Below are 129,857 nucleotides of genomic sequence, written 5' to 3' on the forward strand. Positions count from 1 at the left end.
TCCTTGCAGTCCAAGGGACTCTCAGGCATCTTTTCTAGCATCATAGCTCAAATGCATCAATTCTTCAGTGTTCAGCCTTCTTTACAGTCCAACTCACAACTGTACATGATTACTGGAAAAACCATAGCTTTGACTAGACTGACCTTTGTCAGCAAAGTGATATCTCTGCTCTTTAATACACTGTCTAGGTTTATCATAGCTTTCCTTCCAAGGAGTATGCATCTTTTAATTTCATGACTGTAGTCACCATCCACAGTGATTTTGAAGCCCAAGAAAATAAAGTCTGTCATTGTTTCCAATTTTCCCCCTTCTATTTGCCATGAAGTGATGGGACCAGATGCCATGATCTTAGTTTTTTGGATGTTGAGTTTCAACTGTCCTCTTTTACCCTCATCAAGAGGTTCTTTAGTTCCTCTTCACTTTCTGACATTAGAGGGGTATTATTTGCATATCTGAGGTTGTCATTTCTCCTGGCAATCTTGATTACAGCTTGTGCTTCATCCAGCCTAGTGTTTCTCATGATGTACTCTGCATATAAGTTAAATAAGCAGGGTGACAACATATAGCCTTGTCATACTCATTTTCCAGTTTGGAACCAGCATTTGTTCTGTGTCCGGTTCTAACTGTTGTTTCTTGACCCACATACAGGTTTCACAGGACACAAGTAAGGTGGTCTGGTATTCCCATCTCTTTAAGAATTTTCCACAGTTCATTGTGACCCACACTCTCAAAGGCTTTGGGGTAATCAATGAAGCAGAAATAGATGTTTTCCTGGAATTCCCTTGCTTTCTCTATGATCCAACAAATGCCGGTAATCCAACTTCTGGTCCTCTACCTCTTAGAAACTCAGCTTGTACATCTGGACTTTCTCAGTTCACATATTGCTGAGGCCAAGCTTGCAGGATTTTGAGCATAACCTTGCTAGCATGTGAAATGAGCATAACTGTATGGTTGTTTGAACATTCCTTGGCATTGCCCTTCTTTTGGATTGGAATGAAAACTGATCTTTTCCAGTCCTGTAGACACTGCTGAGTTTTCAAAATTTGTTGTCATGTGTGGGGATATTAATAATTGGCAGCCAGATGGTGGACTGAGGTACACAGACTCCAGTATGACCTTCCTGATGTAGTCCCCTCCCACACTGAGGACAGCTGTCTTGTGCAATCAATAGGATATTGTAGGAATGTTGGAATTTGACTTCTGAGACTAGGATATAAATAACATTGCAACTTCTACCTTGCTATCTCCTGGATTACTTGTTCTAGCATACATCAGCCTCCACGTTGTAACTATACTCAAGAAGCTCTGTCACAAGACTGATGTGACAAGAAGCTGATGCTGCCAACTTGTAAGCATCAACTTGACAGCTATATGAGTGAACCTACTTGGAGAGGAATTCCCTAGCCCCAAACATTTAGATGACTGTGGCCCCTGTTGACATCTTGGGTGCAATCTCATGACAGACCTCAAGCCAGAATCATTCAACTAAGCTGCTTTTGCATTCCTGATCCACAGAGCTAAGCGATTTATTTATTTAAAACTAGTTATTATTGTTTTATCCACTAAGTTATGGAGTAATTCATTTTATGGCAATACATAACTAAATCAGATTTCAATAAAAATTTGAGATTTAACAAGCACATCATCCAAATTAGATGAAATAAAAGTTCATGAAAAACTAATCCAATTTTGAAAAAATAAAATGGAAGAATTTCCATCCTAGATATTAAAACAATTTACAAAGTTATAGTAATAAAGGTAGTGTTGAAATTGCACAGAAACAAATAAACAGGGACTGTCCTGGTGGTCCAGGGGTTAAGAATTCCCCTGTTCACACAGGGGACACAGGTTTTCCCTTAGCTGGAAAAATCCCACATGTGGCAGGGCAACTAAGCCCATGTTCCACAACTACTGAACCTGTGCTCCAGAGCCCGTGTGCCACAATTACTGAAGCCCACATGCCATCGGTTCAGTTCAGTTCAGTTGCTCAGTCGTGTCTGACTCTTTGCGACCCCATGAATCACAGCACACCAGGCCTCCCTGTCCCCATAGAGCCTGTGATATTCAACAAGGAAACCCGCCACAGTGAGAAGCCCATACCCCGCAACTAGAGCAGCCCCCGCTCACTGCAACTAGAGAACGCCTGCATGCAGCACTGACGATCCAAAGCAGTCAAAAATAAATAAATATTTTTAAATAAAAAAATACATAAGGTAACAAAATAAAAAGTTCAGAACTGGAAACTGAGATCTGATAAAGGTAGTGCCATAAATCAATAGAGAAAAAATTGAGTATATTCCAGTTAGTGTTAGGAAAACTAGCTCAATACATTCAGAAGAATAAAGAAAAAATTCCCTGATTTATGCCATACATACGGAGCATGCAATATGCACAGGGGAATCAAATCTGGAATAAAGTCTCAAATGTAAAAGGCAAAATTTAAAAGCTAATGGAAGAAAATAAAAGGCAATATTTAAATAATTTATAGGGTTGAAAGACATTTTAAGCAAGACCTAAAAGCACCAAACTTTTTTTTAAATGGGATTATATACATAAAAACTGAGAACTTCTGCTCACAAAAGATTTCATAAGCAAAACTGACAGCTGACAGATCAAAAAAGACATTTTCAATGTTTAAAACATGCTAAGGAATTAATATATGATATTTATAAGCTGCAAATGATAAGAAAAAGACAGGAAATCTCAACAGAAAAATAGGCAATGTATATAAGTAGGCAAATCATTTAAAAGGAAGCCCAGTGCAAATAAGTATATAAATCTGAGAAACACACTAGAATCAGAGAAATGCCAGTTGGAACACTGATATACACCTTGCTGGTGCTGCTAAGTCGCTTCAGTCATGTCCAACTCTGTGCGACCCCAGAGACGGCAGCCCACCAGGCTCCCCCGTCCATGGGATTCTCCAGGCAAGAACACTGGAGTGGGTTGCCATTTCCTTCCCCAATGCATGAAAGTGAAAAGTGAAAGTGAAGTCGCTCAGTCATGTCCGACTCTTAGAGACCCCATGGACTGCAGCCTACCAGGCTCCCCCATCCATGGGATTCTCCAGGCAAGAACACTGGAGTGGGTTGCCATTTCCTTCCCCAGTGTGTGAAAGTGAAAAGTGAAAGTGAAGTCGCTCAGTCATGTCTGACTCTTAGCGACCCCATGGACTGCAGCCTACCAGGCTCCTACGTCCATGGGGTTTTCCAGGCAAGGGTACTGGAGTGGGTTGCCATTGCCTTCTCCAGATATACAACTTAACATTCATCAAACTAATAAAAATCAGACAACAGCAATTGTAGGTAAGAAACTAGAGAAACAAGATTTCTCATTTTCTACTAGCAGGAGTATAACTGAAGAAGTATTACAGGAAAAAAATCTGATGGAATTTAATAAATTCAATACATAAATTATCTCATGTTCCAACAATCACATATCCTGTATAACCATTAAAGAAACCAGCATACAAACCAAAAAGCAACCTAAGATATTTATCACAGTGCTATTTTACAGTTGCAGAAAGTTGAGAAAGTTACTTTAGGTGCTTATCTCTGAGGGAATGGATAAGTAAATGCAAATGGTTTACTGGGAAATCTGAAATATTATACTATATATTACCAATATACTATATTACACTTAAAAACAATACAGAAGATGTATATATACAGCAACAAAATAGATCTTATACAGTGTTGAGTGAAAAAAAGTTGAAACAAAGCGATAGCTACCTATTATATAAACCAATATCATTGATATAAATTAATACATAGATACACACAAAAAATAATACTTTATTATACCAAGACATATAACAAATATATTAAATAAAAAGAGGGGCAGGAGAAATGGAACAAAGTTGTAGATAATGAAAATAAAAATAAATAAAATGATATAGTAGAGGACTCATGGATAAATGATAGAGTATCATCAACTGAGAAGAATTATTAATTAAATTTTATATGTTTCATATGAAATGAACAAACTAGTCATAATAAAAAGCTAGAATAATAAAGTGAAACTAATAACAACAAAAAATAAACACTTATCAATGCAATTCATCATATTAACAAATTAAAGGAGAAAAATACTAAGTATCTCAATAAATGCAGAAAACATATTTGATATATTCAACTATTAATACTTATTCATAATTTTTAAAAGCAAAAATTTGGAGAACTGGGATGTAAAAGAAACTTTAGCAAGTATCTAGGCAATTCTATACAAAACATCATAATTTATAGAAAACATTAGAAGCATTCAGATCAAAATCAGGAATGCAACAAGATAACCTGCTAGCATCACTCCTAGTCAATATTATACTGGAGGTCCTAACCAACACAAAAAGACAAGAAAATGAATAAGTGCATTTTAAAGTGACAAAAGTGTCATTATTCGAAAATAATAATTACTTTCATAGGAAGATACAACCAAAACTATAGGAACATGAGCATTCAATGTATAAAATTCAACAATTACACTTTGCCAACAAAGACCCATCTAGTCAAAGCTATGGTTTTTCCAGTAGTCATGTATGGATGTGAGAGTTGGACCAAATAGAAGGCTGAGCACTGAAGAACTGATGCTTTTGAACAGTGGTGTTGGAGAAGACTCGAGAGTCCTGTGGACAGCACGGAGATCAAACCAGTCAATCCTAAAGGAAATTAACCCTGAATATTCATTGGAAGGACTGACACTAAAGCTGAAGCTTTGGCCACCTGATGTGAAGAGCCAACTCATTTGAAAAGACCCTGATGCTGGGAAAGATTGAAGGCAGGAGGAGAAGGGGATGACAGAGGATGTGATGGTTGGATGGCATCACCAAGTCAACGAACTTGAGTTTGAGCATACTCCAGGAGATGGTGAAGGATAGGGAAGCCTGGCGTGCTGCATTCCATGTAGTCACAAAAAGTCAGCTATGACATTAAAAACTTAACAACAACAAATTAGTAATAATAATTAAAAAGCTGAATAAATAAAGAAATACATCACAATAATATATTAAAATACTCAATGCTAAGATTTCAATTATTTGAATTTTAATTACAAAAAAGATAGTGAAAAAAACTATTTAAAGACACTGAAGGTTTATGACAAATTAAGAGGCAGGCAGGTATTTTCAGATTCAATTAAAAAGAGGGGGGAAAAAAAGAAAGAAAAAAATCAACACTTCAACAATTGCACCAGAATGGGCAAAAGATATGAATTATCAGTATATGGAAAAGAAAAATTAAAAGGCCACTCACCTTAGGAAAAGAATCTCAATCTCAAAGTCAACCAAAGAAATGCAGATTTTAAAAATAAAAAGATACTATTTCCACCCAATAATATCCATCAAGTTTTCATGAAAAAAAATGGAGACATTTATAGATAAATCTCTTAAAGAAACCTATATTTGTATTCTAGAATACACAAAGACATTCGCAACAGCATAATTTTTAAGAGTGAAAAGTGGAAGCAATCTAATTGTCCCCCTGTAGCAGACTAGACAAACAAAATATGATGTATTTGTGAGACAGGCCTATCTCATGACAGCAAAAAGAAAGTTCTTGGTTCACATACTGTTGAAGCCTAGCTTGGAGGATTTTGAGCATTACCTTGCTGGCATTTGAAATGAGCACAATTGTATGGTAGTTTGAACATTCATTTATTTAGTTGTCATATAAACAAAATCCTGAATTCCAAGTGCCAACAAATATTAAGTGAAAGTGAAGTCTCTCAGTCATGTCTGACTCTTTGCAACTTCATGGACTGTAGCCTACCAGGCTCCTCCATCCATAGAATTTTCCATGCAAGAGTACTGGAGTGGGTTGCCATTTCCTTCTCCAGGGGATCCTCCCGATCCAGGGATTGAACCCGGGTCTCCCACACTGCAGGCAGACCCTTACCATCTGAGCCACCAGAGAAGCTTAAGTCCCCCATTGTTAAAATGTCTTTGTTTTTTATAAATATTTATTTTTACAAATAATTATGACATGTTATTCTATGTCTTTCGGAGTTCTTAAGAATAGTTACTCAACCTCTTTAAACTCCATTTTTTGAAAGGGGTCAGTAATACTATTTATTCTGTAAGATTTTGTAATCAATTAAGATACTTTTAGTTGCTGTACTAATTTATTAGTTGAGATTAATGAGATAAAACATTTAAGCATTTAGCTAAGTGTCTGGCATGTGGAAAATTCTGAAAGAAATGGGAATACCAGACCACCTGACCTGCCTCATAAGAAATCTGTATGCAGGTCAACTGGAATCATGCTCAATACTTGATGCTCTTAGCAATCAATATTCTGGGTTAGTCTGACATCTAGTGGACATCTGCGCATTCATGCATGCTAAGTCATTTAAATCATGTCTGACTCTTTGCAACCCTATGGACTGCAGCCTGCCAGGCTCCTCTGTCCATGGGATTCTCCAGGCAAGAATATTGGAGTGAGTTGTCATGCACTCCTCCAAGGGACCTTCCCAACCCAAGGACTGAACTTGTGTCTCCTGTCTCCTGCACCACAGGTGAATTCTTGAGCCACGGGGAAAGCCCTGTGGACATCTGTAGCCATCTAAAAGTTTAAAACATAATAGTTTTTTAAAAACCTAACAGCATTCCATTAAATAAAATACCAATATCTAACGTGAGTGACAGTCACTCAGTTGTGTCAACTCTTTGCAACCCCATGGATTATAGCCTGCCAGGCGCCATTTCCTTCTCCAGGGGATCTTCCTGACAATGTAAATGTTTAAAATGAAAAAGGAAAATCAACTTAAATACTGTCTGTCAGGCACTCATCTCAATGCTTCCCCAAACATCTCACTCATTCATTTGTTCAAAATGAGTGTTTATTATCTGCAATTAATATGTGCCAGATACTTATTCAGAGAAGGCAGTGGCACCCCACTCCAGTACTCTTGCCTGGAAAATCCCATGGACAGAGGAGCCTGGTAGGCTGCAGTCCGTGGGGTCGCTAAGAGTCGAACACGACTGAGCAACTTCACTTTCACTTTTCACTTTCATGCATTGCAGAAGGAAATGGCAACCCACTCCAGTGTTCTTGCCCGGAGAATCCCAGGGACAGGGGAGCCTGGTGGGCTTCCGTCTCTGGGGTCGCACAGAGTTGGACACGACTGAAACAACTTAGCAGCAGCAGCAACTTATTATAAAGAACTTTTTACACCAATAGCTTATTTTATTTTACTTTTTAAAAACTTTTTATTTTGTATTGGCAGATAGCCAATTAACAATGCTGTGACAACAGTACCACATGAGATTAGAGAGGTGTGGGAGGGGGCAGATAAAGCAGGGCCTTGTGAAACATGGAACAACAGACTGGTTCCAAATAGGAAAAGGAGTACATCAAGGCTGTATATTGTCACCCTGCTTATTTAACTTATATGCAGAATACATCATAAGAAACGCTGGGCTGGAAGAAGCACAAGCTGGAATCAAGATTGCCGGGAGAAATATCAATAACCTCAGATATGCAGATGACACCACCCTTATGGCAGAAAGTGAAGAGAAACTAAAAAGCCTCTTGATGAAAGCGAAAGAGGAGAGTGAAAAAGTTGGCTTAAAGCTCAACATTCAGAAAACTAAGATCATGGCATCTGGTTCCATCAATTCATGAAAAATAGATGGGGAAACAGTGTCAGACTTTATTTTGGGGGCTCCAAAATCACTGCAGATGGTGATTGCAGCCATGAAATTAAAAGACGCTTACTCCTTGGAAGGAAAGTTATGACCAACCTAGATAGCATATTAAAAAGCAGAGACATTACTTTGCCAACAAAGGTCCGTGTAGTCAAGGCTATAGTTTTTCCAGTAGTCATGTATGGATGTGAGAGTTGGACTGTGAAGAAAGCTGAGTGCCGAAGAATTGATGCTTTTGAACTGTGGTGCTGGAGAAGACTCTTGAGAGTCCCTTGGACTTCAAGGAGATCCAACCAGTCCATTCTAAAGGAGATCAGTCCTGGATATTCATTGGAAGGACTGATGCTAAAGCTGAAACTCCAATACTCTGGCCACCTCATGCGAAGAGTTGACTCATTGGAAAAGACCCTGATGCTGGGAGTGATTGGGAGCAGGAGAAGAAGGGGACAACAAAGGATGAGATGGCTGGATGGCATCACCGACTCGATGGACATGAGTTTGAGTGAACTCCGGGAGTTGGTGATGGACAGGGAGGCCTGCTGTGCTGCGATTCATGGGGTCGCAAAGAGTCAGACATGACTGAGCGACTAAACTGAACTGAACTGTGAACAATAGGACATGTTAACAATTTAGGATTTACCATTTTATCATAGGTATAATAGAACCCATCTGAAGTACTTAAACAGGGAAAGATATGTGACAAGATACATGATTTTAAAAGAACATTCTGATTCCCTGGAGAAATGAAATGGAAGGAGATAAACGTAGGGAAAGCAAATAGGACCAATTAGGAGAATATTTCAAAAGCCCAAACAATACATGGTTTTGGCTCAGACTATAGTGGTTGCTATCAAGATGTATTGTGAAAGCAGATCCAAATCTTGGTGAAGAACTGGACATTGGAAGGAGCCAGGCATGAGGGACAAGAAAGCATTGAAAATATTCCCAGATATCCATCTTGAATAAGTAAGAAAGAGTGGAGGAAGCTATGAGGGAAGTGTAGGAAAGGAAGCAACAGATAAGTAGATCATTCTGAAATTTCCCTTGAGAATTTAAGTGTTAAAACTTACACATTCGTATTTGATGATATTGTCTCCTTATTCCCAGATCTCAAAGCATCAGTGAATAACTCATACATACCTTTCAATATAAAAGGCTTATTGCAAGAATGAGTCCTATTAACCTAAATTACAACAACGTGGGCCAACCTGTTATTTTACTCTTTCTTTTAGTCTTTATCCCAAGTCATGAAATATTACTATTAACTAAAGTATAAAGTAAAACTATAATCAAGCTTTTATTTTATAGTAGAATGTGTAGTTTTTCCAGTGAAAACATAGGCATAAAGACCAATATATTTCTCAAAACTCTTTGAAAGAGAGTAACATTGCTATTAGCCTAGGACTTTCACTCAGGAACAACTGTGGTGAATTAAATTATTCCAAGATCCTAAGCATGACAGGAAAGAAATGTTATTTTGAACTGAGGGAGTTTTGACTTTTTGGCTAACATCTATGGCAAGTTACGTGGATTGTATCTAAAGCTAGTGTTTTTTTCACTTGAAATATAATGCAGATTTACTCGTCAAATTAATCCTTAAATATGAAATACTAGACAAAAGTAATTAGGTAGCTTACTCTCGCGTATTAAATATTTGAGAAGAAATGAGTCATTTTTTTCTTTTTTTCCTCCCTCTCTTTTATACAATGTATACATTTCTGTTGTAAAAACTAAAGCGGTTTAAGTAAATACAATATAGTTCAATGTTAAAGTTCCTCTTTATCTTCCCAGTCCCTTCCTCTGTCTCTGTCTCTGTGTACCAGTCTGAACCAATATAGTCTGCACCAACTTTTATGTTTATGTATATTATCTTATAATAAATCAATGGAATCATATGGTAAGCATATGATTTGCTTTTTTCTCTTAACATAATTGAGAACTTTTTTCCATTTTAGTACGTATTTAACATCATTCTTTTAACAAGTGAATAATATTCCAAATTACGAATGTATTATAAGTCATAAAACTATTTTTCCTTCAGTTCAGTTCAGTTCAGTCACTCAGTCGTGTCTGCCTCTTTGTGACCCCATTAACTGCAGCCCGCCAGGCCTCCCTGTCCATCACCAACTCCCGGAGTTCACCCAAACTCATGTCCATTGAGTTGCTGATGCCATCCAACCATCTCAACATCTGTCATCCCCTTCTCCTCCTGCCCTCAATCTTTCCCAGCATCAGGGTCTTTTCAAATGAGAAGGTTCTTTGCATCAGGTGGCCAAAGTATTGGAGTTTCAGCTTCAACATCAGTCCTTCCAATGAACACTCAGGACTGATCTTCTTTAGGATGGACCGGTTGGATTTCCATTAAATTCAAGTAAATTTAACTTATTACTTTATATAACTCTTTCTCTTTTTTTATCTTTCCTTCAGGGTCTCTCTCAACTCATTCTTCATCTATATTTATATAGAAAGAAATTTTCTCCAAATGTTGACATTGGCTATTTCTGGGTGGTTATTTTGGGTTGGTGGTTGCTTTCTTCTGTCCATTTGAATATTTTAATGAGTATGCTGGGAAGGATTGGGGGTGGGAGGAGAAGGGGATGACAGAGAATGAGATGGCTGGATGGCATCACTGACTTGATGGACACGAGTTTGAGTGAACTCCGGGAGTTGCTGAGGGACAGGGAGGCCTGGTGTGCTATGATTCACGGGGTCACAAAGAGTCGGACACGACTGAGAGACTGAACTGAACTGAATTGAACTGATGCATCACATTTATTAAATCAATATAGTTGATACTCTAAAATCAAAAAATTAAAATATAAACAAAACGTTATATATGTGTCTGCATACACACATACACACACGCTGAAAATCAAAGCAGTAAAGAAAGACACAAAATGAAAAGTGAAAACCCTCAACCTTTCCCACTCCTTACTATACTGTACCTTTTCCCCAAAGATAACCACTGTGAAAAGTTTCTTAAAATTCTTATTATTTAAAAATTGTGTATATGCAATGTACTTATATATACATAACACATTCTTTTTTTTATATACAAAGACTCACACACTGCTCTACACCTTGTTTTTTTTATTATTATATCTTAGAAATCTTTCCGTATCAGCACTTTCAGATATATGTGTTCACTGCTGGTCCTTGAAGCCAACATTCACATAGTGTTGACAACACTCCGTGAATAAAGCATTCTGGCAGACCAATGGAAGCTTCCAACCACTGACACTGAAAATGATGATAGAAGGAAAGGGCAACCTACAGTTTCTCTTCCTTATTCATCATTAAGCCATTGGTAGAATGTACATAAATCAAGAAATGAATTTTAAAAATTGAGTTAGATTTGTGTAGCATTTCCATTATTTCAGTAAGAATTAAATAGAAATAGACACACTTAGAATTACAAATTGTGTAATTTCAATGATTATACACACGTTAAACGTTCTTATATTTGCATTTTAAAACTGCCATTGTACAATATGAAGATACAAGGTAAAATTCATGCTAACAATCTAAAATTTTATTTATTCTTTGCTTAGAATGACATTAAGTAGCAAATTTAAAACACTATGAAAGTGGAGAGATCACAGAAGGAAAAACTTTAGTACCTTGGGCACTTTTCTCCTATTTCTTGAACAAGGGTTATGTTGCTGGCCCTGTTTAATAGTCTAAAAACAGAGAAAGTTGCAGTGTAGCAGAAAGAAAATGGGAGACTTTTAATTCTTGCGCCACAAAAGCATGTCAGATATTGACAGTTGCTTGTCCTATAAATATTCTCTTATTTCTTGGTAACAGTACCCCCATCTTGTTCAGCGTGACAATGTGCCTTGTATTTTTAAAAATGAGTATTTTTCAACAGCTCACACTTCATTTACCAAATTCTATTGCTTTTACAAGGAATCCAATGATCCATGTCAAGTCAAAGAGATATAAATCAAGTTTACTAGATGGGGCTTATGAAAAAGAAATTTTCTTGATTTAAAAAGAGAGAGAGAAAGTAGACTCCACTGGCAAGCACCTTTTGACTTCGCCTTTCTTCTTTTTTTCAGCCATTAGTATGATGCCTAGATGTATAGGAACCATGCTGAGACATGGGGCTAAAAGCCACATGCTAAGAACAGCAAAATAGAAACATAGAAAGCTGCCAACCTCTGAATTTCTCATTAGGTGAAAAAATAAATCCCTATTTTTCATATCCAGGTTTCTGTAACTTGTGCTGAACAGTCAACCCTTAACTAATACAGGCAGACTAGATAACATGAAAGCTTTTCCATTACAAACAACTAGCAATGCTAGGTAAAGTGAAAAAAATATTTTAATATGTATTTGAGTTTATTAAAAAGACAAATACTTAAGTGTCAGAAATAAAGAAAGAACTGAGCCCTGTAGCTGTGAGCACACAATATGACCCTATCTTGAGTGGGAAGGGGTTGAGAAAGGTCCTTGAATCTTTAATTTCATATGGTATCTGGAGAAAAGAATTTGGGCCCTTGGTACAAGCAGAAACTAGAAACTATGAGCCCCTCCTCATGCTCTCTCCCCGTAAAAAGATCTCGGAAGTTCTGTACCCTCAGTGAAAAAGTCAATCCTCAGCACAGCAAGATGACAAGGAAGATTTTCTATCATGGAATGAGCTCTGAAAAGGGGGTTGGGGGAAGGTCTCCAAAAAGAATTTATAATCATAATTTGTGTGCCCACTGATAGGGTTTCAAACTTAGGATAGCTGAATGATCTTGGAACTTCTAAGTCCAGAAAGAAATTCATATAAAAATTTCAAAATTGTTTCAATTTTTTTTTAATATTTTCAAAAAGAGGATGGGTTCAAGATGGCAATATAAGAAGATCCTGAACTCACTTCCTCCCAAGGACACATAGAGACTACAGCTGCATACAGAATTCACTCTTTAAAAGGAAAAAAAAAAAAGGCTAGCTGAACAATGACTACATATCAGGCAAATGAGAAGAAAAACACGCTGAAATGGATAGGAGAGGCTGGGACACAATCTCACCGTAAACCCCACCCCAAGTACACAACCCAGAATCAGGAGGGAATTCAAACCCAGAGCTTCTCACTGAGGAGCAAAGGATTTAAACCCCACATCCGGCACCCCAGTTTTTAAGACCTGTACCTGACAGATGAGCTCCCAAACATCTAGCTTTGAAAACAAATTGGGCTTGCATCCACTGAAACCAAAAGACTCAGAAATGGCTTTTAAAAGGCTCGAGTGCTAGGACTCATACTGCCCAGGGCCCAGATCAGAGATAGTTGACAACAAAGTGAAAGAGCCTCACTCTACTTATGTTGAAACAACAGATGGATAGGCATCTAATTTAACTCTCACATATAGGAGACTACTGAAATGTTCCCTGGGGACACAGACTGGTGGACATGATCTTTGTACTCCCTCTGCCTTGATCCAGCCAATGGACACAATCTCTTTTTCTTTTTCCAGTGGGCACCATGTTTATACTCCCCAGCTGTGCCTCACTACAATCAGTGGGCACCACATTCATGTTTCTATAAAGAAAGTTGAGCGCCAGAGAATTGATGCTTTTGAACTGTGGTGTTGGAGAAGACTCTTGAGAGTCCCTTGGACTGCAAGGAGAGCCAACCAGTCCATCCTAAAGGAGATCAGTCCTGGGTGTTCACTGGAAGGACTGATGTTGAAGCTGAAACTCCAATACTTTGGCCAACTGATGCGAAGAGTTGACTCATTTGAAAAGACCCTGATGCTGGGAAAGACTGAAGGCAGGAGGAGAAGGGGACGAGGATGAGCTGGTTGGATGGCATCACCGACTTGACAGACATGAAACAAGCAAGCTCCGAGAATTGGTGATGAACAGGGAAGCCTGGCATGCTGCAGTCCATGGGGTTTCAAAGATTCAGACATAACTGAGTGACTGAACTGAACTGATATTCACGTTGTCCCTCTAGAGTGCTGCAGAGTATCAATATCTCCCAGTGAAAGTGAAGTTGCTTAGTCATGTCCAGATTTTTGCAACCCCATGGACTATAGTCTACTAGACTTCTCTGTCTATGGGATTTTCCAGGCAAGAGTACCGGAGTGATGGCCATTTCCTTCTCCAGGGGATCTTCCTGATCCAGGGACCGAACCCAGGTCTCCTGCATTGCGGGCAGACGCTTTACCCTCTGAGCCACCAGGGACCCCAGAGGGGAGTGTTTATACAGTCTGTGACCCTAATACTGCCCAGGGGATGCCCCTTGATTGCTGGCTCTGGAGGCCAGAGGAGTCTGTGTTCCTGGGCCTGATGGGACTGTAACAATTAGAGAGAGAGTTGTAGGAAGGCTACCACCCTAGTGCACTGTTCAGACAGCAGACTGACAGATACTCCCAGTCTGTGAAAGGAGACTATGTGCTAGTCCAGAATCTTTATCCTGAGTGGCAGGCTTCTGGCTTGACACATATCTAGTGACCTAAGAAAGTGCTCTCAGGGATTACAAGATGGTGGATAGAATCTTTGCATAATCCCTCTTGCCTTACTCCAAATAACCAGTATCTCCCAGGATGGAATGTCTACCTTTGTCAGGCACCCCAATTTTTGCAGCTTCTACACCTCTACATGGCCTGGCTCTGGTGGCCAGTGAGGTGTATGCTTGCAAGTGCTGTAATCAACAGATAAAGAGTTCTGAAACAGATACCACTGCCCAGAACACAGGAAGAGAACAGACACAGAAGCTTAGTCTCTCTGTGAAAGAGGCCTATTAGTGAATCATCACAAATGAAGCCTTAGAAGCAGGCTTCCTCTAGTTAAACACACATGACTGCAATCCCTTCCACAGACCTCAGAGGGCAAGTGCTATCTTTGCACTCTCCCTCTGCCATATGCCAGATTGCTATTATATCCTGAAGGGGAACTCTCACACGTATCTGCTCCCCTGGTTTTTATGTCTAGTATGGCAAACCACTTCAGTATACTTGCCTTGAGAACCCCAAGAACAGTATCAAAAGGCAAAATGATAGGATACTGAATGAGGAACTCCCCAGGTCAGTAGGTGCCCAGTATGCTACTGGAGATCAGTGGAGAAATAACTTCAGAAAGAATGAAGGGATGGAGCCAAAGCCAAACAAATACCCAGTTGGGGATGTGACTGGTGATAGAAGCAAGGTCCGATGCTGTAAAGAGCAATATTGCATAGGAACCTGGAATGTTAGGTCCATGAATCAAGGCAAATTGGAAGTGGTCAAACAGGAGATGGCAAGAGTGAATATAGACATTCTAAGAATCAGTGAACTAAAATGGACTAGAATGGGTGACTTTAACTCAGATGACCATTATATCTACTACTGTGGGCAGGAATCCCTTAGAAGAAATGGAGTAGCCATAATGGTCAACAAAAGAGTCTGAAATGCAGTACTTGATGCAATCTTAAAAACGACAGAATGATTTCTGTTTGTTTCCAAGGCAAACCATTCAATATTACAGTAATCCAAGCCTATGCTCCAAGAGTAATGCTGAAGAAGCTGAAGTTGAACAGTTCTATGAAAACCTATAAGACCTTTTAGAACTAACACCCAAAAAAGATGTCCTTTTCATGATAGGGGACTGGAATGCAAAAGTAGGAAGTCAAGAAACACCTGGAGTAACAGGCAAATTTGGCCTTGGAGCACGGAATGAAGCAGGGCAAAGGCTAATAGAGTTTTGCCAAGAGAACGCACTGGTCATAGCAAACACCCTCTTCCATAGCAAACACCCTCTTGGGTGTTTGTGACTCTACACATGGACATCACCAGATGGTCAAAAGAGAAATCAGACTGATTATATTCTTTGCAGCCAAAGATGGAGAAGCTCTATACAGTTAGCAAAAACAAGACCAGGAGCTGACTGTGGCTCAGATCATGAACTCCTTATTGCCAAACTCAGACTTAAATTGAAGAAAGTAGGGAAAACCACTGGACCACTCAGATATGACCTAAATCAAATCCCTTATGATTATACAGTGGAAGTGACAAATAGATTTAAGGGACTAGATCTGATAGAGTGCCTGATGAACTATGGACGGAGGTTCATGACATTGTACAGAAGACAGGGACCAAGACCACCCCCATGGAAAAGAAATGCAAAAAAGCAAAATGGCTGTCTGAGGAGGCCTTACAAATAGCTGTGAAAAGAAGAGAAGCGAAAAGCAAAGGAGAAAAGGAAAGATATAAGCATCTGAATGCAGAGTTCCAACGAACAGCAAGGAGAGATAAGAAAAACTTCCTCAGCAATCAATGCAAAGAAATAGAGGAAAACAACAGAATAGGAAAAACAAGAGATCTCTTCAAGAAAATTAGAGATTCCAAGGGAACATTTCATGCAAAGATGGGCTCGATAAAGGACAGAAATGGTATGGACCTAACAGAAGCAGAAGATATTAAGAAGAGGTGGCAAGAATACACAGAAGAACTGTACAAAAAAGATCTTCACGACCAAGATAATCACGATGGTGTGATCACTCACCTAGAGCCAGACCTCCTGGAATCTGAAGTCAAGTGGGCCTTAGAGAGCATCACTATGAACAAAGCTAGTGGAGGTGATGGAATTCCAATTGAGCTATTTCAAATCCTGAAAGATGATGCTGTGAAAGTGCTGCACTCAATATGCCAGCAAATTGGGAAAACTCAGCAGTGGCCACAGGACTGGAAAAGGTCAGTCTTCATTCCAAACCCAAAGAAAGGCAATGCCAAAGAATGCTCAAACTACCGCACAATTGCATTCATCTCACATGCTAGTAAAGTCATGCTCAAAATTCTCCAAGCCAGTGGGCTTCCCTTGTGGCTCAGCTGGTAAAGAATCTGCCTGCAATGCGGGAGACCTGAGTTTGAGTCCTGGATTGGGAAGATCCCCTGGAGAAGGGAAAGGCTACCTACTCCAGTATTCTGGCCTGTGTAGATTCCTTACCGTCTGAGCCATCAGGGAAGCCCAAGAGTGACAATGGTCTTAAAATTCTCCAAGCCAGGCTTCAGCAATATGTGAACCGTGAACTTCCAGATGTTCAAGCAGGTTTTAGAAAAGGCAGAGGAACCAGAGATCAAATTGCCAACATCCGCTGGATCATGGAGAAAGCAAGAGAGGTCCAGAAAAACATCTATTTCTGCTTCATTGACTATGCCAAAGCCTTTGACTGTGTGGATCACAATCAACTGTGGAACATTCTGCAAGAGATGGGAATACCAGACCACCTGACCTGCCTCTTGAGAAACCTTTATGCAGGTCAGGGAGCAAAAGTCAGAACTGGACATGGAACAACAGACTGGTTCCAAATAGGAAAAGGAGTACGTCAAGGCTGTACATTGTCACCCTGCTTATTTAACCTATATGAAGAGTACATCATGAGGAACGCTGGGCTGGAAGAAGTACAGGCTGGAATCAAGATTGCTAGGAAAAATATCAATAACCTCAGATATGCAGATGACACCGCCCTTATGGCAGAAAGTGAAGAGGAACTAAAAAGCCTCTTGATGAAAGTGAAAGAGGAGAGTGAAAAGGTTGGCTTGAAGCTCAACATTCAGAAAACAAAGATCATGGCATCCAGTCCCATCACTTCATGGGAAATAGATGGGGAAACAGTGGAAATAGTGTCAGACTTTATTTTTTTGGGCTCCAAAATTACTGCGGATGCTGATTGCAACCATGAAATTAAAATACGCTTACTCCTTGGAAGGAAATTTATGACCAACCTAGATAGAATATTAAAAAGCAGAGACATTACTTTGCCAACAAAGGTCCATCTAATCAAGGCTATGGTTTTTCCCGTGGTCATGTATGGATGTGACAGTTGGACTGTGAAGAAAGCTGATCACCGAAGAATTGATGTTTTTGAACTGCGGTGCTGGAGAAGACTCTTGAGAGTCCCTTGGACTGCAAGGAGATCCAACCAGTCCATTCTAAAGGAGATCAATCCTGGGTGTTCATTAGAAGGACTGATGCTAAAGCTGAAACTTCAATACTTTGGCCACCTCATGAGACGAGTTGACTCACTGGAAAAGACTCTGATGCTGGGAGGGATTGGGGGCGGGAGGAGATGGGGATGACAGAGAATGAGATAGCTGGATGGCATCACTGACTCGATGGACATGATTTTGAGTGAACTCCGAGGGTTAGTGATGGACAGGGAGGCCTGGCGTGCTATGATTCATGGGGTCGCAAAGAGTCAGACACGACTGAGTGACTGAACTGAACTGATCCTAGTTTTTAAGGTTGCTGTCCAGGTGACATCCCTTGACTGCTTGCCTCTTGCGGTCAGCAGACTTGTATTCCTGGGTCCCATAGGACTGTGACAATCAGTGACACAGTCCCTGATACTCTACCACCTTCAAGGTACTACACAGACAACAGTCTGAACGATCCCCAGTATTTGTGAAAGAGTTCTATTTTCTTATAATGGAGTTTGGCCAGATGTGCAAGCTTCAGGTCTAGCATCCACCTCAGGGCCTATGGAGCTACTCTCAGAGAACACAGGCCAGAGGATGCCATCTTTATGTTCTGCCTCTGATTCACTATGTCTCACCAGTATCTTTTTAAAAAGAACTTATACACTTGTCTAGAGCCCCGATTTTTATGACTGCCATTCAGGGGAAATCTCCAGATTGCCTAGTTCTAGTGACCAGGGGGGTTTATGCCTGTGGTTCCACAGGACTGGATATATTTGCATACTTTAAAAGCTGCTGTCTATGAGAGTCTGGCTTCCAATCAGCCTGAATCTACATGCTGACCACAATCCTCCCCTTTGGGACGCTGATAAGTGTTGGCATACCCTCTTCTAATGAGAACTATTAAAAATAGGCTCCTTGGATAATTACAAAGGTTTGAGAGAAAACCAAGATCTACAGCAGAGTTGAATGACAAAGTTCATCTCTTACACGAAGCCACTATTTCTAGAATGGGAGAGGTGGTTGTTTCTGCTAATGCATAGAGGTCAACAAAGAGATTTAACAAAGAAACAGAGGAATGTGTTCCATACACCACACAACAAAATAAAACCTCAGAAAAAAATTTTAATGAAACAGAGATAAGTAACTTACCTGATAGAGCATTCAAATGATGGTCATAAAGATGCTCACCAAATTTTAAAGAAGAATGGATGAACACAGGGAGAGCTTCAAAAAATATTAGAAAATTGACAGCAGAATTGACAGCATTGAAGAATACAATAACTAAACTGAAAAATAAACTGGAATGGTTAAGCAGTAGACTAGATGAAGCAGAAGGAAAGATAAACTTGTATCAACGTGAACACAAGTCACTCAATCAGAAGAATTCACCCCCTCAGAGCATGAAAAAGAAAAAAGAACAAAAAAAGTGAAGAAAACTTAAGAGACTTATGGGACAATATTGAGCAGATTAACACTCACACTATAAGGGTCCCAAAAGAAGAAGAGAGAGAAAAGGGCAGAAAAATTATTTGAAGAAATAATGACTAAAAATTTCCCTAACCTGGAGAAGGAGCCAGATATCCAGACCTAGGAAACTCAGAGAGTTCCAAATATGATGAACCCAAAGAGACCGACACCAAGGGACATTATTATTGAAATGTCAAAAGTTAAAGACAAGCAGAGAATCTTAAAAGCAGAAAGAGAAAAATAAGTTGCTGTACAGAAGGTAACCCCCATAAGACTTTGAGCTGATTTTTCAGTACCAAATTTGCAGACCAAAGGAAGTGGCACAATATATTCAAAGCACGGAAAGAAAAAACTAACAACCAAGGACACTCTACTCAGAAAATTTATTATTCAGAATTAAAGGAGAGATAAAGAATTCTTCAGACAAGTAAAAGCTAAAGAAGTTCTTCATCAATAAATCAAATTCACATGAAATGTTAAAGGGACATTTTTAAGCTGGAAAAAAAAGAGTACTAACTAGTAACATGAAAACATGAAATAATAAATCTCAGTAGAAGAGTAAATACATAGTAAAGGTAGTGTATTAACAACATATAAAGCCAGTATAAAGGTTAAAAGACAAAAGTAGTAAAAATAACTGTAATTAAAATAATCAGTTATGGGAGACACAAGGTAAAAAGATAGCAATTTGACATTAAAAACATAAAATGGGGAGAGAGATGGGTAAAAATGCAGAACTTTAGGATGCAATCAAGTTTAAATTACTGACTTAAGAAAGGTGGCTATTGATATATAAGTTGCGATAAGTAAGCCTTCTGATAACTACAAAACAAAATCATATAATAGATACACAAAAGAGATAGAGAAATAAATATCACTAAAGATACTCATCAAACCACAAAAGAAGAGAGCAAGAGAAGAATGAAGGCACAGAGAGGAAATACAAAATAGCTAGAAAACAATTAACAAAATGCAGTAAGGACATACCTATCAATAATTTATTTAAATGTAAATTACTTAATTCTCCAATCAAAAGACAGAATGGATAAATGGGTTAAAAAAAATAAAGATCCATATTATGCTGCTTGCAAGAGACTCACTTCAGATGTTAGGACACACAGACTGAAAGTAAAAACATGAAAAAAGATATTCCATGAAAATGAAAACGAAATGAAACCTTCAGTAGTATGCTCATAACAAAAAAACAAACTTTAAAACAAAGACTATATATAATAAGAGGCAAGGTAGGGCATTACATAATGATAAAGAAGTCAATCCAAAAAAAAGATATAATATTTGTAAATATTTATGTATCCAACACAGGAGCACCTAAATGTAAATTAATAGCCCTAAACGGCGTCCCTGATAGCTCAGTTGGTAAAGAATCTGCCTGCAATGCAAGAGACCTGGTTCGATTCCTGGGTCAGGAAGATCAGCTGGAGAAGAGATAGGCTACCCACCCCAGTAATCTGCCTGCAATGCATGAGACTTCGGTTTGATCCCTGGGTTGGAAAGATCCTCAGGAGAAGGCTACCCACTCCAGTATTCTGGCCTGGAGAATTCCATGGACTATATAGTCCATGGGGTCACAAACAGCTGGACATGACTGAGTGACTTTCACTTGAAAGGGAGAAAAAGTCAGCAATACAATGGTAGAGAACTTTAATATAATACTCCATTTAGATCAGTGGATAGATCATCCAGACAGAAAATAAAAAAAATAAAAAATCAGCCCTTGGGTACATAAACAAGAAAAAAAAACAAAACATATACTTGCTGCCTATAAGAGACCACCTCAGATCTAAGGACACGTACAGACTGAAAGTAATGGGATGGGAAAAGGTATTCCATGCAGATGGAAATCACAAGAAAGCTGGAGTAGCAATACTCATACCAGACAAAATAGACATTAAAACAAAGTCTGTTACAAGAGACAAAGAAGGACATTCAGTCCAGTTCAGCTTAGTCACTCAGTCAGGTCCAACTCTTTGTGACCTCATGAACCGCAGCACACCAGGTCGCCCTGTCCATCACCACCTCCTGGAGTTTACTCAAACTCATGTCCATTGAGGTGGTGATGTAATCCAACCATCTCATCCTCTGTCGTCCCCTTCTCCTCCTGCCCTCAATCTTTCCCAGCATCAGGGTCTTTTCAAATGAGTCAGCTCTTCACATCAGGTGGCCAAAGTTCTGGAGTTTCAGCTTCAACATCAGTCCTTCCAATGAACACCCAGCACTGATCTCCCTTCGGATGGACCAGTTGGATCTCCTTGCAGTCCAAGGGACTCTCAACAGTCTTCTCCAACACCACAGTTCAAAAGCATCAATTCTTCAGCGCTCAGCTTTCTTTATAGTCCAACTCTCACATCCATACATGACTACCAGAAAAACCATAGCCTTGACTAGATGGACCTTTGTTGGCAAAGTAATGTCTCTGCTTTTTAATATGCTGTCTAGATTGGTCATAACTTTCCTTCCAAGGAGTAAGTGTCTTTTAATTTCATGGCTGCGATCACCATCTGCAGTGATTTTGGAGCCCCCCCAAAAAAGTCAGCCACTGTTTCCAGTTTCCCCATCTATTTGCCATGAAGTGATAGGACCAGATGCCATGATCTTAGTTTTCTGAATGTTGAGCTTTAAGCCCACTTTTTCACTCTCCTCTTTCACTTTCATCAAGAGGCTCTTTAGTTCTTCACTTTCTGCCATAAGGGCAGTGTCATCTGAACACCTGAGGTTATTGATAGTTCTCCTAGAAATCTTGATTCCAGCATGTGCTTCTTCCAGCCCAGCGTTTCTCATGATGTACTCTGCATAAAAGTTAAATAAGCAGGGTGACAATATACAGCCTTGACGCACTCCTTTTCCTATTTGGAACCAGTCTGTTGTTCCATGTCCAGTTCTAACTGTTGCTTCCTGACCTGCATAGAGGTTTCTCAAGAGGCAGATCAGGTGGTCTGGTATTCCCATCTCTTTCAGAATTTTCCACAGTTGATTGTGATCCACACAGTCAAAGGCTTTGGGATAGTCAATAAAGCAGAAATAGATTCTTTTTGGAACTCTCTTGCTTTTTTCGATGATCCACCAAATGTTGGCAATTTGATCTCTGGTTCCTCTGCCTTTTCTAAAATCAGCTTGAGCATCTGGAAGTTCACAGTTCACGTACTGCTGAAGCCTGGCTTGGAGAATTTTGAGCATCACTTTACTAGCATCTGAGATGAGTGCAATTGTGCAGTAGTTTGAGCATAGTTTGTCATTGCCTTTCTTTGGGATTGGAATGAAAACTGACCTTTTCCAGTCCTGTGGCCACTGCTGAGTTTTCCCAATTTGCTGACATATTGAGTGAAGCGCTTTCACAGCATCATCTTTTAGGATTTGAAATAGCTCAACTGGAATTCCACCACCTCCACTAGCTTTGTTCGTAGTGATGCTTCCTAAGGCCCACTTGACTTCACATTCCAGGGTGTCTGGCTCTAGATGAGTGATCACACCATCATGATTATCTGGGCTGTGAAGATCTTTTTTGTACAGTTCTTCTGTGTTTTCTTGCCACCTCTTCTTAATATCTTCTGCTTCTGTTAGGTCCACACCATTTCTGTCCTTTATTGAACCCATCTTTATATGAAATGTTCCCTTGGTATCTCTAATTTTCTCGAAGAGATCCTTAGTCTTTCCCATTCTATTGTTTTCCTCTATTTCTTTGCACTGATCATGGAGGAAGGCTTTCTTATCTCTTCTTGCTATTCTTTGGAACTCTGCATTCAAATGGGTATATTTTTCCTTTTCTCCTTTGCTTTTCTCTTCTCTTCTTTTCACAGCTCTTTGTAAGGCCTCCTCAGACAACCATTTTACTTTCTTGCATTTCTTTTTCTTGGGGATGGTCTCGATCCCTGTCTCCTGTACAATTTCACGAACCTCCGTCCATACTTCATCAGACACTCTATCAGATCTAGTCCATTAAACCTATTTCTCCCTTCCACTGTATAATCAAAAGGGATTTAATTTAGGTCATACCTGAATGGTCTAGTGGTGAAGGACGCTACCTAATGCAATTTATCCAAGGATGAAAGTATAGTTCAATATCAACAAATCAATCAATGTGATATACCACATTAACAAAATGAAAAATAAAATACGATCACCTCATTAGATGGACAGAAAGCATTTGACAATATCTAATACCTGTTTATGATTTAAAAAACAAAGTGGGTTAAAGAGAACATACCTTAACACAACAAAGATCATATATAAGAAGCCCATAGCTAACTTCATACTCAGCAATGAACAGCTGGAAGCATTTCCCCTAAGATCAGGAAAAAATTAGAATGCCCACTCTTTCCACTTTATTCAACATAGTATTAGAGGTCCTGGCCAGAGAAAGTTGGCAACATATAGAAATAAAAGTTACGCAAGTTAGAAAGGAGGAAGGAAATTTTCACTATTTGCAGATCACATGATATAATATGATGTGATATGATACATAAAAAAGCCTAAAGACTCCAGCAGAAAAAACTGTTAGAACTTAAAAAAAAGTAAAATCAGAAAAGTTGCAGAGTAGAAAATCACTATACAATAATCTGTTAAGTTTCTATGCAGTAATAACAAACTAGCAGAAAGAGAAATGAAGAAAACATTGAAAATAATAAAATTCCTCAGATTGAATTTAATCACGGAGGTGAAAGACATGTATATTTAAAACTACATTAGTGAAAAAAATTTGAAGGTACAAATAAATAAAAAGATATATTATGCTCAAGAATTGGGCAAATCAATATTATTAAAATGTCCGTACTACCCAAAACAAGCTATAGATTTAACATAATCCCTATCAAAATTCCAATCACTAGAGAAGTTCCTTTAGCATTTGTTAAAGAGCTGGTTTGGTGGTGCTGAATTCTCTTAATTTTTGCATGTGTGTAAAACTTTTGATTTCCCGGACAAATCTGAATGAGATCCTTGCTAGGTCAAGTAAACTTGGTTTTTGGTTTTTCACTTTCATCACTTTAAGTATATCCTGCCATTCCCTTCAAGCTTGCAGAGTTTCTGCTGAAAGATCAGCTGTTAACCTTATGGAGGTGCCCTTGTACGTTATTTATTGTTTTCCCCTTGCTGCTTTTAATAATTTTTCTTTGTGTTTAATTTTTGTTAGTTTGACTACTATACGTCTTGGTGTATTTTTAAATGTATGGTATTGGCAGACACATAAATCAATAAAGTAGAACACAGCACCCATAAATAAATATAGATATATATGGTCAAATAATTTATGACAAAGGAAGCAAAAATATACAGTGAAGAAAAGACAGTCTCTTTTAATAAATGGTGTTGGGAAAACTGGACAGTAACATGCAAAAGAATGAAATTGGACTATTATCTTAAACTACATATAAAACTTTACTCAAATGGATAAAACACTTGAACTTAAGACCTGAAATCATAAAACTCCTGCAAGAAAACATACATGGTAAGTTCCTTGACATAGGTCTTGGAGATTTTTTTGAATTTGACACCAAAAGCAAAATCAACAAAAGCAAAAATAAACAAATGGGACTACACAAAATAATCTTTTACACAGCAAAGGAAATCACCAAAGAAATGAAAATCAGCCTACTGAACAGGAGGAAATATTTGCAAGTGATATATCTGATAAGTAGTTAATATCTAAAATATATAAAGAATTCAAACTATGTATAGCAAAAAAACAAATAATCCAATTTTTTAAATGGGCTGAAGATCTAAATAGACATTTTTTTTCCATAAAAAGATGCTCAACATCACTAATCATCAAGGAAATTCAAATCAAAATCATGATGAAATATTATCTCATACCTTCAAAATGGCTATTATTAAAAAAGACAACAAACAGCAGGTATTGGTGAGAATGTGGAGAAAAGGAAACCCTCATGCACTGTTGAGAACTGATTGGTGGTTGTCAGAGAGGGAAGGTATCAAGAAGAAATAGGTGATAGGAGTCAGAATATATAAGCTTTCTGTTATAAAATAAACACAACCTGGGGATGTAATATACAGCCTGCTGACTATAGTTACTTAATAATACTGCATTCAATACTTGAAAGTTGCTAAGAGAGTAGATCTTTAAAGCTCTCATCACAAGAAAAAAAATGTTTTTAACTACGTAAGGTGATGATATTAAGTAGAATAATTATGGTGCCATTTCACAATGTAGACAAATAGTAACTCTTTACATTATACATTTGAAATTAATGTTTGCTGTTGTTGTTTAGTGTCCTCGTGCTTGTGCTCAGGTATGTCCAACACTTTGCATCCCCATGACTGTAACCCTCTAGGCTCCTCTGCCCATGGAATTTTCCAGGCAAGAATACTAGAGTGGGGTGCATTTCCTACTCCAGAGGATCTTCCCGACCCAGATATCGAACACTAGTCCCATGAGTCTCCTGCATTGGCAGGTGGATTCTTTATCACTAGCACCACTTGGGCAGTGCAAAATAATGTTCAATGTTAATTATACCTCAATTTTAAAAGAGGATAAAGACAAGAAATCATTCAGAGGGAAAATACTGCCAGCACTCAATCAATCAGATGTGGGAAATAAGACGAAATAAAAGGGATCAGATTCTAGCTTAGGTGATTTGGTGCATATAATTCAACTTAAAGTTATAGGAAACTCAAGAAGAAAAGTAACTTTAAAAAAAAGTAAATTGCAACAGGCTCAGTATTGGAAATACTGAATCTGTAGTTGGAAATTTAGATTGGGGGAGAGGAGTCACAAAAGAACTATATACATCTTGATTTGATTACTTTATTCATTTCAGAAAGTATTTGAGAATCCACTATGCTTCTAGGAATGTAAGCCATAAAAATATAAAACTGATCAAAAAATGGTTGCTGCTCAGAAGAAGAGAAATGAAATCTATCTGTAGGCAGAAGGTACAAACTGGTGGACCAAGTTCTCAAAGGATGTTATATACATTCTCAACTTTGGCCACACATTTAGAATCACCTGGGGAACTTCTCTGATCATCCCAATGCCCAGTCCACACTCTTGGGTTGTGATCTGGGCATCAGTGGCTGCTTAAACTCTCCAAGCGATACCAATATGCAGCCAAGAGTAAGACAGCAGTAGCTCCACTCAGAAGAGAACACCTAGGATACTTCCTTTGAAATATCTGGCAGTATTTGTGGGAGGACTGTAAAGAAGGATAAGAGGTAGAAATAAGAGAATTTTAATGAAGGAGCTCCCACCATATAGCTTCATGATATATAGTTTCTTTGTCAAAGAGAAAAAGTATCAAAGGCTAAAAATAAGAGTATATGAGAATAAGGCAGGCATTTTAGGAGACTGCCAGAGTTTTGCAGTAGGTCTGCAGAGTACGTGAAAAAGTTACTTAGAAAGTAGAAGCTTCTAGGCAGTTATGAAAGTTCGATGGAAGTAAGAAGTCATGCATTGATATTAGCATCCATCTACAAGGTTGTATAATTCTTCCTAACGATGCTTGGCAGTCTGTGAGCATGTACAGAGAAAACATTCATCCAAGACTGTAGATTGATAGGTTAGAAGGATAAAGGGAACTGAGAAGGCCTGTGAAAGTTAAAAATAGGACAATTAAGAATAAAGCATGTGATTGTAGGACTTGATGATGATGATTACATACTTAAATCAGTAAAGAAGTCAGAGATCAAAGGAGGAAAGGAGGGGGAGTTTTGGTCAAAACAAGATTTCCAAATGCAGGCTTTCAAAATAACAGAGTGAGTATGGCAACAGATACCTAATCAGTCTTGCTACTGGTCTTAGCCTCCTCTCCAACCCATTATCTACACTGCCTGAAACCCAGCATTTCTAAGTTGAAAGTCTGATCATCTCTCCCCACCCTCATGCCTCAATCCATTACCAGATGAATTCAATCAAAAGCCAGTTCAAGAAGTCTTATCACCTCTCCTATCCTGATAAGTTAATACCCACTTCCTCTACATTTTCTCCCTTTGCTCAATCTTAAACAAGATTTTATAGTTTTCCTTCACACACTGTTTCACTTTATAAGTCTGGTTCCTCCACTAGATTCTGAGTTCCACGAAAGCTCCAATCAAGTATTATCATCTTTTAAGCCATATCTCAACAATCTTACTGATAAATTCAACAAGGAGAAGTATAGATTCTGGCATTTCTCGTTTGCTTATGCTTGTATCAACACTTTTAATGCTGATGTATTCGAGGAAACTCTTTAGGCTACTTGTCCATTACTGTGAAGTTTTATTTAAATAGATAATCTACAAAGACATGGAACCAGTCACATGTATTATGTGACCATATTAGTAAAGAAAGTACTAATGTCAACTCTTTCAAGTTGTGGAATTCCCACTCTTCCCATAAGATATTTCATTTACAGTTTGTAACATGCGTCTATCTGATAAAAAGTAATGAAACAAAATTTTCTGTTTATTAGATAAAAATATATGCAAACCAAACTTCTAATGTATATTTTTGCACACCAGTGGATCATCTTGCATACCCCATGAAGTCTGGATATCATTGGTCTAAACACAAGGTAATGAATTATCTCAGTTCAGTTCAGTTCAGTCGCTCAGTCGTGTCCGACTCTTTGCGACCCCATGAATCACAGCACGCCAGGCCTCCTGTCCATCACCAACTCCTGGAGCTCACTCAAACTCATGTCCATCGAGTCGGTGATGCCATCCAGCCATCTCATTCTCTGGCGTCCCCGTCTCCTCCCGCCCCCAATCCCTCCCAGCATCAGAGTCTTTTCCAGTGAGTCAACTTGTCGCATGAGGTGGCCAAAGTATTGCAGTTTCAGCTTTAGCATCAATCCTTCCAATGAACACCCAGGATCGATCTCCTTTAGAATGGACTGTTTGGATCTCCTTGAAGTCCAAGGGACTCTCCAGAGTCTTCTCCAGCACCACAGTTCAAAAGCATCAATTCTTCGGCACTCAGCTTTCTTCACAGTCCAACTCTCACATCCACACATGACCACGGGAAAAACCATAGCCTTGACTAGACGGACCTTGGTTGGCAAAGTAATGTCTCTGCTTTTTAATATGCTATCTAGGTTGGTCATAACTTTCCTTCCAAGGAGTAAGCGTCTTTTAATTTCCTGGCTGCAATCAGCATCTGCAGTGATTTTGGAGCCGAAAAAAATAAAGTCTGACACTGTTTCCACTGTTTCCCCATCTATTTCCCATGAAGTGATGGGACCAGATGCCATGATCTTCGTTTTCTGAATCTGCCAGTCACTAAAAAAAAAAAAATTAAAATACATATCATACTACCTAAAATGTCATTTTTTAAAGATTCTTTTCATTTTTAAGCTGAAAACTTTGGGGAGAATTTCAGATATTCAGCACCTTATATTAACTTTAAAAGACTGCTTTCCCAAACCTTGAACTATTGGAGTAAGAAGTTACTATGGGGGACAGAAAAAAAAGCAATAAAAGGTGATCTGAAATCCTAACAGAAAAACAAAGCCTCCAAATTAAAATTCAGGTTACTAGGTACAGCTGGAAGTGAACATTTAAAAGCACTCTCCCCTTGGCACTTCATCATACTTACAACTACTTACCCAATTTCTATCTCATCAGTTCAATTCAGTCGCTCAGTCATGTCCGACTCTTTGTGACCCCATGAACCACAGCACACCAGGCTTCCCTGTCCATCACCAACTCCCGGAGTCCACCTAAACCCATGTCCATTGAGTCGGTGATGCCATCCAACCATCTCATCCTCTGTCGTCCCCTTCTCCTCCTGCGCTCAACCTTTCCCAGCATCAGGGTCTTTTCAAATGAGTCAGCTCTTCGCATCAGGTGGCCAAAGTATTGGAGTTTCACCTTCAACATTAGTCCTTCCAATGAACACCCAGCACTGATCTCCTTTAGGATGGACCGGTTGGATTTCCTTGCAGTCCAAGGGACTCTCAAGAGTCTTCTCCAACACCATAGTTCAAAAGCATCAATTTTTCGGTGCTCAGCTTTCTTTATAGTCCAACTCTCACATCCATACGTGACTACTGGAAAAACCATAGCCTTGACTAGACAGACCTTTGTTGACAAGGTAATGTCTCTCCTTTTCAATATGCTGTCTAGGTTGGTAATCACTTTCCTTCCAAGGAGTAAGCATCTTTTAACTTCACGGCTGCAGTCACCATCTGCAGTGATTTTGGAGCCCAGAAAAACAATGTCAGCCACTGTTTCCACTGTTTCCCCATCTATTTGCCATGAAGTGATAGGACCAGATGCCATGATCTTAGTTTTCTGAATGTTGAGCTTCAAGCCAACTTTTTCACTCTCCTCTTTCACTTTCATCAAGAGGCTCTTTAGTTCTTCTTCACTTTCTGCCATAGGGGTGGAGTCATCTTTATGACACCATACCTGAGGTTATTGATATTTCTCCCGGCAATCTTGATTCCAGCTTGTGCTTCCTCCAGCCCTGCGTTTCTCATTATGTACTCTGCATATAAGTTAAATAAGCAGGGTGACAATATACAGCCTTGATGTACTCCCTTTCCTATTTGGAACCAGTCTGTTGTTCCATGTCCAGTTCTGTCTCATGGGATTAGTTATAAGCTCCCATGAGAGCAAGGGCTGTCAGGCTTGTTGCCTGCTATATTCCTAGTCATATGAACAATGCCATATGCACACAGTAGACGTTCAAAAAATATTTACTAAATGAATGAATTAAATGGTACAACTGAAGTTTCAATTAAGAAACTAATCCATGAGAACAAGAAAAATAAGTGCTAAACATTGAGCTTTCAGGTATTCTTACAGCAAATCCATCAGAAGTGTCAGCAAAACAGAATGAGAAAGTCCAGGAGATAGCAGAGAAACCATGAAACAATAAGGCCCTGGAAAGGGGTATGTTTGTTATTGGGAAGGAGCTGGGTACAGACACTGTGGAAGTTTGAGAAAAGGCTGTTTGATTTATCAGGAAGATAACTGGCAACTTCAGGAATTCTGTTTAGGTGGTGTTGGAGAAGACTCTTGAGAGTCCCTTGGACTGCAAGGAGATCCAAACAGTCCATTCTAAAGGAGATCAGTCCTGGGTGTTCATTGGAAGGACTGATGCTAAAGCTGAAACTCCAATACTTTGGCCACCTCATGCCAAGAGTTGACTCACTGGAAAAGACTCTGATGCTGGGAGGGATTGGGGGCAGGAGGAGAAGCGGACAACAGAGAATGAGATGGCTGGATGGCATCACCGACTCGATGGATGTGAGTTTGAGTGAAGTCCAGGAGTTGGTGATAGACAGGGAGGCCTGGCATGTTGTGATTCATGGGGTCGCAAAGAGTCGGACACGACTGAGTGACTGAACTGAACTGAACTGAAGGAAATAGAAACAACACACTAGGCTTAAGAATTCACCAGTGAAACAAGAGAAACAGTATTACAGAAGGCTCAACAGGAACAAATGAAGGTTTTCTCAAGTCAGCATAACTACAAGTTTGAGGAAGAGGATTCGGAGTTTTTTCCTCTCATGGTGAAGGCGAGCAGTGTTGAGATCACTTTGTAGAAATGGACAGAGAATATGACAAAACATACTTACTGGGAAGACAGACATCTGCAAAGAGATACAGTGTTTTCCACGTAAAAGTCTAAATTGGACAACAAATAACAAAATTCCTGATTATATACTTCCTTTCCCATATTTCTGGCAAGATAAATTGAGAAGAGAGATGGAGTAGATTCATTCTTTTGAAGTTACCTTAGAAAGAAGAGGCTGTTTCTGTTATCCCCACAAAGAATACAACTATTTGTATGTTATCTACTCTTCCTTGTAATACTTCGGAAAGAATCTTCGTGCCTCCAGCACAGCCACTACTGCTGTGACTGCTGTTTCAGTAAAACACTAAGCATGAATGTGAACTCATTTCATTGCCTGCTGGGCCTGCATTTTTCCAGCTCTAGTGTAACACAAGGACACGGCAACACACAAAATAATAGCCTTTTCTTCGAAATACTAACGTGTCTGCCTCCGTTCTTGCACTTGTTTCAGTCAGTTCAAACATAGGCTGGATCCTTAAAACTGCTTTAGAAGATACTTGTTCAGGGTTTTGAACAGATTTCACATCATATTCCCATGAGTTATTAAAATTCACATCATATTCTCATTAGTTATTAACATTCGCCTCGCTAAATCGTTAAGCGTTATTCTATGTCACTCACCATCTTCATACTTCTTTGCGTCCTCCATCCCGCACTTGGTGTCTTGGGAGCCGAATTCTGCACCAAGTAGGCACCCAGTATTGATTTTGTAGTCCAGCGTGTCCACGGTCACTCAGTCACAGAGCCCCTGTGGAAGCACACAGAAACAGAACTGGCCCTGGGGATGGGAGCCGTCCCTGAAAGTTGTCGAGGAACCGAACTGAGAGCTTCCTGAGGGCAGGGACAATCTTGTTCAGCACGGTGTCTGCAGCACAGGATTCAGTTCTGGTACAAGATGGATAGTCGATAAAGCTGAATAAATGAAAGGTTTGGCGGGAACATTTAACTTCAACTCTATTCTGCAAACGATCGCCGCGCGCCATCCAGGCGTCAGGGAACCAGTAGGGCGCGGGTGCTTCAAGACGACAGGGAACTGTTTGTTCTAATTTCACAGACTGTAATTCTAGGCTACAATTTCCATATTTTCACTCAACACAAAACGGGGAGTTTGGGTTCTCTCTGCTCGCGGTTCCCAGGGGCTTAAGTACAAACACCGAGCGCCACAGCCGCCCGTAGGCGAGCCCCTAGCAACGAACGCGGCCCTCCCCAGCGCAACTGGCGGAGCTCCGGGCGCGCTCAGCCGCGCAGCCGCGGCGGTCCTGAAGGGGTCGCTGTTCCCGCGATAACGTCTATAAAGGCCCCGCCCCGAGGCCCGCGCTCGCTTCCTCGGCTGGGGACCCGGCCCTGAGAGGCCTGGGCGTTGCTCTGTGTCCTGCAAGCCCACCGCGAAGCCCGCCGACGTCAGCGGCGTCTCTCCAGGCGGCACAGGCCCTGGGTCTCGGCCGCTGCCGCCTGGACGCGCGGCCTGCTTCGAGGCGGTTGTTCTCTCCCCTCGCCCCACCCTCTTTCTCCCCCCTCACGGAAACGACAGCTGCGGCGGCGGGGCTGGCGCCGCCTCCCTCCACCTACCACGTCTGCCCCCGCCGCTCTCGCCCGGCGCCCCAGCCCGGCCGCGGCGCCTCCGTCTCCCCGCTAGGTCAGCCGGCTGCTCCGCCCGGCTGACGCCCAGGATGAACATCATGGACTTCAACGTGAAGAAGCTGGCGGCCGACGCGGGCACCTTCCTCAGTCGTGCAGTGCAGGTACCGCGGCGGGAAGAAGGGGTGGCGACGCCCGGGAGGGACAGGGAGGGGTCGCCCGAATCAGCCGCGCCCTCTGCACCCGGCTTCGCCGACCGCCCGACGGGCCTGCGGCGGCCGGAGGCCCGGGTGATGGGCGCGGCCTTGTGCCCCTCTGGGCCTGGCGGCCGTTTTCCTCCCCCTCTTGCCCAACCGCCGCTCCCGGGGAAGCGAGGCGGAGTGGGGACATGGCCCGCAGCTTCCTCCCTTCTCTGGAGGACACCTTGAGCTCGGCTTCGGGCCGCGCACGGCGCCGCCGGCCTTTCTGACCCCGCGGCGCCGCTGCTCGTGTGCCCTCCCTCCCCGGGCGGGCGGAGGCTTTGCGAGTCCGCGGGGTGGTAGAGATCATTCTTGCACCACCCCCACCTTTTCGTTTCCCTCTCTCCTCGCCAAGTCCAAGAAGGAAGTTTCCTTTTCCTGCCGCTCAACCCAGGGAGCTGCCAACGCAGTTCCCTGCCGTCCTCTCACCCTGAGAGGAAGGTTCCCGGTCTTGGCTGTCCGTGGCAGAAATGGAGATCGCCAGTTGGCGTCCACACTCTGCCAGAGCCACAGAGCTTGGGGGGTTTCCCACTCACTTTTGAAATGGGAAGCTCTGACCGTAGGGCAGTGAACGAGAAGAAGATTCATGTTGTGCGTATACTCACAGGGACATTTTTCAAGTAACACTTTAAAGGGGAAAAGTTGACTGTCTCGTGGTATTCAGAAATAAAGGAAGTGTCGGTACTAGGGAACTTGAACAGTTTTCTACAGTCATCACCCACATTATGCCAACTAAGTTAAATTTACGAACATGTAAATTTCACCACAACACGAGTTACAAACAGTCTGGTGTTTTAAGTTAATGACAGTCACAGTAGCAACAAGATTCTCTTTTGTAAAGAAAAAACAAAAATAGTTTTCTTATGTAGCATGCCAAGTTGAAATGTAAATCATGTGAATTGCATTTTTACTTTCCTTGTTCCCTTTATTCCAGTTTTATTGGCATAATTGATCTTACATTGCACCGTTTTTGGCAAAGAATGGTAGAACTAAAGCAGAGTAATGGCTGCCTTTATTGGTGTTGTTTTAGTGCTGATTCGCAGTGATTCTAGGTGCTGAATGCAGATTTGGCACTACCTAATGCCACTCTTTTCAGTACAGCTAGAGGAACTTCCCTGGCAGTCCAGTGGCTAAGACTACATGCTTCCTTCCATTGCAGGGGGCACAGGTTAGATCCCTGGTCAGGGAGCTAAGATCCCACAGGCCCCAGCAGCCATAAATACATACATATTTCTAGATAGGTTTTCAGGTACATAGTCCGAATTTCTTAAATAGGATATATATATTACAAATTGATTTAAGTCATTGATAGACTTGATCTTGTGCTGTTTCTTTTAGATGAGGTTGGTGAAAAGTCTTGGTTCCTGTACCCCAGGAAATGGTTTTGCTGGTGGTGCGTCGCAGAGAAGTTATTTTCTTAATGATTAGAATGTTTTATGAAGATTCTTTGAACATAAGTTAAAAATCCAGCTAAAGTCTAATAATGGAATGAAATTGCTGTGTTAGTATTTCTCTGACCAAAAAAAAAAAAAAATCTGGCAAAGCTCTCAAGATGTACTTTCCAAATGAGTTTCAGTTACTCGTTTCAAATTTTCTAGGAAGAAGTTTTAAAATTCTAATCTGTCAAATAATTTTCAATCTTAAATACTTAAGTGCTTACTACATGCCTGTGTGTCACTACTATTTTGGACACTAGTGTTTCATAATCAAGATAATGTCTGCGCTCCTGGAGCTTACAGTCTAACAGGAAAAAACAAACTAGTAAATACATCAGGCGGTGATGTAGAAAAAGGCCAAAAGATATAGATTAAGGGCAGGGGTAGTGGTTGCTGCCTTGATGGTAAGGGCAAGCCTTTCTAATAGTTTCAAATGCAAAAAGACCTCAAGAAAGTGACAGATCCCAATTTTTTTGGAGTAAAAACATTTCAAGCAGAGGTTGCAAGTGTAGAATCTGAGGTTGCAGGGATATTAGGGAGACTAGTTAAGGAGCTGTGGCCATAGGACAGGCAAAAGGTGATAGAACTTAAATAAGAATGATAGCAGGGGAGGTTCAAAACCTAACCAGTATTGCATATTATGTTGACTGAAGTATGAGAGAAAGATGAGTCAAGGGTGACTCTGAGGTTTTGGCTTGAGCCATTTACTAAGGGAAAAATCTCAGGAGGAGCAGGCTCCTTTGATACGTCTTTATTTTAAGTCTGTCTGTTAGAGGTATATTTTTAAATATTTGTAAACTATCATGTCTGAGAATTGCTTTAAAATGTTTCAGAAGAAGGAAGGGTGGGTAGTTGAAACAACATTGGCAAACGGTTCATACTGGGTTATGGGTTCATGAGATGTTATTATACTATTACATACTTCCATGTTTGACGTTTTCTGCAATTTTTTAAAATATGTAAGGAAATAAAGATGGTTCCAAAATGTATTGTGCAGTTTGGAGTGCAGTGTGTAGTTTTCAACAAAACACTGCTTTCTCATTGTGGTATTTAGTCAATAACTGAGTTCCTACTCTAAATTGAGTTGACATCAGTGTAGTGTCAAAGTGCCAGGTTTAATGCTAAGAATAGTGTAAGAGCTAGGCCAGTTACTCAGTATAAGCAATAAGAACAGTCGGGATGGAATTTAGCTTTGATATTTCTAAATAATTCTGTTGAAATCAAATTACACCTTAAGGAATAGGCCATTCTCTGGTTAGACAACTGCCATATTCTTTCATTTTACTTACAAATTCTAGCTTAAAATTTAAACATGTTCCCTATTTTAAAACATAAAATCAGACTATTTAAGTATATAAATGAGTCCCATCATTCAACTCTCACTCTTTTAAAATATGTTTATATACATCAGTAGTTTAAAAAGTAAGGTAAATGTATAAATGAATAGGGGTATATCATTCCCTAACAGTCCATTTGGGTGTTTTTGTTGTTCGTAATGGGCTTCCCTGGTGGCTCAGAGGTTAAAGCATCTGCCTCCAATGCGGGAGACCCAGATTCGATCCCTGGGTTGGGAAGATCCCCTGGAGAAGGAAATGGTAACCCACTCCAGTATTCTTGCCTGGAGAATCCCATGGGCAGAGAAGCCTGGTAGGCTACAGCCCACGGGGTCTCAAAGAGTCGGACACGACTGAGCGACTGGACAGAACTGAATGCCTTCAATAGAATACAAAAGGATCAGGTAATTTATCCTTGATAAATTGGTAAAGTGTCTTGAAAGCCATTAAAATCCTATCTTTTCAGTCCAGATTCCTTAATTGAGAATTAAATACTTCCTTCCAGCCTTGTCTTTTTTCTCCTCATGTAAAACACTGTATCTCCATCAAATTATTTAATTTCAAAAGTATCTTGTACTTTTCTAACTCTAGATTTTTGTTCATACAGTTAAATTCATCTTGAATGCCCTCCACTCCCTTTCTGTAACCTTTCTTTCCCTCAGAATACAACTTCAAGTCCATCTCAGACCGCAAGAACTTGATGTGAATTCCTGTGGCAATTCCTGTGTCATTCTTAAATTTTATATGATCGTGTGGCATTTTTCTTCTAATGAGTTATTATGTAGGGTCTCTAAGATGTCTAAAATTTTGTTACTCTATGGCTTTCATGTCATTAATAAGATCGTATGACCTAAGGAATCAACGCTCCATCTTATTCCCCTCTCACAGTATCCAGCATGATTTTTGTTTGTTTTTGTTTTAATTTTTATGTCATTTTAGCCGAGCAAATAGTAGCTATATGAAAAGTTTACTCTTTGAATCATTTAACATGTTAAATAATTGTTTTCATTAGTATTTTTCTAACATTATATATGCTGACCTTGGGGTTGATTTAATGCTAATATAAAATATTAAACTCATTAATTGAACCTACATTTATTGAGGTTCATAAATAAATATTTATTTATTGAGTACCTCCTTAGTACTTGATATTGAAGAATGACACCCCAGTTACTGCCCTCAAGGACTTCATAATCTACTCTCAATTTGTCATAATTATTCTTTGTAGTAAATTTCCATTTTGTAAATTACTGTTCTTCATTTGATAAATCTTTCAAGTGGGTACATTTTTAATTCAGAATTGGTACTGAAGCAAAAAACTTTGCTCACCATCCTTAAATGATATATATTCTGTATATCTGTATAATATTTTCATACTAAATTACTAAAGAAAGGGAGTTCATTTTCTAACTTTTTTTTTAACTGCTAAGGTTACACTATAAAAGTCACGAACACCAGCTGTTTTCTAATGAGGAAAAAGTCTCTAAACTTTAGTTGTAAATCTAATGGCAACCCACTCTGGAGTGGTTGGAGAATCTCTTGCTTGGAGAGTCCCATGGAGGGAGGAGCCTGGTGGGCTACAGTCCATGGGGCTGCAAAGAGTTGGACATGACTGAGTGACTTCACTTTTTTCACTTTCACTAACCTTTATCTTCCATCTAATTTAGCAAGCACAATAGTGTATCTAAGCTGGAGATATGAAGATAAATTCTGATGCTTGCCTCCACCAAATCCTGACAAATCCTATCTGGAAGGAATTCCACTCTCTCGCATTCCATTTCTTTTTTTTAATAATTCTGAAATTCCATTTCTTTTTTAAAATTATTTATTTTAATTGGAGGCACCCTGTCTCATGTGTTGAACCTGGACTGGTGATCTATTTCACATATGGTAATATACATGTTTCAATTCTATTCTCTCAAATCATCCCACCCTCGCCTTCTCCCACAATGTCCAAAAGTCTGTTCTTTACATCTGTGTCTCTTTTGCTGTCTTGCATGTAGGGTCATCGTTACCATCTTTCTGAATTCCATATATATGTGTTACATTTCTTTTATAGAATTTAAATTACAGTAACTTTACCATGTCTCTGAAATTCTAATAAATACACTGCATTCAAAGGCCATACATTTTCTCATTCTGTAAAAACTCTGCGTGTTTAGTGTTACCCAAAATTTTGTTCACATGCTTTGGTGCTATTTTCACTAATTTAATAAACAACTAGATAGAAGATGGTTTGTTAACCTGATATTAAGATAATTATGTATAAGCTTAAAACAGTAGTTCTCAGTCTCAGCTACACTTAAAATTGCCTGAGGAATCTTTACAGGCTGCTCCTCAGTCCAGTTAAATTAGAATCCTTGGGACTCGATTTGGCATCAGTGTTTTTGAGAGCTCCCTTGATTCCAAAGAGCAGCCAAAATTAAGAACCAATTGAGAAGAATCTAGTTCAGAGTTCACTAATACATTCAGAGTTTGTGTTACACATTTGCCTCCAAGAACTTTAGATTTCTTTTAAACTATTACTTTACCCAGAGAATTGATGGTTCGAGTTTATGTTAATAGATGTCTTTGATCACACAGCATTTTTACTTGTCCTTTTTTCTCTCTAGTAAATCGGAGCATAGAATCCAGGCTCCTTATTTCATACTATAGGCTATGTGTCTGTGCTAGTAAAGGAAGGATTACAGTACCTGGCATAATGTGGCTGACTCAAAGACAATCCTTTTCTTAAAGCAATGTTTAGAGAAAATATATAAAAAGAGGGGGTTGAACTTTCTCGAGTCATTTTACTGTGCTACTAATGAAATATTATGAAAGAATACTACATCACATTACCTTTTAGAGAACATGGTGTTTGAATTTCTATGATTTTTTTGCTTTCTGACTTTCACTGTAGCTTGTTTTTCACAGAAGTTTTTGATTATTAAATGGTACTGCTATACAGTCATTAAAATGTTAATACTTAAAATGCTTAAATATTAATATTAATGCTTAAAGTCAAATGTGGTTTGCAATGAACAACTATCATCACTAATTGACTACAAGGTCAGCAATCATTTTGGACTTAGGGATTTTGAAAACTGAAATTTTTAGGGTAAAATTTAAAATTTTTGACTATTAGGAAAGGGATCTTTAAAAAAAAAAAAAAGTCTTGTCCTTCTGATAAAAATACCATCATAATTTTAACGCTGAAGCTCCAATAATTCAGCCACCTGATGAGAAGAGCCAGCTCATTGGAAAAGACCCTGATGCTGGGAAAGATTGAAGGCAAAAGAGGGCAACAGAGGGTGAGATGGTTAAATAGCATCACTAATTCAATGGACATGAATCTGACCAAACTCTGGGAGATAGTGAAGGATAGGGAAGACCAGCGTGCTATAGTCCATGGGGTTGCAAAGGGTCCAGCACGACGTAGCGACTGAACAACAGCAACAACAGATGATAAAATCCTTCAGGGCAAGAACCATGTTATGTGCTAAATATATATCTCACATACAGTAGAAGAAAAAAATGTATCCTCCATAAATATCTTGGATTAATAATTCTTAATTTAGTTGATGTAACTCACTTTCTGTAGTTAATGTATTCTTTAAAATGTTTGAGGAAATTTTATGTACTAAATATTGTACTGTTTTGTTACTGTAATGTCATACCTTGTGATTAACAATGGAAAAAAAACCCTTAAGTCCCCACAATGATAAAAATTAAGGGAAATATATCTTTTACAGTTGTATGTTTAATAAAATTTAAATTTTTATAATTTCAACTTAAATATGTAATAGCATTAGCAATGCTCTTATGTCCCTTATGTTATTTATTTTAGCTAGAGTTAAACTAATCCTTAATTTGTTGATGATTGAATATTATGTGGGAAGGAGAAGTAAGCTATAGGATACAGCTCACCAGAGTGCTATGAACACAGAAACAAGCACAGGATATGCTTAGGTAATGGTGATAGAAAATATCAATTGCTTGAAATCAAGTATTTTACTGAAAGGGTAGCTCGTATAATAAGACTATAATTCAAACAGATATGAGATTAAATCCCAACTCTGACATTTTAGGGCAACATTTTAAACTGTTCTCAATTTCTTCACTTAATTTATGATTCTTACCTACGTAACAATTTTCTTTTTTGAGTACTTAATTCAAAATGCAGAGCAGCTGTTTTTCACTCTCAGAAAAAAGCAAGTAAACATCAGAATTTATTATTGGTACTTAAATACATGGTCCTTCCCATAGAACTACTGTTTTCTAAACTTCCTATAATCAAACTGTCTCACTGATACTTAAGGGTTCCATAAATTCACTCAGTCACTGGATCAAGAAACAATAAGACCACCTGTGTTGGTCCTCTGTCCACCATCTTTTTGTATCCTTATTGTCAAATTATGTATGTACTTGTTAGTTGTCTGTCTTCTCTGTTAATATTTAAGTTTCTTTAGAGACAAAGCTTGTCTGTTTTCTAGCTGTTGAAACCCATGTGCTTAGAATAATGCCTGACATATACCTGGGTGTTGAAAGAATGAAAGGAATGAGCAAATACAATATTAGATATACTTGCTTACTAAGGAGCTAAGTGGAGAATTTTTTTCTACTGATAGATCATCCTTTATAAATGATGTTCACTTGGGTGTATTCCTTTCTCTCCTATTGGTTGCTTCATCTGTGAAATAATCTATTTAACCATGGGAGGTAGATTTCTAATATGTAAAATTTGAATGTATACCTTTGGGCAGGTCTGTTGCTTGGAATCTTCAGGATCTATAAAAAGCACCCTCATCTTTCTTAAGAATTCGATTGCGTCATGACCTCGCTGACCTTGGGGTCAGGATTTTGATTTTTTCCCAGTGCCTCGCCTGTCCTCAGTTACAGTGCACTGCAACCGTATGAGCCTAGGCAGTTGCTTTGGAATTACTGTCTGCCCTGCTGTTCTCAGTTCCACCCAGGGGTTGGCTACAGGCCAGTCTTTAAAAGACCTAAAGTTTTACAAAAGCTATTGCAGCTATTTCTAGGTCTTGATTCAAGACCTTTAGTGAGAGTGTACCAGAAGTCTAAGAATAACATTCTAAAGGACCTTTGAGCTAAAAATGCTGACTGGTAATCAGTTGAAATCAGTATTAGACCAAGAAGGATGTGGAAAGAAACAGATAATAAAATTGAGAAAAATGGAACTACAGAAGATATTTTAAGAAATGAGAGGGGAAAAAGTGAACATTAAATTTTGTTTTACAGAAATGTGTGCTGTGTGCTTAGTCGCTCAGTCATGTCCAATTCTGCAACCCCATGGACTGCAGCCCACCAGGCTTCTCTGTCCATGGGGATTCTCCAGGCAAGAACATTGGAGTGGGTTGCCATGCCCTCCTCCAGGGGATCTTCCCAACCCAGGGATCCAACCCAGACCTCACGTGTTCCAGGCACATTCTTTACTGTCTGAGCCACCAGAGAAGAGTCATGACTAATGAGTATAGAGTTAGTGATATATTTGTGTTTTGATGGGAAACCACATATTCTAGAGAAAAACTATTCATGATAAACAGCCTGAGTCATTGCTTCTAGTATTTAATTAAAAGTGTCCAGAAGTCTCCATAACATCTACACAGAAATACTTTTCAGCTCTCTGTTATTGTGTGGGCAGTGCTGCCTTTCCTCAGAAACAAATTTACTCAATTAATAAAAATTGATACGTTGAGTCTATTTGACTACATTTTATGATCTTGAAAAAGATGCCTCTGTAGTATGAATTGGGCTTCCCTGATAGCTCAGTTGGTAAAGAATCCACCTGCAATGCAGGATGTTCCAAATGTTAGTCCATAAATCAATTGCTGGAACATATCTTGAAGAAACAACTTAAATGATAGTTTCCCAGAACATCCCATAGAAGCCTGTCTAATTAGATGTAGTTAAAATGCCAATGATACAAAGCCACATTAAACATAATAGCCCTTTTTAAATTCAAAATAATAATTACCAGGCACTGAACAAAGTGATGTATGTACAAACCCTTTACTTAAATTCTTAAAGCACTTTAAGATATGTATTGTGTCTCTTTTACAATGAAAAAGATACCTAAGGAAAAAAATATTCAAAAGCTTGCTTTGGTCACATAGTTAGCAGTACAGCCAGGATTTGAATTCAGATCCAGCTGGCTCAAAAATGCTTACTCGTTATGATTGGTTATCTTGCCTTTATATGTAAGAAATATTTGTATACTTTATTTATATACAAAATAGTATGCCAAATTTTCTATCATTCACACCATACATTTTAGCAGAACTGAGGATATGTATTAACTATGAGATACGATTATCCTCAGTGCCTTAGGGTTATCATATCCTAAGAGGTATGGATATATTACCAGAGGGGCAAAAAATAGCCTTCATATGCAACAGTTTAAGAACAATTATTTGTATGTCCAGGATTGTTTGGATTTGACTTTTCTTTTTAATTACTGATATAGATTCCTAAAATGTATTTGGGGTATATTTAATTTTTTTTATTATACAATCAATAACAGTTCACAGAAGAAAAGCTTGGCCAGGCAGAGAAGACAGAATTGGATGCTCACTTAGAGAACCTTCTTAGCAAAGCTGAATGTACCAAAATATGGACAGAAAAAATAATGAAACAAACTGAAGTGTTATTGCAGCCAAATCCAAGTAAGAAACTTTTTACCTTTTGTCTACATTATTGACTAATCTTATTAAAAGATGCTGTTAATAGGTTTTTTAATGTGTTTTTAAAAGTTTTAATGGCTATTGGAAAACATTTTCCGGTTATGACTTTGAGGTCTATGTTATTTTGTATGTGTGTTTTTGGTAAAGAGGGTGATAAACACTTCATTGATAGATAACGTTTTTAAGGCCTTTGGGGAATCCTTTTGAAATTTCAGGCAGCAGCTCTGAATTTTAAGAGTTATGAAAGCCTGTGAAGATAATCTTCCTTCCTCATCTAGGGGAGAACTGCCCCTATATAATTAAGAAAAAATGCCCCTATATAATTAAGTGAAAATTACATAGAAACTTAAGCAGTTACCAACTATTTATGTTGAAGTTTTACGTTTTTACACAAATTACTCCATTTGACTTTCAGACAACTCCGTAAGGCTTTTCAGATCACCTAACTCAATAACCTGGCAAATAAGATGCATAATGATTGTTTTAATTGAAACTCACAAGCTAACATTTTGTTCAATGTAGCATAACTAATTAAAAGTAGACCTTCAGCTAGACCAGGTGTATTGATGGGGAGCTTTACAGATCAGAACTAAAGGACAAAATCAACAACAACAGTTCCTGCTTTCCTTTTCCCTTTCCCAGTGTTATTGTGACCATGTTGTGAAATGCCATAAACTTTCTTTCAGATACTGTCTCCAAGCTTGAAACTTTGTTGCTGTTATATAAACCTCAAGCACTATATTGCTCAGACTCTTTGCAACCCCATGGACTGCCCACCAGGCTCCTCTATCCATGGAATTTCCCTGCAAGTATACTGGAGTGGGTTGCCATCTCCCTCTCCGGGGCATCTTCCAGACCCAGGGAATGAACCCACATCTCCTGCATTGCAGGTGGATTCTATAATGCTGAGCCACTGGGGAAGCCCAAGCACTATACAAAATATTAATAATACTGTGCCATTTTAGTTAAATTGTGGTGACTTTAAAATAGTCCTTTTACTCTTTGAGGCCTATTGTCTTTAGACACTGTGTGTTATATCTTCCTCATTTAAGGCTACTTAAATAATATACCATGGCACCTAAAAAAAAAAAGCAATAGACATTTTTCCTCTTGTTTTTTGCTCCAGCCATAGTTCCTCCAACATATAGTCTATCCTACAGCATGTTTTTGTGGTTGGCAAATAATGTCACCAACAGTGTTGGATAGGATGTCAGTAGAAAGAATTACCGTAGCTCACATAATTTTATTTCAGTGTTTAGTAACAGTTGTTTTTGTGTTTTATTTTGTGCTCTCATTATAAAGTTACACAGATTTTAAGTGGTTAGACTGAATCTTTTTTCTATAAGCCCTGTTATTTTTAGTGTATGATTTTCCAGAACCTAGGATTTTTCTGAAGTGTACATTGCATTATCGTGGAATTGCCTGCATTTCTTGTTACAACTTTTTGATACCCTAAATGAAATATTTATTTAAAATACACCAGTTTTGTTTTTTTTTTAAACGGAATGAAATCAACATGGGATTCAGCTTTAACTTTTGACCAAGTGGGTTAACAGGTGGCAAAGATATGAATCACTCTCACAGTCAGAAAATGAAATTCTGAGATTTAGTTAACATTTTCTAAGGGGTTTTGTTTTCAACTGACTCATTTTGCTTTTAACTAATTTAAAGGTTTTTAAATTCTTACTTAAAAACTCTTCTGATGCTGCACCAGAGTCTACCACAAATCCAAGTATTGTTCCAACAGCATATTTTGTGTATTAAAATGAACACTTTTGCCAACTTCTAAAGTGTTTCCGTTACTGGTTCAACTTACTTTTGAAATTTTCAGTGCACTGTGTGAAACTTCTGGAGGAATTATGTGAGGTGCTTAGAAGGAACCTATTTAACTTCTTTTTGGATCATAATTTTAATTTATATTTAAGCATTTTTTTCCGGAAACTTTTACTTTTTTCTTATTTGTCTCTGAAATATCTCACTGTTGGTAGCAATGTAAATGTGAATTTCTTAAATATGATAACCAAGTGTTTACTCAGATTTGAATGATTTTTTTTCCTTTTCTTTTATACTAACTCCTATTACTGCTCTTAACCTTTTGTGTTTTAAACTTATTTTAATGATAAAATCTTTTTAATGAATACATGCTCAGATATTTATATACTTTAAACATAGTTAAATTAAGCCAAGAAATCGTATTGCTGATCTCTGTAGACTATTCCAAATCTGGATTATTCCATTCCTTAAACTCCCAATATTTAACCTCTAAGAGGGAGATTGAGCATATAAGCAAACTAAAGCACAGTAACAGTGGCTGAAGTATAAAACTCTTCAATTTCTCTAGGTACCTTATATCCATATTTTTATAGCTGGAAATCCCTGATTTTAAAATTGTAAACACATATTCAAAAATTAGAAGTTAGACACTATATGAATGGGTCTAAGGCAGCTTCACTAGATATTAAGTGAATAACAACCCTTTCTGAAACTTAAAATCCCATAAAATATTTATAATAGTCTTGAAAAATGAAAGTGTTAGTCACTCAGTCATGTTTGACTCTCTGCAACCCCGTAGATTATAGTCCGCTAAGCTCCTCTGTCCATGGGATTGTCCAGGCAAGAATACTGGAGTGGGTTGCCATTTCCTTCTCCAGAGGATGTTCTTGACCCAGGAATTGGACCCAGGTGTACTGCATTGTAAGCAGATTCTTTACTGTCTGAGCTACCAGGGAAATGCACTTCATTTTTAAATGTTTTTGTGCCGAAATATTTTATCATATTTTTAAAATGTAAGTTTCTTAGAGTTATATAATACTCTAACATGCAAATGAAAAACTATATATTAAGATACGTACTTGAAAGCATACTAATTTCTTATTTATTTTACAAAGTGATAAATGGCTAGTAGGGGAACAACAGTCTTTCAAATAGCTCTTTGAAATCATTGGTAATTTAAACTTTTTTTCTAGATGCCAGGATAGAAGAATTTGTTTATGAGAAACTGGATAGAAAAGCTCCAAGTCGTATAAACAACCCAGAACTTTTGGGACAATATATGATTGATGCAGGGACTGAGTTTGGCCCTGGAACAGCATATGGTAAGTGAAAGGCAAATGTCTGCTAAGAGATATCTTTACTTTTAGATCTTTACTTACTTAGAGACATCATTAACATTTACCTAGTATTAGTAGAATCAGTTTTAACTTCAGATATTTTGTGTTAAAATTTTAGATGAAGTGATAAGCATAACCGCCAAATATATACAGTATGACTTAATATATTTAAGCATATATTCTGAGAATTCACATTATCTTTTTAGGTCTAAATAGGTATTCCCATTGAATCTTGCAACTCCTTTGTTGTACTTCTTGTGATATATTGCAGTTTCTGTTTGTATCTCCTCGAGTTGATTTTTCTTTTTAAAGCTTCCCTGAGGACTTATTTCTATAATGTGCATGGCACAAACTAAGTGTTTGAACTAGTGCTTTTATTACACAAGTAATGTCATTACCACAAAAATGTTAACAGTGGTTATCTCTGAATGCTTGTTAAGACTTCTGCGAGAAATTGGTCTTTATTTGGATTGTGAAAGGATAGGTAAATTAAGTGATTTTCTGCATATATAGTCCTGATTTATGCATGCATGTGTGCTAAGTTGCTTCAGTCATATCTGACTCTGTGCAACCCTGTAGACTGTAGCCTACCAGACTCCTCTGTCCATAGAATTCTCCAGACAAGAATACCAGAGTGGGCCGCCAAGCTCTCCTCCAGGGGATCTTCCTGACTCAGGAATCGAACCTGTGTCTCTTACGTTTCCTCCATTGGCAGGCAGGTACTTTACAGCTAGCACCTCCTGGGAAAGCTGCCTGATTTATAATAGCACATAAATTCTGAGACTAAATGAACTTAGTTTTAGTAGTCCTTATGCCAGAAGGACCTGAGTACTGAGTAATGAATACTGGTAATCCATTAACTAGCTTGTAGATGTACAACTTTGAGACTTTTTTACACTTTGTTCTTCAAAATACAGTCGTTTTAGAAGTCTGAAAATGCTTTAAATTTCTATAGTTTTACTTCTAAATTTTAACTGTAAATTTCAGGAAAACTTGATATATATATTGATCAGATTTGTTAATTGCCTTCTTATGCCAAACTCAGATGCAGGAGTCATATAGGTACATGAAGGACCCAGCTGTTTCCTTCACCAAGCTGAAGGTCTAGTAGAGCAAAAACATTCAAAAACCTTCTAAATTTTTTTCCTTGTTAACCTGCTTAACCTGTTTATACCTCTAATAATTCCATTGAATGTACCCTGATTATTGGAATTGGGCTTTGTGAATCTATTTATTAGTAATTAATAATAGCTGACAATTGACTACTCCAGGAATTGGACTAAGCACTGTATAAATATTATTTTAGTAAATCCATTCTTAAGTCCTACGTGTAAATTCTGTTATCTCTGTGTAAGGACAAGGAAACTGAATCTTAGAGAGGTTACATAATTCATCTATGATCACACAGAGCTAGTAATTCAAATGTAGATCTGTAACCAGAAATTGAGCTCTTAACTACATGTTATATTATTACCTTCCTTACAAATTAGATCTAATGTCATCTGAACATAAAGGAATTAAGATCCACAGAACTAAAGCTTATTAGAGGTAGATTAGTCCTACTTCCAGTTAGAACCAATCTTGGGGTTCTCTTTTTCTCTATTTTCCACTGAATTTGTCCTGTTTAAATACTAGGTGGTGTGTGCTGCTAAACAGATTTTTTTTAACTTAAGATACAAATGTATACTATTATTTATAGACACTTGAAATAAGTTCATAAATATAGGAACAGAAGAATTTTTACCTGGTTTACTTATTAATATATTTTAAGAATTATACTTTTATAAGCATATCTGTACTATTTGAGCTGTGACCATAAATATTTTTAAGTGTATCTGTCCTCTTTTGTCCCGTTGGTAGAGTTAGTACAATTAACTATGATATGATAAAGAATTTATTTTTGTCATTTTCACTTACATATTTATAATCTTAAATTTACTTTCAAAATAAAACTACCTTGTATATGTGTGTGTGTTCAGTCACTCAGTCATGTCTGACTCTTTGTGACCCCATGAAGTGTAGCCCACCAGACTCCATCTGTCCATGGAATTTTCCAGGCAAGAATCGTGGAGCAGGTTGCCATTTCCTACTCCAGTAGATCTTCCTGACCCAGAGTTTGAAAATGCGCCTCTTACATCTCCTGTACTGGCAGGTGGATGCCTTACCACTGCACCACCTGGGAAGCCCAAAACTATCTTACCTACAGTTAATTTTATTTGATTTTTACTTAAGTAAACAAGGAACAACTAACTTTCAGGCCGATCAAATAGCTGATTTATCTTAACATGATTTTCTGACATTACCAGACATTACATTCTTTTTTCTTTTTAAAAAAGAAAACAACTTTTTTTCCATTGCAGGTAACGCCCTTATTAAATGTGGAGAAACACAAAAACGAATTGGAACAGCAGACAGAGAACTGATTCAAACATCAGCCTTAAATTTTCTCACTCCGTTAAGAAACTTTATAGAAGGCGATTACAAAACAATTGCTGTGAGTTGGAAAATGTTCATTTTTTTTTGTAAAACAATTTAGGTATATACTTACAGGTAAAAACTTGCAGTTTTTAATCAGCAGTTTCCCTCTTACTGACTTTGTAGATATAGCGGATTAGAAGAAAAATCGGAAGAACTAAATAATCTAGCAAGATGTATATTTCAACAGAATACAAAACTAACCAAAATAGAGGATTATTAATGATTTAGACTCCACTTCTATGTCCTTGTAGTGTTACTGAGATGTCTTTACATCCATTCTTGTTCATTACCAGCCCTGAAATCTATATAAAAGTTCCTGGAATAATTATTAAAATGTGGCACAAATTATTGTCATAATATAGCCATACATTTAAACTGGGAGCCAGAATCATAAGACTAGAAGCTATATTTCTGGCTATTAGACTTCCTGTCTTTTTGTATCCCTGCTGCTGCTGCTGCTAAGTTGCTTCAGTCGTGTCCGACTCTGTGTGACCCCATAGACGCAAGCCCACCAGGCTCCCCCGTCCCTGGGATTCTCCAGGCAAGAACACTGGAGTGGGTTGCCATTTCCTTCTCCAATGTGTGAAAGTGAAGTCGCTCAGTCGTGTCCGACTCTTAGGGACCCCATGGATTGCAGCCTACCAGGCTCCTCCATCCATGGGATTTTCCAGGCAAGAGTACTGGAGTGGGGTGCCATTGCCTTCTCCGTTTGTATCCCTAGAAGTCTATTATCTTCTTTTAACACAGGTGTGTTTTATTTCTGAAATATAAGAAAAAAAAAATTCCCAAACCTAATCTATTAGTCTGTTATTTTTTTAGTTTTGTTTTAAATGATGGAGAGTGGTGTCCTAGGTGGATTTTTTTCCCTAAGATTTTTATTGTAAATACTACTTCAAACTTAATTTTCATATTTCTTATTATAGAAACTCAGTATGTTTACAGTGAATCTGTGTATAAAAAGTGTTTGGCCTGGGACAAAGGAAAAAACACAAAGATGAAATATGATTGAAAAGATATTAGATTGTCAACAGGATGAAATTTGATATGTGGAATCTAAGAATTAACAAAGCGAACTGTAAATTCTTATAAACTAGTATATTATGAAGAAGCTCGACATTCCTGTGAGGAATTCTAAGATACTGTACTAACATTTGTTCATGATTCGTTCTAAATAAATCTGAAATTCTGTTTTTGGAGTAGCAGAGTTGCCTTTGGTGCTACAGCACAGGGTTGCAGGGAGCCTTGCCCTAGGGCCTCTACCTTCTTCACCTTAGGCACGTCCTAGATTATCTGTAACAGGCTGAAACAATTTCTCAAGCTGAGCACTACTAACATTTTAGTTCAAGTAATTCTTTGTTGTAAGAACTACTATGTTGTAAGATATGTAGCCGCATCCCTGGCTTCTACCCAGTGGATGCCAGTAACATCCGTCCCCAAATTATGATAACCAAGAAGATATTGCCAAATATTCCTCAAAGAAGAGCAGAATCACAGAATATTAAAACTAATATTCCTTTGTTTCTACCACCACCTGCCATCTTTCCCAGATATCTAGAAAGTCTCTATCGTTTTTAGATTGCAGATAGTGAGAAAATGGAGTCCAACACCAGAAAGGTCACTTAATGGCCAATTTTGTAATCATAAATCTTTGTTCATCAGATGATTGTTTAATGGGAGAATAGTACTTTAAATGTGTGTGCTCTTAGTGGATTTTTAAGATCATTAGACTTTATTTTCTTTCCTGTATTTATAGAAAGAGAGGAAACTATTACAAAATAAAAGACTGGATTTGGATGCTGCAAAAACAAGACTAAAAAAAGCAAAAGCTGCAGAAACTAGGGCATCAGTAAGTACTGTTTTTGTTTTGTTTTTAAATAAAAAAATTTTAGGTTAATAACTTTTAAGTGTTATAAAAGATTTCACTTATATATTATGCAAGCTACAGTCTATCATTAAGACTAGAATAGGACTTTAGGATATTATTTTTGTATTTTTTAAACTTTTCAGGACTTAATACATTCAAATCAGTGACAATAATCATATCAAGAGATGTCAGTATTCTTACTTTAGCAATCCACTTATTGCTAAAAATATAAAAATTATAAGAGCTCCTAAAAAGCTGTGTCATATTTTGCAAATAACCTCAATGATAATGGAAAATAAGTCTTTTGGAGATAGATTTATTATATTTGAAAGAGAAAAATAGTAATTAAAATGAGAATGAGTCAAGTTTGAGAATGCTTATGTATACCTTAAAAATTAGATATGACTGCCTTTCCACATGTGATTCAAACTGACTGAAGGAATTGTCACCAAGAATAGTTCCAAAAACATTCAGACAGTGGCAGCATGGACTCCCAGGTGGCTGTTTTGAAGGAGAGGAATCCCATTTAGATAAATAAGTTCTGGTATATTTTTCATAAAACCAACTTCAGAGTGGTCTTTTAGGACTGAATGGATATATGTTAAATAAAGTAGTTCAGTGATTTTCTATATATATGTGAAGATATATAAGTAGATATATATGTAAAACTTTAAAGATTTTATTTATAAAGCCTCTCGTTTAATATAGTTTATGTCTCTTCCAAAGGTCAAAGAGATTAATCAGACTTGAATTAGAGCTCTACCTTTAGGATAGTACAATATAAACAAGTTTGAATTTATTAGATGAAGCTAACAAGTTCATTCTTAATGAGCAAAGGGATATGTTATGTTAAGAGACATGACATTCCCACCGCCTTCTGTTCCCAACTCACCACCACTACTGTCATCAAGAGTCACTACTGCCTTAGGAGCATATTACCAAGGTGCTGGTGGAAGTCTGTTGTGGCTCTCTTGTTTTGGAAAAGACTTGGTTTAGAATGAAATTTAAAACTAGTAACTTGGTGTTGGAGAGTGATGTCTTACGAGATTTACCCCAGCAGTTTGTATGAGCGAAATAAATTATTTTCTTCTATACAGTTACCCTTTAAAGATTCTTAATTAGCTACTGCTGGAGGACTCTCTTTGACAAGACATTAATTTCAAAATCACTGGCTAGTTCACCTCAGAATTTACATGACCTCATCATAAAGAATAGCCTAACTTCCCTGAACAAACTTTTTGCAGTATCAGAACTTTAAATACCAGAGATGGCAAGAGACTCTAAAATAGGATATTAATCTCTAAAGTTGCTAATAATAAACTTATATAATAAAATATGAATTGGTTTTTAAGATACTAATGTCATAATCAGAAAAAATGTTAAATAAGGATTATTTGGAATTAAATGCTTGAACAGAATATCTTTATTTGAAATGCCTTTATGTGCCTCGTGATGGTGGAATAACTACTGTCAAATGTCAGCACAAAACTTTCTTTAACAAGCACCATTACACGATAACAGTAGTCTACCTTATACTTGGAAAAGTTCCAGAAAGTTCATTGTTTCAGCAGTACACAAGGTCCTATGAGTATTCTAAATTATTTTACCACTGTTACTAAAATGTATATTTCCTTTTGATATATCCAGAAAAGATGTTGATAATATCTCTGTGCATTGTATTGTTGAGAACAAAGTTTTTTCAGAGAATTTACATTTAAAAATAAGATTATACAAATGACTTTTCAAAAATTTCATTTGTACACAGCTTTTCTAGAATTTACATAATGCATGAAACAAAATTTAACTGTAGCTAAATATTAAAAATATTAGTCTAGACAAAAATTTCCTGATTTTAGTTGTATTGTTTCCCTGTAGATAACTAACTTGCTTTTCTTCAAACTTTATTAGCAGTAAGTCTGAAATACTTTGGAAAGGAAAAGTCCTGTTAGTTTGCTATCACATAGAGCCTTGAGGTGTGCCTGTATTTTGTGATCTTTTTTTCCTTTCCCTGTATTTCTCTTCCCTTTACTTGAAGAATAGAGAAAAAATGAAACCACTAGGAGTTTGTTTTGCTTTTTTTTTTTTCTTTTCCTTCGAGACATTTTGTGCTTCCTAGTTGGTGGCTGAGGAGGTTACTCTAACCTCAGACTTTCTTTGATTTTACTTCCTTGTATAAATTTCCTCAGATTGTTTTGTGACCAATTTCTCTGTAAGGTTTGAGACCTGTGCATAACAGCACTTTTTAAAAAATTTGTTTCCTAGTTTCTTATGACTTGTTTTTAAATTCTAGATTTACTGAATGCTAATTTTGTACAAGTTACTTTGCTAAAAAGGAGTTAGTATATAAGTAGTGCAAAATCTCTGCTTCCCTCAGTTTACAATCTAGCATAGTAGATTGAATTTTTTGGTGATTTAGCCTTACAGGTAAAATATTATGCCTGTATTCAATATTGTGACTTTACTAACCTGTTTTATTAGTTAATATGTTAAAGAATGGTAAAGCAATATCAAAGACATTTCTCAAAAATACACCAATGAGCAGAAAAGAGAAAGCCTCCCTGAATATTTTACAGTGAACAAAAGTACACCTTTGAAAATAGTATAAAGAGGAGCTAAAACAAATAACTTCTGCATCTAAGTTATAAGGCACTGACATTATTAACCTAATCTTAGTCTGTATAAGCTTTTTAAAAAATCATTTTAGAGTGTTGTTAATGGAAAGAAAAAAATCATCTGGGTTCAAAGCTCTCTGATACTGAGAGGTTTAGACGTCTGCTACTTTTGGGTATCCAAACATTATGGAAAATACATTATCACTAACTTAGTATAGCGAATATGTCCCTCTGTCCATCTAACCATTTCCACAGCAGTCCAGTTCACTTCAGTCGGTCAGTCGTCTCCAACTCTTTGTGACCCCATGGACTGCAGCACACCAGGCTTCCCTGTTCATCACCAACTCCCGGAGCTTCTCAAACTCATGACCATCAAGTCCGTGATGCCATCCAACCATCTCATCCTCTGTTATCCCCTTCTCCTCCCGCCTTCAATCTTTCCCAGCATCAGGGTCTTTTCCAGTGAGTCAGTTCTTCACATCAGGTGACCAAAGTAGTGGAGCTTCAGCATCAGTCCTTCCCATGAACATTCAGGGCTGATTTCCTTTAGGATTGACTGGTTTGATCTCCTTGAAGTCTAAGGACTCTCAAGAGTCTTCTCCAACACCACAGTTGAAAAGCATCAATTCCACAATTTCTACAGCAGTCTGTGCCTTTAATCTAAAAACCAAGTGAATTTATAGAACCATCATATAATCTTAACTTTAATGTACACATATTAAAATTTAAAGTTTATTAAAAATACAAGGATTGACTTGCCTTTCATATTTCTTCAGGATATGCCAAGACCTGGCTGAGGCTGATTGAAAGAGAACGTGGTTGAAGGCATCATACACTAATAAAATAGAAATGATCTTTGAGTAGGGAAATTGTGGGTAGGCAGAACGACTTTCATAGGTGAAAATTTGATAAAACACTTTAGGTGATTGTGGCAGTTTTTAAAGTAATGTGTCTTCCCCAAATAATTCCATTTTAAAATCAAGCATCAACCATGCTTTTTTATCTTTGAAACTTGAATCTTTTGAAAAAAATTGAATAGGTATCATAATATGAAAGTATGTGTTCTAATTGCCAAATCTAGCTATACCAAACTCAGATTTTAGTGTCTGAATTTATACATAAATATATAGTACTGTTTATTATACAATAAAAGATGTTCATTTTATGTCAATTGACATAGATATTAACTGACAAAACAAAACTTACTTAGTTTGATTCTTTTTTAAGTAGAAGACTATTTTATCAGCTCTTAATACCTGTTTGTGTGTTGTGCAGAAGTAACTTGTTTCACTTTGTTCATTGGTATAATGTGTTCTTTGTCTCTTACCTATGCACTTAAGCAACTAAACTCAGCACGCCTTGAAGGAGATAACATTATGGTAAATTTCTCTTACATGCTCAACCTCCTGCATGTAAAATGGCTGAAGGTTTGTTGGCCTACTGTGTTTTCTACATCTTGAATAAAGTGCCTTCTCTTGCTATTATCTACATGTAAAAGTCTAAAGTAGTTGAAGCTATGCATTCATTAATCTAACAAAAAATAGAGAATGCTAGCTGAAGTAATACTGGAACTTGAAGAACAGAAATTATGTGTCTAGTTGACAAATTCAGGTATACCAAATTCAGATTTTAGAGTCTGAATTTATACATAAATATATATTGCCTTTTATACACAATAAAAGATGTTAATTTTTTATGTTGACTGACATAGATATTCAAAGATATTAACTGACAAAATTAACAAAATTTACTTAGAGAAAAGTATAAGGTATACAAATTTACTTTGCTTCACAGTACCTTCAATGTTTAATTTTCACCCAAATTCAACATAGAATTAATTTCTTCTTTGTAATTCCAGGCCAAGACAAACCCTAGTAGTTTAGGTATTTCTGTAGTGTTGAGGACTGTGCAAGCAAGCTCAGTAACTTCAGTCATGTCTAACTCTCCGTGACCCCATGGACTATAGCCTGCTGTCCATGGGATTCTCCAGGCAAGAGTACTGGAGTGGTGGGTTGCCATTTCCTCCTCCAGGGGATCTTTCTGACCCAGGAATCAAACACATGTCTCCTGCAGCTCCTGCAATGCAGGAAGATTCTTAACCACTGAGCCATGTGTTAATTCACTTAGGAGAGTGGCTGAATAGTGGTAGCTTTGAATTAGTAATGAGAATTATTCTATAGTATCCTGTATATTTTATTGAGCTTGATTTGAGGAAATTTTTGAGATATTAAGCATATTTAATTTTTTAGCAAGATAGAAATTAGTAAAATCTAAACATTGTCCCAAAACTCGTAAATGTTAGCCAGTAAAGATTTATAGGTACAGTGTTTGTCATAATACTCCTGGGTGTATTACTGCCATAGAAGTAGATGGAATCCACTGTTAAGTAGTAAATAATTGGCAGTTTTTATTTGTTAAATCAGTTGACTACTTTTATTTCATTAGCACTATACTAAAAGGAGGGGAAAAAACATGTAATAGAAAAGATTATTATACAGAGTATGTAAAATGCATTTGTTTTTTTTAAACTACTGCAATTATTGAAGCCCTGGCTAAATTAGGGCTTTCTTTAGATAGCAAGAGAATGCATTCATTTATTTCCATTGTCCTATTTATATGTAGGTAAATGAGAAGTATGAGACTGTTTCACTCATTGGTACTTTAGTATATAAGTCATTTTAAACATTTTAAGTCATGCTAAACAGTTATCAAGACTTTGTTTCATTTATTAGGCATTTGTTTTACTACTTGTGTCATCTACTTATGTGTTTAACTCTGGTAACGTTAAGTTCATCATATCTCAAGTTTATTTTGCCTCCCCTCATGGCTCTATCAACATTTTGTGTCCATTTATCCTTGCTTTATTTTAACTTCCTAAAATTGCAGATTTTGAACCTAAATGAGAAATTAGAAATCATATACTCTAAACGTCTCATTTTACTGATGAGAATACTAGAACTGAGAGGCGTTAAATATTCCCAGTTTTGGAAACCTGTTATTAATTTAGAATTAGTATAAGACTCAAACATCAATACTATTAACACATACGAAGGCATACTTTCACAGTATATTAAGCTTTATTGATTTAACTATTACTGTTTAATCTGTTAATGTGACTCTGGAAAAAGTATGCCACGTGAATTAAAATATTTACATTTTTCTATACTAAGCTGTAGAAAATGTTAAATTCCAACTTTCTTTCATGCTCTATATTTTTCTCTAATTTTTAATGCTGGCTAGATTTGGGCAGAGGAAGTGACAAAAGTAAGTAAATTATTAAACTACAGAATTATGAGACAAGAGTTTAAATGTCATTCATTCAGTAAATCTATATTGGGCAACAACTATGGGGCCAATCACAGTCTTTGTTAGTATGTCTTATAAAATCTGAAAGTTATGGAAAGCTCAGATCCGTTTGGCTCGTAGTAGTTCCACAGAGTAGTAGAACAGTGCTTCAGAGATGTCGTTTGTACACACTCTGATAAATATCAGGTATCTGTTATATTAAATGTAATCCTGATAGTGCCTTGCCAGAAGATAGTTCTTAAATACTTGGTTTATTCATATGATAATTATGTGAATTATAGTTAACACTATGTCTGTATCTTCAGAGAAGTGAATATATCATGTCACACAAATGAATTTTCAAGGTAACTGAAGCTTGTTTTCTCCAGCTCCAAAGCTAATTTTTCTATCATTCTAGTTGAAAATATTCATAAAAAATTAAATACAGGATAATATATATTTAACTTTGCTTACAGTTAGGCTTATTACTATGAACATGCTTTATGTACTGTGCAACAATTGGATTCTTTGTTTTCGAAGTATGTTGTCTCCTCCCTGATTGTCAGACTGTCACTTTTAGACACTGTCCATATTACCATTACCACCCGTCTCTCTACTTCTGCTACCATTTCTAATCTTCTCTTGGTTAGGAAAGCAAATAAACAAATTTAAGGAATAAAATTATGACTAGTGCAGATTTATTTCAAGTGCTATTTGAGGTCTTCAGAAGCATTTTTCATTTACTTCTCATGTTTAGAATCTGACCTTGAGATGAGGTCAGTCCTGGGGATAGAGCCCAGGTGTTAATTGGGCCCCTGACTATTAAACAGTTTTATAAACTTAAGCTTACTGTCTGACTTTATAGGATTGCTGACTATGCAGTCTTGTTTCAGGCATAGGTTATGGAGCATGACTTGGAAATCCAATGTGAAATTCTTGACTAACGCCCATGCCCTCACTCCCTTTCATGGAATCCATTCATCAGCTTAGTTATAGTTACACCCTGGCCTCTGATCTCTTCCTGAACCTCTAGCATGAAAAGAGGACAGAATAACATGGAAGAGAAAGTAGTTTGGTCAAGAAAGGGTCTCTTCCACTTTGGTTAGCATACAGGTACATAAAAAATTTTTTGCAGATTTGATCTTGCAGTCTCTACAAATTTGGGAAATGGTTGATATAATATCAAGAAACTCATGAAACAAGTATTTACATTATTATGCTTGTGTATGTTTAAAAAGCTTAAAATAACTTCAAAATGAATTTCCAAAAATATTGTTGTTCTCACTTCTGTCATTTTTATAATTTAAATGTGTGTAATTTTAAAACTTTATATTCCTGGAATATATTAAGGTTTAAGCCCATAGAAAAAGTACATAACACTGACCAAGATTTCATAGTTAATCTTCATAGCAGAAAATTTCATAGCAAATTTCATAGCATGGAAGCTTGACCAGAATTTCTGGCTTAGAATAAGTAACCCAGTCCTGATCTAACAAACCAACACATTCTTCCCCTATTTCCGATTTACATTCTAAAAGAACTCTTCTTGCTTCTCTAACCCAAGCTATGCTTTAGTTAAGTCCAGTAACAGTAATTCTAAGCAGTAGAAGATCTTTTCCCTAGAACTCTACCCTAAGTATAAAATTAAGTTGGAGAATGAGATCCTCTGGAGGACAGAATAAAAACTCTCAACTCATTGTCTTTCTCTAAACCCTTTTTCTGTCTCTTTCTAATATGGATTATTTTCTTCCTAAGTAAATTATTTGTGCTGAACCTAATTTCAGTTACCTCAACCTCTCTAATTATTATAATCAATTACATGTGTCAGAAGTAGAGATGGTTTGGGACGTTAGACTGAACTACCCCAAACATACACTGCAACTTGTTCAAGAAACACAATTTGTTTCCTTTCTGTCATTTACCTTTTCTAAAATATAAATTTTCAATTGTACAGAAAAATGACTTCTAGGCTTTATAATATGGTGCTTTATTCACAAATAATTAAATTTTGTTAAAACATAGGAGACTGATTCTTTGTCCTTACTAAGATCATTTTATATTTTTTATTCAATGTTTTTAGCTTTAAAACATTATTTCCATTTCAGATTCAAGCTTCCTAGTCACTTTTAATCTGCTACCTAGCTTGCTTACTTATACCTTGTACAGAAACATTACCATTTAGTAGACTTTCCTTCCATTTCTACTAAAGGCTGTCAGATTGTACTTTCACAGTCAAACCTGTGTGGAATAAGCCTCATTTATTTCTGAAGTGCATTTATTTTTTGTTTGCTTTGGTTCTATCTGTCAAAACCTCTCGACCAAGTAGAAAAGTAAATGGTGCAAATTTAGCACTGAAGTAATTGGTTTTCCTTAACACTTCTTTTAGGAAGAACATTGACTTTTTTATTCTCCTGTGACATTTTTATGCTACATGCTGGAAGCATATTACTTCAGCCCTGTTATCAAAGTACCATGTATTCTGGTTTTGGTCAAGTAAATTTAATTTTAACTCAACTTACTGAATAATTCAAGCTTATTTCCATAAGTCTCCTCTAGTGGTCAAGTCTTAGTCCCCTCTGCCATGTCTTTTGGCAATGGGATAAGAATGGTTACAGCAACTGATATCTCTTTTGCAGCTACTTCATTGTTGACTGCTTCACTGGGTTAACTATTGCCACCAAAGAGGGTAAAGGAGAGGGTGTGAAAGGGAAAGAGTTCGCACCTTGTTTTTATACTTACTACAGTCTTAGAAATACTGTCATTATTTGGTTGGGGGAGTAAGCAATTTTCCTGGAGAGGTAGTAGAAAATATTGTAATGATATTCTCACCAGTGCTAATTCCCCATGGGGAATAAGCTATTTTGAATGATCTTTAAAGATTTTATGTTTTCCTCTTCACTCTCACTACCGACAACTCTGACTAAAGATTTGTGAGGATATTTTTTTACCAGTATTTACTATTTTTAGATTTTATTTTAAGTGACTTGTTTCGTTCCAGCACTAAACCTATATCGGATAGTTAAAGCTGATAACGGTGTGCTGTTGTGCACATCTGTTTCTAGCTCTGAGGTCACTGACTTCATCTTGGTAGCTTGATAACAGCTGTGGTGGAAGTGGAAGTATCTATACCATTGAAACTCAGCACATTAGAGAATCTCCCCTCCCTCCCCCATCTTCCACCCCCCACCCCAGTAAAGAGCCAGTTACTAGCACACCATTGATTAAAGGTCACTCATAACTTGCAAAAAAATCCTAGTATATCTTGTAGATAATGTTTCTTTTTAAAACATATTTTGTGCAAAGTTTGGAAAGAAAACAGTAAAAGACATTTATGTAGGACAAAGAATCCTTTGAGGGAACCTTAGAACTATATCCCTAGAATCAAGTATATGCTTGATAACTAAACAAAAGAAGTTAAAATCCTCACTTCATTCTGAAGTTTTTTCATTTGAGAATGAAACCTATATTTAACTTCAAAGTAAAGTAACTATAGTAATAACAGAATGTTTTGAAATATTTTATACATGTAAACTGATAATCTTAAGGTTTCATAAAACATTAAAATTTACCAAAGTTTTTACTAGGAAATGTATGAAAGTATATTGACTGTCCCATAGTTTTCCTAGGCTTTTATGTTTATGTCATTAACCTTTGACATTGATTCTTTTGAGTTAAGTACCAGTAAAGAATCAGTTCTGTCTAGATTAAGTAATGCAGAAGAAATAAGGTCTAGAAACCAGGACCAGTTTAGGTACAAAGTAGAATCAGGAAATTGCCAGACTTTGGGGTTTGTTTGGGGGATTTTTAACTGTCTAAATGAATGTGCATAGCATGGACTAAGCCCTCTAATGAGATTCTAAAACTGTGTTACAATTTAAGTCTGAACAGGAATTAAGAATAACTCAAAGTGAATTTGATCGTCAGGCAGAGATTACCAGACTTCTGCTGGAGGGAATCAGCAGTACACACGTGAGTGTTCATTCCTTGGAAATTCATTTGGAACAAAAGGCTTTGATAGTCTTAGGAAAATTCTTAGAGTAGAAACTGAACTTCCTTTTCAGTCATTTATCAAGATAAATGTAGCGTTTTAGACTTAAATTGTAGCGTTTTTCAAGATATATGTAGAAATACTTAAAATTTTTTTTACACCTCATCACCTAGTTTTCTCACCATCATCAAACCCATTTGTTTTTTGTTTTTGGCTAAACAGTTTGTTATTACATATTGTAGTAAAATGCTAGATACTGATGATTCACCCTGAATACAGTGTTGTACTCTGTCTCCCCTTAGCGTTTGCCACTTTAAGTAGATTATAGAGCTAAGAAGTAACTGTAACTTTCCTTTACAGGCCCATCACCTTCGCTGTCTGAATGACTTTGTAGAAGCCCAGATGACTTACTACGCACAGTGTTACCAATACATGTTAGACCTTCAAAAACAACTGGGAAGGTGGTAATTTCCTTTTCATACATGAAACTCCTGATAAAAGAGGAAATTTGCATTTTTTTTCATTTGAACTAATAATAGAGGTGAAAATAGAATTAAAGGCTTTTAGCTTACTTAACTGAGAAGGCAGTGGCAAGCCACTCTAGTACTCTTGCTTGGAGAATCCCATGGATGGAGGAGCCTGGTAGGCTGTAGTCCGTGGGGTCGCTAAGGGTCGGACACGACTGAGCGACTTCACTTTCACTTTTCACTTTCACACATTGGAGAAGGAAATGGCAACCCACTCCAGTGTTCTTGCCTGGAGAATCCCAGGGATGGGGGAGCCTAGTGGGCTTCCGTCTATGGGGTCACACAGAGTCGGACACGACTGAAGTGACTTAGTAGCAGCGGCAGCTTACTTAAAGTCAGATATTTTTTTTTTAAAGGAAAGTGATTATCACACTTCTGAAATAAAATATTTTGAACTCTTGGCACAGAAGAATGTTAACAGGGATGAGAAGATAATTTAAGAGGAATACCTTTTTATTGCTATGTAAAGAGAGCTTAAAAGCATTTGAAGTTCACTTTTCTCTTGTATACCTTTGGAGGTAGTTGAAAATAAAATTACTGACTTTTAGTTGCCCTTAGAGATAAACTAATTTATATTTCATTACTTGTTCACCATTTAAAAAGAAAAGATTTTAGAGTGTTCTATAAGACTTCTTACCCATTGATATCGAGTGTGGTATTATCCTTTATAGCACATGTGTAAAGCACATAGCCCAATCATTTATTAAACATTTATGGAACACCTGTCATATCCAAGCACTAATGATCTGTACTCTAAATTGCTTATGTTTATGGAACTCACATTATAAGGTGACACTGAAAATAAAATGGCATCCAGGTCAGATATCATCTCTGCTCTCACAACAAACGAAGTCTAGGTAGAAGTACAGGCCATAGGTGGACAGGCCATGTGATAAGTAGAAAGAGAAGTTCAGATTACCGTAGGGACATCTAACTGTGACTCAAGTGAGTCTAGCAAAGATTCACAGATAAAAGTATTTTAGTAGAAATAATCTAGATGAAGAAAAGGGCAGGGAACAATGTTCTAGGCAAACGCAGAATATGTGTATGAAAGAGCCAAAGGAAAGAGAGTGTGGCAAGCTCAGGGAACTGACAGTAGTTCATTGTGGTTGGATCACAGTGTTCAAGTTAAAAATGGGATAGGAGCTCTTCCAGGGACAGTAGCAAGAGGCACTGAGAATGGCCTAGCATTTGACATACCATTGTAGGCTGTCCTACAATACCGCCTCTAACAAAACCAGGCTGTCCTAAATCCCTGTTAATAGAATTGTTTATCTTAATACTAAGAAGGTTGGGAAAGCAGCAGAATCTACATGTAGAGTATGCCCAGGCCAACTTCGAAGAATTTGCTGTGACCTAAAGTTCTTATCAGATTGTCTAAAATGAAGAAATATATCAGCTGGCCTTATGGTGGTTCCATGTATGCTATATGTGTCCATGACAAGATCAAGCACACTGTCCTTATTGAGCAGAAAATCATTATGAAAGTGTTGAAAGCACAGAGTCAGAAAGTTAAATTTTAAAATGAAGCTTTTTTGAGTAATAAAAAAAATCAAGCCTTAAAAAAAAATGGGGTAGTAGATGAGGCTGACCAAATATGGTCCACTGGAGAAGGAAATGGCAAACCACTTCAGTATTCTTGCCTTGAGAACCCCATGAACAGTGTGAAAAGGCAAAAAGATAGGACACTGAAAGATGAACTCCCAGGTCATTAGGTGCCCACTATGCTACTGGAGAACAGTGGAGAAATAACTCCAAAAAGAATGAAGTGAAGGAGCCAAACCAAAAACACCACCCAGTTGTAGATGTGACTGGTGATGGAAGTAACATCTGGTGCTGTAAGGAACAGTATCACACAGGAACCTGGAATGTTAGGTCCATGAATCAAGGTAAATTAGACGCAGTCAGACAGGAGCTGGCAAGAGTGAACACCGACATTTTAGGAATCTGTGAACTAAAATGGACTGGAATGGGTGAATTTAACTGAGATGACCATTATATCCACTATTGTGGGTAAGAAATCCTTATAAGAAATGGAGTAGCCCTCATAGTCAACAGGAGTCCGAAATACAGTACTTGGATGCAATCTCAAAAACGACAGAATGATCTCTGTTCGTTTCCAAGGCAAACCATTCAGTATCACAGTAATCCAAGTCTATGCCCCAACCAGTAATGCTGAAGAAGCTGAAGTTGAATGGTTCTATGAAGACCTACAAGACCTTCTAGAACTAACACCCAAAAAAGATGTCCTTTTCATTATAGGGGACTGAAATAAATGCAAAAGTAGGAAGTCAAGAGATTCCAGGAGTAATAGACAAATTTGGCCTTGGGGTACAAAATTAAGCAGAGCAAAGGCTAACAAGAATTTTGCCAAGAGAATGCACTGGTCATAGCAAATAAACTCTTCCAGCAACACAAGAGATGACTCTACACATGGCCATCATCAGATGGTCAATATCGAAATCAGATTGATTATATTCTTTGCCACCGAAGATGGAGAAGCTCTATACAGTCAGCAAAAACAAGACCAGGAGCTGACTGTGGCTCAGATCATGAATTCCTTATTGCCAAATTCAGACTTAAATTGAAGAAAGTAGGAAAACCACTAGACTATTCAGGTATGACCTAATCAAATCCCTTACGATTATACAGTGGAACTGAGAATTAGATTCAAGGGATTAGATCTGATAAAGTGCCTGAAGAACTACAGACAGAGGTTCATGACATTGTACAAGAGACAGGGATTAAGACCATCCCCAAGAAAAAGAAATGCAAAAAAGCCAAATGGCTGCCTGAAGAGTCCTTACAAATAGCTGTGAAAAGAAGAGAAGCGAAAAGCAAAGGAGAAAAGGAAAGTTATACCCATTTGAATGCAGAGTTCCAGAGAAAAGCAAGGAGAGATCAGAAAGCCTTCCTCTGTGCAAAGAAATAGAGGGAAATAATAGAATTGGAAAGACTAGAGGTCTCTTCAAGAAAATTAGAGATACCAAGGGAACATTCCATGCAAAGATAGGCACAGTAAATGACAGAAATGGTATGGACCTAACAGAAGCAGAGATATTGAGAAAAGGTGGCAAGAATACACAGAAGAACCATACAAAAAAGATCTTCATGACCCAGATAACCACAATGGTGTGATCACTCACCTAGAGCCAGGCATCCTGGAATGTGAAGTCAAGTGGACCTTAGGAAGCATCACTACGAACAAAGCTAGTAGAGGTGATGGAATTCCAGTTGAGCTATTTCAGATCCTGAAAGATGATACTGGTGACTGCAGCCATGAAATTAAAAGACACTTTATCCTTGGAAGAAAAGCTATGACCAACCTAGACAGTATATTAAAAAGCAGAGACATTACTTTGCCAACAAAAGTCTGTCCAGTCAAAGCTATGATTTTTCCAGTAGTCATGTATGGATGTGAGAGCTGGACTATAAAGAAAGCTGAGCACCTAAGAACTGATGCTTTTGAACTGTGGTATTGGAGAAGTCTCTTGAGAGTCCCTTGGACTGCAAGGAGATCCAGCCAGTCAATTCTAAAGGACATCAGTCCTGAATATGCATTGGAAGGACTGATTGCTGAAGCTGAAACTCCAATACTTTGGCCACCTGATGAGAAGAACTGACTCATTGGAAAAGACCCTGATGCTGGGAAAGATTGAAGGCAGGAGGAGAAGGGGATGACAGAGGATGAGATGGATGGACGGCATCACCAGCTCGATGGACATGAGCTTGAGTAAACTCCTGGAGTTGGTAGTGGACAGGGAAGCTTGGCACACTGCAGTCAATGGGGTCACAGAGTCGGACACAACTGAGCGACTGAACTGAACTGAGATGAGGCTAGAATAATGAAGCAGTGTCATTTTATGAATGCCCTTTTAGTAATGAGGAGTTTGAGATTCATATAATGAGGAACCATGAAAGCAGGGGAGTGATATGTAACATTTGAAAGAGGAATATCAAGAGAACTTATTTCAAGGAATAAGGAGAAAAAGTTAAAAACTCTCATCACTTTGGTTTTCCTTTCTATTAATCCTTCAAAACTAGGCATATAACAAAATTAGTCACTTCCACAAAACCAATTTTAAGCCCAAGGAGGTTAGTACTTCCTGTTCATATTGTCCTGATGTTCTAGCAGTGAAGCATAGGGGTTGCTGTTAAAATCATTCATCCTTGCATTCTCCTTAAAGCCATTCAGATGCTTGAAACTCAGCCATTCAGACAAAATCTAGCCATTGATGCTCTGAGATAGGTACTTTTATTATCCACATACAGATAAGGAATCAGAAGAACTGATTATAAGATTAGTAAATATATTTTATTTTTAATAGTGGGAAAGTTTACATATTGAGCTACAGTGGCAGGAGGTCTAGAGTTTTGGTTTTTTTTTTAATTTAGCAGTAAAAGTTCTTAGAAGGTGAAGATGGTCTTTCGGGGTTTTTCTGTTGGGTGTTTTGTTGTTTTTCTTTTTACATTAATTCCCCAAAATTAACATCAGTAGAACTCAGTGGCTAAATAAAAGTTAATTATACTGGTAAGTTTGAAAGTAAAATTCCATGGTTAAACATTTTAAAAATCCTATCTGGATATACAAACACATCTGTGTGGAGAGAGCTTATCTTTTTTTTTTTCCTCCAGAAATGTATATATAGGCTGCATTCACTGAGGAAGGGAAGATCAGAAATGTATTCTTAACTTCAGAGTGAAACTTGAATTAGAAATTAGTTTTTTATCATTAGAACCCTTTTACCCATCAGAGAAACATTTGCTTGTAATTTTTAAAAGCACTATTCTAGACATCAAGGATAGAGTATAAACAAAATAGATCATATTCCTGCCTTCATGGAACCTACATTCTATTTAGGGGTAGAGGGGAGTAGAAAATCAGTATGTGTTATCAATTACATAGTATATTAGAAAGTGATAAATGCACTGAAGAAAAATACATCAGGGAAGTAGAGATTTACATAGTCAGGGAAGACAGATTTGAAAGATGTGAGGAAATGAAGCACACGGGCATCTTAGAGATGCTCCAGGAGAGGAAGTACAAAAACTCAGAAGCAGGAACATAGCTGTATGTTCAGGTAACAAAAGAGAGAGTTTAGCTGAAGATTAATCAAGGAAACAGGGAACTAGGCTTTGGAAACCACTCTTTGTTCACTTTGACCTTTACTTGGAGATAAAGTCTGGAGGATTTTGAGCTGAAGCTGCTGCTGCTGCTGCTAAGTCACTTCAGTCGTGTCTGACTCTGTGCAACCCCATAGACGGCAGCCCACCAGGCTACCCCGTCCCTGGGATTCTCCAGGCAAGAACACTGGACTGGGTTGCCTTTTCCTTCTCCAGTGCATGAAAAATGAAAGTGAAGTCACTCAGTCTTGTCCGACTCTTCGCGACCCCGTGAACTGCAGCCTACCAGGCTTCTCCGTCCGTGGGATTTTTCAGGCAAGAGTACTGGAGTGGGGTGCCGTTGCCTTCTCTGTTGAGCTGAAGAGGGACATGACTTGATTTTAGCTTTTAACAAGTTCATTATTGCTGCCCTGTTGAGGATAGATGTTAGAGGGCAAGAATGTGAGCTGACAGACCTGTTGGGAGCCTATTGGCAATAACTTGGTCAATAATCCAATCAGGAGATGATAGAAGCTTGGATGGGGGGATTGTGATAGATATTGTCAAAGTGCTCAAACCCTGGGTGTGTTTTTAAAGGTAAAGACAGCAAGGGTTTGCTGATATATATTCTGTATATGAGGCCTAGAGGTTAAGAATTACTGCAGGCTTTGGCCTGAGCAACTGAAAGAATTGGAGTTTTGGTTCATTAAAACGGGGAATACCCCAGGAGGAGCAGGTTGGGTGTGGGGAAGGCACTTCAGGTATATCAGCAGCCCAATTTTAGACACGTTAAGTTTGAGAAATGAAACATTCAAGTGGAGATAATCAGTTTTAGGATATGCAAGTCTGGATATTGGTTGGGGAGTGAATTAGATAAATTAGACATTTGTCAGTATATCAAGGATATTTAAATCTGTGAGACTAGACGAAATTACCAAGGGAGTAAGTAGAGAGAGGGGCTTCCTTGGTAGCTTGCTGGTAAAGAATACACCTGCAATGCAGGAGACCCTGGTTTGATTCCTGGGTCAGAAAGATCCCCTAGAGAAGGGATAGGCTACCTACTTCATTACTCATGGGCTTCCCTGGTGGCTCAGATGGTAAAGAATCTGCCTGCATTGTGAAAGATCTGGGTTCAGTCCCTGGGTTGGGAAGATCCTCTGGAGGAGGGCATGGCAATCCACTCCAGTTTTCTTACCTGGAGAATCCCCATGGACAGAAGTGCCTGGCCGGCTGCAGTCCATAGGGTCACAAAGAGTCAGACACGACTGAGGACTAAGCCCAGCACAGCATGAGTAGGGAGAGAAAAAAGAAGACCGGGGCTGAGCCTTGAGGTACTCCAACAAAGAGCCGAGGAATAAGCTAAGGAGAATGTTAAGGAATGAGCAGTGAGGTAAGGTGTAAACCACATGTGTGGCCTTGGATTAAGCTGTAAAAGGTGAGAGGAGTGTTTCACTGTGATCTCTAGATAGATCAAGCGAAAAGAGGGCTGTTAGTAGGCCTTTGGGTTTAGAACATTGAACAGTGTGGGCAAAAGCTTGTTTGTCGATGGAAGGAGAGAAACTGTTGACAGTAAGTTCAGATAAGTCTTTCAAGGAGTTCTGCTGTAAAGAGGAATAGAGAAGTGAAGCACTAGCCAGAGGAGGTAGAGTCTAGCCCATTTTTGTCTTGTTTTTTTTTAAGATAGAAATAAAAGCACAATTATAATCCGATAAGAATGATACAGTAAAGGAGAAAATACAATATTGAAAAGAAAGGGAAGAATTGGTAGTGTGATATCCTTGAGACGCAATTTTTATACACAGGTGGTAAAATGAACCTTAAAATAATCTTCAGTTCAGTTCAGTCGCTCTTAGGGGCATAGATATAGCTCATCTGTAGTAGGAGGAAAAATGACCAAAAGTGTGGAAGTTTCCTGATTGTTTTTTTCTCCTCTTAGATAAAAAGGAAGCAGTTCATCAGCTGATTATAAAGGTTAAGGGAGAATTGCTAAAATTTTGCAGATGGATAAAGGGGCATGAAAAGTCATCAGGAGAATGTTAAGTGAATAGATTTTAGAGAAATGTAGTTTCCAGCTAGCATTGTGGACCCACTTGTTCCTACTTAACTCACTGAGTGAGACTAGACTATGATTTTGTATTTTTTCATGTCATAGATACATGGATACTGAATAGATAATTAGGGAGATCCTTACCAAATGAGTAGTATGAAGTAAAGGACATGGGATTTGAAGGTATGTGCAAAAGGGGTGATTCTGATAATTTACCATGGACACAAATGGCATGCTGGTTGGATAATAGATGGTAGGTCTATGGTAGGACTATAGATCTGAGATCAGTTCAGTTCAGTTCAGTCACTCAGTCGTATCCGACTCTTTGCAACCCCATGGACTGCAGCATGCGAGGCCTCCCTGTCCATCACCAGCTCCCGGAGTTTACCAAACTCATGTCCATCAAGTTGGTGATGCCATCCAACCATCTCATCCTCTGTCGTCCCCTTCTCCTCTGGCCTTCAATCTTTCCCAGCATCAGGGTCTTTTCAAATGAGTCAGCTCTTTGCATCAGGTGGAGTTTCAGTTTCAACATCAGTCCTTCCAGTGCACTCTCAGGACCGATCTCCTTTAGGATGGACTGGTTGGATCTCCTTGCAGTCCAAGGGACTCTCAAGACTTATTCAACACCACAGTTCAAAAGCATCAATTTTCAGCTTTCTTTATAGTCCAACTCTCACATCCGTACGTGACCACTGGAAAACTATAGCCTTGACTAGACCGACCTTTGTTGACAAAGTAATGTCTCTGCTAGGTTGGTCATAACTTTCCTTCCAAGGAGTAAGCGTCTTTTAATTTCATGGCTGCAATCACCACCTGCAGTGATTTTGGAGGCCAAAAAAATAAAGTCAGCCACTGTTTCCCCATCTATTTCCCATGAAACGATGGGACCGGATGCCATGATCTTAGTTTTCTGAATGTTAAGCTCTAAGCCAACTTTTTCACTGTCCTCTTACTTTCATCAAGAGGCTCTTTAGTTCTTCTTCACTTTCTGCCATAAGGGTGGTGTCACTTGAATATCTGAAGTTACTGATATTTCTCCCAGCAATCTTGGTTCCAGTTTGGAATCTGAGATAGGCTTGTTGAAATGAGAGTACTAGGGAAAAAGATGATGGTCAGAGGATGGAATGTTGGGAAGTATGATTATTATAAGGGTTACAGTTTTTGGAATTGATAGAGTCTAGACGAGGCATTGGTAATGGACAGCTGAGTTAGGGTCGGGCACAAAATCACTAGGAGAGAAGAGTCCATGGATCTGATAGGCCAAAGTGTTCAAATAATTAGATTAACAATCATTTGAACAATCTAAGAATTTTCAAATAATTCTTAGAATCACCAAGAATTAAGATATACTAGTAGTGAGCCAGAAACTAAAATTTAGAGATAAAGGGGAAAAAAAATAAGACACCTGTAGATGATTGCAACAAGAGATAGTTGATAGTTGAGTAAAGTGAAATTCAAAAATTTGATAGGAGTTATCTTGGTGAGGGAGAAGAATATAGGAATGGAAATGAGCATGCAACTCCTACAGCTTCCACCTCTAGGTTCAATGATACATGGAGTGTGGGAGATAAACACAGGCATCAGGAGGTGAAAGGAAGGTTTAGAGAAGAGGTTAAGGATAAAGAGAATTTTGCTGACTGATTTCCAGATGGCACAAGAGTCATAAAGAAGGAAACTGTATTTTATGAAGAGGTGAATTTCACCTACCTTTACCGATGAAGCATTTTATGTTTTAACCTGTGATACCACTTTAATGGCAGAAAGTAAAGAGAAACTAAAGAGCCTCTTGATTAAGGTGAAAGAGGAGCGTGAAAAAGCTGACTTACAACTCAGTTTTCAAAAAATGAAGATCTTGGCACCTGGTCTTATCACTTCATGGCAAATAGATGAGGAAAAAGTGGAAACTGTCAGATTTCATATTCTTGGGCTCCAAAATCAATGTGGATGGTGACTGCAGCCATGAAATTAAAAGATGCTTGCTCCTTGGAAGAAAAGCTATAACAAACCTAGACAGTGTATTAAAAAGCATAGACATCACTTTGCTGACAAAGGTCCTTATAGTCAAATCTATGCTGTTTCTAATAGTAATGTATGGATGTGATAGTTGGACCGTATAGAAGGCTGAGCACTGAAAAATTGATGCTTTTGAACTGTGGTGTTGGAAAAGACTCTTGAGAGTCCCTTGGACAGCAAGGAGATCAAACGAGACTAATCCTAAAGGAAATCAACCCTGAATATTCATTGGAAGGACTGATGTTGAAGTTGAAGCTCCAATACTTTGGCCACCTGATGCAAAGAGCCAACTCATTTGAAAAGACCCTGACGCTGGAAAAGATTGAGGGCAAGAGGAGAAGGGGGCGACAGAAGATGAGGTTGTTGGATGGCATCACTGACTCAATGGACATGAGTTTGAGCAAACTCAGGGAGATAGTGATGGAGAAGGACGTGGCCACCCACTCTAGTATTCTTGCCTGAAAAATCTCATGGAACAAGGAGTCTGGTAGGCTACAGTCAATGGGGTCGCAAAGAGTCGGACACAACTGAGTGACTTCACCTTCAGGGAGATAGTGAAGGACAGGGACGCCTGGCATGCTGCAGTTGATGGGGGTCCCAAAGAGTCGGACACAACTTAGCAACTGAACAACAACAATGAATTTTAATAGGATTGCTTTCAACCTTAGAAGTGGTTGGAGTAGAATGATTATAGGCCAGCCATGTTACGTTTTTTTCTATTTAGTATTATGGAGCAACAGTAAGCTTAAACTGAAAATTCTAATTATCTTTATTTGTAAGCACATTGATAAAGAGATTTCACTAATTTCTAATAAAACTTATTTTTCCCCTAGAAAACAAGAATTTGTGATATCTGCCCTATTCTTCCGTTGAGTCTTCGTTATGTTATCAGTCATAACATATTATTTGATTGTCTATCCCTTCACCTGTCTACAATCCATAAAAGAATAGTATAGTTTCGTCTTTATGTCTCAGCTGTTCTAGTGATGCTGGACAAGGAGATACTCAGTAAATATTTGAATGAACAGGAAAATGTGAAAATCTATTTTATGAAAGAGTTGTTAGTCAAATATTTCTCAAAGAATTAATTTGAAAACTTTAATCTGTGGTAGTATCTGACATTTAGGTAAGTTTTCATTGGTTTTTTTATTTAAAAATTCATGAAGGAAAAGGTTAATAAAACATACAGTAGAAAACTGAAGTATTATGAATCATTTTTCTGGAGAAAAATAGATATGTTTTTTTAAAACTTTTTCAAGTTTATACTTGTAAAGATGACTTTGAAACAGACTTGCAAGGATTTTATATTTAAAAATAACCTGCATTTTCTCTAATGTAATTGACCCAAGAGGGGTAATCTAGATAGCATACTTTGTCATTAAAATATTAACATCTTTTAAATCTTTAGCCAGTGGAGGTTGGTAGAAGGTAAATACTGCCACCAGGTGGTGATATACAGAAACTTTGGTCTTGTATACATCATTGGCAATTTTCTTTTCAACAGTTTTCCATCCAATTATCATTCTAACAACAACCAGACTTCTATGGCACCTGTACCATCTGCTTCATCAAATGTGATTGGTTCCTCTGCCTTGACTTCAACAAGTAACCTAGTAATCACCTCTCCTTCCAACCTCACTGACCTGAAGGAGTGCAGTGGCAGCCGGAGGGCCAGGGTTCTGTATGATTATGATGCTGCAAACAGTACTGAATTATCACTTCTGGCAGATGAAGTGAGTAATGTGGATATAAAAAGAAAACTGTATCATAGATTGACTTAACCTTCCAGTATAACAAAATGCAAATTCATCATTACTTATTTATAAATAGTTTATTATGAATGCCTTCATAGATTGCAGATGATTGTATTAATATTTTATAAATTTTAACTACTATTTTTTAACAAAATAGAACATCACAGAAATATTTGAAGCTTTTAACTGTTAAATAATTAGATTTCTAAAACTGCCTCTGATAAAACCCTTTATCTTTCACATTGATGATAATGTTTATGATGTGATAATGGTGTTTGTTTATGATAATATTTAAATTTTTATAGTGAATAATTTACAATTTAAACAAATTAAATCTGATTAGTTTTCTGTGTATTTACTAATATAGTTAATAACTGGAAATGTTTTATTTTGTAGGTAATCACTGTTTTCAGTGTCGTTGGAATGGATTCAGACTGGCTGATGGGTGAAAGGGGAAACCAGAAGGGTAGGGTGCCAATTACCTACTTAGAACTGCTCAATTAAATAGGTGGACTATGGAAAGATACCATATTTATATACAATTAACTCTTAAAGCAGGTTTAAGTATCTTTCATGTTAATGTCTTAAGAAACTGAAAAGAAAATACCAACCATCAGAAACTGGCCTTTCTGCCAATAAAATTGCATGGTAAATATTTCATTACAAAAGTTATGTTAGAGCTTTCATGCCAAGAATGTTTTGTTACAAAATTCTCTTTCTACTGAGGTTTCACTAATACATACCTTCTACTTTTGAGCCCCAGGTTAAAGCAGAAGAACTGTTTTCTACTGGATTTTTCATTAATGGCAAGCTTTTTCTTTTATGTAAAATAAATTTATTGTGAATTGATATCAGTGACTCATTTATTAGGAATAATTAATAGCCAAAGAATAAAGTTAAAATTTGTTTTTAACTTGGTTTAAAAAGAGCTCTAGGATATAAACCTCTTTTGTGAAAAATATAATGTTTCTGAATGTTTTCATAAACAAAAACTTAGTTATACCATGTTTACCTTATTTTCCGGCAGTTACTGAATGATGACAATATTCTATTTCAGTGAGTTATTTTGAGAGCTTTTTATTTAACACTACTGAATGATTTCTTCTAAGAATAACTAGGCCTCAAGAAGTATTACCATATTTCTCTGGTACATTTTCAGTTAAGGTTCTAAATCATCTGGGACAAACTCAATTCACTGAACAATGTTTCTAAGGTTGTTCAGTTGGCATCATTTAATCCATAATCAGAATTGGATGTGTTAAGATATTGTAGTACAGTAAAGAGAATTTGTTCTTATTCAACAACAAATCCTGATAAAAATATGGATTTACACAGCTGTGTTTGTTATAAATTGTATGCAAACAATATACTTTTGGTTACTTTAAGCCTACAAATAAAATTTTTAAAATTTACTAATAAACTTAGGTTATCCTGATCAGGCTCTCTAGTTCACACACTAATGAAACAATTAGTAATATACTTGGAATCAGAAAATTGCTGTGTGGGCTATTGCTATGAATCAGCAGATTGTTTCCATGTCAGTACTTTTGCTCTAATTTTCATTCATTCATCAAACATTTGTTGGGTGCTAGGCACTATGCTGATCAGCTTGGAATACGACCCTGACCAAGACACCAAGTTCTTCCCCTTACAGATCTTAAAGACTGGTAGAGGATACAGAGAAATAAGTAAGCAATAGTCATATAACAGAGTCAATGTCATGATAGAAGGAAAATGCAATACTGTGTTTTGGAGCTTTGGGAGTCACCTAATTCAAATTTGGGTAGTGGGAGATGGTTTGGAGAGGAAGTGTTCCAGGCAGAGGAAAAAGTTATGACATTCTGTCAGCTCAGAGTGGTTCAGTCTGGTTTACAGGTTAAGTATACAGGTGTAGTTAATTTCTTTAGGAAATGTTAATGTGTCAAAATGATATGTTTTGGTACTTTGAAAAATGAATATTCAGCACAAAAGATGTTTTAAAATGGTGTTTAAGAGTTCTTAATGAGAGCTTGGTGAACAATGTTGACAATTCAGTTTACAGTCCAAATTTTAACAGTAATTGTTACATTTCTATTCTGTGAGACAAATTTCTCTGCAGTTTTATAGTTGTAAAAGATGATTTGATTCACCCTGTGAATTTCCGTACTGTTAATTCCCAGAGCTGTTCATGCTGGTTCAGTTAGCCATAAAACCACTTGAGTGAAGCTTTTTCCCCGAGAAAGGAAGCCTGACGGCCAGCCCAGGGCACCATCTATTATGTAAATCCAGATTTAGGCTTTAGAAGATCATACAAAAAGATAGGTCAGCTTTAATAGCAACTGTAAATTAGGCTTATGGGAAGTAGAGTAGTAAAAGGGAAAGAATATGAGTAGTGGAGTGAAATTGTCCCGGGTTCAGATCCAGTCTTCTTCACATACTGTGCTCTTTGAGCTTCTGCTCAGATGTCTTGTAAACTGCCATTTCCTTGGTAGTAAAATGGGGATAATGATTATGCCACTTTAAGGTTATTGTGAGGATTTTATAGCAAAAAAAAAGTTTTAAAAATAGTAATAAAATATCTATAAAATCTACCTGTAGATTTTATAACTAGTATGTTAGATAATTTGCAGGAAAAGGCTTGGCACACTGTAGAAATGTGCTGTAAAAAATTTTCCCCATGTTAGCTTCTGTAGCTTCCTGACTGTTGGCCTTGTTTACAACTGTGAATCAGAGATTCATCTTCTGTGTCCATGCTCTTTTCTGTTCCTTATTGATTGTATCTTGCACCCTGTTTAAATCAGATCGAGATCTAGGTTTAACTTCACCACAGTCAGAGTACATTTTTATCAGAACCTTCTGCTTTCCATCAAATGAATGTTGCTTATCGTAACCCAATAATGTACAGTAGCCTTCAGTAATGTTAGAGTTCAAAGGTTTTTTTTGTGACTTTGTCCACCACAAATCCAGCACAATATGTAGATTTGTTTTTATGTTTATTGTTTTTTATTTTAATGGAGTTTTGTTTGGTTCTTTGGAGTCTTTTGGATTTGTTTTATTTTAGTTTGGGCTTATTTTATAAGGTCATAGGTTTAATTTTTACTCAGGTAAAGGTCTGTAGGTTCTTAGGCATGGAAGAAAACCTTGGGAAGCCTATTAATTCATGGTGCAATTTAGAATTACTTCAGTAACCTCTGTGGCCCTGAGCTTAATCTAAAGATACAGTAATGTGAAGGTTGCATATATGAATGAAATAGTAAACTTGGAAATAATCGTAGGCTCTTTCTACAAACAGAAGTAATTGATTATCTCTTTTATTTGTCCTGAAGGTAATTAACCTAAAAGTTCATTGCATTAAATTGTTTTTGTGGTGCTGATCAGAAGAATTCATATTGTAGGAGACTAGGTCCCAGAAATGGGAATGTGCCTCATTCTGAATAATAGGAGAAATAAACCTGAGGCCAGGGTCACTAGTGGGTTAGAGTTCATCATCATAGTCTGCTGTTTTCCACCAGAACAAAGGAATAGGATGTAAATGGAGGAGCTGGTCTTGGGAGGACATGCAGAAGATGAAGGAGCACAAGACAAAAAGCAACAGCTTTGTTCACCCAGGAAGGTCCAGCTTGCCTCCATGCTTTTTTGAAATGATTCCTTAAAAATATCTTCCCTAGCTCCCGAACACCTGAAAATTTGAAATATGTTGCCATAATATGTAGCACTTCAAGTCTGAGTGAGAAGCCTTAGTAACAGGTGGCTTTGCAATATGACCTACAGCAAGCTTTACCTCAGGGGCTTCCCAGGTGGCGCTAGTGGTAAAGAACCTGCCTGCCCATGCAGGAGCCATCAGAGGCAAGGGTTCGATCCCGGGGTTGGGACAATCCCTTAGAGGAGGGCACGGTAACCCACTCCAGTACTCTTGCCTGGAGAATTGCATGGACAGAAGAGCCTGGCAAGCTACATTCTGTATGGTTGCAAAGAGTCAGACACAAGTAGCGACTTAGCACAGCACAACTTTGCCCCAACCCCCTCTCCAGATGATTAAGTGGCTCTTACCTCATGGTGAGTCTCAAATGGGGGTGTGGTGTTTGTCCACAGCACACCTGCCCTTTCTCCCACATTATCCTAATGGGAAATTGCTCAGTAGGGAAGTGGTTCTGTGTGAGAACCCCCCCAGGACAGGCAATATCAGCATCACCTAGGAACTTGCTAAAAATGTTAATTCATATGTCCAAGTACCTTTTTTGGTACTTGTTGTCTTCAAAGGGCTATAAAACTAGTCTTAGTTCTCCCATGTAACATTTTTAAATACATTTCAAGACAAAAACTGAATTCTGATCTTTCCTATGTTCTAGTACTAATTGTAATTAGTTACTTTAAATTATTTGTTTAGTATCTATGTATCTGTCACTCTGGAATGTAGGCTCTTGAAATTGAGACTGTTAATTCTTTTGATCACAGTTAAATTCCCAGCTCCCAGCATGAGAGCTGGCACATAATATATACTCAATATTTGTCAAAGAAAGAAAAAAATGCAACTCTTAAGCCTTATCCAAGTTCCACTGAAACCGACCCTGGGAGTAGGACCCAGCACTCTGTCTTTACAAGCCATTTAGGTGATTATTACCCTCCTAAGTTTGAGACCCACTTGAGTAGAATAAAGATAATGTGCCTTTTACCTTCAGGCCTGCTATCTGACATCACTTGAAAATTCTCCCTGCCTTTCGTATACCAACAACATTTATCTCAAGTGTAGAGGAGCCTTGCTCTGGGCTGTATTACAAGTGGGTGTGAAGGTATAAGGTATGCTTCGTGTCAGAAAGGACAATACCACTTAGAATGCCTGTACTTGATTGATGTGAAGGGTTTCTAGGGATGGATGTGTTTGTCTGAAGAAGGGTAAGCATTACCACTACCTACATTTCCACTCTGCACAGTCACAGTTTGACATCAAAGCATTAAAGTCATATCAGACTAACATGTACATCCTGGTGCTCAGGCTGCTAAGCTCTGATCTCCCTATTTTAAAGGAGACCTTCTAAGAATCGTTAAGTACTTTTTTAAAAAATACAAGTCATAAATGCATTGGTAAAAAAGGAGGAAAAAAGTATATAAAGATAAAAATCAGTTACAATTCCACCATCCAGGGAGAGCTACTGTTACCTAGGTGTATAGACTTAGAGATTCTTCTGTGCTTTTGTAGATTTTTTAAAACGGGATCAAGTTGTACATACTGTTTTGTAACTTTTTTTTTCACTTGACAGTGCCATGACTATCTTGCCATGTCAAAATATGTTTCTATATCATTTTTAATGGCTGCATGGTATTTCATCTCCTGTGCCACATTTTATTAAACTACTGTTTTTAGGTTGTTTCCAATTTTTCACTAATAAACTGCTTTCAAGGACATTGTGTTGTTAAATCTTTTATGTGTTCTTAATATTTCCTTAAGGTGAATACTTGAAGGTGGAAATGCTGTTGTAGAGTATGCCAGTTTATAAAAGCTTTTGTCACTGCTACTTTGGCCCCTAGAAAACTTACCAGGTTATACTGTAATCAACAGTGTAAGAAAGAATGCTATTTCTTTTTGGAGGGCTTCCAACTGAATGTTTTAGAAGCTTCAGTTTAAAAGTAAAAGGTTAGAGGAAGATAAAAATACCCTACAAAATTAAAACCAAGATCACTCTTAAATTATTCTGACAGGACATCGTTTACTGTTCTACCTTCTGTTATGTGTTTGGGATACTTGGGGAATGTTTGTAGTGCTGGCTTTCCCCTTGCTTTTACTCAGTCTCCTGGAAGCACTACCACCTTTCTGGCTTTTGCTCACAGAGAACAATCCTAAACAGACGAGAATCCTGTGGTAACTTTGATGCAGGCCTATTGTTGCTTTTAGGGAACATGGACATAATAGGGAAAAGTAAAGTAAAAACTTTGGGAAGCAGGCAGAACATTGACTTTTCCATTCAGTTGCCTGGCTTTGTGTCAGTCAACCTCTGAGTCTGTTTGCTCATCAGTAGAAATGAGGATAATAAAATCTACCTTGTAGGCTTAAAAGAATTAGCTATGGTATGGACGAATGCCTCGGACCTAGTAGATAATAACTTAGTAGAATTTCCACCTGAGTTTTTAGAGCAGTTGCTATTATTTACCTCAGTGGAGTAGTACTGCCATTGCCAAATAAAACCTTTTGTGAAAGGTGTCACAATAAATGGACATTGCCTTGTACATCCGACTTTTCCTACAAAATTTACTTCTTAAAGGATGTCTCATTTTTTCCACACATTTAACCTAAGCATATAAAACTCCAGACAGGTGACTAGTAGAACATTTCAACTACTATGCTTCTATGGCAGTATATCAAAATGGTAATCATAATACTCTAAAATGGTGGACTGGACACATGCCAGACTTCCCCTTCTGACTGAAACCCCACCTTTGGCCTACAGCTGACCTTTTTGCTTTGGATGGCTTGTCTTCCACCTGTGAGAACCTGACACAGAGGGCTCATCTCAGTAAAGATAATCGGTTAAGCCTCAATAACAGCTGCAAAATAAGAACACAAAAATGATTCATTCATAATGAAATAACATTTATTTAGAGAAGTATCTGAATTACAAAATTTTCTCAGCAGTATATCCAAAAGAGATGTCCCAGAGGTAACATCTCCAGTGATTATGGCAGACAAATCCCCATAGCAAACCAACCCATATTCATATTTGGATGAACCAGATTCATTGAAATTAGCATCTAGCTTGTTGATTATAACTTAGAACTACTCGGTCAATATAAAGTGAGTAGTAAGAGAACTTAAGAGGGGGTATAAGGGAGGAAGGCTCTATGGGAAGCTTCAGGTTTGTGAGAGAACAAATTAAATGACTAATTATGAGGTGAAAGAAGAAAGGCTACTATCAGCAACTTTTCTGAAAGTCTGATGCACTAGGATTCTGGGTACATGTTCCTGCCTAATTCCATGTTCCAGTGAAGTGGTATGAAACATGCTGTAAGGTCGTCCCAACAACCATATGCTTTGATGCCTCTGCCTTTGTATATAGCTTCCTCTATTCAGCTCTACCTGATGACCTTCACATTAAGAGTAATTTAAAGGCTCCCTCTGATATGAAGATATCCTGGATTCCCTCAGGCAGAATTAATTATTCACATATATTAATGTAACTCAACCGTAACCTAGCTGGGCTCAAGGATAGGGGCTTTGTGTCCCCTAACTCAGCATGCCTAAAGCTGACTTTCAGCAACCTTCTGAAGGTAGCTGCTAACAGCATTCTAATTTCAACAAATGATCTGGTAATGACTCATACTTGGTGCTGTTACGTGTTTTGCCCTAAGAAACATTGTCCTCTTTGGACAGCAGTATCATAGGAAATGCACATCTACTTTTCTCTGAAAGTAAATTGATCAATCATTATTTCCCATTGACTCAGTTTGGTTCATTTTATACATTGCTCATCACTGCTGTGTATTTTGCAAAACAACAGTTTATTAGCTATATCTATGTTAGTCGCTCAGCCATGTCCAACTCTGCAATCCCATGGGCTGTAGCCTGCCAGGCTCCTCTGTCCATAGAATTCTTCAGGAATCTTCCCGACCCAGGGATTGAACCCAGGTCTGCATTTCTCTGGTGGCTCAGGTGGTAAAGCTATATCATCTATATTTCATGTTAAATTTGGATAAGTCACCTCACGTTAGGACTGAATTATTTGTTAATACATCATTAGGCTTTAAACAGGTAAAATAGGTTAATGTTCCTTCCTTTCTCCTCTATACCTCTTTTCTACCCTCCCTTTTTTCCATTTCTGTACATGTTCCCTCTTCTTTCAAAACAGTTATATGGATAGGAAAATGTACACCAAATAACAGAAGAAAGGTATATAAATATACAAAGGAAAAATGGTAACATGCTCAATTAGGTATAATAAAAAAATCTTGCTCAATTGCTATTCACAAGTGGCGAATCTGACTCAGACTCCAGCAACCAAAAAGGATGACTCAAACTTCAAATTGTCCATTCATATATTTTGGGTTGGCCAAAATTTTCATTTTGGTTTTTCTATAAACTGTTACATAAAAACCTGAACAAAGTTTCTGGTCAGCACTATAGGATCATTCTGGCCGCTCAGAGAATGCCGCTCATAAATGGGGTACTGAAGACAACATTAAGCACCAAAGCAGAATTAACTTCAGAGGCCAGAACTCAAGCTAGTAAAGTCATGCTCAAAATTCTCCAAGCCAGGCTTCAGCAATATGTGAACCGTGAACTCCCAGATGTGCAAGCAGGTTTTAGAAAAGGCAGAGGCACCAGAGATCAAATTGCCAACATCCACTGGATCATGGAGAAAGCAAGAGAGTTTCAGAAAAACATCTATTTCTGCTTCATTGACTATGTCAAAGCCTTTGACTGTGTTGATCACAATAAACTGTGGAACATTCTGAAAGAGATGGGAATCCCAGGCCACCTGACCTGCCTCTTGAGAAACCTGTATGCAGGTCAGGAAGCAACAGTTAGAACTGGACATGGAACAACAGACTGGTTCCAAATACGAAAAGGTGTACGTCAAGGTTGTATATTGTCACCTTGCTTATTTAACTTCTATGCAGAGTACATCATGAGGAACGCTGGGCTGGAAGAAGCACAAGCTGGAATCAAGATTGCTGGGAGAAATATCAATAACCTCAGATATGCAGATGACACTACCCTTATGGCAGAAAGTGAAGAGGAACTCAAAAGCCTCTTGATGAAAGTGAAAGAGGAGAGTGAAAAGGTTGGCTTGAAGCTCAACATTCAGAAAACAAAGATCATGGCATCTGGTCCCATCACTTCATGGGAAATAGATTGAAAAACAGTGGAAACAGTGTCAGACTTTGTTTTTTTGGGCTCCAAAATCACTGCAGATGCTGATTGCAGCCATGAAATTAAAAGACGCTTGCTCCTTGGTCTACCCACTCCAGTATGACCAACCTTGATAGTATATTAAAAAGCAGAGACATTACTTTGCCAACCAAGGTCTGTCTAGTCAAGGCAATGGTTTTTCCCATGGTCATGTATGGATGTGAGAGTTGGACTGTGAAGAAGGCTGATCGCCGAAGAATTGATGCTTTTGAACTGTGGTGTTGGAGAAGACTCTTGAGAGTCCCTTATACTGCAAGGAGATCCAACCAGTCCATTCTAAAGGAGATCAATCCTGGATGTTCATTGGAGGGACTGATGCTAAAGCTGAAACTGCAGTACTTTGGCCACCTCATGCGATGAGTTGACTCACTGGAAAAGACTCTGATGCTGGAAAAGGTTGGGGGCGGGAGGAGAAGGGGACGACGGAGAATGAGATGGCTGGATGGCATCACCGACTCTGTGGACATGAGTTTGAGTGTACTCCGGGAGTTGGTGATGGACAGGGAGGCCTGGCGTGCTGTGATTCATGGGGTCGCGGAGAGTCGGACACGACTGAGCGACTGAACTGAACTGAATGTCCTTCCTAAGAATTTCTGTGTTCTCCAATTAGAGCCTTCTAGTCATTGACTAGGATTCTCTCAATTAAAACATCTAGTTTTAAATAAGTAAGTCATGGGATGTAATATACAGCATAAGGAATATAGTCAAATAGTACTGTAATGACTTTGCACAGAGGTAGATGGTTACCAGGAATGATCTCAGTGGTGATCATTTTGTAATGTATTTAAATGTTGAGTCATTATGTTGTATACCTGAAACTAACATATGACATTGTATGTCAACTGAGCTTCAAGTAAATAAAATAAAGAGCACTTCGTTCAGTCAAAAAAAAAAAAGAGGCCAGAACTCTTGCCCTGTTTCAGGGATTAAACATTACATGACTGCTGTATTGCAGTCTCCATCAACCTGAAAGTGAAATAATAAATGATTCACTTTACACCCTGAAATAGAGTGATTCTGAGATTTCACTTTTCAGATTATCAGAAAGTGGAGGGTTCCCCTTCTCTACATATTTCTAGCAATCTCTGGGGATATTTATATCCATAAATCAATCCTCTTCTATCTGCTGGTGGAGAGGGAACTCAGGGGCCACCTCCTGGTCTCATTCCAGGACAGTTTGACCCCTCCACCCCATCTCGTACTCCTATCCCAGTTGTCTTGAAAGTTTTCTGTGCCCACTGCAGCGAAGCTGAGTTTTAGTGGGATGATTGTAAGATGGTAAAATTGGAAGATCACTAATGGCCTCTGAGGTAGCCTTCTACAGAAACGGGTTTGGAATGCTGTTTTAATTAATTCCGTTTCATGGTTAGGTGGGTTTACGTGGTAGCTCAACGGGTAAAGAGGTAGATTTGCTGGAGAAGGGATAGGCTACCCACTCCAGTATTCTTGGGCTTCCCTGGTGGCTCAGTTGGTAAAGAATCCACCTGCAATGCCGGAGACCTGGGTTTGATCCCAGGGTTTGGAAGATCCCTTGGAGAAAGGAACGGCTCCCCATTCTAGTATTCTGGCCTGGAGAACCCATGGACTGTATTGTTCATGGGGTCATAAAGAGTCTGACATGACTAAGCAACTTTCACTTTCATGGTAGGCAGTAAAGTTGATCTTCATGACTCAAAGACTTCACCCGTTACATAATAGAGCTCTTTTCCTCACCTGTACAATCACATGGTGACAAGAATCTTTCTTACCCAGACACCTGTGCTTCTTACCAATTCCTAACCATCCCTTTTGTCAATACTGTCTACAGTCCCTAGTGCTTGATCACTGCTTCCTCAGATGAAAATGGAAGTCGGAGTACTATGACATAATGAGATGCATTTTCTCTACGTTCAGTAGAGGGTATCTCAAAGCATAAGTCCCTAAGCAGAGATCACTCTCAAATTATACACAGAATCCAATTCTGTCAGAACAGCCCCAATAAGACTGGTGAACGCAAATTCCATGATTGGCCACATTGTTCAGCTGGACCTAAGATTCCCCTATGTCCCATAGCCTACGACATAAAGGACATGTTCACAAGTCTAGTTATTTCTGTCTTCCTGATAAATTTCCTCTAGGGGTCATGTGATTCTGCCTAGCAGTCTGGTTTTAATGAGAACCATCTCACAACTTCCACACTTTTTAATGTATTTGAACCTCAATATTGGGAGTAATCAAGTCCTATCCTACTATTCTGCCCAGAAAGAAAGTCTTATTGCAAATCCACCTAGCGCAGAAATTAAGATTCAGTTCAGTTCAGTCACTCAGTCATGTCTGACTCTTTGCGACCCCATGAATCACATCACACCAGGCCTCCCTGTCCATCACCAACTCCCAGAGCTCACACAAACTCATGTCCATCGAGTTGGTGATGCCATCCAGCCATCTCATTCTCTGTCGTCCCCGTCTCCTCCTGCCCCCCAATCCCTCCCAGCATCAGTCTTTTCCAGTGAGTCAACTCTTGGCATGAGGTGGGCAAAGTATTGGAGTTTCAGCTTTAGCATCAGTCCTTCCAATGAACACCCAGGACTGATCTCCTTTAGAATGGACTGGTTGGATCTCCTTACAGTCCAAGGGACTCTCAAGAGTCTTCTCCAGCACCGCAGTTCAAAAGCACCAATTCTTCAGTGATCAAATTAAGATTACAGACATTGAAATCAAAGAGGCAAATTTTCAAATCTCAACTCTGCCAATTATTAGCTATGTGTTAGGCAAATTTGGAGAAGGCAATGGCAAGCCACTCCAGTACTATTGCCTAGAAAATCCCATGGATGGAGGAGCCTAACCTCAATTCCTGTTTCTTCATCTATCAAATACAGGTTGAAGCACCTTGTTTATAGCAAGCAGTAGTTCTTGAACTCCCAAACCAGCAGATCAGCATCACCTAGGAATTTATTAGAGATGTAAATTCTCAGATCCCTACCAAATTAGAAACAACTGGTATTTTAACAAGCCCTGAGGTGATGTGTTGCATGCTGAACTTGGGGGACCACTGGTTGTGAGGATTAAATGAAACAATGCATGACTTAAACTCAGTAAGTAGCACATGAAAGTGAAAGTCGCTCAGTCGTTTCTGACTCTGGGAGCCCATGGACTATTCAGTCCATGGAATTCTCCAGGCCAGAATACTGGAGAGGAGATCCACTCCCTTCTCCAGGGATCTTCCTAACCCAGGAATCAAAACAAGGTCTCCTACATTGCAGGCGGATTCTTTACCAGCTGAGCTACCAGGGAAGATGCACATAGTATATTCTTAACAATTACTATCATCATCACTATCAGTATTTCTAAAGTAATGAGTGAACTACATAACCTTCAGGCAAAACTCCATATATATTTCTCATTATCAAGCTTTTCATAAGGCATTGGCAGCTGAAGGTTAGAAGTTAAGTTCTCTTATGAGAATAGGAGTACAAATCCCTTACTTTAGCCAATCACATAAAAAATGAAACTGCTTTTACCAAAAATTAACCAACTGAAAATCTAAAGAGAAAGTGACTCTTATGGTGCAAAAAGGAGCACTTGGAGAAAGGGTCAAGATTTTCCACGGAAAATAGTCCAGTGTATACTTACACCTGGAAAAAAATGAGACATTGAAGCTCCATGATCATTTTGACCTGGAAGTCTCCAAAGCATGTGCTACCAATTGCATGTTGTGGTTATGAAACTGTTTCAATAACGCACTTATAAAATGGCTATTTTATTCCATGAAACTTTATGATGAGTGAAATTTGCTTCATAGTGTAACCCTGGGAAATTAAATGAATTTACCTTCTTGCAGGGTGTGTTAGATATAAACAAATTGCATGTTGCAGGAGACTAAAACAATTGTGGTTTTAGAATAGTTCATCATAAGCCATTCTTTCTGAGAGCATTTAGATAGCATCCAGTAGAAATTAAATTTGTGGTTATGTCCTCAGCCAAATTATCCACTTGACCTCAAAGGCTCACAGTTTTCTCATCTGTCAACTGAAAGGATTAAACCAGATGATCCCTAAACTTCTCAAGCTCTTGCATCCATCCTAAAATGTTCTAAACAAGCAAAATTGCTCATGGATTAATAGTAACTGATGATAGGGTCAGTCTTCATCCCAATCCCAAAGAAAGGCAATGCCAAAGAATGCTCAAACTGCCGCACAATTGCACTCATGTCACATACTAGTAAAATGCTCAAAAGTCTCCAAGCCAGGCTTCAGCAATATGTGAACCATGAACTTCCAGATGTTCAAGCTGGTTTTAGAAAAGGCACAGGAACCAGAGATCAAATTGCCAACATCCGCTGGATCATGGAGAAAGCAAAAGAGTTCCAGAAAAACATCTATTTCTGCTTCATTGACTATGCCAAAACCTTTGACTGTGTGGATCACAATAAACTGTGGAAAATTCTGAAAGAGATGGGAATACCAGACCACCTGACCTGCCTCTTGAGAAACCTGTATGCAGGTCAGGAAGCAACAGTTAGAACTGGACATGGAACAACCGACTGGTTCCAAATTGGGAAAGGAGTACATCAAAGCTGTATATTGTCACCCTGCTTATTAAACTTGTATGCAGAGTACATCATGAGAAATTCTGGGCTGGAGGAAGCACAAGCTGGAATCAAGATTGCTGGGAGAAATATCAATGACCTCAGATATGCAGATGACACAACACTTATGGAAGAAAGGAGCCCACATGGAGCCCACACTCTGTGATGAACATAGGTATTTTTTACCCCATTTCACAGATGAGAAAACAGTGTGGAGAGCCACTGAGCCAGAAAGTGACAGATCTTGGTCTCATTCCTTGTCTCCTCAACTCCGAAGCCCAAGCTCTTAATCAGTGTGTAACACAGACATCAATTTTTTTTATATGTGCCCCCAAATATTGTCAATGGTCCATTATTTCCTACACTCCTGAGTAACTTTTCTTGAGGCAGAAAAAAAAAAAATGTTCCTAACATAAGGTACCTATAAATTACTGCTTGAGCAACTTTAAAAAAAATCTACAGTTTATTGTAAGCCAAGTAGGCATCTTTCAGCTCCACTGCTATCACAGCTGAAAGTGCAGAGAAATCAGCCTTGGCTTAAACCAGATGTTCTCAAAGTGTGGCTCCCAGCATCTCTGCAGTGGGACCCAGCCATCTTGTGCTTCAACAAACTCTCTAGGGGATTCTGATGCACCTGTTTCAATAAAGCAGAGAGATTAAAACTACTCTGTTGTCTTTCACTTTAAAGCTTATTTACCTACAGAAATAATAAATGACGGTCCTCAAAATATTACTGCAAGCTATTAAGCTGAAATACAATACCATTTTACTGACTCTTTCCAGTTAAATAGGCCATTACTAATGAGTAATCTGATAAACAAGTGAAACTTGAAACAAGAGTACCATGTTGCCAGGAATAGGGGAAAGAGCCTGTGGATTGGAAGAGCCTATTCCAAAATTAAGCCATAAGGGAATATGCTCTACAAATTTGTCTCTTATCAAGGTAACGAATCTATATAATGTTTTTTGTTCTTTCTAGTCAGAGTCTTTGTTTCCTCCAAAAAGATTATACACCCTGTTTGGCAGGACAAGAGCACACCATTAAAGAAAAAGAAGTGTCATTCATTGCCGTTTATAGTAAGCCAGTCACTGCATGGGGCATTTTATACACATTCTCTAATTTCACTCTTGCAATAACACTATAAGGTGGAGCTGGTTGTCTTCACTCTGTAGATGAGAAAACCAAAGTTTAGGTAAAGATATTAAGTTGTGAACCTGCTGTGCTCCTTCCAAGGTCTCATAGTCACTAGAGACAGTAAATTCCCTAAGCTGCATCTCCTTTTCCCTCTCCTTTCTCTAGCACTAATCCTTTCTTAAGGGTTAAATAATGGAAAAATATTAGTACTAACTCAGAAACTTGTTCAACTCTTAGCAACCAGGTGTTTACCTTAGAAACCCACCTAGTGGGACTTCCCTGTTGGACCAACAGTTAAGATGTCTCTTTCCATCGGAGAGAAGAGAACCATCCTGCACTGTTGTTGGGGGTATAAATTGGTACAACCACTATGGAAAACAGTATGGCGATTCCTTAAAAATCCAAAAATAGAGCTACCATATGACCTTGCAATTCTATTCCTGGGCATATACCCAGAGGAAAGCCATGATGCACACAGGGACATCACAGAGCAAGCGGCGGGGAGGGGCCGGCAGGGAGTGAGTCCCTCCACAGAGGAGGGAAAGGGTGATCGGAACAAGCATATGAGCTTCTGTGCTTCAGGGAAAGAAGGGGTTGGCAGTGCAGCCCGGAGAGGCGTGGAGAACAGGTGGCTCTTCTCTCTACAGTGTCTGCTGCTGCTCCGCACCATAACCCTGGGCAAATTCAATTGTTGTGGTTATTGTTTAGTTGCTCAGTTGTGTCTGATTCTTTCATGACCCCTTGGACTGTAGCCTACCAGGCTCCTCTGTCCATGGGATTTCCGAGCAAAAATACTGGAGTGGGTTGCCATTTCCTTCTCCAGGAAATCTTCCCAACCCAGGGAATGAACTCACATCTCCTGAATTGCTGGCAGATTCTTTACCCCTAAGCCACCAGGGAAGCCCAGGCAAGTTTGTTACTGATCTGTAAAATAAGCACAGTAACAGTTCCCACCTCTAGAGTCTTTGTGGAAATTAACTGAGAACATTCACCAAAGAACTCTGAACAGTGCCTAGCACCCACTCACTGAACCTGTCCTCTTCTAATTATGACCTTTATCATTACAACATAATATCATTCAACTCTGAAAAAGTCCCGAACACACTGGAAAGCCCTGCTCAGTAACCTCGCAAAGGCAGGCTTGAGGGCAAAGAGGTTTTGCCCCTAAATATGAGGTAGTGCTGATCGGCAGCTGCAGGCCGGGCCTCCCTCTGCCACCTCCAATAAGAAGGCAGGAACTCCACTCTCCTTTCCCCGCAAATCTCTTACCGGCATCACCACTGAGAGGCACAAAGAATTGGCTTGAGTCCCTCCTCTTGTCTCTGCGCTTGTGCTCTCAGAGGTCAGGGCTAAGAAGCTGAGGGATGGAGCAATGCCGGGTGGCAGGAGGAAGACGGCAGCCCAGCCAAATAGGCTCAGAATAATCAGGCTGGAGAACAGACCATAATTTACCCTGAAATGGTCTCTAACGGTGATGGACTCGGGGGAGAGAGAGCAGAAAAGAGAAGGGAAAACAGACACCCCTTGAAGCGCTCCATCAAAAACCTAATGAACCATACTTTATGAACACAATGGTGTTTTATGATATACCCTGGAATTCTTTAAAATGTCTCGGTCCAAAGCCAGCTCTCTGCTTCTTTCCTTTCCATTGTCAGGAGGAGGGTTGTTATCTCTGCCACCACTGACGTTATTTTTCAATTGGCAAATATAAAATAAAACCAAGGTGGATGAATCCTAAACTCAAAATTTGGTTTTGCCATTCCCTGTTGTAGATTAGTTGAGGCTTTTGGAAGACGCAACAGAAACATTATATGTAAATCAATAACAATTTTTCTTTTGTATTCAGACCATGAATACCAACTAGCTAATTTTCATGACATCTCTATAAGATAAGTGAGCTTTATTATACTGTTCCAATTCAGTTCTTCATCAGCATTTTAATCAGCCTGGGCAATTTTACTTTACTTTATCTCTTTGAAATGATTTTTGCCAGCATCCTACATTTTTATCAGATTTCATTGTCATAGCCAGATACAACTGGCATGGACAGTTAAGTGCCTCAGAATGGGGCAGACTGATGAGGATGGAGAATCAAACAAGGCATTGGCATGGGATGGTTGATGGATGTGGATGTTTGGAGGGACTGGACAAGAGCCAATATCACAGCTGAAAGTGTCCGGAAGAAGAGTCTAGTTGGTGCCAGTACCATCTACAAAGGTGCTAGCACAGATAAAAGGAGGGAGCCCAGGCCACAGTCATAATATGAAATACATGCATTTGACAGACATTTAGGATTGTTTGCAAAAGTGTGTGTACCCCTTCCTGTCAGCTCCATGGGACGAGTGTATTTCTCTATCCCAGTATTGAGTCTTGGTCATTTGACCTGCTTTGTCCAATGGGATGCTAGCAGGTGCATGAGCAGAAGCTTGTAATATGTTTGCACAGTGGGGCCTCTTCCAGGCAGCAGGAGGACAGCCTGCCATGGGCACTAGTTCAGACAGGTTGAGAGGCTGGTGGAGCAGACCTGGACCACACCTATGCCACTGAGCAAGCTGAGACAGGCAAACACACATTAGTAAGTATATCATTCATAGCAATTTCTTTCGGGCTTCCAGGCTTTCACAAGGTCATCTCCTGTGCCTGAATTATTCTTACCCATGTTCTTCTGATGAAAGGCTAATGCCTTCTCATCCTTCCAGTCTCAGAGACCCCTGCCCTGACTCTCCTCCAATCTAAATGATGTCCCTCTGTTAATTCTTCCTAAGTGTACCTGGTTATTTTCCTTCATTGAACTTACCACAATTTATTAGTTGAATATTTGTCTCCTCTTACATTCCTTATGAGCAAAGAGCATACTTTAGACACTTACTTCTAGCACAGTCCCTAGCATAGAGTAGGTACTTTGTGAATATCTGTGAGATGAAATATACCAAGCACAATGCTGTGGGGTGATGCTGTAACTGCTGCAGTGATGAACACAGGGCTGTTACTCCCAGGGGCTTTGGATCTACATGCAAGGCCATCAGCCATTGCACAGTGATGGGCTAGAGGTACTTAATCCCTTTCTGCCTGTGGTCAGATTGAGAGATTGAGACAAGGAGTCTGGTTAGCCATTGCTGCATAACAAATTATACCAAAATCTAGTAACTTAAAGCAACCATTTTTTTTCAAATTTCCTTTGGGTCAGGAATTTGGAGAAAGCCTGGCTAGGCAGATCTGATTTGGCCTCTCTCATGAGATTATAGTCAGATGGGTATGTAGAGTAGCTGGGCTGGCCAGCTATCATTGTTCAGGTAGTATCAGGTTTGTTCATGTGGTACCTCTTTGTACACAAGTCTGGGCTTGCTCACAGAATGATAGCCTCAGGGTATTTGGACAACTTTCATGGTGGCTCAGGACTCTAGTGAAAGTCTTCCAGCAAGCAAGGCAGAAGCTCTGGATCACCTTTTCCTTTTAATTATGGTTAAAAAAAATTAAAAATTTTCATCTTAACTATTTTTGAGAATACAGTTCTGTAGTTAAGTATATTCACATTGTTGTACAAACCAACTCCAGAATATTTTCATCTTGCATAAGTGAAACTCTATACTCATTAAAGAATTCATGATTTCTTCTCCCTGAAGCCCTTGACAACCATCATCCTACTTTCTATTCTATGAATTTGATTATTCTAGGTACTTCATGTAAGTTCTTCCTTTTTAAGGCTGAATAATTTTCCATTGTATAAAAGTACCACATTTTGTTTAGTTGATGGACACTTGGGTTGTTCCTGCCTCTTGGATATTGGGAAGAATGTTAGTGAGAACAGGGGTGTGCAAATATGTCAGGGTCCCAACTGGCTGCATCACCTTTTATGACTTAGCCACAGAAGTCAAATAACATCATTTTTTCCAGTGTCACAAACCCACCCATTCAGAGGGAGAGAGCACAGTCCCCAGCTCTTGATGAGAGAGTGAAAGGAGTATTGACATCACATTTATAAGGCGAGCGTGTGGAGGGAGAAATCTTTTATAACCATCTTTGGACAATACAACCTGCCTCACAAGACCCCAGCTAGAAATAGAAGAGTCAGAGGAGAGAGGATTTGGGGAAAGTTCTTCTGTAGAGAGAGAAGCTGCAGGAGTTGACACGCGGACATCTACTGCACCAATGAAGGGCATCAGGAAAGACCCTGGCGGCAACTAGCCACCCTGTATGTCCCTCTCTACTAGGATGTATACTCCAAAAGGACGGAGACTTGGTCATTTTGTTTCCTTCTGTATACCAGAGTCTAACATGGAGCCCGACACATGGTGGGCATGCAGTACAATTTTATTAAATGAATGGTTTAAAGAAAGAGGAAAATATAACTTGAGGTCTGTGTTTTCAAGTGGAATGAGCACTGTCTGACCATGTAAAAATTCTAGTCTCCCCCTTACCACCTGTGTGGCCTGCTGTTTAAAAAGGGGAAGGAGTGGCTTGTAAGGTGGTTGATGCTGAAACTCATAGTCAGTATGATCATGGTAAGTTGAAAGGTGGGTTCAAGTCACAGAATCACTAGAGGGCTCCTCAAAACTTGTGTGGTCCACCTCCTTCATTTAACAGAGGAAGAAGCTGAGTTCCAGAAGTGTGCAGTGCCAACACTAAAAGTGTGAAGCTCAAGTCCCTCAACTCATCCTAAACTATTAGTCAGAACTCAAGGTTGCAAGTGGCAGAAATGTGTCTCCACGGGGTTACACCCTCTATGGCACAGCCGCCCCTGTGATGGACAGTCTCACCTCACACGTACCCCTGCCTTTCTCTGTTTTTCTATCTCAAGACTTCCTCTAAAACCACAGGAGCCCACTCTGCCCACCTAGTTTCTCCTGGAAGGGGTTTAGTCGAAGCCCCTAGAGACAACTCTCAACTAAAGGGGAATGGGAGCCATTGCACAGATGTCCCAACCTCCTATCTGGTAGATGGACAATTCTGGAAGCTGTTCTGTAGGCGTCAGTGGTCCCTGTGGCGTTAAGCCCCTATTGCCTAAAGCAGTAACTTCACACTTCATTGACTGTTCCCTTCTCCCAATGCACTTTCTGTCCCCTCAGGGAATTATTTAGAATCACTTCCCAAATAACTACACTCTCTACAGAAGTTCGTGAAAAAGGAAATAGCAACCCACTCCAGTACTCTTGGGATAATCAAGAGTAATGAACAGAAGACCTTGGCGGACTAAAGTCCATGGGGTTGCAGAATCAGACACAACTTAGCACACATGCTGTAAATATTTGACTTGGGCTGTGCTGTGCTTTTGGAGAAATTTAAATTAGGAAACCAAGCTATATTTGATAGTAGCCAAAAAATTGGATATGTCTTAGTTATATGATGATTGATCCTAAGTGACACTTGACTCCAGGACCATCTGCCCCCTTAAACGTGTGGTCTGACCATGGCCCTGAGGACAAGAAAGCTTAAGAATTATGAGGTTTGGTGGTCAGAGTTGGGGCCAGCCTGCCCTTTTAGCCCTTGAAGTTGGAGAGAGATCCCTGAATTCATTTCCAAATGGCCTGTCTTTCCCTGGCCATGTAAAATGACCTCTCCTTCCCTCCTACTATTCAGATTCCATCTTTTCTTCACGTATATAGCATAAACATTATATATCTAGATCTACATCTTCCTCTATCCTGAATCTGAATCCTCCACTAGAGTGGAAACCCCATGAAGGCAGGGACTTTGTTTTGTCCACTACTGTATAACCAACACCTGTAAGAGTGGTACCTTGTATACAGTAAGCACACAATAAATATAAATGAACTGCATGTAATTCCATGAGAGGATTAGGTCCTAATGTCCCACCATCCACTCTTTGAATTAACTTCTCTCCCATGCATCAAGAATGGCACTGGCTATGTATCATCCTTGGGACGAGAAGATATTTGAGAAAACAGTTACTCAAATCACTTGTGTGTCGTGGTTCAAATGACAAAAACTGGTTGAGAAAATTTAGTTCATGAGTGAATGTGAGAATGAAAAGTCTCACTTCCTCTAAGCTGCCTCCTCTGACCATCCTGTTTCAGAGTTAGTTAATGATATGTTAGCAGATCGTTGAATTTCCACACAGTTTTGGTAATTATGCTCACAGCTATTATGTATGTCATGGGGTAGAAATGGTTAAGATTGAAAGACCCCTACTTAATGACTGGTGTGCACTTAGGAGACAGATACACAGCAATCCCAGTAAGGTGATTTTGGGGACCCTGTAGTTAATGGCTCTGACGACTGAGCGACTGAACTGAACTGAACTGAAGCAGATCCAACCTTTCAAAGGTTTCACAAAAGGCACATACACAATTGAGGCTGCAGTTTTGAGTACTGTCTGGTCCTGATAAGGCTGACTGGGAACACCCTGTTCTATCCTTTCCCCAAATCAAATGCTCTTTGAGAGCCAGCCAAGCATTTGAGACCAACCAAGCAGTACTAAGTGCATTATCTTGTCTAAGCAAAGCATGAGAAATAAATTAAGATCCATGCTGACCTCACCAGCTTGAAAAAAATCTCTGCTTTTACCTAATGTCTGGTCAGTGCCCTAAAGAGGATCTTCTTCCTTCCCTTAAAATTGCATTTAGGTTCAGTCCTTTTGCAATAAGTCCCATTTTACAAGGACCCTTGTTTCAACTTTCTCTAGTCATTTATAAACCAAGCACCAGAAAGTGCAATGGGATTATCATAATTAACTTAGGATCCAATAGGATATTTCTAGGAGCTGAGGATGTACTCTGCTAAGCAATACAGGGGAAGAGTAGATACCTGAAAAGAAAAGCAGGGATCTCATAACAAGGAAGCAAGGAGTGGGTACTGGGTATGCAACCAGTAGTGTCCATCATGAAGGACTTCATATGGACTTTTAGCATGGAAATGATTTACATACTAAATAAAAGAAACATTATTATTTCTAGGACTGAGATTTCAGATGTTCTCTGTTGGCTGCAGTGACCCTATGGTTTAAAGAAAAATATTTTTTAACTTAGTTGTTTACTTAAAGTGTTGCTTTTTATGTCAAACCATCTTTATATGAATTACATATACTAGACTTTATATTTGTAAAATATAAAGTGGAAATCAGGGACAGGTAAGTGATCATGCACAGGTCCAAAGTGTAAGAAGTGCTCTATTATACAGGATGGGTAAAAGTGAAAGCCTCTCAGCTGTGTCAGACTCTTTGCAACCCCATGGACTATAGCCTGCCAAGCTCCTCTGTTGGAATTCTCCAGGCAAGAAAACTAGACCGGGTAGCCATTCCCTTCTCCGTTAGCCTTTGCCCTGCTTCATTGTATACTCCAAGGCCAAACTTGCCTGTTAGGGGATCTTTCTGACCCAAGAATTGAACTCAGGTTTCCTGCATTGCAAATGGACTCTACCATCTGAGCCACCAGAGAAGCCACATACATGATGAGTAAAGTATCCCAAGTGATTTCTGAAGCATTTCTCTTTGCTGAAGACTTGAGAGAGGCAGATCTGGGATAGGGTTCTGGAACTTCTGGGACAGGGAAGTGATCTAGACTTGGATTTTGATATGGTGATTGCTTCCTCAGTTTTCACTTGCGGTCCTGTGGGCCGGCTGACAGGGAGGCTGCTGTCCTTTCAACCAGGGATGTTCAGTTATCCTGTGATGGGAAGGAGGGCTAGAGAAAGTAATTTTATTTTACTAACCTCATCAGAGAAACTAATCTTATTTTCATAACCTAATCAGAAACTGAATCAAAACACCCTTTGGCAGTAATTTCATACATGATTCCCAAAGGCTAACAAAATTTTGAAGAAACGAATAGTTTGTACTTTTTATCTACACAAATTATTTTTTAAAAAACACAAGTCATGATGGTACAAAGAGTGGAATACAAGACTTGCAGGATACCTGGTCTCGTCCAAATGTCTATAAGACATTTGATCCATAATACATTTGCTCCATGCCAAAGGTCCTTGAAATCTGGTCCTGTCCAAAATGTCCATGAGTGTATTTGGTTCATGCCAGATGGTTTTGGACAGGACCAAATATCAAAAACATTTTGGCATAGACCAAATGCCTCCCCATGGACATTTTCAACAGGACCAAAGGTCTGCTGATTGAATACCAGTACTAATGACCCTGGATATCATTATTAACACAAGAATTAGCAATGAGGGCAAGAACAGATATTTGTACCTGGAAAGTCTGACACATCAGATGAATAAACCAGAACTTGGGGCTTCATTCTGGCTGCCTTTTCTTTCTTAATGTAACAGATATCTCAGGCTAGATTTTATCTGATTCAAACAAACTAGAAAAAGTCAGGGGTAAAAGTTGTGGGAGTGGGGGAGAGGGATCTCCTAGCAATGCTCCTAGCCTTCTGCCAGACTAACAGTCTAGAAGCAAAAATTGGACTCCCCCCCCCCCATTTTTTGAGTATAAGCTTGAATGTGAGGGGAAAAAATAAAGAAAGCAGTCTCTTAATCAGCACAGCAGCTGAGAACCTCGCGTGCAAACTGCTCTTTCCTTCTCTACAGTCATTCTTTCCCAGAGCCTGCTCCCCACCCTCCACCCCTACACTTTTCCCCTCTATCCCCATGAAAAATCAGCAAAAAAATTTGCTATGGTTAGTGGCCAAAGGAGAACAGATGCACAGTCTTCATATACTTTAAGTCAGGATCAAACAGACTCTCAAGTCCTCCCTCCTGGAGCCCCAGCCACAATCCTTGGCCATCTGGCCCCACCTCCTCCTCCTCTTCTCTCAGGCATGCTAATTAAAGTTCCACAGCCAGCACTGAAGAGGGACTTGAACTGACTCTCAACTGTCTCAAGCCCCTGCTTCCTAATTGGCCACACCCGCAGAAACCAAAGCAAAGCAACTTCTGTAGCAGCAGCTGCCTAGGCCGTTCCCCTCCTTCCAAAACCCATCATCCCTCCTCAAAAGAAGGTCTCTTTCTGCTGTCACATTCCTGGGCAATATTTCAGAAGCTCACTTATCCTGCCACTCCCTCACGCACCCCCCACTCCACCCCATATCTCTGTCCCCAAACAAGACATTTGGAAGGAAACAGGAGAGATTTTATTTTAACCTAATTGAACAATAGCCCTTATTTCACACTGAGTAAGATAAACGGGCTGTCCAACTTTACTTCTCACTTTATCTGTAATAAGGTTCTTCTCTCAACTGTTTACTAAGGTATTAAAAAGCACTTTGCAGCACCTACTGGTATATTTCATCAAAGAAAGTCGATGGAACAGATGAAGACATATGAGAAAGTCAGGGAGATAAGGTGCCTTTTATGAAAGTTCAGATTCCAGGCCTATTAGAAAGAATTGCTTCCCCTCTATGAATTCAGTGGCAAGAAAGGGCCTTTTCTCTTTGGTAGCAAAGTGGTTTCCACAGGGGAGGATAGCACCTGGCAGATTTTCCCAAGGTCAGGCCAAGGTGGATAGCTAATTGCAGCCATTAACATCCAGGTGGTAAGAAATTGGCTGAATTGCGAGATCCTAATAATTGCGAGATCTCAATGCTGGATGCTCATTTGTGGACCCTTCTATCACCAGCAGCGATGAAGCACATCTGTTCTTGCTCAGGCTTTATCTTCCACTGTTCCTTGAAGAGACACATGCGTTCAGATGTTGGCTATTACAAAGATGAATCCCCAGGGATTGAGAGCCTGCCGAGCAGACCCCACTTGGAGTTTTGACACTGAATGCTGTGTGACCTTACACGAGTCACTAAACTTACCTACTACATAATTTCTTCCCTTACAAAAAAGAAAGGAAACATGTTACACTGATAAGGAGTCCAGTATGGGTAATGAACAACCGAGTGTTTGATGTATTCAGATTTTTATGTAAGAATCAAGAACTGCGATATTGTTCTCTGTTCAAACAGCTTTTTAAAATTTGCTATGGTGTTTATAACAAAAAAGAAAATTGAAAAAAAAAATGGTGTAGCAGAAACCTTTTGCTGTGTGCTCTGTTCAGTGTAACAAGGATAGATGTTCACAGGAGACGACTAATGATTTTGATGGAGAAGTTGCTTACCTACTTTTTTAGGGGGATGGATGCGCTCAGCACTGTAATTGTGCATTTCTAATGAAATAAATGAAATAAAATGTATTTATGACCATGAAAAAAAAAAAGAATCAAGTGTGGCTACTTCATTGCATTCCAGCCATAGTCCTGTTCAAAGCTTTTCTTCTTCAATAATTTGAGGACCTACAATGCCACCTGGGCGTCTCTAATGGCTCAGATGGTAAAGAATCCGCCTGCAAAGTAGGAGACACTGGTTTGATCCCTGGGTCGGGAAGATCCCTTGGAGAAGGGAATGGCTACCCACTCCAGTATTCTTGCCTGGAGAATTTCATTGACAGAGGATCCTGGCAGGCTATAGTCCAGGGGGTCACAAAGAATCAGACTGAGTGACTAAAATTTTCATGCCAGTACATGTAATGGAGAGGAAAATGACATATAAACATGAAAAGCAAAATATATTCACAATTGTATTAGAATGGGAGTTCAAATTTCTATTCCTTATCCAAGACCCCAACAACATCCTTCCTAATTACCTCCTTGAGTAGCTAAGATAAACTGTTCATTACGTAGCATGGCACCTTGTATTATCATCTGCCTTTTCAGTCCCCTCTACTAGACTGCCACCTTCAAAAAGAAAGGGCTATACCCCATTCATGTCTTTATCCTCACTCCCTAGAGTAGCTCCTATAGGTATGCACTGTTAGTGCCTAAGTAAATGAATAGCATGAGTGAATCAATGCCCAATACAGACCCATACATTCTAAGAGAGATGCATTAGCACTCTGGTGGGAGAAGTCCAGAAAGAGGATCCAAAAGACCTGGGTGCAAATCATCAAGCTGTCTTTCTATAAATGTCTGTCTCTGGGCTCTCTGGGTCTCCATGTCCGCATCTGAAAAATGAGTATGCTAATACCCAAACAAAACAGGGTTCTTTTGGTAATTAGATGGGATAACATAGGTAAAGCTCTGATCAACAAATTTTAGGTCTCTTATCCTGTGTCCCTTTTTTCTAAGTTCAAGGGAGAGAGTCAAGATGCAACTGAGATGTCAAGGTTAAAAGAAGTAAGAGATTTTTAACCACAGGAGTAGATGAATTCTCAAGGAGGAAGAGGGACAAAGAGACTGAAGACAACACTCAAAAAAATACCCACAATTATGGGGAATGGTGTTAAAGAAAAAATTATTCTGACACTTGGTAAAATGATAAGGAAGCTAAAAAAAAAAAAAACTAACAATAGATCGGTCAGAACTTTTTAAAGGTATTGATTCAGATTTCCAATCTTCGAGTTACCACTCCCAAGTTTTTGTCACCTAAAAATTGTCATTACTTCTGTGACTGCAACGTTTGATTTTTAAAGGGATAGCACTACGCTAGAAATAGGAACCCGGTTATCTCCTCATTAATACTCCCACCTTGTGATATTTTTAACTGCTCAGAATTAATCTAAATACAAATCCACTCAATTGAGCTTCTTGAGGGCAAGAACTGTGCTTATATGGCTATATATTCCTATCATCTAGCCCAGGGGTGGGTAGACAGCTGTATCCAATCCACATTTCTCTCCCAAAATCCTTCAGGAAGTCTTACCCAACTCCGAAATCTCCTTCTACCTGGAAGTCTGCATCTTCCCATGGTCTGTAGCCAACCTGTTTAACAAAGGCATCATTTATTCCTGCCATGTTCATCCTGGCTCAGAGTGGTGCCATTTTCTTCTCAGTCTTCACAAAACTTCTGTTTAATCATCATTCTAGGATCCTGAGAAACTTACAAGGAATCTAAGACTCATAGCCAGGGACACCTAAGAAATATGTTTTAAGAACTAGCTTTACTTCTAGGCATTATACAACCCAAGCTTTTCTGGGATTTCTTTGCTTTCCTTATTTCCCCAACAGCATTCAGGATGGGCCTAATCACGTCATTCCTCACAGCTGCCAGCTAATCCTGAGCTTCCCTCTGTGTCTGAAGGTAAGGCAGTGGCCCGTGGGCAGCTAGAACAGGGCATGTGTAGGAAACAGAGTTCACAGTGTGCATCCTTGTCAGCGGAGTCCTCAATCTGTCAAGTCCTTCCTTGGGGTTGGGTGATGTGTGCATGAGTGGGGACAGTGGTTTCACACCCCCTCCATCCCTACTTCTGGGCTCTGCCCAGCACTATCCCCATGCACTGCATTCTCACCAGGTACAGCCCTGGGTTCCACAGGGATACTCTGAGTCTCACACCCTAAACAGAGCTCACAAAGTGAGGAGCTGAGGTGGCACTTTGGCCAGTGCTCCATCAGACCTCTTTGGGCAGGTTCTTGGGGCCTGACTTAGAATTTCAGGCTCATTCTGGAGCTCTGCTTGGTGTAGGCAAGGAGAGACTTTTTTCAGGACACAGGCTCCCCCTGGTTTCTCTTTAGGAAGTATAAAGAACCGAACTCCTGTTACTCATCGGGTATATAAGCCATCAGAACTGACATGTATGCAGGGCTTCAGTTCATCACAGTTTTTCCACACAGATGCAAAAATTCACACAATAATTTAATTCCCATTTTCATTTCAGATGCAAAAACTACTGCACGGCAAAGTCAACTGACCTCTCCACAATCACCTCATGAGTAAGGGGCCAAGGGATAAACTCGGGTCTGTTTGGCTCCTGATGCCTTGCTCTCCCCATCATCCTACCTGAATTACTGTTCATTCAACAAATACTTATTGGGCCCTAGGGATACCAGGCCCCAGGCTCGGTGCCAGAAAATACTGGTGAGCAACCTGTAGCGCTTTCAGTTACACAGGGAAGACAGGGAAGTAGGAAGTAAACAAAGACTTGCTACTGTTACATGTACTTAGAACAATTACCACACAGTGGTCAAAAGTTTAAACTCTGAACCAGATACCTGGGATTGAATTTATACTAGCTGTGTGATCTTCAGTTCAGTTCAGTTCAGTTCAGTCGCTCAGTCGTGTCCGACTCTCCACGACCCCATGAATCACAGCACGCCAGGCCTCCCTGTCCATCACCAACTCCCGGAGTACACTCAAACTCATGTCCACAGAGTCGGTGATGCCATCCAGCCATCTGTGTGATCTTAGGGAAGTTAATTAACCTTTCTACGTTTTGATTCTTTGCCATAAATTAGGGATGATATAGGCTTCCCTTGTGGCTCAGCTGGTAAAGAATCCGCCTGCAAGGTGGGAGACCTGGGTTTGATCCCTGGGTTGAGAAGATCCCCTGGAGAAGGGAAAGGCTACCCACCCCAGTATTCTGGCCTGGAGAATTCCATGGACCGTATAGTTCATGGGGTCGCAAAGAGTCAGACACGACTGTGTGACTTTCACTTTCACCTCAGGGATGATACAGATGCTACAGATCTTACAAATTTTGAGCAGTATGTGAGTTTATGCATGTTAAATGCTCATAACTTATGCCCAATAAATATTAACCGTGATAACAGGGAACTCTGAAAGAAACAGGATCTTATAGAGATGGGTATGGGGCAAGGGCCCTTGAGGGTTAAGAAAAGTTTCCTGAAATAAATGGAGTTTAAAATGAAGCCTTAATGATGAGCCTGGTAGGCTATAGTCCACAGGACTTCAGACAGTCAGACACGGCTGAAGTGACTTAGCACGCACACACACACAAGGCTTGCAGGGCTGCGGATATGAGAAAGAGACAGAGAGAGAGAATGTTAGGAGCCTGGGGGCAGGGAAAGGGAGGGGACGGGGCAGGCGAAGAGAACAGCACACACGTAGGAGTCATCAGACTGTAAACTGAGCCGAGAATTGACTTACCTCATGACTGGCCCCATCCCAGATCTTACTAAAACATCTGTCAGAGAAAAGGATGGGGAGTTTATCAGGGAGAGAGATTCTAAGGCTTTTAGCCCCATCCAATCAATCATTCAATCAGTTCCTCTCTCACTCTCATTCTCTCAGCAACACGTAATGGAATGAGTGCCAAACCCCAAGGAAAACCCTTGGCTGATGCTCTGGCTCAGCCTCCTATACTGATCCTGGTGGTTCCACCTCATTTCTGGGCCTCAGATTCCTTTTCTATGAAAAACGACAACAATTTCAACATTAAGTGCTATGGATTCACTTTAATAAAATATAAACATTGCATGAACCTACTCAAGTTGAATTCCCAGCTTTGCTACTGTGTAACTTAGGGTAAGCTCCTTAATCACTGTGAACCTCAGTTTTCTTATCTGTAAAGTGGGGGTGATACTACTGTCTCATAGGGTTCTCCCCCAATTTTTTATTTTGAAAATTAAACCTATTAAAAGTTTCAGAATATTTTTATAACCTTCATATAGGTTCACCAAGAGTTAACGTTTTGTCATAAGTTTGCTCATTCGTGTATGTATGCTGCAGACATCATAACACTTTCCTCTTAAATATTTCAGCACACAACTCCTAGGACAAGGACATTCTTCTATACACTCACCATACAGTTATCACACCTAAGACATTGGTAAGTAGTACATAATCCAGATTTTCTCATTATACACAAAATTATTTTTATGGTTTTAAAAAAATTCAGAATCCATCAAGCTTCATGCACTTCATTGACTCCTATACCTCTTTTCTTTAAGCACTCCCTCTGCTTTTTTCTTGCAGCGGGGGTGAGGAAGGACTTTTATGACATTACTATTTTTCAAATATTCATACTAGGTGTTTTCAGATTGTCCCTGGATTTGTTTCTTTCCTCATGTTTAGATTCAGGTTAAACATTTTTTAAAATATTGCATAGGTTATGAAGAGACTTATGCAAAATGGCAGAATAGAAAGCCCCAGACTTTGTCCCTCAATAGAGATACTGACTAAACAACAATATATAGTCAAAAAAGCCTGGGTGAAAACTCTAGTAACCAGTTTGGAAGTTATGGTACCTGAGGCAAGTTCTAAACCAAGAAGAGCAACATCAAAATGAGTAAGAAAAGCTAATTTAAACTGCATCAACTGGTCTAGTGATGCTAAACCCCCTCAGCTTTCATTTATCTGGGAAGCTCCCTTGTAGGTGATAAGTTGCTTCTTGAGAAATCACTTATAAAGGAGCTCCCTTAAGATTATGAGCAGATTTCTCAGCAGAAATATTTCAGGCCAGAAAGGAGTGAAATGACATATTCAAGGGGCTGAAATTAAAAACAACTACCAACAAAGAATACTGTATCTGGTAAAACTATCCTTCAAAATTAAAGGAGAAATATTTTCCTAGATAAACAAAAGCTAAGGTATTCACCATCACTAGATCTGCCTTTCGGAGAAGGCAATGGCAAGCCACTCCAGTACTCTTGCCTAGAAAATCCCATGGATGGAGGAGCCTGGTAGGCTGCAGTCCGTGGGGTCACTAGCGGTCGGACACGACTGAGCGACTTCACTTTCACTTTTCACTTTCACACATTGGAGAAGGAAATGGCAACCCACTCCAGTGTTCTTGCCTGGAGAATCCCAGGGACGGGGGAGCCTGGTGGGCTTCCGTCTATGGGGTCACACAGAGTTGGACACGACTGAAGTGACTTAGCAGCAGCAGCAGCAGCAGCAGATCTGCCTTTACAAGAATTGATAAAGGGAGTCCTTCAAGTTGAAATAAAAGGATGCTAGATGGCAGCATGAAAGTGTAGGGAAATAGAACGCTCTCTGGTAAAGATAAATATACAGACAAATATAGAATATTAGAGTACTATCAGGGTGGCCATAAATCACTTTTAATCCACATCTAGAATTTAAAAGATAAATGCACACCTATTTTAATACATTCAAAAATTTAAAAACTGACCATACCAATTGTTGATGAGGATATAGAAGAACTGGGACCTCATACACTCCTGGGGTGAGGGAGGGATGTAAATAGTACAACCCCTTTGGCAGTCTTTTTAAAAGTTAAATATAAACCATGTGACGCAACCATTTCACTCCTAGGTATTTACTTGAGATAAAGTGTATATCTATACTAAGACTGATACATAAATGTCCACAGTAGATTTAGTAATAACCCCAAACTGGAAACACCCCAAATGTCTATCAATAGATGAATAGGCAAATTGTGATCTAGCCCTGAATGGAATACTACTCATCAATAAAAAGAATGAACACCATACCACAGCATGGATAGCATGCTGAGTGCAGGAAGCTGGGTAAAAAAGAGCTTATAAGTTCACTTACATAAAACTCTGCTGCTGCTGCTGCTAAGTCGCTTCAGTTGTGTTCGACTCTGTGCGACCCCATAGACGGCAGCCCACCAGGCTCCCCCGTCCCTGGGATTCTCCAGGCAAGAACACTGGAGTGGGTTGCCATTTCCTTCTCCAATGCATGAAAGTGAAAAGTGAAAGTGAAGTCGCTCAGTTGTGTCTGATTCAGCGACCCCATGGACCGCAGCCTACCAGGCTCCTCTGTCCATGGGATTTTCCAGGCAAGAGTACTGGAGTGGGGTGCCATTGCCTTCTCCGACATAAAACTCTAGGGAATGCAAAACAACCTTTAGTGACAGAAAGCAGCTATGGTCGCAGGGGGATGGGGAAAATGGAGTGGGGAAGGGCTGGCCATAGAAAGGAAGGCTTACAGAGAGATAGGAAGAAATTTTGGAGCTGACAATCCTGATGGTGGTGATGGACTCTCACAAACATACACATATGTCAAAACTTATCAAACTGTACAATTTAAAAATGCTCAGTTTTTTTGCATGTCAATTCAATAATGCTGTTCTTTTTTCAAAATGAAAAATTTTCAGAGGGCTTTCACTATTTCTGTTGGAAAATGGGCTTCACTGTGCTTTCCTTTTTGCCTGATATATAATTTATCAGGCATCACAGCAGAAATCAATCCACAGCTCCTTTTCTCTGCTTGTATTGCTGCTATTGCCCTCGGTAGTTAGTAACCAGAGTTCCAGAGATCTGCTTCCACCCGCAGAATACATTTCAACAGCTGCCAGCGGGTGGAGACTGTCCAAGCCCTTCGCAATTGCTCAAACAGCTGAGGGAATCTGGGGGTGGGGAGGAAGGTAAGGGACAGAGCAGGAGTTAGTGAGGGGGATGGGGTGACTAGGGCACACCTGCCACAGGTTGCTGGCCTGAAACTCAGCCCCTACTCAGGGTCAGATAGGGATGACTTATTCACCATAATGAGGCAGAAAGCCTGTCTTTGATGGCATTCCAGCTCCTTCTGTCTCCTGTCCTATCGGCCTCTTAGACTGTTTAACCTTTTGGGAAGCCCTCCGTATTTCTCTGTCTGCCATTGTCTGAAACTTACTTGCTGATAGGGGCTGGTTAGCAAGCCTGTCTCTTTGTTTCTTACAGCTAGAAAAACAGGATCTTTGACCTTTGCTTGGAAGCACTGTAAACAAAGGGCTTCTTGGCTGCCAGTAAATTCAAAATGCTCATTAAGCAAGAAGTTTGTTGGCCAGTGGTTGAAATGACATCATGCTTCCTCCTGGAATTCAACTAGAGATAAAAATCAGGTCATTCCATTTACAAAGAGAGAATGCTCCTGTCTCCTGCCAGCATTCAGAGACACTGGTTTTCAAAGAGAACTCTGAAGAGAGGAGCCCATTTGAGCTCAGGCTTTGAGAATGTCTCTTACACTACCTCCTCTTAATTCCTGAAATTATGCAAAGGTTTTCCACTCCAAATCCCCTGGTGTGGAAGAGCAGAGGGTGCTCCTTGCTTATTTTTTCTGAGTTTGCAAATGGAGTGTGGCAGGTGGATCTTGTTAGCTGATAATGGGACCATCCTTCAGGGCTCTCTAACAATAGAGTAGAAAGAAGATTATCCTTGTCTTTTTTACATCATTAATCACAATTTGATATGGGAAGGAAAAAAAGTATCATGACCTTAAAGAAGTCCATTCAGATTCTTTTAAGACAAAACCAAAAGAAGTACAATTTTCAGAGGCTGGTGATATATACCCTGTGTTATTTATTTACTTTTAGGCCTCTATAAAGATTTTACAGCTTTATTCAGTGATTCATGAATGGAGTAGCATGCAATGTTGCACACGGAAAGGAGCTCCAAGGAGCTGTAGAAGCTGAAACACTTTTATAGACAGGAGTAGCAACAAGGAAGTTTTACTAGCCCCCACCACCCACCCCCCAAAAAAAGTAGTGGACTGATTATTACCAGGTTACTTGCCTTCAGGGGGTGACAGGAGTCTTTCAAGCAAATTATCTAGTGCACTGATTAGGTGATTCCTGATTGACTGGTTTAAGAGTCCCTTTCTGGGAGATCCTGAAACTAAGCTTCAGTTTGGTGTCATAAGGTTTAGCATAACTGACTCCATTTGGGGTCTATTGTCTTGTTTTTAAAACTAGTAAAATTGATGTTTTCACAGAGATCCTTTGCCAATAAGGGAAATCTGGGTACTGTATATCTGTACCCAATTTCCAGATCTAGAATTTACAGATAATGTCACCAAATATGGACTTCCCTGTAGCTCAGACGGTAAAGAATCTGCCTGCAATGCAGGAGACCCGAGTTCGATCCCTGGATCTGGAAGAGCCTCTGGAGAAGGGAACGTCAATCCACTCTTGGTGGAGAATCCCAAGGACAGAGGAGAATGGAGGGCTACAGTACATGGGGTCCCAAAAAGTGGGACATGATTGAGTGATTAACACTTCTCACCAAAATATTAGATACTCTTAATAAAAATTAAAACAGAAAAGACCAACACCTGGGATAGGGGAAGTTTGTTTTTGATAGCCTATGTTCCATTTTTTAAAATCTATATTGAAATGTCTTAAAAACATATTTTGGCCCCAAACAAGTAAAATTAATATTTTAAAATATATTAAAACACATATATTTTACAACTTACTGATCTACTAAGAATACTGCATTCATTAATCCGTAGATCACTTATGAAAAACCTTAAAATTCTCCTGTTGTTCAGAAAAATGATTCTAAACTTGAAAATAAGTAAAAAAAAATTTAGTGAGTGACATTTTGATCATGCTCAGGCATTTTTTAGTAAGTCCATCTGATGTGTAACATTATTTGGCTTACTATTACTGCTGGGAAGGAAGACATTTTCCTCTACCCTCCTAGGTTCTTCTGGCTGGTCTGAGAATTAAATTGACATGAGACAGATAAACAGGAGAAAATCAAGCAAAAGTTTAATAACATGGATACATGAGAGACCCAGGAGAAGCTAGTAACTTGCCAAAATGGCCGAAGCCCTCACCTTAAATACCTTCTTCAGCTAAAGACAAAAGAGGATGTTAGGAGTAGAGTTTGAACTTCAAAGGGGAGAAAGGCAATTTTATGGAGATTTAAAAGCATATATTTGGCAAACAAATATTTGCTAGGCTATGCAGAGACAATGGGATTCAGAAAGAAATTTTAGCAAACAGACTTCGCTAGGTTCCTCCCTATAGTTATAACTATATACACAGAACCTAGTTCACACTGTAGTTACCTATGATAATAGCTTACTTCCTGGAATAGGTACTCTACCTACCTTCTTTTAGGCAGTTAGGAGGAAGATCAAAGATCCCTGAGTCTTTGGGGCCTTAAAAATTATCAGCCAAAATTAATCCTCATACCAAAGAGACAGAATTTGTGATGACACATTTTGCTCCCCTGCACAACCAATTGACTGGTGGCTCAGACCTCTGAGAAATCTGTAAAGTTAGAGTTTTCTCTCTCTGTAGAAAATCTGATGCTATGATGATATTTGTTCCTCTGGTTGATAATACAAAACTCAAGGGTTAGGGTGTTATCGCCTTGTTGCAGGATTAACTAATTTTACATCTAATTTAGCCATCTATTCGGCATTCCTTTTTCTACTGCTGATACATCATTACAGTGAGTCAGCTTTATTATTCTGCCGTAAATGAATTAAATAAAACCTTGACACAAGTTATCTATTGTATGAGAGTTATCTTTCTAACAGTGTGAAAAGTATGCTTTGATACTCAATCAGCATTTAACAGAATTTGCAATAGTAGAACAATCCCATTTTAAACAAACTGCCTTGTCTGGGTTGGGATTCCCCAGAAGTAGACCTTCGACAAGAATTTGAGCACAGGAGCTTACTTATCTTGGAGGTACAAGGACCACGGGAAAGGAAGTGAGGAAGTGACTCAGACGATTGAAGTGAAGGGACTCAGAACTTGCCACCCTGATACATGCCCCTTTGGCAGATGGGTTATTTTGAGCTGAAGGCAATCAAGACCCAGCAGACTCAATAGAAGTGTTTTACCTCCTCTTTAGATGCCAAAAAGAAAGTAAAAATTACCCCATTTGTGAGGATTCTACATTTAAAAAATAAATTTCCATTAGAAAGAGTACTTGTTTCAGGAACAGAGCTACTGCCAGAGATTACAGGCTTTTTTTTTTTTTTTTTTCACTTAAGAGACATCTGTAAAGCCAGGCAAACTTTATTTATCATGCATTTCCTCCCCCAGAATTGCCTCCTCCCCCAGCAGCCCCTCAGAAGTCCAAACCCCTTTCCCTACCTCAGGATGGTATATGAGACTTGTGAAGCTCTGGTACAAGGGTAAGTAATTTTAAAACATTCCCCTGTTAATCTGTCTTTTAAATTCTTAGACCAGTCACAGAACCTAGAAGGTGAGAAGGGAGCATTTTTCCTCCCCTACATAAGGCAGCTAACAGCAGTTTGTTGAAAGATAAGCAGAGGCACATTAAACATCTCAAGAATTTATCTGGGCAAAAATTTATTTGAATTCGATAGTGCCAAAACAGAAGTGGTTCAGGAGTGCTCCACTGACAGGAGCTAGGGGAAAGGCTTCTACAGAGAAAAGACAAAAGCGAAGAAAAGAAATTATTTGATTTGGTATAGCTTAAGTTGTTGCATTATTTGGAAAAGCCTAATTAACTATTTGGGCTTCCCTAGTGGCTCAGTGTTGGAGAAGGCAATGGCAAGCCACTCCAGTACTATTGCCTAGAAAATCCCATGGATGGAGGAGCCTGGTAGGCTGCAGTCCGTGGGGTCGCTAAGGGTCGGACACAACTGAGCGACTTCACTTTCACTTTTCACTTTCACACATTGGAGAAGGAAATGGCAACCCACTCCAGTGTTCTTGCCTGGAGAATCCCAGGGACGGGGGAGCCCGGTGGGCTTCCGTCTATGGGGTCACACAGAGTTGGACACGACTGAAGTGACTTAGCAGCAGTAGCAGTAGCAGCATCAGCAGCAGCAGCAATGGCTCAGTGTAGTAAAGAATCCACCTGCCAATGCAGGAGACTCAGGTTCGATCCCTGGGTTGAGAAGATTCCCTGGAGGAGGAAATTGTAACCCACTCCAATATTCTTCCCTGGTAAATGTCATGGACAGAAGAGCCTGGAAGGCTACAGCCCATGGAGTCCCAAAAGAGCTGGACATGACTTAGCAACTAAACAACACCTATTAACTATTTGTGATTTGTTGTCCCTAGTTTCATATTCTTGGCCTTGAGGCATTACAGACTGAGGTTTTGGTCAGCTTACATACCCTTTTAAGGCCTTAGAACCACCTCAGTCTAATGGCCTACTTGTTTGATTAATTTGAGAGTGGATCATTATGTCTGCTACCATTGTGGGTGATATTGGAGCTTAATCCCACAAGAAACTGTATGAAACATGGTGTCAGAATTATCCTACCCAAAGAAGATGGAACTGGAGTATTTACACACCAATTCCTATGAGTCATTTATTGAGGTCTGTTCCTGAATAGTATTAATTCTCTAGTACTTCCTGCCTGCTCAGTGGCAGCTCATCTTAGAGCTTTTGGAGAAAGTTCTCAGGCATAAAGAGATAGATAAAGGCATTTGGAAATCTTGAAGTTTACTGAAATAGTAGAGTCCAAGGGATGTAGGCAGGACACTCAAGGATTTTTTTCTGACTTATAGAAAAAGCATTTCCACTTATCATGGAATAGAACATAAATTAAATGCACCAACTTCTTAATTCTTGTAACCTGAATGGAAATTTCCGTTCAAATATTTTATCGTCAGTTTTTTTACGAAGTATATAGGATTTTTTATAATTAAGCCAAGTCCTTTACAAAGTGTTATCCTAAATTACTTTTTAAAATTATTGACTTAGTGTGGCTTTTAAAAAAACTAGTACATATTATTTATTTTAAGAGAGTCTTTAAAAACAAATAGAAGACTATGTATCCCACCGTCAGATTTATAAAAGGAAATGGTCTATGTAGCCTGATTGACAGGAAATGTCCTTGTGAACTTAGGGAACTTTATCTGTGGTCCAGCTCAGCTCTGCAGCTCAGGCATAAGGAAGATTCACACTGAGGCCACACTGGCAAGGTAGTGTGTCCTGTGGACCCAGAGAGTGAATAAAATACCCCCACAATAGAGATATGGGAACAAAATAATAAAATACTTAAATATTTGCCCGGTGTGTTTTCTTGACCCCAGACTGATTGATTGTCTGGTTCAATGACCATGTCTCCAGTCTAGAAAATAATGTTTTTTTTACAGTTTTGCCCAGATTACAAGGACAGAAATGAACTTCCACCCCACCCTCCTTGCATTCATTCACATACACACACACAGCACACAGACACAGAAGCAGGAATTTAGTTCTTCCCCTTAGGTCTCCTTCTACTCTCCCCAGATATTTCTCAAAGGGCATTCCACGTGGGCTCCTGAAGCACTCCAACAGCTGCATCCCACAGCAGCGCCGTGTTTTTCCTGCTTGGCCCCCACCCCATTTCCTATGAACAGCTGTCACCTGGTCCTTGACCCCTCTCATGCCTCGCAAAGACTCGCTGGAAAATAATCCTTTCTGTTTGTTTCAGTCAGAGACCAATCAGGATGGAGATCTATGCCATTCACCCCACCTCTCCCCGCTCCTCCTCTGGCCTTGCCTTGATCCATAACACTTCTCTCCTTCCTGAGTTACAATGCTGAAGTTCCCCGGCACATCAAGGAACATAAACACTTACAGATGATGATGGGAGAAAATAACATCAATCTATCTCTTCTGGTGCAGACCTACAGCTAGAATTTACTAGCCAGTCCTCCAATCTAGCATCACTGATTACCAAAGCAACAAGCAATATCTGAACTAGAGGTAACAGCTCCAGTTTATCTGATCTCTATGTTGCTATTACTCAGCAAACATCCTAATATAAACCAGTTTTGTTTAGGCACTAACTCATGTCCGACTCTTTTGCAATCCCACGAACTATAGCCCACCAGGCTCCTCTGTCCATGGGATTTCCCAGACAAGAATATTGGAGATGATTGCATTTTCTTCTCCAAGGGATCTTCCTGACCCAGGGATCAAACCCATGTCTCCTGCATTGCAGGTAGATTCTTTACTGCTGAGCCACCAGGGAAGCCCCAATATAAACCAGGCACTGTGCTTTTGTGAGTATCCTAAGTTGCACACAACTTTTTCCTTCATTCTCCCTGTTGCTACTTCAGTTCATACTACCATCACTCTGCTCACCTAATTATCACTCACCCAAACCTAATATATTCTCCATATTGTTGCTCGAATAATTTTCCAACATAATCACTTTCCTCATTTCTCTTTGAAAATCTGTAATGCTTTCCTGTTGAACTGACAATTAAGTCCTAAGACAGCAAAAAGCTTACAAGACTCTTTATGATCTAACTTCTGCTCATGCAGAAGTCTCCTATCTCTGGCCTCCCTGTGATATTCCCCAGACATGCTAGTTTCCCTCTACTTAATATTCTCTCTGCTACAAGAATATTCCCTTCCCATACCCTCCGTCTTTTTCCAGTTCCCACAAAGGTATAGAAATTTCAGCCTATACATGATGTCCCCTTGGAAGCTTCCTTTGACTCAAGGCTGGGTTAGAGTCCTGCTGGGGTTGACTCCTTTGGAGGTATCGAATCAACCCATGAGCCATGCTTTCTTTTCTGAGCACTGACACCCACTGGCACCTCCCCCGTTATTTACAGTCAGTGGCTCCTAGCAGCCACGTTTCTACCCTCACCCTGCCAAATTAGACCAGGACCCTCACCTAAGTGGGCGCATAAGCTTCTCTGCCACATGAACTTGAAATAAGGACTTAGAGACAGGCATCCAGTCTCTTGGTAAGGGAGCAGTTTGCAAACTCGGGAGCAAAATGTGGGGTGGTTATATTTCTCTGTGAGAACAGGGAAGCAGGAGGCCCAGCTGCAGTGAAAAAAAGAAAGAATGCAGCCAAGCTCCAAAGTAAGAGTACTTGTGAGGCCCAATGGTTTTCCAGTCCCTGCTTCCACTACCATCTGACATACCTCGACACCTTATTTAAAAATTCCTCTTTTGCTTAAGAAAGCACTCCGTTGTTTTTTTGTGTCTCATAACCAGAGTATTAGCTAATCTATCCTCCCTGTGCTTATTTATCATACCCCTCAATTGCCTGTTCACTATTTTGTATCCTTCATCAAATCTGTAACCCCGTTAGAGACGAAGACTGTGTTTCATTCATTGTTCTTATACTCCAAATAGAAAGTTTAATATATTCATTTTCACAAACTTTTTTTTGAATCATGGTAATAACTAATACTTCAGTTCAGTCACTCATTTGTGTCCGACTCTGCGACCCCATGGACTGCAGCACACCAGGCCTCCCTGTCCATCACCAACTCCCGGAACTTGCTCAAACTCATGTCCATCAAGTTGGTGATGCCATCCAACCGTCTCATTTCTGTCTTCCCCTTGTCCTCCAGCCTTCAATCTTTCCCAGCATCAGGGTCTTTTCCAATGAGTCAGTTCTTTCAGCTTCAGCATCAGTCCTTCTAATGACTATTCAGGACAGATTTCCCCTAGGATGGATTGATTTGATCTCCTAGGTGTCCAAGGGACTCTCAAGAATCTTCTCCAACACCACAGTTCAGAAGCATCAATTCTTCAGTGCTCAGCTTTCTTTATAGTCCAACTCTCACATCCATACATGACTACTGGAAAAACCATAGCTTTAGGGCTTCCCAAGTGGTGCTAGTGGTAAAGGACCTGTCTGCCAATGCAGGAGACGTAAGAGACGTGGGTTCGATCCTTCGATCCCTTGATCTTTAAGATCCCCTGGAGGAGGGCACGGCAACCCACTCCAGTATTCTTGCCTGGGAAATCCTATGGACAGAGGAGCCTGGCAGGCTATGGTACATAGAGTTGCAGGGTCAGACACAACTGAAGTGACTGAGCACACACACAGACACACAAAATAACTAATACTTATTGTGCGTTGTATACCCTAAGAACTAATTAGTTTTTATGCTAATTTTACAGATTAGAAAATGAAGGTACGGAAAGATTAAGTTACCAGCCCAAGATCACAAAGGTGCTAAGTGGTTAACAGGGAAGTCAAGTCTATACGTATGGCTCCAGATACCATGCTTCCAGTCACTGAGTCACAAAGATCACCAGAAATCAGGCAGCGGGGAGGCAGGGCACATTGCCTGGGCGTCAGTAGTTTAGAGAACTGTCTTGAGTCTTTCTGTGGTTTTTCACATTTTTCAGTGACACCCAGTTTGTGCCTACGTGGCTGTTGCTTACATTCCTCTTCCATTCCTGCTTACATTGCTTACATTCCTCTCCTGTCGACTACTATTTTTCCCGTAAACATCTCATCTCCTCAGCTATGTCGGAAGTTCTTTGAGGGCAAGGACTGAAACTTAACTTCTTATTATTGCCCCACTTTGATTAAGACTTCTATTTCCAAATTAGAGAAAAACCTAACAAAAACTGGTTTAAACAATCAATGGATTTTATTTATTCTCCCCTTCTAAAGGTCCAAAAGGTAGGTCTGACTTCGGTTAAGGCTTGATCCAAGATTCAGCCATGTCACCAAGGTCCCTTTCCTTCCTTCATCTTGTCTTCTCTGAAAGATGGCTTCTATAGTGGCCCCAAATATCTTCCAACAGCAGTTCGGACTTCTTGCTTTCCTTACTCGTATCTAGCAGAGAAGAGAAGGGATTATTTGTTTTGCGTGCGTGAAGTTGCTCAGTTGTGTCCGACTCTTTGTGACCCCATGGACTGTAGCCTGCCAGGCTCCTCCATCCATGTCATTTTCAAGGCAAGAATACTGGAGTGGGTTGCCATTTCCTTCTCCAGGGGATCTTCCCAACCCAAGGATTGAATCCAGGTCTCTCGCACTACAGGCAGACTCTTTATCATCTGAGCCACGAGGGAAGCCCCTATTTGTTTTAATAACCCTAACAAATTCTTATAATTTAATCTAAAGGGATTAAGTAATTCCAATAATCACTGAATCAATTATTGTGGCTCTGTGTGTGTGAGAGAGAGGGAAAGAGGGAGAGAGAGAGAGCAAGAGAGGGCTAACTGGTTTAGCCTTGCTCACCAACTGAGTCGCATGAAATGAGCGCCTAGAATCATGTGGGGTGCCCAAACCCAACTGGAGGGTGTTGAGAAGAGAAAGGCAGGGACTTGGTTCACAGTTCCTCTCTCCATTGCTCCTCACAGAATCTCAGGGTTGGAAGGGACTTGAAAGTTGACCAGTACACCCTCTCTTATTGATGCTTCTTCCTGAAATACTCCTTTTCAGCCCTTGAGGATACAGGTATTTGGATCTAGACCCTGGAGGTAGATCCACGACCTGGTCCAAGTTCATTTATAGCAAACCTAACCTAACCTGTCTTCTCCTTAGCAACTCTTTTCATATTTGCAGCCCACTGCCCTGCTTCCCTTCAGCTATTTCAAGTAGCAGGGTTTTACGATCCTTCACCACCTGTTTGGTTTGCTCAGCCCCCAGGGAAGCTTTTATGTTGGGAGGGAGATTTCCCCTGCTACTGCTCTGGGCCCAGCTCTTTTTGGCGGCGGGGAGATTGTTTCTTGTTGCTGTAGCCCATGAAGATTTGATTGGGGTGGTTGGTGTTCCTAGCAAAACATAACAGGGCTGGTAAGTGTCAAGTTCTCAAAAACGTATCTGTGGCTATTTTCCCCTTGAAATTATATTTTTGCTCTCTGGAGGAAAGAGAAGATGTGGTCACAGTTCTGTCTTTAGTGGGTGTCCTGGAACGAACAGAAATGCCTAGCTGCTGGGGAGTGTAATCTCAGGAAGGAAATCCATTTGTGGCCTTAAGAGCCATTTGCAGAGGGCATGAGTGTAAACACATACTGCTTAAGTTCAAAAGCCCAACGTGGTCCTCAATTTGCTTCAAAGGACTGTCTCCCCTCCCATGAGCTTTTCCTCAGCTGCAGGCAGAGAGAAGGGGAAAATGAAAGCTCAGATGTGAGCACATTGCAGCCAGGGACAACACCAGCTCACCAGGAGAGGGACAGCTGCGCTCTGTGTATCGGGGTCGCTATGACATCCAATGAGATCCTGCTGTTGGATGCTAACCTTCTTTTGGTTCAGGCAAGAAGAGAGGAGAATGGCACTTCATCACATGAAAAGAGACATCAGAGGAGGTTTGTTTTGTTTGAAGCACCCTCAATCCTTCTTTGCTTTAAAAAATTGAAATATGACTGTTGAAGACAAGAGCAAGGTTCCAGTTTAAAAACTGAGCAGGGGGCTCTCGTTTTCTCTCTGGAAAGCAGGGGAAAATGGCCTTCTCTCCTGGCCCTGGGCATCTCCTGCTTACACTGGCTTTTTGAAGGGGACACTTAGGAATGTCAGTGTGCTGCTTGGCTTCACAACCCAAATTGTTCTATGTTGAAGCAAACAGGGCTCTGTTTGGGGGAGGCACTGGTGCCCAAGCTGAGCCTCTACTTTTCTTGAGAGTAGAAAATTGGAGGATCTCTGGGTTCATCAGTGATATGTTTCTCATTAGCCCCGCCTCACTTGGTTAAGTGTCCTCCTTCAAAGAACCTTCACTTACCACTCTACATACCTATTTTTCTCTCTCTGCCCTTGCTTGTATTTAGCATCTTAGCACCTGAACCATCTTTTCTAATTATCTCTCCCCACAAAACCTGAAGGGAAGGGCAGATATTTACTGAGCACTCTCTATGGACCAAGCATAGGCTGGGTACTTGTGCATCCACACAGCTCTGTATGATATTTTCTCTTGTCCTGTTTCACAGATGAGGAACATTCAAGTTGCTCACCCCAATCCCAGAGCACAAAGTACGCAGCCAGGATTTTTACTCAACCTCTAGGACCTTTTTCTCCACTGCATCAGCAAGAATAGTCTCACATTTTTATATTCTCTTCAGCATGTGTTAGGTATGGAATAATACTCATCATTGCTAATTAACTACACATTTACCATGCCTATTTGAAGTCTCTGATTGGTAGCTAACCAAGAATATTTATAAATGGAAGAGGATAAGCTGTATTCTTCTTAATGGCTAATGATATTTTGTACCTCATTCCACATTATTTACCTAGATAAGTTTGTATTCCTGCCCATGGTTCCTACCAACCTAGCCTATTCCAATACCACAGATTAAGATAACAATCTAATGACTTTAGACTTTATGACTTCCACCCCCAGTCTCTGCCTTCTCTTATGCCTTTTTTTCAGCTGTTCCCTGTGAGGGATAGAAATAGTTCTCAACTATCCTACCCTAGAAAGGAAGGATAGACAGTAATTGTGACAATGTCAGCAGTCATCCACCGTGTGTGTGTTTGTGTGTGTGTGTGTATGTGTGTAGCTACAATATGTGAAGCAGTTACTATGAGCCATACTAGGGCCTTCTCCTGACCTTTACGACTGAGGTAGGTACTATTGCTTAGTTTACCAGCTGCAGAACCTGAGGCTCAGAAGATCTTAACTTACTCAAGCTCACATAGCTCAGAAAAGGCCTCACCAAGATTCAGGCCCAGGCCTGTCCCATTCCCGAGCCACGCTCTTAACCACTGTGCTGTGGTGGCCTCATTTCCTGTAGGTGGTGGTGATCAACCCTTTCAGAGGAAAGACATTGAGAAGGGTCAAAGATAAAGCGAAATATAACAAATAGGGGAGGTTGACAGACAGCATATTTGAGATGGAGAGAGTGTAGGAAAATATTTCCCATGTGTAAAAATATAAAATTACTTTCTGAATATTAAGCCTTGTACAAACAGTTTTGTGACACCAGTGACTGATAGAAAATACATTAACATGGAGAACAGACAGCAAGTTAATAATCTGAATCTTAAAGAGGCTTTTTTTTCTGACAGCGCAGAATTGTTTTATAAATTTTTAAGAAATGTTAATAGGTGTCTGACATGAACGATGAAAAGGAAACTAGTTAGTATTACAAAATGAATTAAAGCTTTAAAATGCCTCTACACAATTATAAGTAGAAGTAAAATTGCTAAAATTGGAATAATGAATTAGGAAATTGCTACTTCAAAAAAGAGTGAGCAAGATCTGAAAGTCACCCCTCTAAAAAGAAAATGCTCTTAACTGGGCTGGGCCTGGAAGGTAGCATCTAAACCTTAGCTCAAGGCACTGAGAGATAATGCAGGCTGAGCCTCTTAAAAGACACCGGGATTTGTGCAAAGAGTGGGGAGCAGCCTTTGGCCAGCTACTGTGAGCTCTTCTTTCTTTCTCTCCTCCCCTCACTCCTTGGCCTCTCCCTTCCTTCTAGAAGTATGCTTTCTGCTGAGTTGCTGAGGGCATTCACTGCTTCTCACCAGCACGCTGACTCCTTCATCATATATTTAATACTGTTTTCCAAAATTACCACCTTGTAAACTGAACTGAAATGTAGTACTTTTGAAATCATAGTTCTCCATTGAAACGTACTAATGATGGTAAGTACTTGATGATAACTTCACTCTTCAGAGAACAAATAATGGAATGAGCTCGGGAAAATGGTTGTAGCACAAGGTGTCCATTTTCTTCATCTGTAGCAAACCCTACAATGTAGAAACACCATTGACACCAAGAACTTCATTCTGTAGTTTAGACTAGGAAAAATAAACTCTTCCAACTATCCATGTTTCACAGGAAAACATCTTAGAGTAGTTTACTTTCTATTTGAGGGAAGAATACAGGGGTTCATCGACAGTTTTGAACTCACTGGGAGGTGCAAAAATGCAGATATTTATTAAATATTTTTTCATTCATCAAATGAGGGACGAGTAAGGAACAAAATCAAAGATTCATTTTAATCACTGTAGGGCCGCTTGAGAACAGAGGAACGCAGGAGAGAAATTTGGTCTCTTCACGCTCAAAGGCTCTCATTTTCTTCTCCTTCTCATGGAGATGTCACTAGTAAATAGACGAGCATTGACTCTGGCCTGGATGCCCTTCGATGACTCCCAGCATGTACAGTGGCAAACTCTGCTCTCCTACTCTTAAAAATCCAAGCCCGGTTCTGCCTTCTCTCTGGGAACTCCAGGGGCTCTTGTTACCCAGCCTCACAGGCATGGAGGGTGGTCACTTTTGGGGTGTGATATAAACCACCTGCAACTTTTTTCCACCTGAAGCCTGTTCTGGCCTTTCTTTTACTGAGTCGCCAGCACTGCCTTTTAAACTCTGACTCTTTGCCAGCTTCTTTGTTGAGGCAGAACTGTCGTGTCTCATTGCTGTTTTCAGGGCTGGTTTTTCTCTCATTCTGATCCCCCAGCAGGCCCCAACCAAACCACATCTATTATCTCATGGAGTGTAAGTTGACAGTGAGCTCAAAGAGTCAACAGTGCAATGGGGATAACAAGAGCAAACGTCCTCATAGTTATCAAAGCACCAGTTTTGGAGTCAAAGAGCCAGACAGAAATCCCTTCTCTGCTATTTACTTTCTGTGTGAATTCCGCCAGATTACTCACCCTGTCTAAGATTCAGGGTTTTTATTTTTAAAATGAAGGTAGTAAGTAATACCTGCCTCACAGGCTTGGGGTAAGAATACAAGGAGCTCATTCGTGTAGAACAGTTAGCACAATGCTTGGCATATAAGAAAAACTCAAATGATAACTATTATTATTGTTGTTGCTATTGTTTTGTATTATTATTACAAGTACTATTTAGGTTCTAGAGTAAGGGAAGTGATGACAGTGGGGAGGAAAAAGCTCAGGAGATAGTTCTAGTTGGTGTATAAGAAGGGAATCTCATCAGACAGAGTCCTGGCAGACACTGATGGTGCACTCAAAGGCTGAATTAAAGAAGATTTCACGGAGAGAGTACTAACAGAGGTATGGAGCAGAGTGAAGTAAACCAACAGGAGCCCATGAAGTATCAGGGACTCACAGAGGCAGGGAGCTCTTGCTACCCACAACCTGAAGCTGTGAGAGCTGGAACCCTGGAAGAGAAACCATCCCACAGGAGCTGTGGTGGTGGAGGAATCCAGGCACTACCAAACCCCACCCCACAGGATGGAGCCAAGGAATGCATTCCAGACTTCTCCTTCCTTCCTACCTCCAATCCCCTCTGGTGCCCCATGTCAGCTAAATCCATCAGGAACCCCCAGGGCACGGGAGCCAATGTGATGGGCAGAGCAGACAGAGGAGTATGGAGAATGAGTCAGAGGGACAGGCAGAGAACAACCAGCCCAGCAGGTTTATAATTTCATAAGTCCCAGAAAGCCCCCCTCTGCCCTGGCCAGATCACCCTGGCCTGGATAATTGCTCTAAGTAGGTGCAGTGGCCTAGAGATGATGCCCTGACTCCACTAGGAAAAGTAGGAGCCCAGACTGCTGATCTAGAGTCAGGAAATGAGGACCCCAGATCCTTGGGGTGGGAACTATGACTCTGAGAATGATCGGAGAGGTAGCTTCAAAAAAATAAAACCTAAACTACAAATCAGGCTAATGGTCCAACAGAGGTATCAGCCTGAAGAGCTAAGTAGAGTCATAATCCTAAGAACAGGAAAAAGCAAAGCCCTTGGGTGGCTGGATTGATGATGAAGTTTGAAATGGAGGTGCTTGCTGGATCTGGGGAGTTTCTGAGACGCTGAAATGCAATCTTCTAGCTCTTCTAGGGCCCCTTATGATTCAGGCCTGGATTCATTCTGTTTATTGATTAATCCATCTTTTTCAATAAGTGCTTATTGATTAGCTTATCTATTCTAGGAAGGATACTAGGTGCTAAGGATAGAACAGAGAGTAAGACATAAACCCTGTCTTGAAGGAACTCACATCTAGTGGGTCAACAGCCAGTCACAACACAAAATGTATGATGACTGGTCCTGAGGGATCACAGAAGAGGGATCCCCACCCTCAACTGAGTGGGTGGAGAAAGGTTCCCAGGGAGGGGACATCAAGGCTGACCCTGAAGGCTGAGTTAGCCAGAGAGGACAGAGTGAGATGGAGAGGTGGGGACCGCTAGAAGAAGCCTCTGTGTACACAGGGAATTGTTGCTAACTCAGTGTGGACAGATGGGGAGTGATGGTTCAAGACAGCCAACAGTGGTAGTCAGAGAAGTTCACAGGTAGTGAAGTCACATGGTCGGATTTGGATTTCAGCACTATCATTCTCGTTTCAAGGGTAAAGAGCAGGTGTTCAGGTAGAGCCAGTGGGCAGGAGTGGACAGACCCCAGTCCATTTAGGGAAGACCTGGTGGGACTGGATGACTGGATATGATCTATTACATTTATCAAATCTCTCCAATCCCTCCTCCCACCACACAGCATCTGTCTACAGTTCCTGTAATGGTGTTCCTGAGAGCACCGTTTCTCAAAGTGGCCTACAGACCAGCTCAGGTTCACAAACGGTAAACAATCCCCAAGGACAGAAATGGAGACAGTTTAGAAACTTTCAAAAGCAATACTGCGTCTTTCAATCTAATAATTAAAATATCTGGGCTTATCTTCTATGTCTGCTTTTAAAATCTCCATTTTGCTAGTGATTTATTTTTCTTGTATTTTACACAAGTTATCAGTCAGCAAAGGATGAAAAGTTAAAAAACAAATACAAAACTCAAAGCCAGTCTTTCAGCAGTAGTTTGAGAAGCACCATCTCAGAGCATCCTGGGAAACTCAGAGGAGCTCCATGGCTCTCAGAGTTGGCTGCCCATTTTAATCTCCTGAGGGGTTTTAAAAAGTACAGATCACATAGCCACTCCCAGAAATATGATAAAATTCATCTGGGGCAGTGGAATTTTAGGAAATTCCCTAGTTGATTCTAATGTGCACCAAGGTAGAATCACTGAGCTTAGGCTCCCTGGTGTCCTTGGCTTCACCCTCACAAGCCTACAGGAGGCCCAAGCCTGGGTTCAGTGGTTCTCAACCTTGGCTGCACAGAGGAATCATTGGGTCAGTTTTGAATGAGCTTGTGGTTGGCCCCTCCCGAACCAACTAACTTGGGATCTTTGCAGGTGGTTCTTGGACACTGCTGCTGCTAAGTCACTTCAGTCGTGTCCGACTCTGTGTGACCCCATAGATGGAAGCCCACCAGGCTCCCCTGTCCCTGGGATTCTCCAAGCAAGAACACTGGAGTGGATTGCCATTTCCTTCTCCAATGTGTGAAAGTGAAAAGTGAAGTCGCTCAGTCGTGTCTGACCCTTAGCGACCCCATGGACTGCAGCCCACCAGGCTCCTCCATCCATGGGATTTTCTAGGCAAGAGTACTGGAGTGGCTTGCCATTGGCTTCTCCGATAGGATTTTAATAAAATGATTATGAGTAGCCAGGGTTGAGAACCACTGGGTTAGAAAGTCTGGTTGCAGATGAGACAGTTAATAATGGGGAGGTAGGTTCATTGCTCTCCCCAGGGCCTGGAGTCAGAAGCAGCCCTTGGAATTCAACTCTTTTACTTTCTCTGGGTCTACACAGTCATACAGCCCAGGCTGAAGCTGGGATGTTGGGGGCTCGGTGGGTGGGCTCATCACAGCGACCAGTGGTCAACTGAGAGGTCCTGGCACAAAAAGCAACCTGAATTCTTGAACTCAGCTCCCTTCATGCTCTCCTGGCTGATGTTATCATTTCTGGGAGGCAGCACCACTTAGGCTTGTTTTCCACTGAACCAGAGTGACCCCTGAAAGGCAGGTTTTATGAGAGATGGAAAAGTATGGCTCTTTCTGCCCAAAGTTGTAGCCCTTTGTGCTGAGTAACCACTCTGAGCACTGACAGACTCTGTGCTTCAGCACAAACCCTCACTTTCCAGGTGCCTCTGAAAGGGTCCAGCTGTTTATTTCATCAGTCACTGAAAAGGATGCCTTTAACTTGAGGAAAGCACAAATGCATTAGGACTTCATCTCTGAGAGGAACTCAGAGGGGAGAAGCAAAAACTATACAGTTAAGACTGTCTTTGACATTTGCTGGTAGAAGCTGGGAACAAATAATTACAGCCATTTAAAAGCTGCTTGCAGGAGAATGAAGGGACAGGCCTGGCATGAAGGAATTTGCCTATTATGTTGGTGCAAGGCTAGGTATGACAGCAGTTATTTCTCACAACAAGACTCTGGAACATTCCATTGTTTTGCCTGTGCCAACATCCATTCTACCAAATATTTCGGGACAGTGACATTTGAAGTTGTCTTGAGATAACGACTTTGTACTGAAATTCTTATTTTTAAAAATCTGTTTGAAATAACATTAGACTCCAAAACTAAAGAAATATTTCATAAAAGCTTAGAAAAAGAGAAGAGATCTCTTTCCCCCAGGGAACTCATCCTTGGAGGGAAAAAAGTTGTAGGGGGGGTAAGCTTGTTTATTTAAGGTGCCAAATTTTAATTTATGGTTGAGAAAAGTCTAAGATGATAAAATGATTTGAGCAATGTAGACAGTGATAATTGTTTAGGTTGTGGACACTTGGTTGTATTATAAATTGTTTAATAGTTATAATTTTGTTATTGTTGCTTTATATGACAATCATTTATTCAAAAGCATATAAGTACTTATTTATGTGCTTGCTGGGCATTGTGTTAGGCCCTGGGGATTCAATCCATATCACTATGGTCATTGTCTACATGCGGTTTAAATTTTAGCAGAGAAAATTACCATTAAACAAATAAATAATTACATCAGTAATAAATAGTTCTATCAGAAATGTACATGATTTTCTCATCTTTCATTTCCTTCTCTTCCCTTTTAAAAAAAATATATATATATTGCCTGTCTGCCATTCTTCCTTTCTTTCTGCCTTAAAAAGCCATTCAGTTCAGTTCAGTTCAGTTCAGTCACTCAGTCGTGACCGACTCTTTGTGACCCCATGAATCACAGCACGCCAGGCCTCCCTGTCCGTCACCACCTCCTGGAGTTCACTCAAACTCATGTCCACAGAGTCAGTGATGCCATCCAGCCATCTCATTCTCGGTCGTCCCCTTCTCCTCCCGCTCCCAATCCTTCCCAGCATCAGAGTCTTTTCCAGTGAGTCAACTCTTGGCATGAGGTGGCCAAAGTATTGGAGTTTCAGCTTTAGCATCAGTCCTTCCAATGAACACCCAGGATCGATCTCCTTTAGAATGGACTGGTTGGATCTCCTTGCAGTCCAAGGGACTCTCAAGAGTCTTCTCCAGCACCACAGTTCAAAAGCATCAATTCTTCGGCGCTCAGCTTTCTTCACAGTCCAACTCTCACATCCATACATGACCACTGGAAAAAGCCATTAGATAGGCCCAAACAAGGCAATCAGCCAGAGTGGAGAAGGCAGCCTGAGCCGGGGATTGTAAGCTGCACAAGACAGGGGCAGCACACAACAGGGTCAAAAAATAATTTACATACAGGATGATCGAGCAGATAAGTAAATGGGTTGAGGGTAAGTGAGGCTTCATGCTCACACTCAGGAATGCGCAACTCTTTATGACCCCAGAGACTGAATTCTGCCAGGCTCCTCTGTCCATGGGATTTCCCAGGCAAGAATACTGGAGCAAGTTGCCATCTCCCTCTCCAAGGAATCTTCCTGATCCAAGGATCGAATCCGTGTCTACTGCATTGGCAGGTGGGTTCGTTACCATTGAGCTACCTGGGAAGCCTAAGTGAGGGTTACTCAGAGGGTGATTCTGAATCAGTTTTCTCACAAAGGTGGCAGCAAAATGGAAAAAGGAAAACCAAAAATGAACCTGTGGTGGTAAATTAGAGTTGTAGGTATCACTACAAACTCTTGGCTTTCAACACATACAGACAAAGGAATAGAGAGGGGTGTGTGTGTGTGTGTGTGTGTGTGTGTGTGTGTGAGACTGTGTGTGTATGTACATATGTTTCCTAGTTCCCTTTCCAATTGAAAGGGATTGGGAGCAGTGATACCCTAGTAGCAATGAGCACACGTAGTGCCCAGATCTTGGTTTCCAAACACTTCTCTCCACTGAAAGGAACCAGGCCTCCTTGGAGAATGGCTGATTCCAGGATTGAGCAGAGAAGTGAAAAGATGAGCCTAAACTATCTTTTGACACAAAAGAAGAAAGTGCTCAAAGAATGACAAGAAATATTAAAAGGGCATAAAAGGGGGCTTGACGGAGCTTCCACTGGCCAAATCTGAGATAATTCAACACCAAAATAAATGCCAGTAGTAATGGATCATAATCTATTGAACAAAATAAGGAACCTATGCGTCCACATTGATATAAGTGAATGATTGAAATGGATAAACAAATGGAGAGAAGAGAAAGCGCCCCCTCATAGTAGAAAGCCAATTAATAAATGTGAAAGGATGATAGTAGTGGAAAACCATCAACTGGCAATCATTAATCAGGCAAGAAACATCAAAGGATGCTAAAACTAATTGGTAGAAGCAGGCTAAGTAACAGAAGTTTTCATGGTCTCAAACTATCTTTCCACAGAATAAAATTAGTAACTGTGGAAGGCAGGATAATAGTCCCTGACAGATGCTCAGGTACTATCCTGGAAGCTGTGGATACATTTCCTTACCTGGTGAAAGGGACTTTGCAGGTGTGATGAAGGTGATGATCTTAATCTGGGGAGTTCATCCAGGTGGGCCCGGTGGAATCACAAGGGTCCTTATAAATGAAAGCGAGAGGCAGGAGAGTCAGAGAGGGAGATGTGATGACAGAAGCAGAGGTCCAAGTTGGAGAAAGGCTTGAAGATGCTATGCTGCTGGCTTTGATGATGGGAAGAAGGACCACAAGCCAAAGCATGCAGGTGGCCTATAAAATTTGGAAAAAGCAAGGAAACAGATCCTCCCTTATAGCCTCCAGAATTAACACAACCCTCTGACACTGATTTTAAGTTAGTGAGACCGATCAACCTTCTGACTTCCAGAACTGTAACATAATACATGTGTATTGTTTTAAATCATGAAGTTTGTGGTAATTTGTTACAGAAGCAATAGAAAACTGACATAGTCACAAAGGGAAATAAAGAAACTTCATAAGAGAGGAATCAGACAGATACTATCTGAATGAAAGTGATTAAAATTAACACTGTCATAAACAAATAGTGTACCATCTGTGTTCCGTCAGATATGAGACAATGAAAAAACAGCGTGTGCTCTATTTTGGCTCAAAATGCATAAGCTGGGTTTTATCATGAGGCAGCATCAGACAACCCAAACTGAGGGACGTTCTACAAAATGAATGTAGATTTCACTTTTTTAAAATGCTGTATGGTCAAGGCTGTTCTCTTGCTCTCTGTACTTTCCCTGCTCACCTAGTCCCTGTTTCACCCACTCTCTGCTCACACGAACATGCTTGCCCCTTGCCCCTGAGGTCAGAACAGCTCTACCTGCTTGTTTACTAAAGGGAAACCTCTGCCCCTTGTGATGGTTGTTAACTTGAGGGGCTATGAAACAGGTGCCCCAGCTGCTGGCTTCCCTGGAAACTGATGGGTCGACTTGATGTCAGTTCCCCCTATAAATAGTAGCCCTATAAATATATAAATAGTAGCCTCCTTTTCTCCCAGGTAGCAAAGATTGCTGTCACTTGCTGACTGTTTTCTGCCACACATGATGGGGTTTCACCCCAGGACCTTGCTTCAGACATGTTAGGTCCCCCATCTATTAAACCACAGATGTCTCTGTCACTGCCTCTGGGCTCTATCTTTGGTCTTGAAGCTGGACAGCTACAAGACTTGCAGGCCTGTGGGTGCAACCTGGCAATTGGTGAGCCAGTCAAGAGGCCAAGGAAACTCCCGTGGGGGCTGAGATCTCGGGAAATAAGGACAAGAAATGGAAAGTTGTGCAGGTAACCCCGAGGTGATTGTCCACTAGTCTGTGGGGCCTGTGGCAGTTGAACACCATGAGAGATGTTTGCCTCTTCCATTATATTGATGATACTCTATAAACCTTCATCTCTTTCCAATTTAAACCATGCTCATGGCTCATCTGACAGCATGGGGATGGCTGGTAAATACAGACAAAATGAAAGGACTTGGATTATCCACAAAATACAAGGATACCCAGGACCCACCACTCCTAAACAGTTACAGACTCAGGCTTTAAGGATGTTAACTCAGGGACAGGCTTGAAAACTGGACGTGGTCAGTTACTTGGTGGCTCAGACGGTAAAGAATCTGCCTGAAATGTAGGAAACAGTGGTTTGATCCCTGGCTCAGGAAGATCCCCTGGAGAAGAAAATGGCAACCCACTTCAGTATTCTCACCTGAAGAATCACATGAGCAGGGGAGCTTGTTGGGCTACAGTCCATGGAGTCACAAAGAGTCGGACATGACTGAGCGACTAAATACACACACAGTTACCTGGAAGGGTTTGTTTGGGGCCTGTGGTAACTATGGTAACAGTGAAATAATAGAGTGCCCTTGGACTTCTGTCCTCAGCTCTGGAAGGATACAGTGTGATGGAACAGCCGTGATCTGCACCCTATAGTGCCTTACAACAGGCGGAAGATGTCACAACAGGCGTACCCGAGTCATCAAGCAACCAGAAGAACCAGTGTTCGGGGTCTAGAACAGCTGTGCATGACACAGAGGGCACCCATTGGTATTGACAGTGACCAAGGATCCCACTTTGCCGGCCATGAAGTCCATTCCCATCAGGAATGGGCTGATAAGAAGTCATATACTAGTGTTTCCACCTGCCTCACCACCCTGCTGCTGCCAGACTAATGGGGAGGATGAAGGGGCTACTTCAGCAACAGTTGAGGCCCCCCACACATGGACACACCCAGGAGCAATTGTCCCATTGCCTGCACCATGTTAACCCAGAGGCAACCAGCCCACACCATCCAACTTCAACTGCTGCCCACCGAAGGACCACTGCCAACTATGGGTCAGGGCAATAAGTCACTTTTATCCTGCCACAGGGTCTACACTGAGCGGAACACACTATAGAAAGGCCCTGGGGCTAGCAGATAAGTCTCCGTTGGTTTGGGTTTGCTTCTTCATGGGGAATAGGATTAGAAAGAGACTTAACGCGTTTCACCTATCTAGAAGAACGTGGCCCGTCTGAGACTCCAAAGGTAACTAATCTGGACCCCTACTGGAGACAGGCACCACTGTACTAACCCTGTGGTCTGTTGTTAAGCCACCTCTCCTGGATTTGGCCCCGGTTGTGGGCACTGAGGGTGGACAGGCGGGATGGTGCTGCTGGCCAGGACAAAGCCCATGGACAGGAGAGTGGTGCTGTTACTGCTTGAAGTCTGCCTAATGGCCATGATCTTCCCTGTACTGTGCGTGTTAAATGTCTCCATTTTATCCCTAGTCTGATCAGAGCGATGACTAGGATTTGAGGATTCAGGGATAACAGTGGCATCACTGTGAAATGAGTTTGCACGGTTGTCAGTGAGACGCCTTTGTTATCCTCCTCTGGACTTTCATGAAAAAAATTGACCCAATAAGCACCTGGCTCCAAAGTTTGCCCATCTTTTGACTCTCTAGCTGCCGATCTTTGTATTGCATTTGTGGTGTCTGGGTTGAGGTGCACCTCTACATGCCTGATCCCAGGGACAGCATGGAAAGGGGGCAGACCAAGATGGTAAGGGTACGGAGGGGTGGGCTGCAAGGTCAGGTCGCTCAAGATGACTGTTCTCTGCTCTCTGCTCGTTTCCAGCTCTGCCAGTTCCTGCTTCACTCACATGACCATTCTAGCCTCTTAATTACAGGGCTTAACCTATAACTGGTTACATGCTTGCCCCCTGCTCCAGCTGCTGATTTCCCTCACAACAGACGAACCAACCTGACATCACTTCACCTATAAATCATAGTCCCCTTCTCCCCCAAGAAGCAGAGATTGCTGCCATGCCCTGCCTGCTGTCTGCTGACCATCTTGGGATGTTACTCCAGGACCCTTTGCTTTGGAAGTGTAAAATCCCTTATCCAAAAAGCCACTGATGTCTCTGTCACTGTCTCTGGGCTCTTTCTTTGGTCTTGAGTCTGGGCAACTACAAGGCTTGTAGGCCAGGGACTGCACCCCAACAGATGCCAAGGTTATAAAAGTCCAAAAGTGAGGAATGTTCCAGATTGAAAGATATTAAGAGAACATGACAGGAGGAACAGCACCTGCCTTGGATTAAATCCGTTGTTGCAGAGGAACCACTGAGACAACTGGGAACGCGTGAACAGGGTCTCTGGGAGACCTGGGAGAGGGATACAGAAGACTCCGTGCCACCCTTGTAACTTTTCTGAGTGTGGCTTTTACCAAACGTTCCTGTAAATGATTGTTATGGTAAGTCAAGTCTCATGGATGGAAGAATGTCAGGTTGGTGGGAGATGGAGATGGGTATAAAACATGCTGCTCTGGACAAGATGGCGTACTTGTAGGACAGAAGGAGGGTTAGTGTAGGGGTTTCACCAGCTCCGTGAAATGGAAACTCACTTCTACGTTCCTGAGTGGAAATCAGCCACCATCAGTCTTTGCCTGAGCACCTTAGCTTTGAACCAAGGTCCACAGACTTGTCATGTTGGTCTGTCTGCTAAATTCACCTCTGGGGTAGCCCCTGAAGCTGTTTTGGGAAGCAGTTGTGAAAGACAGATGAAGCCTCATTTGGAAACCTTGAAAACATGGGTGTGATGACTAGATTTGGCCAGAAGATGGCAGCAGGCAATTTTGGGGAAAGAATGCAAGACAACCCTAACTGGGAGGTCCAACTGCTGCTTCAGTGTCAGCCAGCTGAGGGCAAAGGCCTGCTGGCTCATTGAGTTGTTGGCCGTCTCTGAATTAAAGGGCTCCTGCCAGACAAAACCTCAGGCAGTCCAACCTCACTCTGGAAATAATGGGAAAAAGAGGAGGAAAATCCAAAGAAAGTCTCCATTGTGTTCTTAAAGAAAGAAGGCTTTATTTCATTCTAATAATGCAAAAGAGGAAAAAGAGAAGCCATAATTTAACAGACCCTGAATCAGACTCCTCGAGGGTCCCAAACCTTAAAAGGAAAGAGTTGGACTCACAAGTCATGGGACCTAAAGTGACATCAAGTATTTAGATAATAATAAAAGAAAGGCTTTGATTTTTATCTGTAAAACAGGGATGGGGATTTGAGAATTGTATGAATATCTGTGGTGTTTAGAGCAGGGACTGGTACACAGTAAGTATTCAATAGAAATTAACTGCAATTATTATCTGAGCACTTACTATGGGCCAGGCATGGACTGTTTTATGTTATATCCTGATCTCTTATACTATACTCATACTATATGTTTTATCTCAGCTGTTTAAATTTAAAGCTTAGGAAACTTGTCATTTAAATTTAAAACGTTTACTGACTGACTCCTAGGGCCACTGTGCATTCAGCAGAGATAAGGACAGACACAGTACCTGTCCTTCATGAACCAACTCTAGGGACTTAGGGACTTCCCTGGTGGTCCAGTGGTTAAGAATCCACCTTGCAGTACAGGGGATCAGGGTTCAATCCCTGGTAGGGGAACTAAGATCCCACATGCCAAGGAGCAACTAAGCTGGAGCACCACAACTGCTGATCAGGAGTCCGTGGGCCACAGCAAAAAGATCCCACATGATGCAACTAAGATCCAATGCAGCCACATAAAAAAAAAACAACAACAAAACCCGACAGATTAGAAAAAAAAAAAGAAGAACCAACTCTACAGGTGGGTGCATATATATCTAGTTAGGAAAAGAGTGAAAATGTAAAACCAACACTGATTCAAAAACCTGCTTCTACTACTTTCCATAATAAAGAGACCTAACTTTTATGGATGCCTATTTTGTGACAGGCGCTTTACACGTTCAATTTTCATATTGACCCAACGAGGTAGCAATTGTCATCACGATTTTACAAATGAGGAAATATTAAATGAATTACTCAGTGGCCATAGTAATAAGGAGTAGTCAAGATTTATGTACTTGAAGCCCATCTTCTTTGCATGGCAATACACTCTAGATGATTCCAAGGGTCAGAAGAGATCTATACCAGCATCACCTCATTCTCTCCAAATGTGAATTCCAACACTGACAGGTCCTGAAATCAGAAAGGTATCTTGGGGGTAAGGATCCTCACATCTTCAGATTCAGGTGTTTTTTGTTTGCTTGTTTTGCTTTTTCTTTTGCATTTTGGTGAAACAGTTTTGGGCTTCCCTGGTGTCTCAGACAATAAAGAATCCACTTGCAATGCAGGAGACCTTAGCAGTACGATTTAGAATTGCAAGATCCAAAACTGACATTTGCTCTTTCATGAGCTGCATGATTTTAAAGCAAGTCATTTAGACTTTCTGATACTCCATTTCTTCATGGAAGATAATATGTATTACATTGGAAAACTAAAGATTCAATAAGATAGTTTATGTAAAACTGCTTTGTACAGCCTAAAGGGAAATAGAAGAATTACATCAATCCTTGTCAAAAATTTTTCCTGTGAAATCTAGTTCAAGACTTGCTATTCAACATCCTTTGTCCTGGATTCAAACTATCTTCCTAGTCTTAACCCTTATGTTTTTAAGTAGACATAGAAATTCTAGTTTAAACTGGCTTAAGAGATAAAGGGAATTCATTGATGTCGTAATTGACTGGCTAATGGATTACTCACAGATTGTTTCAGCTTCAGGAGTAAATTGATCAGAAACGAGGTTTTATCTTTCTACCTTTAGGATGCCTTTCAGCTGTGCTGGCTCCATTCTTAGTCAAGCTCTGACGTCATGGTCACGAGCTGGTTGCAGCAGCTTCTGCCTCTACATCCTCTTAATTTCAAATCCAGTGGAAAGAGAATTTACAGTTAAATTCTAGATAAAACTCTGTCACTTTCAACACAGGTCTTGCATCTGATTCTCACTGGTCCAAATTGAGTTACATGCCCATCATTGAATCGGTCACTCTGGGGCTAGATTATGCTAACTAACTGAACCCAGTTGGGACCCGCATTAGAAGCTGAAGGTTGTCAATCTCTTACTACTAATGAGATAACTACAGGGAGGGGTTATTCTCAAAGTACAATATGTCATATTATTTCCAGTAGAAAAAGGATGAATAATTGTGGCTGAGTGGCAAAAACAGAACTCTCACATGTCTGCATTAGTCAGATTGAACTATTATATGGTGTCTGAAGCACATCCTGTAATTTCTGGCTGATAGGCCTATGGTCATGTTGTTCTCTTCATCTGGCACATTCCTCCAAGCTCTACCAACAAATTTCTCCTTGACTTTCACAAGTCTTAGTTTTGTTTTTTATTTTTTCTATTGATTTCTTTCTTTCTTTGTTTTTTAGTCTCTGTTTTATTTATTTCAGATCTGATTTTTATGATTTATTTCCTCCTACTAACTTTGGGTTTTGCTTATTCTTTCTCTGGTTCCTTTAGGTATAAAGTTAGGTTGATGAGATTTTTCTTATTTCCTAAGGTAAGCTTGCATTGCTATAAGCTTTGCTCTTAGAACTGCTTTTGCTGTATCCTGAGAGGGTGTGGGGGTGCCAGGCCACTGTTGGGAGGGGCTGGGTCCCTGGCGCTAATAAAGAGAGTATTCCAAAATGGCTCTTTCAAGTACCAGTGTTACTGTGATTAAATAAGCCCCCCAAAATGGCTGCCACCAGCATCTCCATCCCCTTCTGTCTCTCTAGGAGGCTCCCCGAGATTAGCAAGTAGGTGTGAATAAGCCTCCTTTCAAACTGTTGCCTCTGCCCTGAGACTTACAGCATGTGAGCTTTTGAATGAGTCCTTTAAGAGTGAAATCTGTTTCTTTTAGCTTTCTAGACCTTCTGACTGTAAATCCCATTGGTTGTTGAAGCCAGGCATTCTCATTTTATACCCTTTGGGGCCCCTGGGCTAGGGAGCCTGCTGTGGAGATCAGTTTCTTTGCTCCTTGGAGAGGACCGCTGTGATTGTGATATTCCTCCCGTATGTGGGTCACTGACTCAGGGGTGTGAGTCCCGACAATACCACATCTCCGTCCCTCCTACCTGTTTCGTTGTTGTTTTCTTTATGTCTTTGGTTGTGGAAAATCTTTTATGCTAGTCTTCAGGTGGTTCTCAAAGTATTTGTAGTCTTGGTGTGTCCATGGGAGGAAATGAGTTCTGGGTCTTCCTCCTTTGCCATCCTGACCACCTTCCCCAGTGAGGAACACTTCAAGAAGGGACTACTTACAACAGTATCTACATAACCAGACATACTATCATTATAACAAGACTCCAAGGAATGGCAAGGAACCCCAGGGCTAGTGACAGCAAGGAACCATTACTACTCTTAGATAGGATTGGGGCAGAGAATGGAGCAGTTTCCCAAACCCAAACAGAGCTGATGGAGGGAGTTACCCAGCAAGAGCTGTAATCTTTGAACCTGGCCACTGAGCCAGGGGAATCCGTACCCCAACCTCTCTCTCTTTTCATCCCCTTTCCACTACTTTCCTACTGGTGGAACCCAACAGGAAGACAGAGCACAGAAAACCTGTTGAACCTGTTGATGTCGTCCATCCATACAGGTCAGCCTCCCAGGACACAAGCAGGCAGAAACAGGTACAAGAACAGGCAGAAAGTGCTGACAGATCTTAAAGGTCTTTTAGTCCCATGATTAATTTTTTTTGCAACAGAAATGTTTATTCTTTACATATTAGACTTAAGAAGGAGCCCAGTGGAAAGCGATGGAGGTTATGCGATTGGGGGAGTGTGGAGAGACAGCTGGTCAAGTGTCCCTC

The 129,857-nt window shown here is 39.8% G+C and overlaps 1 protein-coding gene, 1 long non-coding RNA gene and 1 pseudogene across 3 annotated transcripts; 2 read left to right on the plus strand and 1 right to left on the minus strand.

The window, feature by feature from the left end:
* Nucleotides 1-27,388: 27,388 nt before the first annotated feature.
* LOC129541811 (uncharacterized) lies at nt 27,389-31,743 on the minus strand. The gene is made up of 2 exons (XR_008682902.2): nt 31,151-31,743; nt 27,389-28,224 (listed from the first exon to the last, which is right to left on the minus strand). It is a non-coding gene; the product is annotated as an uncharacterized LOC129541811 (long non-coding RNA).
* A 388-nt stretch (nt 31,744-32,131) lies between these two features.
* On the plus strand, nt 32,132-75,960 carry SH3GLB1 (SH3 domain containing GRB2 like, endophilin B1). 2 transcript variants are annotated; one of them, XM_055404062.2, is made up of 9 exons: nt 32,138-32,271; nt 41,637-41,778; nt 44,763-44,891; nt 47,267-47,400; nt 49,138-49,230; nt 59,025-59,114; nt 59,494-59,594; nt 70,331-70,559; nt 70,977-75,960. In XM_055404062.2, exons 1-9 carry the CDS (start codon nt 32,200-32,202, stop codon nt 71,082-71,084), a joined length of 1,098 nt encoding a protein of 365 aa, XP_055260037.1. In that variant the 5' UTR covers nt 32,138-32,199; the 3' UTR covers nt 71,085-75,960. The 2 variants fall into 2 exon arrangements, with proteins under 2 accessions (XP_088691582.1, XP_055260037.1); XM_088835456.1 differs by lacking the exon at nt 41,637-41,778 and having other exon boundaries at nt 32,132-32,271.
* LOC148778061 (large ribosomal subunit protein eL34 pseudogene) lies at nt 60,840-70,321 on the plus strand (annotated as a pseudogene).
* Nucleotides 75,961-129,857: the final 53,897 nt, after the last annotated feature.

Source organism: Moschus berezovskii, chromosome 4 (assembly GCF_049115385.1).
Source record: "Moschus berezovskii isolate FMDL1 chromosome 4, NW_MosBer_1.0, whole genome shotgun sequence".
Lineage (NCBI taxonomy): Eukaryota > Metazoa > Chordata > Mammalia > Artiodactyla > Moschidae > Moschus > Moschus berezovskii.

Coding starts and splice junctions, on each gene's coding strand:
- SH3GLB1 (XM_055404062.2), top strand. CDS start 32,200: ATGAACATCATGGACTTCAACGTGAAGAAGCTGGCGGCCGACGCGGGC. Junction 47,401..49,137: donor GCGATTACAAAACAATTGCT/GTGAGTTGGAAA, acceptor CTGTATTTATAG/AAAGAGAGGAAACTATTACA. Junction 59,595..70,330: donor CTTCAAAAACAACTGGGAAG/GTGGTAATTTCC, acceptor TCTTTTCAACAG/TTTTCCATCCAATTATCATT.